This window comes from Cololabis saira, chromosome 8 (genome assembly GCF_033807715.1).
Source record: "Cololabis saira isolate AMF1-May2022 chromosome 8, fColSai1.1, whole genome shotgun sequence".
Classification (NCBI taxonomy): domain Eukaryota; kingdom Metazoa; phylum Chordata; class Actinopteri; order Beloniformes; family Belonidae; genus Cololabis; species Cololabis saira.
This window is the reverse complement of record NC_084594.1, coordinates 24,019,145-24,159,014: the sequence shown is the minus strand read 5'-3', so window position 1 is coordinate 24,159,014 and position 139,870 is coordinate 24,019,145. Positions and strand designations below refer to the sequence as shown.

At 38.2% G+C, this 139,870-nt stretch overlaps 14 protein-coding genes across 20 annotated transcripts in view; 11 read left to right on the top strand and 3 right to left on the bottom strand.

Moving 5' to 3' along the window:
• The window catches only part of brpf3a (bromodomain and PHD finger containing, 3a), a 13,920-nt gene extending 5,774 nt beyond the window's left edge, over positions 1 to 8,146 (top strand). Inside the window, exons 4-13 of one of the 2 annotated variants that reach the window (XM_061727358.1) lie at positions 904 to 1,035; positions 2,104 to 2,232; positions 2,339 to 2,651; positions 2,747 to 3,094; positions 3,838 to 4,377; positions 4,450 to 4,567; positions 5,744 to 5,826; positions 6,005 to 6,102; positions 6,189 to 6,343; positions 6,437 to 8,146. In XM_061727358.1, coding sequence (XP_061583342.1) covers positions 904 to 1,035; positions 2,104 to 2,232; positions 2,339 to 2,651; positions 2,747 to 3,094; positions 3,838 to 4,377; positions 4,450 to 4,567; positions 5,744 to 5,826; positions 6,005 to 6,102; positions 6,189 to 6,343; positions 6,437 to 6,620 — 2,100 coding nt within the window. In that variant the 3' untranslated portion in view covers positions 6,621 to 8,146. Of the gene's footprint in view, positions 1 to 903; positions 1,036 to 2,103; positions 2,233 to 2,338; positions 2,652 to 2,746; positions 3,095 to 3,837; positions 4,568 to 5,743; positions 5,827 to 6,004; positions 6,103 to 6,188; positions 6,344 to 6,436 lie in introns of those variants that run through there. The other variant, XM_061727357.1, reaches the window with a different exon arrangement.
• Positions 8,147 to 9,570: 1,424 nt separating this feature from the next.
• On the bottom strand, positions 9,571 to 20,000 carry mon1bb (MON1 secretory trafficking family member Bb). The gene is made up of 6 exons (XM_061727356.1): positions 19,871 to 20,000; positions 17,224 to 17,318; positions 15,474 to 16,043; positions 13,804 to 14,596; positions 12,697 to 12,844; positions 9,571 to 10,277 (listed from the first exon to the last, which is right to left on the bottom strand). Exons 2-6 carry the CDS (start codon positions 17,300 to 17,302, stop codon positions 10,053 to 10,055), a joined length of 1,815 nt encoding a protein of 604 aa, XP_061583340.1. The 5' UTR covers positions 17,303 to 17,318; positions 19,871 to 20,000; the 3' UTR covers positions 9,571 to 10,052.
• A 6,246-nt stretch (positions 20,001 to 26,246) lies between these two features.
• tcta (T cell leukemia translocation altered) lies at positions 26,247 to 29,912 on the top strand. Its single transcript, XM_061727355.1, has 3 exons — positions 26,247 to 26,592; positions 26,667 to 26,718; positions 28,486 to 29,912. Exons 1-3 carry the CDS (start codon positions 26,382 to 26,384, stop codon positions 28,526 to 28,528), a joined length of 306 nt encoding a protein of 101 aa, XP_061583339.1. The 5' UTR covers positions 26,247 to 26,381; the 3' UTR covers positions 28,529 to 29,912.
• On the bottom strand, positions 29,835 to 36,132 carry glyctk (glycerate kinase). Of its 2 annotated transcripts, none has more exons than XM_061727353.1 (5): positions 35,679 to 36,132; positions 33,372 to 33,758; positions 33,132 to 33,283; positions 32,872 to 33,047; positions 29,835 to 31,048 (listed from the first exon to the last, which is right to left on the bottom strand). In XM_061727353.1, the coding sequence occupies exons 2-5, from the start codon at positions 33,725 to 33,727 to the stop codon at positions 30,158 to 30,160; spliced, it is 1,575 nt and encodes a 524-aa protein (XP_061583337.1). In that variant the 5' UTR covers positions 33,728 to 33,758; positions 35,679 to 36,132; the 3' UTR covers positions 29,835 to 30,157. The 2 variants fall into 2 exon arrangements, with proteins under 2 accessions (XP_061583337.1, XP_061583338.1); XM_061727354.1 differs by lacking the exon at positions 35,679 to 36,132 and adding an exon at positions 34,191 to 34,771.
• Positions 36,133 to 39,292: 3,160 nt separating this feature from the next.
• On the top strand, positions 39,293 to 45,610 carry wdr82 (WD repeat domain 82). Its single transcript, XM_061727352.1, has 9 exons — positions 39,293 to 39,651; positions 41,377 to 41,474; positions 41,912 to 41,978; positions 42,076 to 42,175; positions 42,364 to 42,480; positions 43,187 to 43,342; positions 43,535 to 43,604; positions 44,729 to 44,871; positions 45,385 to 45,610. Exons 1-9 carry the CDS (start codon positions 39,491 to 39,493, stop codon positions 45,412 to 45,414), a joined length of 942 nt encoding a protein of 313 aa, XP_061583336.1. The 5' UTR covers positions 39,293 to 39,490; the 3' UTR covers positions 45,415 to 45,610.
• Positions 45,611 to 46,394: 784 nt separating this feature from the next.
• LOC133448639 (twinfilin-2) lies at positions 46,395 to 54,606 on the top strand. 2 transcript variants are annotated; one of them, XM_061727349.1, is made up of 9 exons: positions 46,397 to 46,739; positions 49,291 to 49,469; positions 50,472 to 50,567; positions 50,673 to 50,777; positions 50,946 to 50,960; positions 52,004 to 52,129; positions 52,282 to 52,432; positions 53,477 to 53,598; positions 54,055 to 54,606. In XM_061727349.1, exons 1-9 carry the CDS (start codon positions 46,643 to 46,645, stop codon positions 54,220 to 54,222), a joined length of 1,059 nt encoding a protein of 352 aa, XP_061583333.1. In that variant the 5' UTR covers positions 46,397 to 46,642; the 3' UTR covers positions 54,223 to 54,606. The 2 variants fall into 2 exon arrangements, with proteins under 2 accessions (XP_061583334.1, XP_061583333.1); XM_061727350.1 differs by lacking the exon at positions 50,946 to 50,960 and having other exon boundaries at positions 46,395 to 46,739.
• Positions 54,607 to 58,179: 3,573 nt separating this feature from the next.
• cish (cytokine inducible SH2-containing protein) lies at positions 58,180 to 59,998 on the top strand. The gene is made up of 3 exons (XM_061728541.1): positions 58,180 to 58,585; positions 59,122 to 59,285; positions 59,445 to 59,998. The coding sequence occupies exons 1-3, from the start codon at positions 58,566 to 58,568 to the stop codon at positions 59,942 to 59,944; spliced, it is 684 nt and encodes a 227-aa protein (XP_061584525.1). The 5' UTR covers positions 58,180 to 58,565; the 3' UTR covers positions 59,945 to 59,998.
• A 686-nt stretch (positions 59,999 to 60,684) lies between these two features.
• On the bottom strand, positions 60,685 to 72,462 carry hemk1 (HemK methyltransferase family member 1). Its single transcript, XM_061728540.1, has 11 exons — positions 72,187 to 72,462; positions 67,692 to 67,865; positions 67,515 to 67,606; positions 67,340 to 67,433; positions 67,126 to 67,248; positions 63,323 to 63,387; positions 63,164 to 63,213; positions 62,819 to 62,924; positions 62,088 to 62,183; positions 61,698 to 61,808; positions 60,685 to 61,481 (listed from the first exon to the last, which is right to left on the bottom strand). The coding sequence occupies exons 1-11, from the start codon at positions 72,259 to 72,261 to the stop codon at positions 61,424 to 61,426; spliced, it is 1,044 nt and encodes a 347-aa protein (XP_061584524.1). The 5' UTR covers positions 72,262 to 72,462; the 3' UTR covers positions 60,685 to 61,423.
• A 474-nt stretch (positions 72,463 to 72,936) lies between these two features.
• Positions 72,937 to 78,663, top strand: nprl2 (NPR2 like, GATOR1 complex subunit). The gene is made up of 11 exons (XM_061727348.1): positions 72,937 to 73,303; positions 73,933 to 74,024; positions 74,777 to 74,945; positions 75,050 to 75,158; positions 76,355 to 76,491; positions 76,807 to 76,904; positions 77,132 to 77,168; positions 77,288 to 77,381; positions 77,473 to 77,590; positions 77,699 to 77,841; positions 77,918 to 78,663. The coding sequence occupies exons 1-11, from the start codon at positions 73,223 to 73,225 to the stop codon at positions 77,983 to 77,985; spliced, it is 1,146 nt and encodes a 381-aa protein (XP_061583332.1). The 5' UTR covers positions 72,937 to 73,222; the 3' UTR covers positions 77,986 to 78,663.
• Positions 78,664 to 79,371: 708 nt separating this feature from the next.
• On the top strand, positions 79,372 to 92,956 carry zmynd10 (zinc finger, MYND-type containing 10). The gene is made up of 12 exons (XM_061728539.1): positions 79,372 to 79,460; positions 89,028 to 89,136; positions 89,231 to 89,347; positions 89,426 to 89,479; positions 89,923 to 90,069; positions 90,178 to 90,266; positions 90,388 to 90,482; positions 90,753 to 90,925; positions 91,341 to 91,466; positions 91,545 to 91,666; positions 91,769 to 91,894; positions 92,773 to 92,956. The coding sequence occupies exons 1-12, from the start codon at positions 79,372 to 79,374 to the stop codon at positions 92,822 to 92,824; spliced, it is 1,299 nt and encodes a 432-aa protein (XP_061584523.1). The 3' UTR covers positions 92,825 to 92,956.
• A 967-nt stretch (positions 92,957 to 93,923) lies between these two features.
• Positions 93,924 to 108,189, top strand: LOC133448634 (ras association domain-containing protein 1-like). Of its 3 annotated transcripts, none has more exons than XM_061727344.1 (7): positions 93,924 to 94,241; positions 96,336 to 96,685; positions 97,699 to 97,823; positions 106,252 to 106,356; positions 106,441 to 106,726; positions 106,817 to 106,932; positions 107,054 to 108,189. In XM_061727344.1, the coding sequence occupies exons 2-7, from the start codon at positions 96,619 to 96,621 to the stop codon at positions 107,198 to 107,200; spliced, it is 846 nt and encodes a 281-aa protein (XP_061583328.1). In that variant the 5' UTR covers positions 93,924 to 94,241; positions 96,336 to 96,618; the 3' UTR covers positions 107,201 to 108,189. The 3 variants fall into 3 exon arrangements, with proteins under 3 accessions (XP_061583328.1, XP_061583327.1, XP_061583329.1); XM_061727343.1 differs by having other exon boundaries at positions 96,336 to 96,693; XM_061727345.1 differs by lacking the exons at positions 93,924 to 94,241; positions 96,336 to 96,685; positions 97,699 to 97,823 and adding an exon at positions 103,422 to 103,680.
• Positions 108,190 to 108,320: 131 nt separating this feature from the next.
• Positions 108,321 to 118,630, top strand: tusc2a (tumor suppressor 2, mitochondrial calcium regulator a). Its single transcript, XM_061727346.1, has 5 exons — positions 108,321 to 108,576; positions 114,380 to 114,461; positions 115,173 to 115,373; positions 117,726 to 117,846; positions 117,936 to 118,630. Exons 3-5 carry the CDS (start codon positions 115,234 to 115,236, stop codon positions 117,999 to 118,001), a joined length of 327 nt encoding a protein of 108 aa, XP_061583330.1. The 5' UTR covers positions 108,321 to 108,576; positions 114,380 to 114,461; positions 115,173 to 115,233; the 3' UTR covers positions 118,002 to 118,630.
• A 6,925-nt stretch (positions 118,631 to 125,555) lies between these two features.
• On the top strand, positions 125,556 to 131,616 carry hyal2a (hyaluronidase 2a). Of its 2 annotated transcripts, none has more exons than XM_061727341.1 (4): positions 125,556 to 125,742; positions 126,771 to 127,740; positions 128,203 to 128,292; positions 130,028 to 131,616. In XM_061727341.1, the coding sequence occupies exons 2-4, from the start codon at positions 126,814 to 126,816 to the stop codon at positions 130,418 to 130,420; spliced, it is 1,410 nt and encodes a 469-aa protein (XP_061583325.1). In that variant the 5' UTR covers positions 125,556 to 125,742; positions 126,771 to 126,813; the 3' UTR covers positions 130,421 to 131,616. The 2 variants fall into 2 exon arrangements, with proteins under 2 accessions (XP_061583325.1, XP_061583326.1); XM_061727342.1 differs by having other exon boundaries at positions 125,556 to 125,772.
• A 149-nt stretch (positions 131,617 to 131,765) lies between these two features.
• Positions 131,766 to 135,714, top strand: hyal1 (hyaluronidase 1). Its single transcript, XM_061727347.1, has 4 exons — positions 131,766 to 131,845; positions 132,926 to 133,821; positions 133,922 to 134,011; positions 135,110 to 135,714. The coding sequence occupies exons 2-4, from the start codon at positions 132,928 to 132,930 to the stop codon at positions 135,434 to 135,436; spliced, it is 1,311 nt and encodes a 436-aa protein (XP_061583331.1). The 5' UTR covers positions 131,766 to 131,845; positions 132,926 to 132,927; the 3' UTR covers positions 135,437 to 135,714.
• The last annotated feature ends 4,156 nt before the right edge of the window (positions 135,715 to 139,870 follow it).

Sequence of the window (139,870 nt, the reverse complement as noted above, 5' to 3'; positions counted from 1 at the left end):
TTTACGGCAGAGCGGCCCGACAGAAGCCTTTCCTCAGTGCAAGACGTGTGAAAGCCTGCAAAGTTTGCCAAAAAACACATGAATGACTCCCAGACTATGAGAAATAAGATTCTCTGGCCTGATGAGACCACGATTGAACTTTTTGGCATTCATTCTAAGCAATATGTGTGGACAAAAGCAGGCACTGCTCATCACCGGCCCAATACAATCCCAACAGTGAAACATGGTGGTGGCAGCATCATGCTATGGGGGTGTTTTTCAGCTGCAGGGACAGGACGACTGGTGGAAATTGAAGGAAAAATAAATGCGGCCAAGTAAAGAGAGATCCTGGCAGAAAACATCTTCCAGAGTGCTCAGGACCTCAGACTGGGCCAAAGCTTCACCTTCCAACAAGACAATGACCCTAAGCAGCTAAAATAACAAAGGAGTGGCTTCGTAACAACTCTGGGACCATTCTTGGCTGGCCCAGCCAGAACCCTGACCTAAACCTAATTGAGCATCTCTGGAGAGATTTGAAAATGACTGTCCACCAACATTCACCATCCAACCTGTTCAGAAGCTTTGGCTTTGTTACTACAGGTTTTAGACAGGTGACTCAACAGAAGATTGTGACTGAATAAAAGTTATATCAACGCAGAGCATATTTTGTAACCCTTTTACCCTTTCTCTGAGCCTACGCCCAAGACATATAACAACACCTATAGTGACCCCAACACCAGTGCACAGGTATGAAAGACTATGTTGGTGTAGATGACTTGCATCTATCTGTAGGCTCTTAAGCATTGTAACAAGAACCAGACCCCAAGCTTTCCAATTGCCCCATCACATAAAGGTCTCAATGAATATTGGTTGTGTATTTTACAACTGAATCTGGAATCTTTGTGCCTTTACTTTGTTTTTCAGCAGGAGCCAGATGAAAAGCTAAGTGCTGCAAGAGAAGAACTTCGATACTGGCAAAAGTTGAGGCAAGACCTTGAAAGAGCCCGGCTTTTGGTGGAACTCATCCGCAAAAGAGAGAGGCTGAAGAGAGAAGAGGTATGTCAAAAAGGTCTGAGGCATGAGATGAGACAGTTAAAGTTATTCTATGCAACTTCCTAGAGCTAGCAAGATTTGAAAGTGGCGATCCTCTAAGCCCCGCCCCCACCCACGAGCGCTCCGTCCAAAGCCACGCCCCCACAAACACGAACGCGCATACGATTATTAAATATTTTGGACAGCACATTTACAGCAAAACTACCCCATGTCTCATTCACCTGTAAGCGAGGTCGGTTTTAGGGGGGGCAGGGGGGGGCTGTGCCCACCCAAACGTGCTTCCTGCCCACTGGCGTCTCCATCCCGGAGAGCGCCGGTGCGGCTGGCGGAGCTGCAGGCTCTAGAGCCACGGCTACGGCGTACCCTACGGCGTAGCTGTGGCAACAGAGCCTGCACGGTGCCGTGCACCGGCGCTCTCCGCTCTCGCCGTGATGGAGACGCCTCCATCCCCACGGACCCCATACAGTTTCCGAGCCGGAGCTGCTGCGGCTCTTCACGGCTGCGGCGGCTCTTCGTGTCCCCGCGGGCTGCTAGCCCGGTGGAAATAACTACTGGGCTCCGTGGCAGAGGGGAGGGAGGGGGGTTACACTGGGACACTGTGAGCCCAGGAGGACCCGTGGGAAATGGACACGGGTGGCTGGAAGCGAGTGCGCGCATGGGACAGGGCGGGGGGGCGTGGTTTAAAATGAAGGCATCTGATTGGTTCTTTCCCTTCCTGGACCTGGACCAATCCGTATCATTCGGACTGAATGGGCGGGGCTTAGAGGTGCCTCTTTCAAAATTCTTGCTAGCTCTTCCAGATCAGGGAGAATACCTTTAACTGCAATATGTATGCATATATTTTAATACACGTGGTAATTCAAAAGCGTTGGACCATAAACTGTTGTAAAGTGCTTAATGCTCATGCTTCAGTTTGAAGTTCCCCAAATGAAGTTTCTCAAGTGTAAATATTTGCTGAATATCACAGAAAGAGCTGTGATTTTTGGCTCTGACAAACAAACAAAACTAAAACTGTAGAGTGATGTTGATTTTCCTTTGCCCTCCCGGGTATCTTCATTTTATCAAACCCAGATGAAAATCCAGCAGGCTGCCCTTGAGTTAAAGTTGACTCCTGCATTGGTGCTTCTCCGATTCACTTTGGACCAACTGCAAGAGAAGGACACGGCCAAAATATTCTCTCAGCCTGTCAATCTATCAGAGGTTGGTGCACTTAAAAAGCAAGCTTCATAAAAAACACATCATTAATGAACATTGTGGTGGCTAGACAATGACTCATCTGACGTTCTTATTCTCCTGATTAATTGAGGTCCCAGATTACCTGGAGTTCATATCCCAACCCATGGACTTCTCCACCATGCGCACTAAATTGGAGGGACACGCTTACTGCTCTGTTGCAGACCTAGAGAAGGACTTCAACCTCATGATCTCTAACTGCCTCAAGTATAACTCCAAGGATACAATGTTCCACAAAGCAGCCTTACAACTGCGGGAGGTGGGGGGAGCCGTTCTCCGACATGCCCACAGACAGTATCAGAGCATTGGCCTGGATCCCAGCTCTGGCATGCATCTGCCAGAGGGTCCAAACAAACACGGCTTCTACCACTGCACATGGGATGATGGTGAGTTGAAACCGGGGAGCTCAGTGTCTTTGTCTGATCATGACCCACATGCCTTATCTGCTCATTTGCCCCCTCCCCTTTCTGGCTCTCTTCAGTCGACTCTCTCTTGGATCCGGAGAACAGACTGCACCTAACCACAGATGAGCAGATCAAGGCCTTACTGGATAAACTGGACATGGTCTCATCCATGCGCACCAGTGGCGGGCGCACCAAACGCATTAGGCTGATCCGCAGAGAAATCAACACTCTGAGACAGAAAATGAATCAGCAGCAGCAAACTTCTCAGTCTGTGAATGGGAATGAGGAGAAGGATGAAGGAAATGAAGAGGAGGGCGAGAAGCTGGAGGAGGAAGAAGAAGAAGAAGAAGAAAAGGAGGAGATAAAAAAGAAAAAGGCAAAAGTTGATAGTGGGCCTTTGACTGCATCATCAAACTCTGGGACAGGTAGTTTGTAAGGGTTTTTTTTTTTTTTTTTTTTTTTAATTCTTGATTTCTATTTTAATGCAATTCCCCCATAACAAACAATACTGCCAGATACACTTATTTATCAATGATATAAAACAAAAATGCTGATGGTCTTCATTCAGGAAATGTTTTATTCACTTAAAGGGGACCTATTATGAAAAACAAGTTTTTTCTTGCTTTAACATATATAAAGTGGTCTCCCCTCAGCCTGCCAACTCAGAGAAGGAGGAAATTCTGCAGTGTCTGTACAGCCGCCCGGATGAGCCGTCCAGTGTGATGTGGCTTCTACGAGCCGTTCAGATTCTGCTCCCGTCGTTACGTAACCAAAATGCAATTTGCATCGGGTGGCCTCTGATGCGTGAAACCACGCCCACAACTAACTCCGCCGGCCGGCGCTTCCGCCATTTTTTCGTAGCGATGTATCGCATCATTCAGGCAGCCAATCAGCACAGAGCCTCATTATCATAGCCTCCCCGCCCACTCAGAATCTTGCATAGATAATGAGGTTAGAAATGGTAAAGATAAAGACATGGCTCAGAGGCTGAATTTCTAATATATTTAGCAAAAACTATTAAAAGCTTGTTTTTAAGACATTCAAGGCCTGTTTAAAATAGGTATTAGATTCCATAATAGGTCCCCTTTAATGGATGGCAATTTTTAAAGAATACATTGTTTGATTTGCTTTTTATTGTGCCTCTGATATAAATGTATTTTTGATGCAGATGACTCTCCACCGGTGCTAGAGCTTACCTGCCCAGTATCATCACCCCTGCCAGGTGATGCTCCTCTCGAGCCCCCCGTCTTGGGGATAGTAACTGGGGGGCGACGGTCTCCTGGGCGTTCCTACAAGCGTCAGAGGTCATCCCGCAGCGGAAGCAAAAGCCAAGGTGAAGATGAGGCAGAAGTAGGAGAGACCCCATCTTCACAATCAGAAGCTGTGCATGAAGTTACACCACTGGGAAAACCCCCAACTCTGCCTCTGGTCGGAGTTGGTCGTCGCACTTCTGTCTTGTTTAAGAAAGCTAAAAACGGGGCACGGATGACAAAAAGTAAGACCCCACCACAGCTTAATGGGAAAAGCTCTGAGGGGAAAACCAATGGGTTGGATAGCACTACCACTAGCCCAAGTTCACCGGGTGTGAACAACATCACCACCTTACCTACTTCTCCAAACACCTGTCCTTCCTCACACCACCTGAGGTCCAGAGGCCCCAGCTCGGAAAGTGCCACTGACAAACCTCCTCTCTTACCCACAGAACAAGGTAAGTAGATCACAAACATTTGATGTGCTAGTTAGTTCATATTTTTCATGATTTACTGTGTGGCTTTTCTAGGCCTGACAAATGGAAAACACTCTTCTGCAGACCAGGAAGATGATGACGAGGATGATGAGGATGATGAGGAGGAGGAGGAGGAGGATGAGGATGAGGAGGATGATGACTCAAATCTAACGTGAGTATGGAGTCACAAATGCACAGAGCTTTATACAAAAACTATAGAGATATAGTAAGATACAGTAAGATACTATAAGATACAGCTTATAGTGCAGTTGTTGAAGATAATCCATATTACTCAAGCATTTAAATTAAGTCCAGTTACAAGAGAAATGTGGCGATTTTACTCTTCATACCTGTTGGATTAAGAATGAATGTCTACTGAATGAATGTTAATATGAACTAATGTGGAGGTTTGCTTTAATCAACTGTCACATTTGAATACTTGGTTGAAGACATGGTTCATGAGGTTTACCAACACCCTACAGCTATGGCCAATAGAAACAAAACAAATGCTCTTTCGAGAGAGGGAGAAAACATAGAAAAACAAATGCATTGCACCGACACTGGCAAAGGAAGTACAGTCTCCGTGAACTCTATGAACAGAATTTGGTTGAATTTCAGCATGTGAGAAACTGCCAGCTCTTACAATAACCTGTCAAGAAAAAGTTAAAGTTAAAAGTTAAAACCTTGTATTATAGCGTTACATCAATGACGAAAGACCTGTCTGCATAATACTTGTATGACAGCTGTAACTGACCAGACGGATGAGTTGGGTTTGATCATTGTGAAGCAGCTGTCCTGTTCACAAGGAAGTCGAGTTGTTTTGCATTCACAATACAACAATCATATAAGGCTGAACTTGGCCCATGTTTAAGCAAGCGGCCCATGTACTGAGGCTACAGTCCTCTTGCAGTGGTTAAAGGTTAAAATCCCGGCCTGCGGCCCTTTGCAACAACTTGAATAAAGGCTACTAGATCCACAAAAATATCTTTAAAAAAAAACTGAAGATTTTCTGAATGAAACTTCTCCACATACAGAAAGACAAACAGGCTTCTTCACATATTAGAGGTAAACCTCACAAACCCTCTCCTGAACAGGTTTTTCTTAACTTTAAACAGCAACTTTTAACACGTTTGTGCAGTTGTGGGATTTTTGTGAATCCAGTTTGAACTTTTTTATGAACAAGACTCAAAAATGAGTAGAAGATGAGAGAGAAATGTTAAAAATACTCTTGCTTGAGGCCAGTTGTAATTTTGGTAGAAGTAAATTATATTTTTCTTATTGCCATAAACTGAACCTTGACTGAAAAAAATGACCCACTTCTGCTGCTTCTCTCTCCTCTCATTTGTAGTGTCTCTCCACCCAAACGTAGTAGAGGTAAACCAGCTTTGGCTCAAGTGCCTAGCAATGAGAACGGAGACATCTCTGGGTCAGGTGCGCATCTTAACAAAGAAATATAAATATAGCGACATGTTTATGTCTTTTTTTTATTGTAAGCACAGTATAAGTGTCTGAAAAGGAGAAAAAAAACATGCAGGAATACAGTCTCAGGCTGGGCTTAAATGCTCTCATAAATACATTAATTGAATATATTGGAATATCCTGTTCACAGGAAAGTCTACACTTCTGTCTTTAGATAGTGAGACCAAACTTTCACCACTTGACCTAGTATGGGCCAAATGTAGAGGATATCCTTCCTACCCGGCAATGGTGAGAATATATCTTCAGTTCACAGTTTATGATGAAAGCGTGCCTTGTTGAATGCAGGAGAATGAAATAAATATGCATTGTTACAGATTGTTGATCCAAACATGCCTCAGGAAGGACTCCTCCACAACGGCATCCCTATCCCAGTGCCTCCCGTGGAGGTGCTCAAACTGGGTGAATGGAGGAAAACAGAAGAAGGGGAAAAGCTCTTCTTGGTGCTCTTCTTTGACACCAAAAGAACCTGGTAAGATTCTGACAGGTGGGAGAACATGATGTTGAATTTGAAATCAATTGTGCATTGTCTGAGTAAGTTTGAAAATTGTCTTTTTTTTGTCAGGCAATGGCTTCCTCGCAACAAACTTTTGCCATTAGGTTTGGATGACACTGTAGACAAACTGCGCCTAATGGAAGGAAAGAAACCCAGCGTTCGCAAGTCTGTACACACTGCATATGACCGGGCCATGATGCATTTAAACCATGTGAGAGGAAATCTTAACTTCACCCCCTCCAACTTTATTTAAATTGTATTTGAAAGATTTTATCTGAAACAAGCTGTCTGGTTATATGTATAGAAGCCTCTTCAACACAATTACAATTCTGGGGAAGTGGAGAAACATTACCAAGTTAATAGTTCCCACATGTTTTCTGCATAAAGTTTTTATGCTGAATTTTTAAAGTTGAGTTGGGGAAAAAAGCGTATCAACTTTTTCATATCTTACTTTCTTCATTCATTGGTGTATTTTTTTAAAGGGTTTTACACAACCACTGTATTCTTATGAAGTTTTATTGTAGGCCAAAGTGAGAGTTGAGATATTTTGATTGTATTTTCCACTGAAATGGTGTTTATGAAGTGTGAAAGTCCCACTTTAACACTCGCATCATATCTGGACTAAAGTATAGAAGGTCTGAAATTTAAAGTTTTTCCAACTGAAAAATGTTCTTATAAAAGTCCACGTGCTCTGCATTTATTAAATTATCTGTAATTCTATTTATTATTTAAAGAAAATGCCAAAAATAACCTAACTGTTCCCTCAGGTCCCCTATATTTATAAGCCACTTGAAACCCAGTAGATAAGCTTCTGTCCTCTTTCATCCATTGATACTTGGATTATAAAATAAAACCTCCTCCTGAAGTTTTTTTTGGACACAGTTTAAAGCATGCTCATTGTGAGGAGGCTTTAGTTGTGTTCTTAAAATTAAAATAATACATTTTGTCCACATTGCTCCCAGTTTTTGTTTTGTTTTTTGTGTCCAGCTATGATGTGCAGTTGGTGAGCCTTCAGAGGGTTTTGCCATTTTTATTTTACCATTTGGTAAAACTGTAATATGGAAGCAGCACGTTGAAGTAGCCGGTGTAGCTACATAGTCATTTAAAATATGAAGCCACTGCAGATTTAAGTCTTCTGCAATTTACTAAAATCACTGAAAAACTTGCCTTTGTTTGCAAATCTGGCTTAAAGATTTGAGAAGCACAAACAGTCCAGTAACATAAAATAAATTAAATAAAATAGAATTTAAAGCTTGTAGGATAGATGAAGCTGGAGCTCAGTGTGGTAAAACTTGGTGTGTTTGTGTACAGCCAATACAGATATGTATACAACCTCAGTGTAGTAAAAGTGCATGTGTATAGTTTTGTAAATATGTAAATGTATGTTTATATTCACTTACATGAAGTAATTTAAGGAATGCAAAAATCAAATATAGATTTTAATTTATAATTTGTGGCAGTCAAGAGTGTTATTTAAAAAGTAAAATATTGAAAAGGTTTATGTATGATGCAAAGTACTCTTTGTTATAGTGATGGCATTCACCGACATGTTGATGGAACATTTCCTGTAGAAGTGAGGCACAAGACCGTTACTCTGTAGGCAGCCGTGTCTGCACTCGCCTACGAGTTTCTGTTGGCTTTTATTTTGCCTTTTATTTGGTCCGTTTTTCTTGGTGGCACAGGAGATTTTTGATCTTGTCATTTAAATTGTTCTGCAAGATCTACAGTCTGCCTGAGACAATATTTTCTCACACAAGAATAAAATGCTGTTTGAAACAACTGTATGTGGTGTTTATTTATTTTTACAAGAATTTACACAAGAATTTGCTGCTTTACACATTCCTTTAATTTCACTTATTTCATAGATAAAAATCAATCGATTTAATGGTAAGAATGTTATCTATATGGCTAATATCAATAAAGCTTGTTTTATTTTTCAAAGGCTGTAAACATGGCTGAAAAATTTAACTTCTTTTTATTCTTTGCAAGTTCTTTTTGCTAGTCAGGTATTCAAGTGTTGAGGTCATATTTACAATTTTCCTGCACTTAAATTACAAATCATAGTGCATGTTTTTGACAACATAAGATAAGAGTAATGGAAGGTGTTATAAACTTTTAATCAAATGTGAACTTAATTTCCCCTTTTTGCTATTAGGGTGTGTCAGGGAACAACTTGATAAAACTCTGACCACCCCTGTGGAAACACGAGTGAAAGTTTGACAGTCGAGTTTTTTCATTTTGGTCTTAAGACAGGAGGCGCCACCCAGTGTCAGATCCAGTCTCTTAAGAGACTTTTTTTCCCACACTTGATGTGAAGTCAGTATGAGTCTCAAACTGTGTTTTATTTGGCTGTATGGTATATTGAGTTCCTTCAATAACTGTCACTGCAAAAACCCAAGTAAATATTTATGCCTGGTGATACTGGAAATATTACTGAACAGAATATGTACCTGCAAGTCCAACATGCATTTTCAGGTTTGCACTCTACCAAACTGTGGGCAGTTAAGTGGAAGCCAATCAAAACTGTTTTAATAATACAAAAATAGTTTACCAAACAAAGAATGCAATCACAAAATAAAATAGCAATTAAAGTCAAATCATTATTTTTGAGTGAAGTATTCATTATATAAATTAGGACAACTTGAGATTTCTGCAACCAGGAATTTATTTGTTCATATTACAGACATACTGTTAAGACTTGAAATGACAAGTAATTTCTCAGAAGACATGAGGGTGTGGCTACCGTTTCTAGAGCTTATTTAGAAAACTGTGATTCAAAAAGGCAAATCCTATTAACTCAATCAAGTCGGATGACCAGTAAAAACACACTGCATGAGCTCTGTGCTATCTTAGTTTAAAATATTGTCAAGAGGCAGATAAAGTGTGAATTCTGTCAAAGAAAAAACACATAACAGCAATGACCACAATTAGTGACTAATGATTGGATTTCTTGATTTCTGCAGAAAATGTAACATGAATAAAACATGTATCCTTGTCCTCCTTTTAGAAATATCAGCAGTATATGAAGCTCCATGTTTTCAAATTTCTTTGCAGGGATGAGCAATGACCGTCCCTCTTCTGTCACTTCCAGTCATAATTCCAGTTTATTTATTTACTGATCCCATATAAAGCAACATTATTTTCAATTAATTACAAATCGTGTTGTGTAACAGTGGGATGCCTTTCTGTAACTGAAAAAAAAAAAAAACAAACAAAAAAACTATGACCTCGTCTAGGATAAGTTAGTTTAAATTAATTGTTCTCCTCATATTAACTCACAAGACAGACAATGAAAAGTTATAGCATTTGAATGAACTGTCATCTATGTGATACATTCATTGTCCTTATGGAAAAAAAACCCTCATTTTTTTCTGTAATAAAACTATATAAAAACATTTAAATATCATTGCAATTTTTTCTACCACAGTTTAAAATGTACCAATGCAGCTTCGCCCTGTCTGTTTTTCCTACGTAAGCAGTGATACAATATTAAGCTTTTCCTCAGGTAAAAGAATACTAGTTTCAAAGAGACTAGTCCTTTTTAAATAATGTACACTGTAGTGTTCGATTCTAGTAGTCAGTGTCAAGTCCAATAAGTGTCATAGGAGCATTCGAAAACGTCTTGGAACCAGTGTAATAATTATTGGTGAATGAAGCAGAGCCTTATAGCAGTGCTAACAGAACCCTATAGGAGAGATAAGCCATTATCTGTGGAGTCTTGCTGGTCAGATTTGCTGCCTTTAGAACTCTTGCTGGGATTCGGAGTGGTTGAATACTTTGGGGGATATCTGATGAAGAGACGGTCCTCCTCCTTTTTAATCCACCGTAGAAGCTTAGTGATAGCGGTAATAGCACAGGCCTTTGTCACCAGAGGGCTAAAGCAGGTGTACAGCTCAAACTTACTCGTCACCTAATGGAGAGGAAAGCAGAGACCAAATGTTTCAACAAGAATATGTCACAGTTCACATTACAGGAAAGCTTCTACTTCCTGGGAAATACATTTCCTCAATGTTTCTGCATATTACATAAGATTGATATCAATCACGCATGTATTTGCTTGACATTAAGCAGGAGCCGACTATCTGAGATCAGTGTAATGACAGGAAACAGCTACCCTGCCCCTGTACAATGCAATCCATCATCTTTTAACTTCACTGTTACAATATTGACAGTTAACTATCGCGGAGCTTAAGCTCTTTTTAAAGGATTTCTTTTACTTGTAATTAGGGCTGTTCGATTTTGCCCAAAAATAAAATCTCGATTTTTTTCTCTCAAAATCCGATTTTCGATTACAATTATTAATTAATTAACAAAAGGCAAAGAAATGATTTCAAATATGCTGTTTTTTTATTGAACATTTGCCCCAAAATGAATGAATAAAGTGCAAAACTCTGTAAAATAAGTTGAAAAAAAGTTTAAAAAAATATAATAAAATATAAAGTTTTATCTCTGAAAAAAAAAATCAGCAAATCAGCACTTGCAAACATACAGTAAGTTATATTTCCAATTAAAAAAAAAAAAAAAAAGTGAAAAATCGATTTTACGAGTTTCACGTTTTAACATCGTTCTAATTACATAATCGCGATTACGATTTAAAATCGATTAATCGAACAGCTCTACTTGTAATTATTTTTTTAATTACCTCATCGGAAGCATAGTAACTAAACAAAAAACATTTCAATATGACAAAAACAAAAACTGTGATCCAGAAGTTTAAATGTATTTGGCTATATAAACATAAACCTACAGGGAATTAAAAAATATCCAAAATATCTTAATTTGCCAAGACTTCTTAAGTAACTCCCAATAAGTGATCATGATTGACTATAGCTGGCAGATCCTCCATTTCAACTTCAAAGCAGGTTTGAGGGAGACTTGGGATTTCAAGACTGAGAAAACTTCCACACACTTTACAGTTGTGAAATCCACACTGGATCACAGTCCAGACAAAACAATTAGAGGGGATTAAACCGAACCAAAGAGTTTTTTTTGGGGGTTAGAAAACAGGATTCCCATTTCTGACCACATAAGGACATGTCTTTTTTCACAGCTCAGAAGTCAATACAGAGCTAAGAAGTGAAATCTAGCTATGGGGATCAAACTTTTTTCTTTTTTTTTTTAAAACCAGGTTGTAAATATATTTCTGCCACAAAGCTAGAAATGTTAACAGAGGTGAATTGGAGCCAGCACCTGGTGGTCAAGTTTACAGCAAAAGGATTACGTCAGAGATGACAGGACGTAGCTGTCCCAGACAGTTGTATCGAGTACGTCCAATGGGAAACTAGACCAAAACAGGATGTCTAAAATGCATACAATGTAGGTTTGAAAACAACAAATCAGGATGTCTCTTGAAATCATTTTTAGACACCTGCTGAGTCCAAGATCACTATGCCAGTCGACCGTAGCCAAATGAGGTGTAACGGTCATGACCCAAAGACCCAAACCTTTAGCTCAAATGAAATGAGAACCAATAAGTCACATGTCTGAAACGAATTGGGAGTTGCTAAAGCAGCAGAATAACAATCTACAATTTTTCGAATTGTAGCAAACAGAGACTTTCTTTCAACAAAATGTCTCAAAAGTCACACCGACTGTAACGTAGTGGACAGAATGGTTGAGAAAGACGATCACAGATCAACTGTGTAACCTCAAACCATCCGTTACAGACCTGAAACCGTGACGCAGCTGGGTGTTCCCAGAGAACTTCTGACCAAACACGGACTGAAATGGGCTATGAAATCGATTAACTATAGTCAAATTAAACTTTTCCAATACTGTAAACCTAAATCAAAAATGTGGACTGTTTACATGGCAGTTTGTGCCAGGAAAACAACACATTCAGTTGAAGTCTAGCAAGCGGAGGGGTCAGAGTTCGAATTAAAAGTCTGCTAGAATGATTTTCATGCCAATAAAACATTTAACTAAATATAAGGAATCTTACAAAAGTCCCATCACCTTGTGTCACTATTGCTCAATTTATACAACTGAAATTTTCTTCACAATTAAATCATCTAAGTGGATATGTGAATTTTTTTGTTACTGTATTTGATTTGGGAAAACACCTAATGAATTGAAATATATGCTACAAAAACGTTTTTTTTTTTGTTTTTTTTCCATAATAAAAAATGGATGCGGTTTGATCATTCTGCACTTTAGCTCAAAGAAGTCACGCACAGGCCTTTATTACCATGACTTTAAAGTGAATGTAAAATTACAATACTAGAGAACGACTTTCTAAGCAAAACTAAATGTGTGCCAGCTCTAGATGTAAGAGCAGTAACGTGTTTCTGCATGTTATACATGGTGTCGGAGAAACTAAAGTTACATACCCAGGCTAGCAGTGTTTCCCTCTCAGCAACGTGGTAGATGAGCTTCAGGGGTCGTGAGGTACTGTGGATGCGGCTGTGCATGTACCGATAAAGGTCCAGGAGTCGCATTTTCTCCCCTTCACTGTTGTACGGAGCCTCCATCTCTGGGCTGCGGGTGAGTTATACACAAAAAAACTCAGATACACAAACACACAAGGTCTAAAAGTATACATTTATAGAATGACTAGGAGGAAAAGGTTTACTATAAGAGGGGAGACAGCTTTGATGTTACATAAGGGGGACATTTTATTTTAATAATACTGTGGTAGAAAAACTGAATGACTTAAATGTTGGAGTATTTCATTGATTTAATTCTCAGTGCTTTCCCCTGTTGTCTTAACTGATAGCATTGTTTAAGAACCTCTTCCTAAGGTAACCAAAATAAATCAGGAGAACACTGTTAATTATGAACAATAACAGCATAACTGTATTTCTACACTTTAATTCTTGGGCTTTTTAATTCGCTTGAAAAAAAGTATGTGTACCGTTTTCTCAAAAATATTATATTAAAGTCAGGCTGCCTTCGTACGACGGAGTATTAGGGCCAAACTAAGACAAAAAAAAATTGGAAATTACGAGAATAAAGTCATAATATAATGAGAATAAAGTCGTAAAATTACGAGAATAAATTCGTAATGTTGTGAGAATAAAGTCGTAATAGAATAAAGTCATAATATTACGAGAATAAAGTCGTAAAATTCCGAGAATAAAGTCGTAAAATTCCGAGAATAAAGTCGTAAAATTCCGAGAATAAAGTTGTGACATTACGAGAATAAAGTCATAATGAATAAAGTGGTAATTTATGAGAATAAAGTCATAATATTATGAAAATAAAGTGGTAATTTATGAGAACTCTAACAGGAAGAGCAGTCTTCTCCCTGTGTTAAAATGAAGAATATTGAGCATCTTGTGAAGTTATATTTATATATTTATAATATATTACAACTTTATTCTCATTACATTATGACTTTATTCTCGTAATTTCCTTTTTTTGTTTTTTTGTTTGGCCCTAATACTCCGTCGTACCTTTGTGTGGTTGCATGAGAAATGACAAAAACAAAAACCAACCTGGTGAACTGAGTGAGCTGGCGGTAGCTGTCCGGCACATCAAAGGGCTTGTACATGAAGTGCCTGAGGTCTGAGACGCCAACCTGGCTCACACTATATGACTGGGCTTTGGCAATGAGGCTCAGGGAGTTCTGTGCCAACATGGCCTCCTCTATCTTCCTCTTGCAGTCAGCTACAGCGTAGAAAGCCTCCTTGTCTGTTGAGAGCAACAGCAAACAAACCGTGCATTCTGGAGGGTCCAGGTAAGAAATGTAAGCATAAAAGTAACAGTCAGGATTGAAGAGGGGGAGGCAGATGGGAGTCCAGATCTCTCCAGCCTGAAAAGCAGAGGAAGCTCCGATAAGGTTGAGCAGAAGGTGAACGTCAGCTGGTTCCAACCTTGCGTCCTCGATCACGGTCTTCTCTTGAACAATGGTTAGCAACTGGTTTTTGGCAATGAGGATTGAGAAAACCAGATTGGGTGTGATAGCTTTTTGCAGGATCTGGCTGAGAGAGTCCCTGAGTGTGGAAGCCAGAGGCAGACAATGCACTGCTGCAAGCAAAAAGCTCGGGTCAGAATCCACCAAGTTAAGAAGACCATCCAGGATCTTCTCAGAGCCTGCTAGCAGTCTCCGTAGGTCATAATTCTTCTTGTGTTCAAAGATGCGAGATATGCTGGCCTGAGTGAGCATACTGATGATCTGATAATAAACGTACAGGAGCTCTCCGCGCAGCTGCTGCTCAGACTGACGGCTGCTGGAGACACACACTAGCACCAGGGGCCCCTTCTGTAAGAACACCACACTGTGCCCATCTATTGGAAAGAAGAAAACACAAAAGCAGGACATACAGGGAGAAACAATTAATGTATGAATTAATTTGTGAAACAACCGCATGCAAAATGGGTTAAAACTGAATGACGACAACCAGTACTCGAGTTGAGGGGGGATGAGGGGGGATGGCATCCCCCCTGAAATAAAAATAAAACTGCCATCCCCCCTTTCCATCCCTTATGTCATTTCATCAATGAATGTGGTTTTACTGCTATTTCAACATTTAGAGTCATCACCAGAAAAATAACACCAGAAAAATAACTTATTTGACAATTTTCACCTGTTTCAAGTAAATTTTCACTTGAAATAAGTAGGAAAATCTGCCAGTGGGACAAGATTTATCTTCTTATTGCAAGCAAAAAAAATCTTGTTCCACTGGCAGATTTTTCTACTTATTTCAAGTGAAAATTTACTTGAAACAGGTGAAAATTGTTGTTTTTTCCAGTGATGAGTCTTGTTTTAAGTGTAATGAATTTTTTTTACTAAAATTAGACATTTTAACTAGAAATAAGACAAATATTCATGTTAAGATTGTGAGTTTTTGCAGTGATCCATTTTACTTATCCTGTGAAGGACAGACATATTGATAAGTTCAGAAAACTGTTTTTTATTGTTGTGTTTTGATGTATTTGATGTAAGCCCAGTGGATATTTAAAGCTTACAGAAGGCTGCATTTAACTGCTGCTATGTCATTCCTGCAGTATTTCTGCAGGTGTTTTGGTCAGTGCTATTATTTGTAATATATTATATTATTTGTAATCAGCACAAATTATCTGTCCCCATATGATAAAATCCACCATCCCCCCTGATTTTTTTTTACAACTCGAGTACTGACGACAACCATCCCAAAGCTCTCACCTGAATACACTGAGCGGATGATATTGTCTCCACTTTGGACAAAAGACACAAGTGCCATCATGACCCCCATTGTAGACGAAAGAGCCTCTTCGCTGCCGTAACGGGAATAAATGGGTTTGCCGGCTTCACTTAGCACAAAAACGTGCTTCCTGTGCTGACGCCAGCCGTCAGTTGTGACATCCTCATCCCGATGGGACATATTTGCAGGAGATTCTTGGACTCCTGTCTCCAGCAAAGGAGATGATCTACCCTTTACACCTATACCTTGTTCCTCCAGCTTGGCCTTGGCCAGCATTGTAACAACAAACTCTCCGGAGTCGTTCTTGTCATTCTCAACGGCAGCTTCTTCCCCCGGCCCTCCGTCAGCCAGCTGGGTGGACACACTGTTCTGACATGCGGAGGTTTGTGTCTCTTCGGTCTCTAATTCCATTCCTGGGTTAGGACAGGATTCTGTATCCACACTGGGCTCCTCTGCGGTAACTTCTCCGCTAACATCGGCACAATGATTTCTTGACAATTCATCAGGAAACGTGTGATTCCCCAAGAGGGAGAGAGAGGTCAGTGAGGCGTCTGCAAAAATTAAAGAAAAACTATGTCACTAAAAAATTCAAAATTTGTTTTTGCTAAATAATATTCCATTTCCAGTTATATAATGAATATGGCCTTTAAATTAAGATTCTCAGATTTATTAAGATTCACATCTATAAAAGGAGTGAATGATTTTACACTTATTTCATTAATATGCTATCAGTCAAATTAACATAACCATTTTAATATTCTGTTGAGAATCCTTTGTTAGGACTAAACCCGCTAAAATAATGTTTCATGATACTCATGATACTTGTGAAATGGATTTGTTTTATATTTTCTGGAGAATTTTGAGGGTTATTTCACAGAACAGATTTTTTTTTCGGGATGTTTTGCATCATTGTTTTATCTTTTCTTGGCTGACTGCTGGATAAGAGGCACTATCCAATCACCTTTGTATCATTTTTTACAACTAAGTACACATGATATACATACACACTTCAGGATTTAATTCAATTTTATTTTATTTTATTTATATAGCGTCTATTACAATGGTACAGTGGTACTACCCTCAGAAGCTAGATTCACATTATCACTAAATGCTCATGAGCTAGGCGCACTGGTAGCTGTGCATGGCCATGTCATCCCCATGTCTTTATTACGGACCTTTGCTCATATTTTTTTTCCCTTTCGCTCACTGGGGTTCAGATTATTGGAAGTTTCATCTATTCGTAGAATGTTGTTATAGAACTGGTGTGGCTTTTATAGTTTTTTGTTTTGTTTTTAATCATCGTTATGTTAACTAGTGTGATCTGGACTTACTATTTTTGAAGCTTATGAAGGCATTTGCGCCTTGTAGTAAACTCTTTATAATTCTACTTTTTTCTTTTATCAACATTAGAGTAGGTTACAAACCCCTTTCAAACACAAATGTATCACTTAAGAATCTATTCCAAACGTTTTAACTGTTTCACTAAAGGACAGCCCACGTTATTGATGAAACAGCTCTTGAGCAAGTTGTCCAACTACTTTTCTCTCGACTCAACTATACTTTTAAGCTCTTTAGAAGAAAGGGATGTAAATACCTTCACATGAAGAATGAAAATCTAAACCACAAGCCAATCAGGTCCATATTCATATTCAATTGTAACTTTGATAACAAAACGTAAAGAACATTTTTTTTAGTAAATACTCTCTACGAATAAAACAAAGTCTTATTTACCAGGTGGATTGCTCTCAGATGGGGGCTCACAAATCTTCAGTCCCTGAGCCTCCCCCTCTTGATGATTGTTTCCCTCCATGATACCATCCCAATCACTGCAAAATTAAGAACAAAAGAACAAGTGTGAAAAATCAGCTGTGTAGTTTATCCATTATCAACCCGGCAAAAGGACTCATACTCTATACTTAAGTAGAAGTACAGATACTTGTGTCAAAAAAAGACTCTCGTGAAAGTACAAGTACTGAAGTACCTTCTTTACTCAAATGAAAGTAAGGAAGTACAGAGTCTAAAATGTACAAAGTAATTTTTGCTGTCAGTGATCAACACATCTTTCGATAACTCAGGAAAACTAAAAAAAAGATTTAAAAAAAATGGGTAGACAGATTAAGTTTGCTGCAAGTTAAAAATAAATTTAACAGAGTTTTAGATTCGACAACACATTCTTGTACACTAGAAGTTCATGGATTTTAGGTTTGCACAGGACGCACAGCATTTGCTGTGAATCATTCTTGGGGCCAATATCAAACAGTTCTTTTCAATATGGCCATGAATGGGGAATGTCCTGCTACATCGTTGTCGGACTCAACAATACTCCCTGGATCCCTAACGTCCATGCCGCCCTGCACGTTTTTCTCTCTATCCTAGTCTGTACACTCTCTTGATTTCCCTATCTAGTTAGTGACGTCATTTATGTCATTTATTCATCTGTGGAGAGTTGGAAAAAGGAATCTGTCTGTTTTAATATTATAAGGAGCAGAAAGTACAGATTTTTGCGTTTAAATGTAAATCAGTAAAAGTCTTTAGAAAAGAAATACTCGATTTCATTTGTATAGCATTATATATGGTAAACAGTTGACCCCTGACAGTCATCTGATATTATTTGGCTGCTCCATCTTCTCTCTCACTCTTCCCTCATCATTGCAGCAAGCCCTTATGTTTGGCATGGTGGTAGCAAAAAGAGTTATTCTAAGAAATTGGAAATCAGTTTCTTTCCCCCTGTTTCAAGAAGTGGTTGAACGACATGGTATCTTGTATCTACCTGGAAGAAATTCGTTATACTCTGTCAGACACCCGCTACAAGTTCCTGGATGTCTGAGGACCCTTTATTGAGTACATTAAAAATGGTAGACATCGTCCTCCAGACCAGTGATGTTGGATTCTTCTACTCCATCCCATGTTGTCTTGTTATGTCCACGTTAAGTTTTACACAGTCAAGTTTCTGCCCCCTTGTCTACATTTGGACCTTGCTCTTTGGACACTGTGGACTCTGTCCTGGACTTTTATATGGACTCTTATAAATACAGAGGTGTCAAGTAACGAAGTACAAATACTTCGTTACCTTACTTAAGTAGAAATTTTGGTTATCTATACTTCACTGGAGTAATTATTTTTCAGACGACTTTTTACTTTTAATCCTTACATTTTCACGCAATTATCTGTACTTTTTACTCCTTACATTTTAAAAACAGCCTTGTTACTCTATTTCATTTCGGCCTTTAAAAAAAAAACTATCCAGTTAAATTGCTCCATCCAGATAGAGTGAATTTGGTTGTGGTTGTTTCAGATGTTCTTGTCCAGTTTTGTTCTTACATCCGTCGCCCTCAGATTCCTGCAACTAAACTGGGATATACATTCCAATAAAGGTTAGGATAAATGATACATGCCTCTGAAGTTTGACTTTTTGCACCATTACAATACTTATAGGCAACTATTCATCATATCTGCTGCTCTCTGAAACACATGTTAATGCTCAATAGTACACAAATATGGTTCTTTGATATATTTGCATTTTACTAATATGCATTCATTTTCAATGGCTTTTGTCGTTAATGGCTTTTTTCCCCCTTACATTACTTTTACTTTTATACTTTATGTAGTTTTGAAACCAGTACTTTTATACTTTTGCTTGAGTAAAAAACTTGAGTTGATACTTCAACTTCTACAGGAGTAGTTTTAAACTCTAGTATCTTTACTTCTACCTGAGTAATGAATGTGAATACTTTTGACACTTCTGGATAAATAACATTTTCAAAAAAAAAGAAAAGAAATACTCGAATAAAGCACAAATGCCTGAAAAAAACATCTATTTAAGTTCAGGAACAAAGCATTTGCAGTTGGTGGGAACTTCCCACCTCTGACCCTGGTGATGATAATGATAATGATGATCATAATCTCGAGACTCTTATAAATGGGAGCACTGCTGACGTCACATGATGACAGAAACCGCAACTGCTCCAAGATACCAGACTGACAGGAATTTAAATTTGATAACAGCTTCCTCGAGCCACCACACACACACACACACACACACACACACACACACACACACACACACACACACACACACACACACACACACACACACACACACACACACACAGGTACAAATAAAACAACCATTTAAGTTGTACAAACTGTACATGTAAATGTTAACATTTTATCTACCTTGCACCTGGTGGCGACGGTTAAATTGTTCTTAATTACAGATACATGACAGTAAATCCCAACACAACTCGGCCAAACACTGACTGTAGCTAGAACTGGCTGCTAGCAGCGGCAGCAGTAACAGATCAATTTCATGGTCTTGGCTCAGCGGGGCCAGCTATCGCGCTCTTCTAAGATTAGACGGATAACAAATCCAACTTACGATTGTGTAACGTGGAAATGCCGGGTTTAATAGCTAGTTCGCTAAGTGAACTTTCATCGACAGTCCGGCTGCAGGAGAGATGTCAAGAATTGAGCAGAAGACAAATTTTCCTCTTACAACAGAAGACATCCGGAACTGATGACGATGAGCTCAGCTGGCCAATCAGATCGCTCGGTGGAGCCTGTAGTCCCGCCCCCTTGAGTTGAACTACAAAGTAAAAAAAAAAAAAAAGAAGTTAAAAACACCCAAAATTAATAAAGTAATAAATAAAACATAGTAAAATGAAGTTTTGAAGAAATTTTGTACAGGAAATCATTATAGAGATTTTTTTTCTTTTCTTAAGAATACATTTAAAATAAAACCCCTTTATGTTATGGAAAAGTAGATAAATATGGAAGCACATTTTTTTTTAAACTTTATTGAAAAGTCAGACGTCACAATTAGGGAAAACACATTCATGTGTTCCCAAGGCAGGTAGTAATGTACATGTGCAATTACAACAGTAATAATAAACAACAATTAAACAAATGTAGTACATATAATGGCATGACGTTATTAATAGAAAAGACTACAACAGCTGAGTGAACTGAGCATGACGAATAATACAGCATTAGAAATCCAGAAAGAGTAACAAGGGAACATAAAACTGACCCTAATGTGACATATTTTAAAATGCTTTAACATAAAGTGCAACAGACTGAATAAAATAAATAATAAACAGACATAATGAAATAAAAGGAACTTATATAAATAAATAATTAAATTAGTAAAGTAATAAAACTAGTAAGGAAAAAAACAGCTTTTATAAGGGGGAATTCAGATTGATTTTATTCAATTCAGTAGGGGAAATTCTTTAAGAGATCATATAAATTTCGTGTCTTAATTGTTGTTATAAGTTTTAGAGATGTCAAAATATGGAAGCACATAGACTTTTATGCCCGTATTTTTGTAAGACTTTTCACATTTTTTTACTAATGCTACAGTTTCTTCTCTGGTGCTAATGCATTTTTTTGTCGTCATATTTGTTTAATTAAAGTTAATTAAATTAATAATAATTAAACATAAAAAAAAATTAAAAATATTAAATTAAACATAAAAGGACGCTGATCATCAGTAGGGTTTCCCGTTCACCCTAGTACCCCTCGCTGCAGCCCTGCGGAAGGGGGCGGGGCGTCGGACATCACAGGGGCGGGGCGTCGGACATCACAGGGGGGGGGCGTCGGACATCACAGGGGCGGGGCGTGATATCAAAATGACACAGCACCATCTGGTGGCCATTTCCAAATGCAAATTTATATTCAAAGTCATCATTTATACAGATGAATCTCCGAAAATAAGAATACCGTGCAAAAGTTAATTTGTTTCAGTAATTAAACTCAAAAGGTGACACTAATATATATACTCATAATATGCAAAGATAGATATTATATAAGATTATAAAACATACTTGTGTAATATAATTATTATGTTTAATATTACATAATTATAATAAAAATATATAGATTGTCATTGGGTATTGAGTGTGATGAGTAGGCTAGCACTAAAAATCATTGGTAGTAATGATTCCATATATACAAATTACATTTTTTCAACAACAAAAGAGGGACAAGGACAACAAAAGCAGGTGTTTTGTGTTAATGTGTTTATTCATTCATGAGATTATATAACTAAATATAAAATACTATCAATCTATTGCTTTAAGACAAGCATTTATCAAATTAATTCAAAGTGCCTGTATGAGACAAAAGTAAACTATTTTTTGTGCCCAACAGACAATAGGCAAAACAATGACACTCAATAACAATGACAGAATAGAGAGAGATAGACAGAGATAATTTTGGTCATTGAGATGTATGATCTAGTGAATACTTTTTTATACCTGTTCAAAGTATTGTTCTCCAAAAGCAGCAGGCACCACCATCTTCGCAGAACAGGCATGTCAAGCTGAAATTATTGTTTGTTTCACTTTAGTGCACAACATAAAATGCAATCTGGAAGATGTAATTTTCAGTGCCGAAATGTACTTACAACGGAGTAGTCAAACTGCGCATCCAGGACAATGTACAAGGCAGACTGTACCAAAGCCATCTTGCCACAGGAGAGCTCGCTCACTTTAACATTGTGTTTAATGGTGCCTGTACTGCAAAACAACCATAACTTACTCAATTCTCTGAGCCCACTACTGTTTGCGCTCTCACTTGAACCGTTGGCTGAGATGGTCCGTCAATCTTCCAACATCACTCCAATCTCGATTAATGGTACTAACCATCATATTTCATTGTATGCTGATGATATTCTTTTGTTCATAAATCAGGCACCCCAGTCAATCTCTCATATTTTACATATTTTCAATCAATTTGGTGACATTTCAGGTTACAAAATAAATTGGACAAAATCAGCTCTTCTACCCCTTAATGATACAGCAAGATCTGCAACTCTGCCACCCATAATCCCAGTGGTCAGTCAATTTAAATACCTAGGTATTAATATATTTCCATCAATTCAGACTATCGTGAAGAACAATTATGGTGATACATTGAATAAAATCTCTCTCGATTTAGATAGATGGTCGTCATTGCCTAACTCTCTACAAGCTAGAATTTCGATTATAAAGATGAATATTCTACCTCGTGTTAATTTTATTAGCTCCATGCTCCCGTTACCAGCACCACCACAGTTCTGGACAAAACTTAATTCTGCAGTCTCCAAATTTTTATGGCACGGGAAACGCCCCCGAATCAAATTTTCATTATTACAACGAGCTAGGGCTGATGGTGGCCTATCGTTACCTAATTTTAAACTGTATTATTGGGCTTTCACCCTTCGCCCCCTTTTGAAATGGTTTGACCCGACCTTTATGGTGTCATGGCGAGAGCTTGAAGAGAGTTTGGTTCACCCCTTTGAGTTGAGAGATCTTTTATTTTCTAACATCACTACTAGTCAATGCAAAGCGCAGTTTGGGCCAATTGTTGCTCACCTTGTTATGGTATGGAGATCTGTGGAAAAGATGTGTAAGATTGATGGAAAATGGAATATGTTTTCCCCGATATTTAATAATCTCGGTCTTCTAATAGACGGATGTCCCATCAGTTTCCCTGGGTGGAAGACAAAAGGTGTTCATACATTGGGGGATGTGTTTGACGAAAACGGACTGTGCTCGTTTCAGAAGCTTTGTAAAATTTTTAAGTTACCTGGTACTTCTTTTTTTTTCTATTTGCAACTGAGATCATCTATGAAAGCCTACGGGGTCCCGTGGCAGTCTGCCCTTACAATACACCCTATACATGAGCGCATCTGCAAAGCAAGTAGATCTAAAGGGCTGGTTTCTTTGTTATATGAATTTATTTTAAAATCCGGCTATATGCCCCTAACTGTGGACGCTCGGTGGAGGAGCGATATTCCAGATTTGGATGTAGATTTTAATTGGAATAACATCTGGTCAAATATTTTACTCACCTCTAGGAACCCCGACCATCAATTAATTCATTTCAATTATATACATAGAACTTATCTAACTCCTCGACGGTTATGTGCGATGAAATTATTAAATACTTCATACTGTACTTTGTGTACCTCCAATGAAATTGGTACTTTTTATCATATGATTTGGGAATGCCAAGGAGTTTTTGAGTTTTGGAGGATGGTTGCTTCTAAACTTTCATTAATTTTTACTATTAATATCACACCATCCCCAACCATATTTTTGTTAAATGACATATCCCAGTTACATTTGGAACGTACACAAGAACGCATCTTTCTTGCGGGATTAACAGCAGCAAAGAAAATTGTGGCTATGAGATGGAAAACTCCTCATATTTTAACATTTCAACAATGGGCTCTCAATTTTGTAGATATCGTGTATATGGAACTCTCGACAGCCCGGTTACATGGTGCAAGAGAGAAGAATATTAATGTATGGTCTCAGTTCGCAGAGGTGCTCCAAAACATGCTTTAAAAATTGTACTTGACCTTATAAGGTGTTCTTTGGCTTGGTGTACTGAAGTGTATTTATATGTGGTATATTTGCGTTAAATATAGGTACTCGGTCTGTGTATATACTGATACAAGGCAAATGTGATAAAAAAATTAATAATTAGGCATTACGTAATTTGGTTGGTCCGATGGGAGGAGGGAGGGAGGGAGGAGGGTGGGTGGGGGTGATGATTGATTTGTATTTTTTTTTTTTTTTTTTTTTGTTAATCTATGTCATACAAAATATTATGTTTGGAAAAAGACTATTATGGTTATCGGTTTTCAACTACTAAATGTTACATACACAAATAAAATAATTAATTACAAAAAAAGAAACAAGCAGCAGCAGGTATGAAGGCATTTGATAAGCCTGGAAATATTTAGTTTCTGCCGTGGTTACATTTTGATATAGTGAACTATTCATTATACATAATTTCTATGTACTTAGTGTGATAAAGGAAAACTAAGTATACCATGTTAAAAGTTATATTATAAACACATTGATGTGATTTAAAGCTGCTAGGATCCAGGGGGTGGGTGGGTAATGTCTGGGGTTATGATTTTATTTTCATTTATTTTTTTTTTTGCTCTTAATTTATGTGCTAATTTTGCATTGTTATACTTAATAATATCGGCATTATTTTTTTTTTTTGTTTTTGTGTTTTTTTGTTTTTTTGTTTTGTATTTGTTTGTTTTTTTGTTATTACATTTATCTATTCATTTTTTGTTATGTATTGGTGTTTTTTTTTGCACCATGTTGTTTTTTCAGAAAAAGGAAAAAAAGAAATAAAAATTTGATCACAAAAAAACTTACTCAATTCTCAACAGATTTTCAAACAGTTTGGTTTGTTATGAACGTCAGAGATGTATGCATACTTGTGAATAACTATAAACATTGAAAAAAGTACGTTTATATGAAAATAACCAAAACAGATAGCTATGACATTTATATTAAATCAATATTTCCATAGTATTCTTAGTAACATTAATATTTACATTATAACATATATATATGTATATATATATATATATATATATATATATATATATATATATATATATATATATATATATATATATATATATATATATATATATATATATATATATGTATATATAATTACTATATAACATGTAGGCCCTATATATATATATATACACAGATGTTATAATGTCATGATATAAATACATCATAATGTAATATATAAACATGTTATAATGTAATAATATATATATATATATATATATATATATATATATATATATATATATATATATATATATATATATATATATATATATATATATATGTTATATGGTAATAATATGTATATGTATATATGTTATATGTAAATATAAATGTAAATATAAATGTTACTAAGAATACAATGGAAATATTGATTTAATATAAATACCATGTTATAGCTATCTGTTTCTGGTTATTTTCATATAAAAGTACGTTTTTCAATGTTTATAATTATTCACAAGTATGCAGTGTCATAACTACATAAAAAACCACACAGTTTGAAAATATGTCTAGAATTGAGCAAGTTAAGGTTGTTTAAGCAGTACAGGCACCATTAAACGCACCATTAAACACAATGTTAAAGTGAGCGAGCTCTCCTGTGGCAAGATGGCCGCCGTGTGACGACGTCGCTCTCCATTGGCAGCAGCGCGGACGAGTCATCTAGCCCAATAGATCCATGATCTAGCCTTTATATATGTCTATGGCCCCGCCCCTGTGATGTCCGACGCCCCGCCCCTGTGATGTCCGACGCCCCGCCCCTGTGATGTCCGACGCCCCGCCTCCTTCCGCGGTGCTGCAGCGAGGGCCTTCTCCGTTCACCAGCACAAAAAAACCGTGGATGAGATGAAAAATTGTTTTTCTTTTTCTGCTGTTGATTGGTTTTGACTAACCAGCATATACGTAACCCCTATTCGAATAAAAGGCTTAAGTAATTAATGCAATTTAAAAACAAAACAATATAGCACAAAAAGATAAAGTAAATGAGAACGATAAACAAAGTAAAAGTGTGACAGTCGGGTTCCATTTACCTCGGAAATCGGAACTGGGAACTGGGAATGGCAGCCATCTTGGAATGGTAACTCGGGGGTGGGGAAGCTTCTCCCACTTTCCCAGTAGGAAACCCCACTTCGAGGGGCGTTCCAGTTGAAAATTCCGACTGGGAACTAGGAAATTCCGACTTCCGAGGACAAATGGAACGCGGCATCATAATTTAATTTAAAGAGGTGCAAGGGCGGCTTTTTTACCCTAATTATGACATTTTTGGGGAACAAAATCATTGTAAATAGTTATATATTAAAAACAATGACTAAAGGTATCGTACGAAGTGAAATAAATAAAAAAGTGTGCTGCGTGCAGACGTCATATCCGGTTTCCGAACGTCCAACAACACCAGTGTTACCGGGGGAGATGCAGGACAGATGTTACAAGCTGCCAAAACGAGCTGGTGTTTTTTAAATGTTAGGTTCACATCGGATTACAGTGTTCTGGTATTAACCCGATAGACCAACAGCAATGGATGAGGCGTGGAGTTTTGAGTTCCTGTCCCGCATCGCTGACAGCTGCGTGTCGTTCCTGTCCGAGTTCGTGGAGGACTGGCTCACCAACGACATGAGAGTGTCCATATTCAAGATCTTGTTCAGCTGGTTGATTTTTAGCCTTATTGCTATTCACTTTGCTTGGAAAGTCTACGGGAATACGGTGAATGACATGTATTACCGACAAGGTGAGTTGTGTTGATCCCTGGCTGGTTGAAGTGGAGCCACTTTTATCTGAAGGTGTGTGTGTTTTTGCCCTCAGGTACCGGGCAGAACGGCAGCACCCCCGACGCAGCTCCGCACCTCAGTGCATGGTACGGTGCTCATTTCTGTAGTCATCATGATTGCAGAGGCTAAATTTATCATCCTATAGCGTTTGCTTTTGGTTGATTTGATTTGATTTATGTATTCAGCACAGTATAAAAAACAGAACAAGTAACATACAAATGTAAAAAAGAGATTGGTAATGTGCTAGGCTGAGGCAAAAACCCCAAGGGGCTTATATGAGGCCTCTATCAATCAATCAATCAAATTTTATTTATATAGCACCTTTCATCCAGGTACATGAAATACAAGGTGCTTTGACATTTTGATTGAAAAATAAGCATAATAAACAAATAAATAAAAACTGGGAGACCAAAAAATAAAAACTTGGAGACCAATGCACCCTGACATAATATATAATATATAGAATTTATAAAAAGATAAAAGTTCAAGGATTAAGGTTAAAAAATAATCAGTCCACAACAATAAAAAAAGAATAAAAACATTAGATAAATAAATAAAACAGATACCTTTTAAAAAAAATGTTAAACAGAATAAAACTATAAAAATGTGATGCTACATAAAAGCCAGACCAAAGAGATGAGTTTTTAGTCTACGTTTAAAAATGTCCACATTTCCAGATCCTCCGGCAGGCTGTTCCACAGTTTTGGAGAATAGTGGCTAAAAGCAGCATCACCAAATGTTTTAGTTCTACTCTGTGGAACAGCTAGAAAGGAAGAGCCAGAGGATCTGAGGGGCCTTCCTGGTTCATAGAATAAAAACATCTCTGAAATATACTCTGGCGCAAGCCCATGTAGCGCTTTATAAACTAATAAAAGAACTTTAAAATCAACACGAAAACTAACAGGTAGCCAGTGTAAGGATTTTAAAATGGGCCTAATGTGTGTGTGTTTTTGCTCTACCTATGTAAAATACAGCCAGAGCTGGGTAGAGTAGCCAAAAATTGTACTCAAGTAATTACTGTTACTTCAGAATAATGTGACTCAAGTAGAAGTAAAAAGTAGCCAAATAATTACTTGAGTAAAAGTAAAAAAGTACTTGGTAAAAAAACTACTCAAGTACTGAGTAACTGTTGAGTAACGTCTGAATAATGTTTTTAACACAACCGTTCAAACAGACAAAAGTACAAAATAATCATCTTCAGGCAAATTAAATCAATAAAATAATAAAATAAATTAAAATGAATAAAAAAAAAAAAATAGCTTAAATTAAAATAATCTTAAAGTAAATTCAAGTACTATAATAAAATAAATAAAATAATAATAGGTGTTCCATTACTGGGCTCCCCTGTATCTGATGGAGAACTGACACAAACCAGTACGGAACTTCGGGAGATTAAAATGATTAGCCTGTCTTGTATTAAAATGGTGCATATCACTGTTGAACTGAAAAAAATCTTTACATGGCAAAGAAAAGGAAACTGGCAGGAACAATACTTTGAAAATAAAATTGCAGGTTTGATATGTATTTAACTTAAAGATGGGTAAAATATTGAGTTGTTTGAAAAGAGGGGCAGAATGAGCATACCAATTACTGTGTGTGGCAATCCGGCAGAATCTTCTTTGCAACATATGAAGTTTTTGAAGATGCATGTTATAGGTAGCTCCCCAAATAATATTACAGTAAATGAGATATGGAGATATCAAGCTATAATAAAGAGTTGGTGCAAAGGTAAATGTACTCTTTTTTTTGTAAGGATTGCATAGAATGTGCATAGTCATGTTGTTGTTTTATTATCATTGAATAACACCTTTTAGTTTTTGCATTTGTGATATTCTTTTTTTTTTTTCTTGTAGGGAGAGTAAAGCGGGTGATATTCCGAAAAGTCATCGAGAATAACAGGACACTGCTGTTTGGACTTTATCCAGTTGAAGGCTGGACAGTTTATTTAAGAGACACTGGACACAGACTTTTTTTTTTTTTTTCCGGTAATAAAGCCACCGAAAAATAGTCTTGAGAAAGGCTTTATCTTTTGTCATTCTCCAAGAGAAACATTTTAGTTTTTGTACATATGAAGTACATATGAGAAATGGTGTCAAAGAAACAGTTTTTTTGAGATACTTTTACTTTTGCTTGCCAGCAGTGGTCACTGAGCACCACATTTTCTCTACCAAGGAGACCAAAATGTACTATTTTTTTTTTCCTTTTTGAAATTGAAGTGGCTTCAGTGCTATTGTGAGACATATGCATGGATTTGTACTTGGTTTCAGTTGCATATATGAAAGTTTTCATTTCAAAAGCAAATGTACTATTATACTTGACTGAAACGGTGTTTGAAGAAAAAAAAACAATAAAATGTGGTTTTGGTTCATAGGATTATATAGATAGTTATTTTGTTAAACTAATTCAATTAATAGAAGTGGCTGATCAGTGTTGTACATCTGACTGATCTGATTTATTTTTATTTTTGCAGCGTACGGGTAATTTCTCTTATGAATCACTGTCCTGCATGCCTAAATATCACGACTTTTAATGGGTCCATAAAAGGATCTATCCCCTCTTTACTTTTGGGTCTTAAAATATTAATTTACAATAAATTCCCATGTGAAAATGAAAAGAAATGCAGCAGCAAATATAGTTAATCTGGAGGTCTAAATTGAGTGTGGTCCTTCCTGTCGGTTAGTCCTTGTGGTCCAGACCAGTTGCTGGACCATCGTCAGTGACTGATAAACTGCTTTTAACCTCCTTCCAACAAAAAAAAATACAAATTAATCAAAGAGAGTAGACGATCTAAGAACAAACAGCGTGGATTATACTGCCAAATTCATCCCATTAACAGAAAGTCATGAATTTGTGAACTACAAAAAAAATGACATAACTGATTTCTTGCCAAACATAAAGATCAATTTTTAATAAATGTTTAATGGAAACATTTTGGAAAGAATACGTATAACATTAAGATGCTGAATATTCAAGAAAGGTACATTATGTGATTGCTTGATGAGTGAGACATTACGCATCTACCAACTTCTTATGTTTAGTATTCCTAAGCATAATTCATAGACACATCTTTACTGTACAGCATGTGGAACACCAACAAAGAAATGATGATAGGAAATTTGCCACATTTTCAAGGAAAAGCCAAGAAAAAACATGCTGCTAAAGATAATGGGTTAGATAATTTAAAAAAAAGTTTGAAATATGCTGAGCTGATGCAATTGTTGCCAAAGATGTTTATTTCCTTGAGTTGGATTAAAACTTGTGACAAGTACATATGTTTCCTTCATTTTGACAGTGTTTATTAAGTTTTAAGGATGATACATAATTACTGGTCACCAGTTTAATATTCTTGTCTTTTACTGTTTAAACACACTGGCCTATTTTTTGATGTATGGCTGCTAGTCTTTACTATAGAAAATACCAGTAATTCACAAGTATGTGATTAAAAAAAAACCCTGGTTAAGGACAAAAAGGGTGCTCTGAAGAGTGAGGAAAGTATTTTTTTTATGTTTAATTGTTCTTTTAGATTTAGCTTATTTTAATGGGAATTGCTGGAATAAGTAGCATATGTACATCCATGACATTTGTGCAGGTTAGACCCGGTACAAGTAAATGTTTTCCAGCAGAGAGATGGGAAAGAAATGTATAGGAATCATTGTTGACGAGGAAGTCGTGAATGTCCAGCCCCTGTGATTGTGCTTCCGCATACAACCCTCCATCAGTGATGGCTCCTGCTGCCTCAGTGGGTCCGTCCTGACCATCGGTGCCACCGCTAAGGAACACAGGACCGTTGGGTGGAAGTTCCAGGCCTTTGAGCTCCAGTCCCACTCGCAGTGCCAGCTCCTGGTTACGACCTCCACGACCTTTGCCCGTCAACTCCACAGTGGGTTCCCCTCCAGCTAACAAACATGTAGCACCCCATCCCTCTGCACGTCCCTCACCCAATACCTGCATGGTACGACACAGGTCCCAGCTCTCCACACCTACTTCTGGCCCCAGCCTCAGCACCTCTGCGGCAATCTCTGGAGGCGGTTCCTCTGGAGAGCATGCAAAGCGAGCGAGCAAGCCATAAAGTCTGGACACAGACCTCACATCGCCACACACACCTGGTGAAAGCACAACTGGACGGAAACCTAGCTCTCGAGCACGGCGGCCTGCACACGCAAGAGCAATACTGTTAGAGCCAATCACAACGTTTAGAACATGTCCTGATGCATCAGATTCATCCTTATTCTCTTTCCAACGGGGGCTTTGTCTTGCGAGGACATCTTTTACCGATGCTGAAAGGGAAGGCAGCAGCTTGTAACGTTCAAGGATGGATAAAATTTCCTCAGGCCACACCTCACTCCTCACCGTGGGGCCGCTGGCTATCATGTCCAGTGGGTCTCCAATCACATCGGACAGGATCAGTGCGACCACCTGGGGGGGGGGGAAATAATTAATTTATTAAAAGGAGTGATGTTTAGACATACATTTTCAGTTCTCTGGAGCAGAATTGTTGGAAAACATTGAAGTCAGATAAAAAAAAACTTCAGAGGTTTGCAAGGAAACACTTTGTACATTAAAAAAATATACGGTAACATAACATACTTAAGATACATAAGATACTTTAGAGATCCAGTAGGAAATGTGGGCACTCAGCCGCACTTACAACAATACAGAAACAAAGATGTAAAAAATAGAATAAGACAAAATAAATATAGAAATATAAAAATGAAAATGTAGAGTCAGAAATCAAATGAAATACAATGAAATAAAGTGACATAATGTTGTGAAATCGAAACAGGAGTGGAGATTTTTAATGTAAGTAAAAGCAAACCCTATTCCTAACACCATCATAATAATAATGAAAATGTATATATATATATATATATATATATATATATATAATATGTGTGTGTGTGTGTGTGTGTGTGTGTGTGTGTGTGTGTGTGTGTGTGTGTGTGTGTGTGTGTGTGTGTGTGTGTGTGTATGTATGTATGTATGTATGTATATATATATATATAATATGTGTGTGTGTGTGTGTGTGTGTGTGTGTGTGTATGTATGTATATATATATATATATATATATATACATACACACACACACACACACACACACACACACAGAGAGAGAGAGAGAGAGCAAGCACTTTTCTAAACATTGTTCTAAAGCTTTTATCAGAGGAACAGAGAATCAAGTTCTGGAAACAGCAACTAAAAAACTATTTGATACAGAAGAAATGTTAGGTCAGAAATCCCTTCACTAATCTTATAAATATGAATAACTACAATGTAAATTAATTATTAAACCAGCCAACAAGCCTTCCAGCTGTGTATCTGACAACTAGCTACCTGTTCTGCTGACAGAATTTGCTGGAATTGGGCTTAAACTGCAGAGAAATAATCAAATAATATTTCCTTTTTGTGAAGTGTAAAGTGGAAATGTGGCACCACAAATGTTGCTGGAACAATAGAACAGCTAAGGGAGTGAGATTTCTATTTTGGGGAGATCGAAGGTCCAAGTTGACCATCTCCTACAGTGGTTATTTTTTGGGACTGCATGTGTTCATATTTGGTGGTTCTGTTCGGTCCCATCCTGACTGTCAGTGGCAGTAAAGGTGGCTACGTCTTCTTGCACTCAGGTGCAAGTCAAGTTTTTATGTAAACAAAGTCACGTAAATAACCTGTCGGCTACTGCTCTGCGTGAACGATAGTACAGCGTGCAGACAACATCCAGGTCTCACAAGATGTTCCCGTGCCAAGAAGGGGCCGGGTGACGTGTGTGACTGGCAGTCATCCAGGGACTCACAGAACCACAGTTACCTAAGGAACTGCCCTCAGTTTTACATGTGCATATTAACCATCACCCTCAATACTACTGTTCCATTAGCAGGGCAAACACACCATGAGCATGTATCGACAATGTTCATAGCTTAGTCCACAGCTGGAAGGTTACAGGTACATTTCATATCAAGGCAGTTATTTTCGGTTCAAACAAATCTGCTCAGTTTGCCCTGTTACTGCAACATATTCAAGATTTTTCAGTCAATATCCTTTCAGTCAACACAGAAATTACATCAGAATCCTAAAACACAAAATTATGTTTATTCTGTGATGAATTTGAAACTTAATTCTATATATTTTCCAACTTTTTTGATCATTAATTCTTGCCTGCGTGATTAATGACTAACATTTTGGGTCTGACAAACAAAGAACACTTTTTTTTTTCTGCTTTACTGAAACTTTTGAGTGTTGTTACCTGTGCGGGGTGAGCTTGATGCGCAAGTCCTCCACCCTTTAAAAAGGAAAGGGCTCGACGTACAGTGTTCAGCTCCTGAATGGTGGCGCCAGCACCTGCAAGTTTGCGTGTGACATCTAGTTTCTCTTTTAGTGAGACTGGTGGGATTGGTGCAGGTAATAATGCTGAGCCTCCACCTGAGCAGAGACAAACCGCTTGATGTAAGTGATTACATATTAATGTAATATTGTTAAAACAAAAATAGTAAAAAGTGCAATGACCTGAAATCAGCACCAGCAGCAGGTCTTTTTCTGTCAGTTCACTCGCCAACAGCTTGATCTCCTCAGCTGCCCTCTGGGCATCACCGTCAGGTAAGTTGTTTTTAGCTCCCTCCATTACTTTGATTGAACTGTTTTCTTTTAGCAGTAGGTGGCTGCGATGGAAATTAGAAACTGTTTTATTCATAATTTTCTTTTACATTTCATATTTTAAGTTCTTCATAGCTTAAGGTACGTGCTTACCCTTTTCCGTTCTGCTGTAATGTTTGCTGAATCCCATTTGGCACGCTTATGATTCCTTTCACTAAGTGATCCCCCATGATTTTTTCTACTTGAGCAGCCATTCCCAGGACAGCTTTCCCAAAGCCCACCATGTGCAGATTGTGTTTGAGGGTGAATTTGCGACCATCGATAATGACTGTGTCCTCCTTGCGCTCTATACTCTGCTTGACCACAGTATCGGGCTGAACGGCTTCCACTGCAGTCGAGAAGACTTCTCGCGCCCGTGAGTCCATTGACATTTTGCACAGTGCAGGTTTCAGCCTGCTCAAAAGGGTCAGAAGAGGCTGAGGCCGGAATAGGGACAGGACACGAGCCATTGACAGATCAGCAAGTCTGAGCAGAAATCTCCTGAGGGACAAATGAAGTTTTATTTTGTAAGAAAAGTTATTAAAAATGTTTTAATATAGAAAGACGACACAGGTAGGTGATGAGAAAAACAGATACTTTCTTGTTAAGTCACTTACCTATCTCAATAAAGACTGAGGAATTGTTATTATAATTACTTTATTATTGTGAACTCACATTTCTTAAAGACATCTCACGGCAAAAAAATTGTAGGATAAAATTCCCTCACATCTCTTGTGTTTTACAGTTTCCATTGATTTGTAGCTTATCTTTTCCATGGTTAAATATCTGTGGCGCTAATGTATTCTCATACCTGCATGAACGTACATTACAATCTATTTACTTTTTAGGGCTGAAATTTAAATGATCAGACATTTACCTACTTAGTCACACTAAAGTCAGTTAAAGTGCAAATATGCTTTTTAGGCTGCCTACCTGTGAAGGTTTTCAATGTGGTTTAAAGCCAGCAGATTCCGGTAGAGCCCTGTTGTTCCAGCTCAGAAAAATGAAGTAGCAATCTGACCAGACTGTGACTGGAGTTGTAACATAGTGTGTAATTATTAACCTGAAAGGATCACAAGCCATGCCAAAGTGCCGTTCACCGACCTGTACGTTCTTCAGTTTTCCTTTGCTTGAACTTTGTTGGTGAATTTGAAAAAAAATGTGCTTAAGTCATACAAGAAGTTAGTTTAGAGCTAGGTAAACAAAAACTGTGGTCACTATTATAAGAATAGTATCCAATATCTGATGAGCTAATTCTGCTATGAAATTTCTTATGTGCACTGATGTTGAATATTAAGACTGGCAGTAAAAACGTGTATCCATTACAGGCTGTAGAGTCATTTATTTGGCAGCACAGGTTAAAATAAAATAGAAAACTGAAAGCCAGGACCTGAGAGTTTTACAAAAACCATTACTCACAAATGTTAATGAAATCCAGCAATGTTGTAGAGAGGAGCTTGCTAAAATTATTCCATACCATTGTGAGGGACTAATAAAAACATATAGAAAACTATAACTTCAACTTATTGTTGCTTAAAGTGGTTCAATAGATTTTTTTTTGGGTTACCAAATAATAATTTTAGTATCAGCAATTCACTATATTACTAAATCACTATTACTGCACAAATAAGTGAGGGATTTGTTTTGTGCAATATTATCAACGGGTGTTGAATATTTTGCCATTTTATTTATTGACTATTTAATTTCCTACGTCCAAATGAACCTTTTCTTTCTTAATTGATCTGATTATCCTGGGAGATCATTTTACACAGAGAACTCATGAAGCATTGAAGCCAACATAATTGACCGCGGTTGAATTGGTTTGATATTGGATATTGGATATTCAACACCCATAAAACTTGTGATACATACCACTGATTTTGGTCAAACCACTTGTGATGTGTTCATGGTCATCTAGACTATATATCACAAGAGAGTAATTATTATAAAATCATATTATGGGCTGATTTAATGAGGTTTAATTAATTCAACACCCATAAAACTTGTGATACATAAAACTGATTGTTTAATCAATCAATTACAATCTTTCCAATATCAAACCAATTCAACCGCGGTACATAATTGTCACTATTTCAGGAAAGTTAAAATAATTTATTTAGATGTTTATTTATTCTGAAATTACAGTACAGGTGCAGTTTTCTTTTTCTCATTTCCTTTTTAAAAGTCATACCACATGTTACTACGACCCCAGATAAACTTCAATCAATTCCATCCAAACACCATTGATTCGGTTTCTGTAAAACTAACTTCACCGCGATTGAATTCTGCTTCATAACGCTCGATTTCACATTATGTAAGGTCATCATGTAGTCCGGTCTTATTAAAAAATCCCCGTCATGACACGACAGTAACATTCTCCAAAAGTCAGGAGCTTCAAACAGAGAAAAATATAATTCTTACCCCAGAGTTTTCTTGCTGAGACGACGCTGGAACTTTCTTCTTCACATTTTCTGTTTTCATTTTGCTGACAAGACAAAGGGAAGAAAACAACAACAACGGAACTGCAAATGTCACAAATGAGTTGTACCATGATTTCCATGGACAGAGGACGGGGGGATCTTATTTACTTGCACCTGCCATTCTGTTTATTGTCGGGTTATTTTAAACATACATGTTTTTATTTGGTGACACCACAACTCTCGCGATACAAATCTGATAAATCACGTGGTTACGATTTTTCTTTACGAAAACAATTTATAAACTAACATCGCAGTTACACATCTTACAGAACACGTAACTGTAACATCCTGCTCTTCTTTGGGAAAGTAATTTTAATATCCCATTTTTAGAGATATTTACACGAAGTCTTCTCTTTTTGGGCAGATATGCCTTCTCTCTCGTTACATCCATCCATTTGTTGTTCCCGTCGTCGCCTAACCTCGCGAGAACTGCCACCATGCCAGGCCAGATGCCGCGTTCCATTTACCTCGGAAATCGGAACTGGAAACTGGGAATGGCAGCCATCATGGAATGGTAACTCGGAGGTGGTGAAGCTTCTCCCACTTTCCCAGTAGGAAATCCCACTTCGAGGGGCGTTCTAGTTGAAAATTCCGACTAGGAACTGGGAAATTCCGACTTCCGAGGACAAATGGAACGAGGCAAGAGCCACTGCTCCGCTAGTAACAGTTAGGACAGGCGCGGGAAGGCTTTTAAAAAATTATTATATTGTAAAACGAGAAATGTATGGGGAAAATACTAATACGGGAGGATTGCGAGAAAGAGGGGTAAAATCCGGTAGTTTCCCGGCCGAAACGGGAGACTTGACAGGTTTTTTTTTTTTTGTTTGTTTTTTTTTTGAAACATCGATACAAACAAACAAGGCACATAAACTTCATCAGAATTACAAACTTTTGCCTTGGGTTGAGCAACATCAGTATTACAAAATATACACTGATAATCTAATTATCGTACAACATAAAATAAAATTAAAAATACAAACTCACAAGGGCCATCTCATATTAAATCATATCTTTCAAGTAAAGAAAATAGTTTAAGGGCTTTCTTTTCTTTAACAAGACTCAAGGACTCACTCAAGAGCTTTAGCTCATTTCTCCAATGGGTCAAACACAGTTTGGTCTTAAAATATCTACATTTGTGAATGAAGAACTTTCCCAATAACACCAAATTATTAAGGACAAAGTCCAAATTCTTGTCTTCAGCAAAAAACACCAAATATAACTGTCTTCACTGTTAAATGTAGCTCCGTGTCCAGCTCTGCATCTCACTCCAGAAATATTGCACTGAATCACAATGGAAGAAAATATGTTTCAAAGTTTCAATTATCCTTTCACAAAAAACACAAATATTCAATTCAAAATTAAATTTTAATCTTAAAAACTCGTTTGTTGGGTAAATTTCATTCAAATTTCATCATGTTTACCTCTTTTATTTTCGGTGGAAGTGGAAATGAAATATATATATATTTTTTCTTATTTTTCTTATTTTTCTAATCTTTTCCACTTCAAATTCCTTTAGGATATACCATCTTTTTATTGGGTTAAGGTAATATTCTTCTAGCAAAATGTTTCTAATGACTTTGTTAGTACATTTAAAGTCACAATTAATGCAGAGCTGTCTCCGTTTAGGAGAGACCTTAGAGTGACGAATGTCTTCTCCAACCATCGACCTCAGAGAAATTGGTATAGCTTTTATCACTCTATTATAATGCTTAACAGTACATCGAATTTGGTATTTTTCACAAAAATCCTCAAACTGTAACACATTACCAGTATCATCCAGAAAGTGTGCAACAGCCCAGACTCCTTTTGATTTCAAATCCTCTATATACACAGATTTTCTACTGAGAAAAATGTACCTGTTGTTCCATACAGGTGTGTTGTGTGGTGTAAAATTATGACTATAAATCAATTTCCAATAGAGAAGGACTTGCTGATGGAAAGCAGAGAGTTTAAGTGGTAATGAGCGACAATCAAAGTCACAGCATAGAAGAAAGTCTATTCCACCCAATTTTTGGAAAATCATATTAGGAACAATAAACCAGAACGAATGTCTATTTGTAAGGAAAGATTTTAACCATTTCAGTTTCAAGACACCATCACTGGAAAAAACAACAATTTTCACCTGTTTCAAGTAGATTTTCACTTAAAATAAGTAGAAAAATCTGCCAGTGGAACAAGATTTTTTTGCTTGTAATGAGAAGATAAATCTTGTCCCACTGGCAGATTTTTCTACTTATTTCAAGTGAAAATTTACTTGAAACAGGTGAAAATGGTCAAATAAGTTATTTTCTGGTGTTATTTTTCTAGTGATGACTCTAAATGTTGAAATAGCAGTAATACCACATTCATTGATGAAATGACATAAGGGATGGAAAGGCAGGATGGCAGTTTTACAGGGGGGATGATTTTGACCGATTTTATTTCAGGGGGCACATTCCAGAATTCAGAGAAAAAAGTCAGAATTCTGACTTTTTTTTCTCAGAATTCTGAGATTAAAGTCAGAATTTGAGAAAAAAGTCAGAATTCTAGGCCACTAAAAAAAAAAAATAATAATTCTGAGAAAAAAGTCAGAATCCATCCATTATCTATACCCGCTTTATCCCTTGCGGGGTCACAGGGGTCTGCTGGAGCCTATCCCAGCTCATTTCAGGTGAGAGGCAGGGGTTACACCCTGGACAGGTCACCAGTCCATCACAGGGCCACATATAAACACACAAACCATGCTCACAACAACACTCACGCTCACACCTACGGGCAATTTAGAATCACCAATTAACCTAGCCCATGTTTTTGGACTGTGGGGGGAAGACGGAGTACCCGGAGAAAACCCACGCAAGCACGGCGAGAACATGCAAACTCCACACAGAAAGGCCCCTGCCGGGCCTGGGAGTCGAACCGGGGACCTTCTTGCTGTGAGGCAACAGTGCTAACCACTAAGCCACCGTCAGAATTCAGAATTCTGAGATTAAAGTCAGAATTCTGACTTTTTTCTCAGAATTCTTTTTATTTTTTTTTAAGTGGCCCAGAATTCTGACTTTTTTCTCAGAATTCTGACTTTTTTCTCAGAATTCTTTTTATTTTTTTTTAAGTGGCCCAGAATTCTGACTTTTTTCTCAGAATTCTGAGATTAAAGTCAGAATTCTGACTTTTTTCTCAGAATTCTTTTTATTTTTTTTAAGTGGCCCTAATACTCTTCCGTACCTTCCGTACCGTACATATTGATAAGTTCAGAAAACTGTTTTTTATTGTTGTGTTTTGATGTATTTGATGTAAGCCCAGTGGATATTTAAAGCTTACAGAAGGCTGCATTTATCTGCTGCTATGTCATTCCTGCAGTATTTCTGCAGGTGTTTTGGTCAGTGCTATTATTTGTAATATATTATATTATTTGTAATCAGCACCGATTATCTGTCCCCATATGATAAAATCCACCATCCCCCCTGATTTTTTTTTACAACTCGAGTACTGCTTATATATTTTGCTTCAATAAAGTTGAGAAAAAAAAAAAACTTGTGTCACGTGATTCATGACGTGAGCGGCGTGAGCAAGGCGGCTTGTTTCCCTCTTCCTCACTGTTGTGAGGCGCGACTAGCGAGGGCGGGCTAGCGCTGCAGCTTTTAAACTGTATTCTCTGTATTAGTAAGATTTGAGACAATTAAAATTCACACATCCGCACAAATTGCTACCACGTACCAACTGAAGGCCAAAGCAGAATCAGAGCTCGGTGCTTTCCCCCGCAGACACTAAACCACCATGAAGCTAACGGACAATGTGCTGCGGAGCTTCAGGGTAGCCAAGGTGTTCCGAGAGAACTCCGACAAAATTAACTGCTTCGACTTCAGCTCAAACGGAGAAACTATTATTTCCAGCAGCGACGACGACTCGTTAGTCTTGTACGACTGCCAGGAGGGAAAGTAAGAGCGTTTTGTGTGTAGTTTATGTAGTTTATCTGCGGAGCTGCTCCGGAGCGGCCAAGGCCTGTCTGGGCTGCAGCTTTCTGCATCAATCCATGTTTAAATCTTTACATCCAATGAGTTAGGATCTTCCTGTAATCATTGGACCACCCGGATTGAAGGAAACCCTTATGTTGAAAAGGATTTTCACACATTTTTGAAATAATTACTTAATTTAGTGAAGCCATCAATTTTTTTAAATTAATTTGTCCATTTATTACATAGTAGTTTGACTTACAGCAAGTAGGATGCTTTATATTTAGTTTGAAAAAAAAAGATAAAATACTGATTTCAGCTTCCCAAAAGATGTAAATTGATTTTTAAAGGGATATTTCTGAAGAAAAAAAAATGTGTGTGTGTGTATAACCAAATTAAAGTAGTATTACAGGGTTTCCGCGGGGTTTTAAAAAGTATTAAAAAGTCATAAATTAAAATTGCCAAATTTAAGGCAATTAAAAGTGTTAAATTCACTGTCAGAGGTATTATTATTTTTTTAAATTGATATTTTTTTTACCTTTTACATTTTAAGCAGTCTATTTTATTGTCATTCACAAAGTGAAATAAATGTGAAACATCTGGTCAACATCGAGTCTATAAATCTGTTCTGTATAGTGTTCTATAGTTCAAAATATGTATTAATGTTAAAAGGTCTGTGATTAACACTTAATGTTGTGACAGTTTTTAAAAAAAATCTGAAGGTAGTGAAAAAGGTATTAAATTTAAAGGATTGCTGTATAAACCCTGTATCATAAAAAACCTAATTTAATCTCCCAGATTAAATATTTACGCACTACAGTAGTCAACATTTGAAGTAACTCAATATCTGCTCTTGTCTTAGAACAAGTTTGATTAAATGTTTTGATCCACTTCAAATGGTGACTACTGTGTAGGGCTGGGCGATTTTGGACAAAAATAAAATCCCGATTCTTTTCTCTGAAAACCCGATTTTCGATTTCGATTTTTTTGGTAAAACTACAAAAGACAATGGAATAAATTGTTTCAAATATTTTATCTTTATTTTTAAAGAAAAATAGCAAACAAATTTCCCTATTGGGAATGAAGTGCAATTGAAAGATACTGTAAATCCTCCTTGAGTTTAGTAAAGTGTTCTTGACCAAACAAAGATGACTAGACGAGCTGTCTGTAATGCAGCCAGCTGCAAAAAAGGAAAATCGATTTTCCTTTTTTTAACATCGTCTTGAATAATAAATCCGATTTAGATTTAAAATCGATTAATAGCACAGCCCTACTACTGTGTATTGTGGCTACATTCACGTTCATCATTTCTGTATCCTTCATATGTCCAAGTTAGTCTTCCTGGTCTTAAAAATGATTGTAATTATTTGTGCTTACTGCAATTTTCTGCTTTAGTTACCTGTACCAACTAATATTCAATTTACAGCATTTAAGTGTGCACCATAAATATTAAAGTTTTAGATTCAGATTGTTTAAGTCTGATGATAAAGGAGCACCCAGTAGCTTTGAAGAATTGTATTTGCAGCAGAAGGATGAGTCAAAGGTGCAGCTGCTTCTACGTTTAATCAATAATGGACCTAAATTAACAGATTTTTTTTTAACTGGTTATTACCCCCCCTAAAAAAAGAGAAAATAATTATTTTATGAACCAAATGTTTTGTTGTGTTTTTACTCTTTACCATAATTTCTTTCCACTGTGATTTATGGCAGACCCAAGAGGACCCTCTACAGTAAAAAGTATGGAGTGGATCTAATAAGGTACACACATGCTGCAAACACGGTGGTCTACAGTTCCAACAAAATTGATGGTATGTATGTTCAAAATAGATTTTTTTTTGTTTGCAGATAAAAGGTTGTGAATGCAGGAATTTTAACACAAATTTCAGAAATGGTGACATTTTGCTGTATAAATTTGTGTGTTTGACGGGACTGCTGCGACACCGCTCTTGATGTAGGCATAAAGACGTGTGGACGAGGACAGCTGCTGCATGATTTGGATAAACACTGCTCACTGTGGTCTGAGGTAGTTGTTTGTACAGTTTGAGGGTCTGTGATTCTGCCCCATATAGGAGCTAACTGTACAAGCCACTGCCTTGCCCACAGTTGAGTGTACTCATCAGTTTTACCTCTGAACAACTCACATGCTGGTCTTCTTTTTTTTTTTTTTCTTTTGCCATCTAATATTGTTGATGTGGAGAACGTGTTGTTCTATTCAATTTATTGATGTTGTATTATTTTCTTTTAGATACCATCAGATACTTATCCCTTCATGACAACAAATACATCAGATATTTTCCTGGACACAATAAAAGGTGAGAACTACATTTATACTCCTCAATCTTCTGTTTTAGCATATCGTGTTTGAAGTGGCTGCACTCTTAACTTTTTCTTTGTGTTTATTTTAAATAGAGTGACATCTCTCTCCATGTCTCCTGTGGATGATACATTTATTTCTGGCTCATTAGATAAAACCATCAGGCTATGGGATCTGCGATCACCTAACTGCCAAGTGAGTATCCAATTTTCTGAAGTTTGTCAGAAATAGCTCTTCAAATCTTATATTTGCACAATGTAAAATTCTTCCTGATGTATTTGATGTTAATTTAATGAATTCTCTTTGGTGTTACACTTGTGTGCAGGTTACACTATAATATAGAAAGAGTACTGATGGCAACATTCCTGTAATGTGTATTTTAGGGCTTGATGCACCTGCAGGGGAAGCCAGTGTGCTCTTTTGATCCAGAGGGTCTCATTTTCGCTGCTGGAATAAATTCAGAGATGGTTAAACTTTATGACCTGCGGTCATTTGACAAGGTACAGTAAGAAGACAGTTTTTGGGTGTTTGTTTGTTTTTTCACAATAATATAAAGTAACTATAGTTGCGTTTCCATTACACGTTTTCGCAAAAGAAAATCAAAACTCTTAGTTTGCGATAAAGGTAGCTCTGAAGGGGGTTGGTGTTTCCCTTGAAAAGGGTTTTTTAAGCGTAATTCTTTTAACTCATCTTAGCCTGAGATGAGTTCTCATCTTGATTTCCCTTCAAAACAACAAAAAGAAAATCTCAACATTGATGAAGATGGATAAAAACATCTTTAGTCTTTGACATATTGCGATTGCTGCTACTGTTGAGAAAATGGTCGGATGATGAAGGCAGCGGATGATCATTCAAATTATTATTCAGAAGCAAAGCCCTTATGTAATGTATAATGATTAAGTAGTGTTATAGCACAACTACATCGTATTAGTGACGCCAAAAACAGCTGGAAACTAGATTTTAATTACTTTAGATTGACCGGCTACGTTACATCCAGCACTGCCAGTGACTTGGAAATTTGCATTCCAGGTTTTCTTTTTTGATATTAGGGTTTTTCCGCAAATCTATGGGTCTTAGGGTAACTTGTGAAGCCCCTTCCAGACATGCAGTGTTTTCTATCTTGTTTCCAATCTGGTAGCAACTGAATATATTGGTGCCATCTAAAAAATTTAAAAAATCCAAAGAAGTTGTCTTTCCTCTTAACAGGGTCCCTTTGCAACCTTCAAACTTCAGTATGATCGGACATGTGAATGGACAGGGCTCAAGTTTAGCAATGACGGGAAGCTTATTCTTCTTTCCACTAATGGAGGAGCCCTTCGTATCTTGGATGCTTTTAAGGGGGCTGTGCTACATTCCTTTGCGGTAAGAAATCAGCCGTTGGCATGAGTGCCTGTGGAATCACAAAGGTCATAAACGTTTTTTAACCAAGAATATTCTCCTTCAAGTTCAAAACTATTAAACTGTCTGAAAAACTATTAATCGTGTTAGAGTATAGCTTGATGTTGCAGATCTAATTGCACACCTTTCTTGTTGCTGATGTTCATGTCCCTACAGGGCTACAACAACAGTAAAGGTGTAACGCTGGAAGCCTCTTTCACCCCAGATTCTCAGTTTGTGATGATTGGTAAGTTAAGATGACAATTTTAGTTTTGCTGTTTTCATTTTTGAAAGGTTTCAATTTGTTTCATTTCATTTCAGTTTGGCTTTTATAACAAACACATTCACTTGTTATATGATAATAGGAAAGCATTGTTGCCTCTTAATATGATTTCAAACCTAACTGAACATGGCAGCAGAATATCCTGTTAAACCTGTTCTCGGCGGTGAATTCAATTCTAAAGTTGGACATTTTAACATGGAAGTCATTGGAGATATACTCTCTTTTGCTGCCAGCCTCTAGCAGCCAGTCAACAAATGGCCATGAATCTTACTACCACATGAGCCTCAAGCCGGAAGTTAGATGGTTTTGCTCTTCAGCAGCGCCTTGTAAACACTCCGTGTTGCACTCATTACATCATCTGCCGTGCCTTACCAGCAGAACCCCTGCATGGCTGACTCTGGCTGACTGGAAATATGAGCACCAACAGTCAAACACCGGGGCTAAAACACCAGTCTGGTTATTCTTCTTGGTGCTAGCAGATGACAAAACTGTTGCTGTTTGCAAAACATGTTGAACAAGGATTCAGAGAAGAGCAAAGAGGACAGGGCCTCTGAACATAACCAGTTATATCTGACATGAAAGGTTGTCATCGGGGTGAAGTTATGTTAAAAGAATATGAAATAGCTGCTGGCAGCGCTAAGGCTAAAAACATTTACCCTGGGAATCTGTGTTCCCACACAGCAGACGTTTGAAAATTATCAAAATTATCTATAGAAATGGCAATAAGAAATGGCAAAGCCATAAATGACAATGTAATGGAACTCAAAGCGGTTTTAGAGATAATTTGCTAAACACTTTTTTTTCTGTAATGCACTTTATTTTATTTATTTTTTTACATGTGACAATGAATTAATTTGATACTTTGGGGAAACATTTAACTTAATTCTCCAAATTCCTGTCTCATCTTCACAAACTAAAGGTTGAGTAGGTGCATTCCCTTGTGGTTCATAAAAACTTTGAATACATTTAGTTTATTTTTATCATAATTGTATTAAACACTTTGTTTTGAGTAATTTGACACATAGGTGCATTTACTGGATTCATATTCAAGATGTTTGGATTTTTTTTTAATTTTTCTGTTTGTTCAGGCTCAGAAGACGGAAAGATCCACGTGTGGAATGCGGAGAGTGGTATGAAGGTGGCATTATTAGATGGGAAACACACAGGGCCGATCACCTGTCTGCAGTTCAACCCCAAGTTCATGACGTTCGCCAGTGCCTGCTCCAACATGGTGAGTGTGAGCAGCAGTGTGGCTTTAGGAAAATCATTCTTAGCTGATAGTTTATTACTCACAAGGGAATTTTAGTTGCAATAAGTTAGTTACAACTTATTAAAATACTGAGACAGAAGCCTTGTTAACAATACCGAACAGAAAGATTACAAATAAATGGATGTACTCAGAAAAAAAAAAAAATCTGAATGAAAATGGGGTCTTTGTGTAGGGTTTTTTCCTGCAAAGAGCAGAGATAATTGATCCAATAAAGAAGAATGTTAAATCATGTTATTTAGCATCAAAACGTTTAATTTATCAGGGAGGAAAGTACAATACCGTCACAAGATAGTTGTGAAAGAGTTGAAGTGCAAGTGAGGATCTGAGAGAGAGGACTATATTATTATATTATAGTTATAATAAAAATTGTAGATTTGTTCTGTCCAATTTACAGAAGCATGTATATTAAAAAAAATAATAATTTAAAGCGCGTGGTGAAAAACTGACCTGAAATTTCCCGTTTTGATCTTTCAGGCATTCTGGCTCCCCACCATTGACGACTAATGTAGAGACGAGCTGTGGCTTCTGTCGAAGCAGACGGATCCTCAGACCAGCAGGGGTCAGCACGTCAGCTGTGTCCCCATCACAGCCATGCTACACAATTACGTTCATATTGTAAATACGGAGTCTGCAGGAATGATTGCCTGCCTGTTTTTTTTATATATATTTCTATTTAATATTAAAACATTTTTCTTTGTAAGATGTTGGTTTGGACATTATCATTGACTCGGTTTTTACTGTTTTTTATGTTGTTTGCTCTAATCGTCATCCTGCTGTAACAGCCAGTTTAAATTGTCTCTCACACACAAAGAAAATTAATAGCATTTCATCTCTGAATAATACCTTTTATTGGACTAAAGACAGGAATGGTGTAAATTATATAAATAGTCAGGATCAACTGGGTTTGTTAATCACCTTATTTGAATAGAAGGGATTAAATAACATTGAGTTTAAAATGTTAAAAACTAAGTCGTGGATAGATCTTTTTTTTCTCACTTTTGGATTGTATACATTTGCTACCATCAGACTCCGATAGCAATGTCTGCATGGCCAGGTGTTTTGCGACAGCAAAAACCTCTTACACAATCATATACCATCATAGTTGTCACATGTTGAAATGGAAGAAGTTCAGAGTTCGAGTATATAAAATTCAGGATGCATTTAGCTGCTGTTGATTCAGTTTACTAAAATTAGATTTTTATCATTATATCCCAACTAGGAGATGTATAACTAATGTATTCACTAAATTATTGAAATATAAGATGGCGTGAGTAAAGATTGACAGTTACACTGATTTACATAGTGGTTTGTCCATTAACATCCTCCTGATTGTTTGCAGTGTATAAATTGTTTTGTATTTTTAGTCATCTGTGGGTATAACGGGGTTTTCGGGTCACTCTCTGCTCTGCTGTCACTGTCCCACTGTGTGCCGGGCTCTTCACAGGCCCGGACAGTCAAAGGGAGCTATATTTGGGAGGGAGGTGATCATGTTCCCTCTGCGTGCACATGATCCCATCCCAGTTACTTGAGCAATGTCCTTTCCATGCGGTCTCACACTCAGAGAGCTCAGACCCGCTCAGCACACCGCCTGTGGTCTCCACGTTTTTGTAAAAGACTCCTTCCCGTTCTAATATCTTGGTGTTGTGGAGCTCTGGTTTTGCCCGCTGGCTTGTCCTGATTGTTGAGGCCCCTGCTGCAGCCCACGGTGGGAGGACGACACCGGTGACCCGCCATGTTTCTCGCGCTTGTGGTCACACCAGAGCTGAGGCAGTTCCTGGCCAGGGCTAGAGGTGGAGCAGTGCGCCTCATCAAAGTGTGTATCCAAGACGGTGAGTGACCCAGGAGAGTTAAGAGTAGAGCTGTGACAAACGGGAACGAGTCGGTGTTGGGTGGGCTTATTTTCTCAGTTGAAGTTTGTTATACAATCAAAAGAAACCCACTAAAATATCTTTATAAGAAGCCCTACAAAAAGGTCAAAGTCATGGAATAACGTCTTTGACCAACAACAGTGTGGCCCACTGAGGAACTTCTTAATGGCAGTAGAGGAGTTTACTTGGGTCAACTCCAATTCAGTAAGCCTTGAATTAGGATGTGCTCTTTCCGTGAATACATTTATTAAAGTAGACTTCTTCATCCAGATGGCCTTGAGTCATTAAGATGATTTGGATGTTCTCTTAGATCAGGAGTAAATGTCAGAAGGAAAGCTGGTTCTTCATTGTGTGGCAGCACAGGTACACGCTGCCTCCTTCCCCCTGCAGACAGAGCTGGTGTTGAGTCTGATGACTTATATTCTCAAGAGTTACAGAACAAATAGGTTTTGAGAAATGCTGTGAACTGTTTGTTTCATATTTAGGACTGGCAGCTGTCGTCTGAGAGCAACATTCAGTGCGTCAGCGTGTTCGAAATGTTCACTGATGCAGTTGCTTTCTAGGTAACTGATGATGGAAATGGACTGAAATGTTCTCGTGGTGTTTACATCGAGTTTTGGAATATGATCAGTACCAAGCTGTAAGATGAATTATGGCAGGGAAAATATCTTTGTTAAGATTGAGATTCTAACTAAATATGAAAAGATTAAAACTACATTTTTACTGTGAAAAAATATGAACAAATATGAAAATTCATCCAAATGTGTGTCGTCTTCATCTGATTGAAGCAAAAAAGGTTTAATGAATAAATCATATAAGTAAAATAATAATATAAATACAATAGTGATCCTACATTTGAAGATGAGGCAAGATGTTTTAGGGGAACAGATGTCATGTTAATAAATATGAGTTTCCATAGAAATCTGAGCTCAGTCAGACACTTGCTGGTGAGTTTAAATAAACTAATTATTCAAACGTGTCAGAATCGGAGCAGCTCACCAGGACAACAACATCCATACCCAAACCCATCCCCGTGCACTTTGATCTCTGCGGTTGTCATTTGGCTATTTGAACCGACATGTGACTTGACCTGGTGGCTTGTTGCTGCCCAGACCGTTCCAATGTCAAGAAAGAAACAAGAGCACTGAATCTGATTTCATCACCCCGGAACTGGTATGCTGCTCAGTTTACACTCACACAGCTGTTCCCTGGTGCAAATCTTCTGGTTTCTCAGCTTTGTTTTTAATTGGAGGGTGAAATAACCATGGGCTTCACCTAAAATGAATGGTTGTCATATGTCTTCAGATTTATAAAAACCAATAAAGAGGAGAAAGAACGGTTGATGGAAAGAGTGTGTGTGCAAATCTGGAATGTAATGCAGCTCAGAATAGAAACTCATCCCAAGAGACAGTCGGGGAAATCCCCCTGAACCCCACAAGGACATCAGACTTCAGGTTTATGTGTGTTTTGTGTAGATTTCATTAGTTTGCCAGCAGTCAGATATTGCTTCAATAGCACTTAACTCTGGCGTTGGGCCTTTTTTCCTCTATTGCTGCAGAAAAGACAGTTGTTGACTTCACATGAATGTTTTTATGTAGAGTCTATTCACTGAATATTACTGACCAACACACCTTGAAGAATTACCATTTATGTGCTACAACAAACTAAAATGATGAGTACTGCTTCAAAAAAAGTATCAAAAAAGTTAAAAGAAAAAAAGTATTTTAAACAAGAATTAACATACTTTAGAAGAGTCAGAAAATCGAATTAAATGGTTCCATCTGTTTAAGGGGAAAACAGTACAGTTAAAACCGTTTTTTTTTTTTTAATATTTAAATAAAAAAATTTTTTTTTTGATATAGGACATGAATTATTGTGTTAATAAAAAAAAAAGTGTTTTTGGACAGTGAAACTATTCTGCCCCATTATACCTTTTTCTACTATATTTGTTGTATTTTGATGTCTGTGTTTACTGCATTTTTCTATTGTGTCTGTATTTGAATAAATATCAAAGTATATATTATTCTATATAAAGGAGATTTAATAACATGTAGCAATTGTAGCAACTTTAAATCTATGTTCATAACCAGATTACAGGGATCGTCTTCTGTGACACTGCTGCCTGATTGAAGTGTGTGTGTGTGTGTGTGTGTGTGTGTGTGTGTGTGTGTGTGTGTGTGTGTGTGTGTGTGTGTGTGTGTGTGTGTGTGTGTGTGTGTGTGTGTGTGTGTGTGTGTGTGTGTGTGTGTGTGTGTGTGTGTGTGTGTGTGTGTGTGTGTGTGTGTGTGTGTGTGTGTGTGTGTGTGTGTGTGTGTACACCGTGTGTACCGTGTGTACCGTGTGTACCGTGTGTACCGTGTGTACCGTGTGTGTACCGTGTGTACCATGTGTGTAAAGAGCAGGTGACATACACTTATAAACGTAAATACGTATACCAGGTGCACCTGTTAAATTGATAAAAAAGGTGAGTGTGTAAACGGAGGTCTGTGATGAGTTGTCATCTGATTTTCAGAGCAGCTGGTGCTTGGGTCCCACAGAGAGCCGGAGAACAACTGGGACCAGGACTATGATCGCCTCCTGCTTCCACTCCTGGACGACCAAGAGCCCTGCTACATCCTGTACCGCCTTGACTCCCAGAATGCACTGGGCTTCGAATGGATCTTCATCTCATGGTCTCCTGACCAATCACCAGTAAGACGCAAAACTTTTTCTTAATTCTGCACCTATATATATATATATATATATATATATATATATATATATATATATATATATATATATATATATATATATATACACACATAAAGAAAATAGATGGTAAATAATCTTCACAGGTAACAGGGGTGGACATTTTATCAAATTGACCTCGAGTTCAGACCATGAAATGCTCTACACTTATACACACTTATAAAAGAAGACCAAACAAGTTCAAACCACAAGACTACTGGAATAATATCCCATGGACAGATAAACAACACGGGGAGTTGTCAGGCCTTAACGCTGGTTCAGCGTCATGTTAATTCATGTTATTTATGTTAAAAGTAAATCTAAAGTTAAATAATGGTATGGTGACGGAAATTATGTTGTACTTTTATATGTTTAATACCTACTATAAGCTGATGATTTTTTTTCACGTCAGGTTTAAAAAAGGAATGCTGAGTTTTTCACATGACTGTATTCACATCTTTTGATGAGATCCTACGAAGATCTGTTCAAGAAATTAAAAAGAACTGCCATCAAGTTAAAAATTAAACTACAAAGATGTTTTTTTGTGTTGTTTTTTGTTTCTTTACCTTTACCTTGAACAGGGATCCTTCGCTATCTTGATTAAAGCCTTCCATATTTTGTAGTACACAACTTAACCCATAAGGAACTATGGTGGCACAGGAGTCACACTGCCTTTAAATGTCTTGTAACGTTCCTTACACATATAGTCCTCTTCGTTTGTGTTATGCACTCCATGTTTTTTCTTCAAGTAGAAGTAGTCTGTGTTCTTTTTTCTCCTAACCAAGTCATTTAAATGTCTAATGAACCACATGTTCCCTGCATGTTGAAAAATGATGTACAGAGCATCAACAGCATCAATCTCCAACCAGCATTAGCTGATTGGAATCCCATTGTTTTGTTTTATTTCAAATTGGTTTTCCTTAAGAAATCTAACCGTACTCACATGTTGTTCTCCGATGGTTTCAGGTGAAGCAGAAGATGTTGTATGCTGCCACCCGCGCCACAGTGAAGAAAGAGTTTGGTGGTGGCCATGTAAAGTACGAGCTGTTTGGCACCGCTGAGGTTCAAAACATTTTACATTTGCCACCCCTTACAATGAGAAACATTGAGTGATGACACATTTTAGTATCGTTTGTAACAGGGTTCTTGTTTCGCTTGCCAAACTAGGAGGACGTGTGTTTGCAGGGCTACCAGCATCATGTGTCATCGTGCTCTGGTCCAGCTCCACTCACGTTAGCTGAACAGGAGCTCCGGCGGATCAAAATCACAGAGGTGAGAGAGGGAGAGAGGTCAACATGCCATCAGCGGTGGCGTCATCCTTCCGCATAACTTTGTGTGCGACCTGGTTCCCTATTTTAACACTTGCTGATACATCTAATATATATCTCACATTATTTAAAGTGACTTTTTTTTTCTTTTTCCTTGTGATTTTCTTTTTAGGGCCGGGTTAAACAGGTATGTTAAAAATTATAAGTATATTTGCTTGTGTACTAAGGATTAGAGGGAGAACAGAGAGAGAACCTCGGCCTATTTGATTTTGATTTGATTTTGATTTTTGTACATGTAAAAAAACAACACTTCAAGAGAAGTTAAGCAAACAAAACAACAAAACAAAGAATTTCATCCTTTAACACTTGATATCTTAATTTACATGTGCAAAAAAGGAGCAGGAAGAAGTGTAAACTTATTTAATCCTACCCCCATTCACTAATTATTTAACCCGTATTTATAAATACTCACACACTGTACTCACACTGCTAAATAACAGTATTATTATTATTATTATTATTATTATTATTATTATTATTATTATTATTATATACTCTAATTATACTCACACACATACCTATACATACATACACATAGTTGAATATTTCTATATATTTGTACACACATGCCCATATAAATTTATATAAATATACTTATTTACACTATACTGTCTCTATTAACTGCATCTGCCCTATACATACACACACACACACACACACACACACACACACACACACACACACACACACACACACACACATATATATATATATATATATATATATATATATATATATATATATATATATAATTAGCTGCCCATTTCTGAACATAAATATACACAGATCTACCCATTCACCCAATAGTGTTATATTCAGGCCCCTAAAAGCCGCTAAACCCCTTCCTCTTTGCACCTCGTGAAAATCATGTTTTTATATTTGTTTTTAAACTGGTTAATGTTTGGACATTGTTTTAATTCTGAATCCATTCTGTTCCATAGTTTAACTCCACTGACTTATATAGAAAATCTTTTCATTTTTTTTCGTGTTCTGCAAGTCTTAAAATTTAGAGTACCCCTTAAATTATACTATTCATAGTTCGTTTTTGAAAAAGCATTCAAATCTGCAGCATTAAAGATAAAAAAGCTTCTGATCCTACTTAATGCTGTTTGGATTTCTCCTCAGACTTAAAAAAGAAAGAGAATATTGTATGCTTGCCGCCCCCTGCAGGTGAAGACGGATGTCAGCGTGGACAGCAAGCACCAGACCCTTCAGGGCCTCGCCTTTCCCCTGCAGGAGACCGCACGCAGAGCGCTGCAGCAGCTCGCCCAAAAACGCATCAACTACATACAATTGGTAAGAAAAGGGCTCAAAACATGACTGCTCAATATCATGGCAGAGAAAGTTCATGTATGAGGCTTTTAGGATCACTAAAACCTACACAAGTAGCAGTTTAGCATCATATATATTCCTTTGTTAGATTTATATATATCATTCTTGTGTTTCAGAGGCTGGATGTAGAAAAGGAGACAATTGAGCTGGTTCACTCAAATCCAACAGAAACTTGTGACTTGCCCTGCAGGGTTCCCAAAGACACTCCCAGATACCACTTCTTCCTTTACAAGCACTGCCATGAAGGAGACTACCTGGAATCTATCGGTATGATACTGAGCTTTCTGGTTCTCTTAATCCTGACATCCGTATGAGACGTTCAGACGCTTCATACACCTGACATCGGATAGAATGCAACAAAATCCAGTGATTTGTAAATGAAAACTGTCAAAAGAAAACACACTGAAAGTTAGAAATATGAGTAAATGTTCTTTTAAAGTTCATGTACATGTTACCACAAAAAAAAAGAAGAAAAATTGTGCACATTTACTGCTGTGTTGCATCACCTCTCGTACACTTTGTAGACGCAGGAACAAAGTTTATTCGCTGATGACTTTCAGAAGTGTGTTTGACACTAAGTGTGGGAGTGTCTTGTAGAAATTTCCAATATAGATATATATCTGTTGTTTTTTAACGTAGCACAAAGTCAAAAGGCCAAAGATTCTGGTTACTCAGTAATGATTTTTAATCTTGTCCCTTGTAATAAGAGATTTATCTGCACTCTCCTAATCTTATATCCTTGGTTTCTGTGCAATTTTCTGTTTAGAAACTTTACATTGTGAATTATTTTTACACTGACATGTTTTGCAGTTATTTTCTTAAGCCTTAAACAACATTTTTGTCTTTTGTTGCTCCTGTCTTAACATTATCTGCAGGAATTATAGTCACAATGAGCATATATGTGTAAAAAATAATAATTTCAGGTTCAAAATTTGAGTATTCTCAGTAAAATGTAGGGTTTAAATAATTCCAGATCATTGCATTCAAATTTATTTACAGTTTATACAGTGTGCTGACTTTGTCTGGAGATGGGATCATACATTACTGCTTCCCTCCTGCTTTTGCACAGTAAACTGTAGTAACCCCTCTCATTATGCAACTGATCTCTAGTTGTAGTCATATTTTGTATTGACACTGTGTACGGGATCCGTGACCATAGCAACCCCGCATTGATTATCTTTCTCTCATCACTTTTTTAAGCTGTAGAGACAAATATTGTAAAAGAGAAAACATTTTCTCTTTTGTCCTAAGTCCTTATGTCTGTTTTCTAGAAAGCATGTTATAATTCGTAAATCGCTTCCATGTCTCCAGTGTTCATATACTCCATGCCAGGATATAGCTGCAGCATTAAGGAGCGGATGCTGTATTCCAGCTGCAAGAGTCGACTACTGGAGGACGTGGAGAAAGATTACCATTTGGAAATAACTAAAAAGGTAACAGAAGGTGGGGGTTTTGGGGTAAAATATTAGATAATACAGTTCCATGTGCAGTTGTAGCTACTGAGGACATTTAAACCTGTCTACCAACAAATTTGCAGAAACACAACTGTGTTTGTGTGTTATTAATTTATTTTTTTTTTTTTTTTACCTTAATTGTATGGAGAGGCTTCAGGCATTGTTACCTACAGAAACTAGCTAATCTCTGAAAGTATGGAAAATCTTAGTAGCTGTAAAACTGTGGGGCTGAGGTCATGTGGACTCTTTGCCACCTAAATCCTAATTACAGCCCTGGTGAAACTTGTGTAACCTCAAGCTGACCAATAAATGTCAAAGTTATTTATGACCAGTAGCCTTTATAGGAGTTCAGGCATTTGGCTTCCTACATTTTGTCAACCAGTATGACTTATTTCTTTTCTTTCTCTCTCATTGTGTTTTTGCATCTACATGCAGTTGGAAATTGACAATGGAGATGAACTAACTGAGGATTTTTTGTACGAGGAGGTCCATCCCAAGCAGTACGCCCACAAACAGGCCTTTGCAAAGCCCCGAGGCCCTGCAGGAAAAAGGGGACATAAGCGTCTCATTAAAAGCACGGGAGAAACCATACAGAACAGCTAGAGACAGATGGGGAGGGGGAACAAAGAAAAAAAACATTTCTTACAGTAGTGTCTTCAGGTCCTGGCTATGCTCCCCATTTCTCCACTAGCAAATTGTCATACCTTCTTTTGCTCTGCTGCACTGAAACACTTTTTTTGATTGATATGTGCTGATTAATACTCATTAATCAATATCTCACGGTCACATTGTGATAATGATTCACAGATAATTAGAAAGGACTCAGGCTGAAGTGCAAACAATCAGCCGCTTATAAAATGATAGACCAGTGCTAGCCTGTAAATGCATATTCAAACGTTTCAGTCCAGCCGTACGGACAAGTTTTGTATCAACAATGTTTTTGAGAACTGAAAAACATGACAATTTACCAATAAAATGTTATTTATACTCTGGTGTCAGATCTTTATGGAAGACATTTATGTATTCTTGTGTTTTTAAATATTCATTGTCTTTAGTATGCAGATATTAAGCTGATACTTTAAAACAAGATGATTAGATTGTAAGATCTATGCAAGACCTATCAAAGTAGAGCAGGAACCAACTTCCTGACGTCCACAGTCAACAGCTGTGACATTCCAAACACTGCTGCAGTGAATTAACTACAAAATAATCATGTCATCCCGCTGGGTTAGGTTTTTTGCATACAAATGTGCAACAGCGATATTGCATGAAGCTTGTTTGACTGGTTTCCAACACTGCCATCTGCTCTCTTCTGGAGAAAACAACCGGAATCTGTTTCAAACTTCTCCACTTCGATCAACCAGAACATCAACACATGAAGACAATCCTCCTCTCCCGCATCTTGTACATCTTGTCTTACAAAGTCCAGATTTTTATCACAAGCAACTTGCTGCTTTGGTTGATTCGATGATGCAAAGAGTGGCTTCTTTCTTTTAGTCAATCTGTAATTTGATCTTTAAAGTTTAAAAGAAATGATGATGATTATCATGGAGATCAGAACAAGTCATTAAAAAAGGTCATGTGAAGCTGCAGTTTTAAGCTAAATGTTTTTTATATATACATAAAATAAAAAAGCAACAGTTAAAATTATCCTCATTATTCTATTTTAACAAATATTTGGTTGTAAGAAAAGTAAAATGTTTGCAACTGTGATTATTAGCACAAATGGAGTGCTCATAAAGTAAATGTTAGCATTTGTGAAGGTTATGTGAATTAAACCAAGTGTCATTTAAACTCTCTGACTTACATCAGACAATTCTCATACGCTTTAGTTTTTACCAGTCTGAAGTCTTCTTACATGACCATATTCATCAGTAAAAATACCACAGCAAAACCACTTCACATATTTTGGGAATTAAATCAACAAATCATTTTGATGAAAACATCTACAAAGAGGTTTTTCCATCCGATGACATCCCGCCTCTGCGGTTCAACCCAGGTCAGTGCTCTGCAATCAAAGCTCTTCGGATGAACACGGTTTTCTCTCCTAACTTACAAAGGATGAATTTATGCTGCCAATTCCAGGCAGTGACAAAGTTTCTCAGAATATCCTTGAAACGAACGCCCTCTCTCGCGCTCTCGCTCTCTTTAAAAAAAATGTAATGCCTAAACACTGTGTCCCAGTATGCTAATCACTGTGTCCTTACACCACCTAGTTCTTGGTAAATCCAAGTTATGCAGTGTGTTTCAATGAGAAAAGTTAGATTATATAGAAATAATCAGAAATAAAATGAGGCAATTTCCTGTGGTATTTTGGGGAGAGGTTGTTAATGTGCGTAGTTGTCCTGGCCTGATTTAACCAAACATTGTTAGAGATAAATGAAATACATCTACGTGCAAACTATTAAGCAAGAAAAACAATTAGGTGAGCCGTCTCAGCAGGAGACAAACTAGGATACATAAAGCCCTTTTGTTTTTATTTGCCACAGCTAATCAGGAGTTGACCTTTGGCACAACAACAATCATTTCAAGTCATGCCTGCCTGTGTCACAGTCACACTCACGAAGATGCAAGCTCAAGAATGGACTGCAGTTGGACATTTTTAATCCTCATGTAGAAACCGTCTGGACATTTGGGTCACACACACAAAAGAAAAAAAGGTTTAGTAACAAAAGGAATCACAAGACCCTAACCAGGGTCTCGCATTTGACACAATGTCAGAAAGACATCACAGGGAACACACCTATGCTCTTTCAAACATGAGAACTTTAACTCCCACCTCTAAACTGGAACAGAAATGATTAGTCATTAACTACTAGTTGGAACTCAGTAACTGTTTTGAGACCATTTGGCTCTGAAGAAAAATAAACCTGCAGGTGCTGACTTAAAAAAAAAACTTGGAACCAGATTTATTTTGTCCAACAGGAAAGCTATGCAACTGACTGAGTCTGGCACTGCTGGTTAGACAAAAGAAAACAGCTCATTTAAAATTTCACAATGTTTTGGGAACTACACGAGGCAGACTTTGCTGGTATTCTACAGACCGGAAAATTAGTTATCAAAATAGTGGTGGCACATATGCAGGGAGCTCCAAGTACACACCGAAGAAAACACACATACAGATTGGACTGAAAGCATAGCAGCACCTTGCTGTCTATTTATCCAGTGTTTCCAGCTTTCCAGGATTATGTTGTTGCTATCTATCTGCTAAAAAGGAAGAGCACTGATAAAAGCAAACCTAATATTGTTGAGGTACAGGTCGATCTGATTTTATAAAAGGCAACTGCAGTAAATAAAAATAAAATAAACAAATATTTAAGAGTTTCTGGTTACAACCACTTTTCCAACAGTGTTCTTTATCCTTTGTGAGCAGAGAAAAGAAGTTTGTTCACCAGAATTTGGTAGATAGAGTCCACAAGACTTCTCAGAAAAAAGGCTCATTACAGGATTCCTGGGAAAAGGTTGAGATTCCGCTATTTGGGATCAGCAGTCTTTTGTGAATTATGATGCATCTTATTCCTTTTTTAACACTCCACCGTTTCCAAAACTATTACATCTTGATGTATGAGAAAAATGCTAAGAAGATAGTTTTAAGAAATATTTTTGAAAACCTTTCCCTTTAGTGAAATATGCAGGGAGGGGGGGCAGCTTCTGGATAATCCTAAACAGATTTTTTTCCTTTTTTACCATATCTAAAGAATATAAAAATAGAGAAAATAGAAAATACTTACTTTAGGTAGATGGTGGCACTGCACTCATCATTTTATTAGGCATAGATGTTCTGTAGCTACTTAATAAAGTAAAGGGGCCTCTGAGTTCAGGGCCTACAGAGGAGGTAAATGTCCGAAAAAAATTGGACTACACGTAGTAATTGACACATAGTTCAACAAACTATAACTGTGAAGAGATAAAGACAAAGTAAAACTGTTGCACACATATTATAGCTAAAAACACAATTTTCTCAAGCATCAAGTTGAGTTAAGCCATTTTGTTTGTTTACTCTCACAATGACATTTTGTTTTCTCCAGCACGATTTTTACTCTAAAACTCCAAGAAAACCTCTCACCATGTTTTTCCAGACAGGATCGAGGGAAATCTATATTACTGGAAAAAAAAGCCCGTGTGCATTCCTATTATGTTTAATGTCGAGGGGGTGAATTCCCAGAACGAGGGCTGTGTCGGGGCGGAGTCTGAACCCTGCGATCATTCCTGGAAAGCGAGTAGGCAGAAGCTGATGCGCGATTCCTGGGAGCGCGCATGAGACCGGGGGGTGACAAGCGCGGCGGAACGCCACTAAAAATAATAAAATACACAAAAAAACAACATAAAAATGATAATAAATGTCAATTTTTGCCGATGTTTTCGAGTCATTTACCCGTTCGACACCGATCTGAAGCCTGAATTATGGTTCTGCGTTAAATCGACGCAGAGCTTACGCCGTAGGGTTACGGCGTAGCCTTCCGCGTACGTTCTGCGTCGGTGTAACGCGGGACCATAAATCAGCCCTGAGAGGAAAGAGGGCTGGTGCAGCCGCCGTGACGTCAGAGCCGCCGGTGCAGTTTAGAGTTCTCAGAATAGACTTCTAGGAAATGGTTCATTTTAAAAGCCAAGCCTTTACTTTCTGCCGTTCTCACATTTGGTTTGCCACTCTCGCGAAAAACACACTCCGAAACCGCTCCTGTACATTGGAGTTTTCCAAACGCTTCACATTTAGGTGGCTTTTATTTATTTTATCCTTTTTGTTTTTCATTAACGAGATTAGATAGTGATCGGCTGCGTGTCTTTGTATCGCCTTCAAGCCGCCCCTTCCACGCACAACCGGCGCAACAGGTTCGCTTGTTTTTCTAGTAAAAGGTGCCGACTTTGTAGGTCATACCTTCTCTTTATATGTTTTTATTTCCCGAAGAGGCATTCTGATCGGATTTGACTCCAGAGGATTTAATAGCATGATTCTTTGTGTGCCAGGGTAAGTAGACTTTTCTTTGTTCCTCTCTGTCTTCACTTCACACCTCCCTGTTGGCACACATAATAAATATATCTGGACTATTTATATTAATTAACTCATGATAACGTGCATATAAAGTTGCTAAGTGAGTCAGGGAAAGATATGGGCCTATTAAGCTTAACGTAATAACAAGAAGAAAAAAAATGCTTCCTCCCACACCAAAAAGACCAGAGCAAAACCAATTGCTGATTAAATGAAAAAAAAGGAAAGGGAAAAAAGGGGGGAAAATATGGTAGTGAATAAACAGTATGAATATTTCACATATTTAGCCTTTAAAATCCTTTTCATGCAGTATTAACAGTAAGACAAAACATGTCACAATCAAAATCAAACAAAAGCAACAGTGTAACTGGGGGTGGGAGTGGGGGAGAGGGTGCTATTTGCTAATAGAGCCAAAAAACAAAAAAAATCATGATTCACACATAAAATCATGTTGCAAATTTTTTTTCCAACTGTGCTTATGACAATTAACCCCAATGTTTCCATCGTATGTGCAGTCCCAGAGCTCTTCTGCCTGCCGCCCCATCCATCGAGGGCCCGCGGGGCATGCGAGCAGGAACAACACCTCCTACCCCATGCCTTCAAAGCACCCCTCAAATATGGGACTCCACGAAGGACCTACGAGCAATTGCCAGCAACTTCTGCCATCTAGAAAATGCAGGTACAGTTGAAATTCACAGCTTGTTGCTGCCACTAAATATAACACATATGATTCCTTTAAAAAAAAAAATAAAGCCAGCTTTCAGTAAATGTATTTCTCAGCTTTGACATATTAGTTATATTACGTGATTGCTAATATTTGGGAACCCTGTGTGTGTAGGATGGTACTGGGGAGCTGTGACGGCAGCTCAGGCTCACGCTGCACTTCAAGAAGCATCTGAGGGAGCCTTTCTGGTCCGAGACAGCAGCCACCCTCTCTACATGCTGACCCTGTCAGTCAGGACTGCGCGTGGACCCACAAGTATCCGGATCCAGTACAGCGGCGCTCAGTTTCTGCTGGACTCCAGCTCCCCGGCCCGGCCCAGCCTCTCGTCCTTCCCCAACGTGCCCAGTTTAGTGCAGCACTACATGGGACCAAAGGGGAAAGCAAAGGAGGGGAAGGTTGAAGAAGAGGAGGCTCCTTCAAAACCCTCCGAGCACACTATCCAGGAGACGTCGTTGATACTCAAACTGAAGCGGGCTGTGTACAAGCCCCAGAACCTCCCCTCTTTACAGCACCTAACACGTCTCGTCATTAACAGACACACCGAATGCCCCGAGCAGCTCCCACTCCCGAGGCCTCTGCTGTGTTACTTGCGGGACTATCCCTTCAAGGTATGAGGTGTGTGTGTGGAGGGGTGTCTGTCTGTAAAATCTGCCACTACGGACAAATCAAACCTTAGCCCCTTTCACACAGCCAGTTCGAGGCGGGAACGTTGCGCCTTTAAGCCGCCTCGCTGTTCTGTGTGAAAGTCACGGAGGCGGAATGGTGGGGCCAAGTGGCCCCACCAATAAGCCGGCAGCGGAGGTAGTCACAGAGCCGTCACAGAGACGAAACGGGGTCTGTGTGAATGACACAGCCGGCATGCCGCTGACATGACGGTCGGACTGACGCTGTCGTCACGCCTCTGATTGCGGAACGCCGGCATGCTGTGTGAATTTACAGACGGGAGCGGCGTTATGCCGGCGTTGTATGGTTCTGTGTGAACCAACAAAGGCGGCGTATTGGCAGGACTTCTTTACACCAATATTGCGGAATCTCTGTGTGAAAGGGGCTTTTGTTTGAAGGATTTAAAAACAAAAAACTGGCAGATCCTGAAAGTCCTTTTGTGTCTGTGGAGGCCAGTCACAAAAAACTCTGCGGACAAAGTCTGTGCAAATGCAGTCAAGACTGACGTGTCTGGTTCCAGACTAAATCTTCAAGGACTGGGCCAAGAAGTACCCTGGAAAAACAAACAAACAAGAAAAAAAAAAACAGTACTGTAATCTACTCTTGCTTCAAGATGGATATGGACACCGTCCTTTTTTTTAACCTTACTAGTTCTGGATGTAAATACTGTTTCTAAGAAATATACTGATTCCACTGAGACATCTTTTATGCCATTTTATTTTTCTCAGCAAAGCATTTTTTGTACCTTTTACATGTGTACATTTTTTTATTAAAATAATCATCTTGAACAGAAGCTTCCATCATTTATATTCTTTATGAAATCTACCTGTTTTGGTTAAAATACCATTAATGCTCAAGACGGGACGGAGAAACACTCGTCATCATTAGCCATCACATGATGACTGCTCTTGTGACATTTATTACGAAACATTTCACCATAAATCACCTTTGAAACACAGAGACTGTGGCTTCTGAGGTTTAAATATGTGGGAGAAGCTGATTTTGTGAGGAAGTAAAGGCCACATTGTGTGTGTGTGCGTGCTTTCGCTCGACAAAGCGTACGGCCTGCATCTGAGTCAGCGGGTACACAAGCAAAGGGGAGGACCGTTCATCAGCAGATTCACAGAACTACTGAATGCTTCCTGGGAGGAGGGAGAGATTCTGAGAGGGAGGGTTCTAAGAAAAGCTTTGGTAATTACCTTCAGCTTTGAGCCTGCGTATGCACACGCACGCACGCACGCTGTTATTGTGATTCAAGGTGCAACCATAGCTCATAAGCAGGTTAAAAGCGCGGCAGTGTTGTGAAAATTATGTGTTATTGTGCACATTGGGAGTTTTGAGAGATCACATCGGAGGGAGCTCCTCCGGTGGGGGAGAGGAGTTGAGGCTGCAGCTACGGCCGGCATAATAGGATCTCGGCTTCTCAATCCTTATCGAGCGTCTGGTGCTGGTTTTGACTCTTCTCTCTGAAGGATGCAGAATCGTGGCCTAAAACAGTTAAGAGATAGGCGTCTTAGATGTTTATTCTGAATTTGTCAGGAAAAAAAACAACAAAAAGCCTTCAAAAGAACAGATATATGTGCAATAAAACCGTTACTTTAAATGAGATGGGCAATAAGTGCAGCTTTTTCATGACGATGCGTGATTATTACAACAATTTAATGATTTCCATGTGACGGGTACAGAGAGATTTTCCACACGGACCTGCCGTTGATGTCGTGTCGTGTTTCCACATACTGCAGCTCTTCCACATTCACCTCCACCCAGCGCTGAATAAGCGAGGGTTGTCTGGGTTCCACCTCCAAGTAAACACGACTGTTTGTCGCAGGAGGAACGATGCAAAAAACAAGCATTAAAATTCAATTAACAACAGAGCAGGATTATAAGGAGTAAGCTTGATTTGAGAGGAGTGGCTAATGCCTGGAACTGTATTCACTGGAAGTCCCGCAGAAAGCTTAACTCATTAAAGAGGAAACACGATACATGTGTTTTTCAGAGCGTGCTGTTCTTGTGACAAGCTGCTGTTAGGTATTAAACTCTGGTGGGTTGGTGAGTGTTAGCGTGTGTTTCCTATCAGCCAGTGCTGTTCCTTACCTGTGCTTTGACAGAATGTGAGGAGCCAAAGTTACAATCTGCTTGATCACGTTCAGGCCGTCGACGCCGCCGTCTAAAGCTGCATGGTCTTCAAATCTGGCAGTAGCAAATAAATAAAATTAAAAAAGTTGTAGGACATGTAATGCTTTGAGGCAAATTAATGGTGCATTTTATTGCAAAAAAAAAGAAAAAAAAAGGATATTGTTCACTCAAAGAAATAACTAATTTGGTATTAGAGTTTTTTTTTTTTTTTATAATTCACTAACATTTAAATGTCTCATGAGGCACTGACATTACTGACATTGGAGACATGAATTTAAAATTCAATCATGGGGAGGGGGGAGCCATAGCTCGACCAGCACACAGAGAGCTTCTTCTTTTGGCTCAGCTCTCTCTTCAACACGGCAGACGCGTGCAGTCTCCGACGCTGCACATGCCGCACCAATCCTATCAATGTCCCACTCCAACCCTCGGACAGGTTTATTCATTACAACACAAGAACAACCAGCAAAATAAACAGCTGATAAATGCAGTGACGACCAATTTAATTTAAGGTGACCAGAATCAGATCTTTTTCAGCATAATCTACAAAACAGGAGGTTACCTTTGTACCGACAAGCTGTTAGCAGAGTAATTACGAAAGGCTTGAATAGCAAATTAACTCGCTGTTGGACCCTGGGAATAGTTTACAGTGTCAAGAGAAAAAAAATGTAAGGGATTTCTTTTGTCACCTAGAAATTTCAGGTTCCAGTGAAGTCATATCCTCTGAAAACAGGTATGGAGGGTTACTGACCAACGCTGAGACGGTGCTGCACAGGTTTAACACAGTTTCTGCATCTGAAACACACAACATTAACTTTTAATCACCAATGTGTTTTGGGACTGCTGAAATTAATTATATATATATATATATATATATATATATATATATATATATATATATATATACATACATACATATATATATATACACACACACACACACACACACACACACACACACACACACACACACACACACACACACACACACACACACACACACACACACACACACACACACACACACAACATACCTTTCATGATATCAATCTTATAAACTTGCAGTCTGTCATCAAGCCCCAACCTGTGAGCAAAATCTATTTTCAGTCAAAATAGTTTACAAAAACTTGAATTAAACAAAATAAATCAATAAATATAGACATTTAAACGTATTTTTCCTTTTTCAAAATTACCTGCGTGCGTTCTCTCTGGTTAAATCCACTGCATCCTGGCTTTGATCCAAGGCAATTCCTTTAAGCTAATATTCACAAAAAAACGAAAACAAAGGAATCAGCTTTCAGCAAGTATTTGAACTGGTCGGATTTTCTGTATCTGTCGGCATGACAAAATTAATATAATTAAGATACTTAGAAAAAGGTTGTATTGAAATTAGAGACAGATGAACACTGGATTGGATTAGCCAGTTGAAACACTGTATTCACTTTCTTTTTAACTCATTACTTTAATGTTTCCAACACCTACTGATTATTTAAGCAGCTGTTGCATTATTTTTCATTGTGTAAAGAACAGCCTACATCTACTAAAAGTCTTGAAGGGAGACTAATATATAAACCATTCTTTCCTTGTATAAACAGCATGAGAAATCTTAAGTGAGGCCCAGAAATCTAGAATATGAAAGTAAGGTGTGGAGTAGGTAAGAAGTGAATATATCAGACATCTCCCGCCTTCTAATACTTGCTTGAGGCTAAAGGCAACATTAGACAGTATTGCCACTACTAACAATGAAAACACTCCCAACTGCACCGACAGGTTTTAACAAGGAAGCAGAATGTGAGGAACAAGAATATGTTATCATAATGCTTAACTGCTGAAGCAGTCCTGAAGACAGCACCGCTAAACGGTCGCAGCAGCAGTGAAACCAAGCTTATGATTTGATTAGTTCAAAATTACAACATTTGTTTCTAATATTGAATTCCTTTTACAGGTTGTTTCCTGGATGAACTATGATGAAATCAGAATGCTGGTTAGCGCTGTTGAATCACAGCTAGAAGGCTCCAGAGTCAAATCTTGGCCGGAGCCTTTCTGTGTCAAGGTTGCTTGTTCTCCCCACCACGCCTGCATGGATTTCTCTCCAGAAACTATGGCTTCCACAGTCCAAAAGCATGCACGTTCAGACAGTTGGTGATTCTGAACTGACCACAGGAGTCATTGTGAATGGTTATTTGTCTCCCTGTGGGACTATGATGGAGTGACCACCTATCAGGTTTCAGGTATGCCCCAGCCCTTTCCTGATGACAGCTTTTTGATATAGACACTTACAGACACAGCCAAGTTTATTTTGCATTAGTTATCCTTAAATAAGTAAGGCTATTTGATATGCAAAATGCAGTGAAAACTGCAACGGGAGATTATTTTTCAACTGTGTTTACATGTCTTCTAAAGCAACCATGACCAGAATACAGTATTGTGACTTAATGCAATTTCAGTTCACTTCAAATATGACCTTATTTCAATTAAGGTCTCTGTTTACATGGTAGTTTTTTTATTGTCTTAATTATGTTAATATGGTAATATTGTTGTCAAATCACAATGTTGCTGCTCCTTTTACCCGTTTCTGTGATTCGTGCCGGTTCGCTGGACTAGCCGAAAGCTACTTTGAATATGTTTCATGCTTTTGTACTCTGCGTTATCTTTTCTGTGAAAAGATAAAAGCTCAGAAAATGTTGGAGGAAATTTTAAACAGACTCCATGTTGTTAACTTTATCACAAATTTTAAGTTACAACCCCAATTCCCCAAAAAGTTATGTGTAAAATGTGAACAAAAACAGAAAACAGATATCATAAGCTTGGTGACTTGCAAATCTCTCAAACTCATATTGTATTCCCAATGGAGGACAAACAACATATCAGAAGTTGAAACACTATGATGCAACCCCATTACCGTCAGAGATGCAGGCTTTTGAACTAAGCGCTGATAACAAGCTGGGTGGTTTCTCTCCTCTGTAGTTTCACATGGTTTCCAAAAAAGATATAAAAGTTTGATTCATCTGACCACAGGACAGAAAGATAGCGAGACTGACCGTGTTCATGTATGGTTTTCTTCTTTGCATGATAGAGCTAGAAACTGTGACTGTAGATTGCACAGTGAACTGTGCTCACACAGTGATCACTGAAAGTGTTCCTGGGTCCATGCAGTGATTCCCAAGTAAGGACTGTAGACACAGTTTTTAATGCAGTTCTGCCTGAGGACCCAAAGATCACAAGTATCCAGTTTTGACCTTTGACCTTGCCCACAGATTCCTCCTGATTCTCTAAATCTTTTGATAATGTTACACTAACATTACTCATATTAATGGTTGGATCTTCAAAGCCTTTGTAATTTTACATTGAGGAACCTTTTCCTATAATTGTTCCACAACCTTTTGATGCAGTTTGCAGCAGATTGGTGAACCTGGTGGATCTTTGCCTCTCTGAAATAGTCCTTTTATACCCAGTCATGTGTCGGACCTGTTGCCAGTTGATCCTCCAGTAGTTTTTGACAGTTACTTTCCTAGGCTTTTGTTGCCCCTGTTCCAACTTTTTTACGATGTGCTGCTGGCATCAAATTCAAATGAGCTGGTATTTTCCATGAAATGACAAAATGGCTTAGTTTCAACATCTGATAGGTTGTTTCTATTGTTTGGAATAAAATATGAGTTAATGAGATTTGCAAATCATTGTGTTCGGTTTTTATTCATGTCGTATACACAGTACTCGAGTTGTAAAAAAGAATCAGGGGGGATGGTGGATTTTATCATATGGGGACAGATAATTTGTGCTGATTACAAATAATATAATATATTACAAATAATAGCACTGACCAAAACACCTGCAGAAATACTGCAGGAATGACATAGCAGCAGTTAAATGCAGCCTTCTGTAAGCTTTAAATATCCACTGGGCTTACATCAAATACATCAAAACACAACAATAAAAAACAGTTTTCTGAACTTCAAAATCAACATGCCTCTGTCCTTCACAGGATAAATAAAATGGATCACTGCAAAAACTCTAAATCTTAACAAGAATATTTGTCTTATTTCGAGTTAAAATGTCTCATTTTAATAAAAAAATCTCATTACACTTAAAACAAGACTCATCACTGGAAAAAACAACAATTTTCAGCTGTTTCAAGTAGATTTTCACTTGAAATAAGTAGAAAAATCTGCCAGTGGAACAAGATTATTTTGCTTGTAATAAGAAGATAAATCTTGTCCCACTGGCAGATTTTCCTACTTATTTCAAGTGAAAATTTACCTGAAACAGGTGAAAATTGTCACATTTTTCTGATGATGACTCTAAATGTTGAAATAGCAGTAAAACCACATTCATTGATGAAATGACATAAGGGATGGAAAGGGGGGATGATTTTGACCGTTTTTATTTCAGGGGGGATGCCATCTCCCCTCATCCCCCCTCAACTCCAGTACTGTGTATACAGCGGCCCAACTTTTTGAGAACTGGGATTGTAGACGGTTTATACTCTCGACCACACTTGCCCACAAACAGACTTTGAATTGGAACAGAACTTCAACTGTAACTGATGACTTTTCACAAGTACGCAAGCAAATGAGAAAGGGCTCATGTGTCATCCTAAGTGCCAACTTCTGGGTTCGAAGCTAATGTACAAATAAGAAGAGTTCCCTGACTGAACACCAGAAGCATGGGACATCAATTTCTAGCACTGGTACTGCACTATTGCTGTTCTACTTGTTCGCTGCCATTTAACAGATGAAAAAATCTTTGGGTTTCTTATTATAATGAAGACTGGATGCCGTTACTTACTTTGGACAAAAGCATCTCCTATATGTAATAGCCTGTGAAAAATGATCCTCCTTTTTGTCAATCTCTCTGTTGAATGTTAGTTTAATTCTGAAGAGTCAACCTGCTGCTATTGCAATTATTGAAAACTCAGTAGTTATCGCCCACAACCTCTGGGGGCCAGAAATGTGCACGAGGCTCAACATCTGTTTCCAATAATAAAGTCACACCTTACCTGAGGAAGACTCGTCAGCAGACTAAGAGAAATGGCACCAGAACCGCATCCCACTTCCAAGCATGTCTGTTGAGCACTTCTGGACTTGCTCTTTAGATCTGAGAGCACATGTTCGACCAACTCCTACACCGAAGGAGAAAGAAAGAAGGAGAAATAAAACTGATGGTTATGTGCGATTTATCACTGAATTTGCACTGTTTTTGACCTCTCTAACCTCGGTTTCGGGTCTTGGTATGAACACAGGAGACCTCAACTTCAGTGTCAGGTCTCTGAAGTCCCACTCCTCAATGATATACTGTACTGGCATTCTGTACATCAGGTTGTGGTCTCCTTAGTGAAAATGGCACCTTATGTACTTACACAGAGATATATTGCTTGTAAAAACTTACCTAGAGAGACGTTTGGTGCAAAGTCGCCAAACCTGCTCTGTCTTTTCTTGGCTGAGGAACTCTGTTAACCTCTCCTGCTCAACACTTTCTATCTGGGTAAAGATCAGGAAACGGATGCCATTCATTGGAGACTTTACCAAAGGAAATGCAGAATAAGCTCAGCAAATTGCAACATACCGTTTTAGCTCCTAGGACATGAGCAATGATGTAGCGGCTGGAGAGCTCAGGCTCTGTCACACCTCTCTTCTCAAAGTGGCGGCTCCAAAAGTTCACCGCCTTGAGCGCTGTGATGCGGCTAGCAGGCAAAGCTGGATTTCTGCATGTGTGCACGGCATTGAAGCTCCCAATCGCCTGTAAGAATTATGTTTAAGACAGATTTAAAGTAAGTTCAAAATTAGAATATTGTGATAAAGTTCTTTATTTTCTGTAATGCGATTAAAAAACAAAAATGTCATACATTCTGGATTCATTACAAATCAACTGAAATATTGCAAGCCTTTTATTATTTTAATATTGCTGATTATGGTTTACAGTTTAAGATTAAGATTCCCAGAATATTCAAATTTTTTGAGATAGGATATTTGAGTTTTCTTTAGCTGTAAGCCATGATCAGCAATATTAAAATAATAAAAGGCTTGCAATATTTCAGTTGATTTGTAATGAATCCAGAATGTATGACATTTTTGTTTTTGTAATTGCATTACAGAAAATCACAATATTCTAATTTTCTGAGGCCGTCCTGTATGTCACTTCCTTCACCCAGTAAACAGTTAGGAGGTGATCTGTGCACCAGCAATCGGATGTAATCTGTCTGATGTAATCTTACGTTAGAGAGGTGTTTCTTACCTGTCCTGCACATACTGCACAAAAATGGACATAAAAAATGAAGCAACAAACATTTGTCAACTCCGTAAAGGCTTTGCAAGCATCCATATTTCCTTTTTCTATTTTTAACATTAGAATACCTGTTGGGTATTGACTGTAGTCAATGATCAGTTTTAAGTGACTCAGTTCCACACTAATAAACCTGTATTTCCTTCTTTTTTGTTTCCATACAATATGTGCATGCATCCATGGGTGTAGATCCCGGGGGGGACTGGGGGGACATGTCCCCCCCAATTTCTGAAAAACATGAATTGTACCCCCGAATAAAAATACCCTAAATTATTCAAAAAAAAAAAAGAATATTTATTAAAAATATATTTCTAAAAAAAGAATACATCCACGGTCCGTTTTGAGGTGTACAGAATGAAAGTATTGCTACTCCATACATTTTTTTTATTTTAGTCTGAATTAATATTTTACAATTTTTTGACGGGCTCGACCAGAGCCGGATTAACGCAAAGGCAAACTAGGCATGTGCCTAGGGCCCGATTGACAGGGGGGGGCCCAGACAGAGGGACAAAAAAAAAAAAAAAATTTTTTTTTTTTTTTTTTTGTCTGCACACACATTAATGGTTGATAACATGCCGGTAAAAACCTAAAGCATATGTGCATTATTACTATATTTAGTATACATACATATATATATACGCATACATACGCACAGGGCCGCCGCAAGGGATGTGCGAACCGTGCGACCGCATGGGGCCTCACGCCCCACGGGGCCTCGCGCCCCAAGGGGCCTCGCGCTATGGGCAGTTTTTTTTTTCCCCAATTTTTTTTTTCTTTTCGTTTTTTTTTCTCCTTTTTTCCCCTTATAAATATCAACAGTCACGTTCCATTACAGACCTAAATGTGTACTAGTCTGTGCATATCAATAAATATATGTGCAATGATGTGCGTGTCTGTTGTTCAATACAACTGATCAGACCAAGCGCAGACACAAGCTGCTCTGATCCAGACGGGTGGAGTTGGAACAAACTGTCACACAATGTTGAGAGAACGAGACAGATTCAGGAAATTTCCATCAGGGGATGAAAAAAGAAAAAAACGAAAGAAAATGGAAGAGTTTAATGTCTCTCTGAAAGGCTCGTTTGATAAATTTGTTACAAAAATCACTGATCCGCCCGGGTCTCAAGCAGCCATGGGGCTAGGGGTGGGCGGTACACCGGTGTCATAGTCATCACCGGTGTGAAACTGCGCCACAACATGGATTTTGCAATACCGTCAATACCGTAATAAATCAATTATAAAATAATAAGCCTAAATAAGGCATTAAAAACGTCGGTGATATGCAAGTTTTGCTGCCGTGTTGTGACAGCAAGAGGTGGAAACACAAACAACCTGTTTCATCACTTAAAAAACACGCACGCCCGTGAATATGAAGAGGCAACCCGGGCCAAAACGAGCGCAAGTGGGACCAGCAGCTGCTGCTGGGACCGCTGCTCCGCTGCGCAGCGGAGCACGTCCCAAGAGTACACAGCTTTCACTGCAGGCATCGTTTACTACTGCTACACCTTACGACAAGAGTAGTAAGAAATGCAGGGCTTAAAGTATTCCGGCACCGTGCCGCATCTCCGGCGTACGGAGTTTTTTTTCTCGGCGTGCGAGTTTGACTGCTTAAAAAAAAAAAAAAAAAAAAAAAGGTTTGAGAGAAAAAAAAAAGTTTGAGTCAATCGAGTTCGTCTACCAATGGAATGAGAGGAAAGCAGCTCTGGCTCAACCAAACTAACACTAGCCAATCAGAAGTAGAGCTGGGCGGGTCTTTGACGGCAGCGGAGCGCAGAGCGCTGTTTCAACCTGCTGGAATACCAGTCACCCACTTCAAGATGGAGAAAAAATTAATGAATGTCGGTTTAAAAGAATCTTTTTGCCCAGAAGAAAAAAAGAGTGACAAAAAAATACCCATAACCATGTTCTTCTCTCGAAAAAACACACCTGTACCGCGGGCTTTAGAAGAAAAAGGCGCTACAGCGCGAGTCGGGATGCAGCGGCTCAGAAGAGCAGGGAAATACGTACGAGGCGGTGTTGAACTCCGCAATTTGAAGCTTTGTATAATAATTATTAAAAAAAAAGGGTTGCTACTATGTGAATATCACTTATCACGGGTTCTTTTTGGAACGTAACCCTCTCGAAAAACAAGGGATTACTCTATATGAATACTCATGGCATAAACCTGTCAAGTTTTGGATTTAAAATTAAGGGAAATTGTCAAACCAGCTGTCCAACCAGCCCAACCGAGGTCCAGTATTACATTTTAAGACAGGTTTACAAAATATTTAAAATATAATATAATAAAAATAAATATAATATAATATAATATATATATATATATATATATATAATAAAAATATATATATAAAAATATTAACCTTATTCACATAAAGGGACAGGACAGGCTACTCCTCCCAAAACGTACCAAAAAATACCGTGATATTATACCGTCACCGTTCAAAAGATGAAAAATACCGTGATATTAATTTTAGGTCATATCGCCCACCCCTACATGGGGCCCAGATGATGATGATGCAGGGGAAGGTATCCAGTATTTTGCTAATTGGAGAGTTAAAATTGTGCATATAGACACCCGATCCGACCCGAAAAACCCAAAAGTTTCGCGCGCGCTCGCTCGCTACGCTCACGCGCGAGGGCCCCCTGGCCATGTCACACAGGGCCTCGCAAATCTCCCAGACAGCTCTGCATACGCATACACATACATACATATACACATGCAGACATACATACTACAGCACACTTTGTCTTACTGAAAATGTTATTGGTCTTTGTAGATTTGACTTCTTATTTAACTATTCAATTTAATCAACATATTTAATTAAGATTTTCTGCAAAATGCTCACAATCGATAAGATAAGGATAATTTAATAGCATTTAATAGAGCGTTGTAATAACGTATAAATAATAAAAATCTAAAAATAGTCTGATAGAATGTTTAATATACAACACATGACTTATTCTGGAATACAAAGAACCAACTTGACTATGACTATGCTATGTAAAATGTGAATTAAGTTTTATTAGTAACTTTGGTAAGTTTAAGATTTCATAAATAACATCGATGGAGGGGGGCCCAAAAATCACAGTCTGCCTAGTGTAGTCCATTTATTTAATCCGGCTCTGGGCTCGACAATGACTTTTTGTCAACGTTCTGTTTACATTCGTACCTGCCCGTAGCCAACATGCGGCTCACTTCTCCCGAGAAGTATTATTTTATTATTTAAGTAATATTAAAATTATGATTTACGGATATAACAGTTAAGTAAGCAGTGACACACACTGTTGGCTGATTAGGACAAATAAACAAGAAAGGTAAGCACAATAAATGATTCCCTGTGCAGTATTTTTTGGCGAGCCTTTACCATTTCATGGCATGGTATGAGTTGCATATTGGCAAAAAATTAAAAATTAAAATCACGTTGGTGTCCCCCCCAATCCTGACATCGGATCTGCACCCCTGCATGCATGTCACTCCTCCACATGTGTCATCCTCCTGATGGAGTCAGCCTGCTGCTGTGTGTGTCTGAGGTTCACCCACCCCCATCTGTCACACTCATTGTCAGGCACCGACTGTTTCAGTCAATACATTTATTTGCAGAAATAGTCAAATGTTATTAGAAACAATCGGTAAAGAATCGACCAGTTTGAAGTTCCTGTTACAAAACAGAGCAGAAGTGATCAATATCTGGTGTCAATTGAGTTATCATACAGCTGTTGTAAACACTGACATTACTGTGCACTTATTCTCTTTCACACTTCCAACAATAACAATTACCTTAGGTTCACCACTTTTGCACGTCAGGTAACACCTGTAGCTTGCACTTATCGACCGTCTCCACATGGTTGACATTAACACAGCCCTTACATCCTATTTATCTCATCACAGCTCCCGTGGAGTAAAGCCTTCTCGCAGCCACGTGGTAGTTGTCCCTGAACTGACAACAGTCCCCTGTTGGGAGGTTTCTGTCACCTGTACAAGGCGTACACATGTTCTAAAATAAGACACCTTACTTTAACATGGTGTTCATATTTTGTCAAAACAAATCCCCGACACACAGGAATGAGAAAGCCTGCAGTGCGTCGGGATCCCGCAACAATGAGTAGGATGAGTAAAGCCTGAATCATGGTTCCGCGTTAAATCGACGCAGAGCCTACGCCGTAGGTTACGCGGCTACGCGCCCGTACGGGGGCGTCGTTTTAACGCGGACCCATAAATCAGCCTTAACGCTGCCTTAAAATGCGGTGGGAAATATGAAAAACCTTTGGTTAATGATCAATGATCAATACACTGGTTGGCTTAGTTTTACATTAGTAAGACCAAAATATTACGTGTTTTCTTATAAACGATAATTTAACGCTAAAATCCTCCAAGTTGCTCATGCATTGCGTTCCCCAGGTCCTTATGTTTAACGTTGTCTGACTTTTCTGAGTTCGTGAATGCAGCAGCAGCGGTTGCGTTTCACATGTCAGTCCAGCAGGGGGCGATACTGTGTACACAGCGTGGTTTCTCAACCACCAATGACTGCACAGAAAACAAAAAGAAGACAGTGTTGTTGTCTGTGCAAATTGCTGTGAGTTTTAATCTTTGTCGTTGTTATACAGTTCAGCAGCAGAAGGACATGATTTATTTTTATAAACACTAATTTATGGGTTATTTAAGGGTTTATAAGACTCAGTTAAAGTCTTGTCTGTCATGCTGAAAGCTGGACGCTAGTGCGTGTTGTTTTAGAGCTAAACGGGAAGTCAAACTGGAGAAGCACATCTGTCAAAGTTTGTTTAAATAAGTTTAAAACCTTTTTCCAGAAAGGTCTATGATAGGGATGGCTACTCGAATAGAGTGTATATTTTTTAGTGAGTTTCATCCTACTCTGGGCCCAAAGATAACATATCAGGTAAGTGAGCAAGTTTGTTATAAAGCGACTGCAGTTGAATTGGTTTGATATTGGATATTGGATATTATGAATTCAACACCCATAAAACTTGTGATACATACCACTGATTTTGGTCAAACCACTTGTGATGTGTTCATGGTCATCTAGACTATATATCAAAAGAGAGTAATTATTATAAAATCATATTATGGGCTGATTTAATGAGGTTTAATGAATTCAACACCCATAAAACTTGTGATACATAACACTGATTGTTTTCATTAAACCTCATTAAATCAGCCCATAATGTGATTTTATAATAATTACTCTCTTGTGATATATAGTCTATATGACCATGAACACATCACAAGTGGTTTGACCAAAATCAGGGGTATGTATCACAAGTTTTATGGGTGTTGAATTCATAATATCCAATATCCAATATCAAACCAATTCAACCGCGGTTAAAGCGACTGCAGTTGCCTCAGTTATTGTTGTGTCATCTTTGTTAATATTCATTGTTTTTGTGCCTATTTGCAGACTAGTTACCCTTAATATTCTCATCAACTGCAGGCTGTTTTATATTCTGTCAAGATGTATTATTTTTCATATGTTGTGTGTACATACTCTCCTGTGTTGTCTCCTGACAGGTCCCGGAGGAATACATTTCACGAGAGCTGTTTGACACAGTTCAAGTGTATATTATCACTAAACCAGAATTACAAAACAAGTTAATAACCGTGTAAGTAGTCCAACATAGCTCCGTCTTTTTTCTTTACTTTTTACTAATGATTCTTGTCAGAATCAGGTTTATTTGGCCAAGTCAGGTCAAACAAGACAGTGAATTTGACTACGGTTGTTTCCCTCACTGTGCAGTAAATACCGGTAGACAAATGATAGCTCTTATGAACATATACAATTTTTAAAAAAAAGTGAAAGGTGCCGCAGTATGAGGTAGACATAGTTATTGAAAGGTGCAATGATAAGATAAGATAAGGTTATCCTTTATTTCTCCCTCAATTGTGTAAATTCACTTTGTTGCAGCAGCAGTAGACACATGCAGGGAAGGGTAAAAAAGTAAAACATATATAATTACAAAATATAAACAGTATATACATTGGAATGAAAAATAAAAAGTAGGACAGTACGGGAAAAGAAAGAGTGCAAAAAAGCAGGTAGGACGTGTGTGAGGTAGACAGATATTGCACAGATATTGCACGTTGTTATTGCACATCTTGTTATTGCACATGTTATTATTGTCCGTTTGCTACTGTGAGCAGGCTTATATGCTGAGTTACAGCATATGATTGTGTAATATTATTATTATTATCATTATTATTATTATTATTGCACATTGATTGATTACTCTGAGACTCTATGAGCGATGAGAGTTCATCAGAGCAACAGCTTGGGGGAAGAAACTGTCTCTGTGTCTGGAGGTTTTGTCCATATAAAACTTAACCGTTGTTTTTCTTTCTTTCTTTTTTGCTATAGCACTGCTATGGAGAAAAAGTTAATCGGCTGTCCTGTGTGCATCGAACATAAAAAGTATAGTCGAAATGCCCTCCTGTTTAACCTCGGCTTTGTTTGCGGTGCACAGACCAACACATGTGCCCTTGAACCTCTCGTCAAGAAGCTGTCTGGGTACCTCACCACTCTGGAGGTTAGTGTGATTGATTACATTTGTGTTCTTTTTGTATTTATTTATTTTGGCAGCATACAGAACATATGACTCTAATTGTGTTGTTCTGCCTTGCTTTGTTGCAGCTGGAGAGTGGCTTTATTTCTAAAGAGGAGAGCAAGCAGAAACTCTTACCGATTATGTCAACCTTGTTAGAAGAGCTTAATGCCAAGGGAGCCTGCACCTTACCAATTGGTATTATTTTTTTCATTTCATTTTGTATGTTTATTAGTTCTGTCTGAAATATTCACATTCTCTGACTGAATGTTAAGTTTGTGTGTTACAGGAAACATACTTGATTTTGTTATTATGTAATTTTGTTTTGTACCTTTAGTGTTAAAGAAAAGATGCACTTTAGTGAAAGGTCATGAGTTCAGGCTGCACATATGCCAGATTCAGGCTAAATACGTGACCTGCCAGGGTGATGGCATATGCACAGAAAAGTGACAGAAAAAATTAGAAAAAGAAAGTAAACAGAGCATCAGTAAAACAATGAAACAACACTCACTCTACAGTAGATAATGACATCTGGCTTGATTGACGAGTTACCACTGATTTAGAGATTTAGAGAGCATTTCATGGGATTGATGTTCTTCAGTTCCTTGGCTGTAGTATTCCTTGTACATGGTGTTTTATCAGAAAAGACTGTCTCTCTACTGTACATTAAAAGCTCCAGCAGATTAGCTTTTTGTTTATTGAATTCCTTAAGTTGAGGTGAAAACAAAACGCCTTATGCACATGTGACATTTCTTCAAATTTGACCATGTTTTTCTATTTCGTGGAGGTGTGTTTGGTTAAACTTTACCAATAATGATGTTGATTTTTCATCCAGTGTTTTCAAAGCCTTCTCTGTATTTCTAACTTTTAAGCCTCTCTAGATGAATCATTCTTTAAATGGTCTGATTTGCTATATTTCTCTTGATTTTGTTTTAAATATCTTGAATAGAGTTAAAATCCATTATTTCTTCGGTAAAAAAAATATATAAATGAACCTTAAATTGACAGCAAGTAAGTAACTAATAAATAAGGACAGTCAAATACAAAGCTGCACTGCAAAACATTTCTTATATATATTTATAATTCAGAGCCAGGCTGATTTTGAATTTTTGTTAAATTGTGTTTCACTTCTAGTTTACTACTCACCATTATTCAAACAATAAGTCCACAGAATCTTCTGGCTGAATGAAAAGTATTAAGACAAATAGAAGGTATTATTTCCAGGTCATTCCTTGCACAACATTTCTTTTTGTCCCAGGTGGTATGGTTATTGTTCATTTTAATGCAATTGTTCACTGTTTAGAAAACAAGTTTAATTTCTAAAGTGTCATCTCAAAACCCAAAAGGCAACAGGGACTCAAGTTTTGACTCTGTCTTGTCTGTTTCTGTTTCAGATGAGTCAAACACTATCCACCTAAAACTGATCCAACTGCGAAAGGACCCGCCGATTGTTCAGGAGTACGACGTGCCTGTCTTCACTCAGTGCAAAGAACATTTTATCAAATCACAGTGGGATCTCACCACTCAACAGGTAGGACCTCAGCATCAGCAACGTGTGGCAGCAGAATTTGAAAGATGAATTCAGAAAAGGTTATCACTTTGCTCAAAGAGATTAATTTGCTATTCCACCAATATGTTTTATTAATAAATAAATAAATACATTTTATCAATATATTAATATTTTATTCAGGAGAAGATTGTATTTATTGGTCCAATGCAGTAATGAAATTACATTTGAAAGTTTACAGAACATGATGAAGTGTGTATTGTTCTTATTTATGCAGCAATGCAGGTCATTGATCTCAGCAGAAGTTGATAACTTTTAATATATATATTTATTTTGCAGATCCTACCCTACGTTGATGGTTTTAGACACATCCAAAAAATATCTGCTGAAGCAGATGTAGAGCTTAATCTTGTTCGCATTGCGGTGCAGAATCTCCTGTAAGTTTATTTTAGTTTTTAAGTACCTTACCACAGTAAAATCGCCTGCTTCATAAGTCAGTGATTCACACATATAAAAAACAATTTCTTATTGATGGGCATAATTTCTTCACGATCGTTTCAATCACATTTGCTAACTTCAGGTGAGGTTGAACTTCATGACCTGAAAGATATTGCTCATTACAATAAAAAAACTGTTAAATATTTAAATCTGCTCTCCCTCACAGGTATTATGGGGTTGTTACTTTGGTGTCGATATTCCAGGTACCAAATTAAAACAACATACACTTAATAATACTTCAAACCTTTTCAAATTAGATTGTATTTATTATCCATTATTTATTCATTTAATTCAACGGTTTTATTCCTACCTGCCTTTCTAGTACTCTAATGTGTACTGCACAACCCCCAAAGTCCAGAAACTCATTGATGATAAGTCTCTTCAGGAGGAATGCCTCAGCTACGTCACCAAGCAGGGTAAGGAACGGTCATTGGTACGCATGAACTGTTTCTTTATTTCATGAAGTGTGCTGCAGTTCCTTTTCTTTTTTGTCCCGATCATTTTTAGGTTACAAACGTGCCAGTCTGAGAGATGTATTTCAGCTGTATTGCGGTCTGAGTCCAGGAACTACGGTGCGAGACCTTTGCTCCCGCTACTCACAGCAGCTTCAAAGGGTTGATGAGAGGTCGATATTGCTCAGCTTATCTTTTTCTGGAAAAAAAACAACTTCACAACTCTTGGAAAGTCAGGTCAGGGTGACACTAGTTTACATGTGTTGTGTGTTTCTCTACAGGAGGTTGATCCAGTTTGGATTGATGAAATCTCTCATTAGACGACTGCAGAAGTATCCTGTGAAGGTGATCCGTGACGAGAGAAGCCGGCCCCCTCGACTTTATACTGGCTGTCATAGTTATGATGAGATTTGCTGCAAAACAGGTAGGTTTTCAAGCTCTGCTTGACTGTTACAATTGATGGAAAAATAACTTTGTCTACAATGTGCTCATTTTTCCAGGGATAAGTTACCAAGAGCTGGATGAACGTCTGGAAAATGACCCCAACATTGTCATTTGCTGGAAATGATGCTATATGAAGACATCATCTTGGAAGTACAGGAGACATTTTCACTGAATTGACTGTATAAATGATCCAGTGTTTCCTTTTTTGAATTTTTTTATCTTGTCATACAGAGTTTTGATTCATGTGTTTTAAGTTACGAACGTGAATTATGTGAGTATTGTACATAAGTAAAAATAAGATGGTACAAGCAGATACTGTTTCTAATTTCCTGCCTGTGTAATGGTTAAATCCAACAAAATGAAAAGTGATGGTTATTTAAAAGGTTATTTGCTCAATTCCAGTCTTTTTGTTTTCCTGAGACTGGTAACATCCCAAAATTGTTATTCCTGTAACATAACCAACTTTATGACAGAAAAGAGTTCCCGTTTTACTAAAAACAACAAACCAAATAAATTTCTTCATCATCTCTGGCAAGAGAGATCGAGTCTCGCTCACTTGAGAATATTTTTATAATCTGAAAATGTTTGCCAATTATTGAATGTGTATTTATTAAACTGCATCAAATCCATGCCTCAAATAGCATTAAAACATATTGACATTCTGTAATAGTACCTCATCCCGGGGATGCTGAGGGCTTCTTGAATATCACAGGTTGGATTATATTTAATAAATCAAAGCTGAATAGATAATCTAAAATGTTACTTTTAAATAAAAGTTTGTACCCATAAAAGGCAAATGCTGCAGAGATGCAACTAATTACATTAAAATGCTGATCTAATCAAAGAGCTACTATATAAGTTGTATGTTGTTAACAGCAAGGTACATTTATTTATTTAATCTTTACAATTTATTTGAACCTTTTACCATATTTGGTAGATAATCACTTCCTTTAGGCACTTAAGATATTGTATCCAAAAAAAACGGCTGATCTCTAGACTGATCAATAAAGCAAAGCCTAATTCAAGTTAAATTACACAGTAATGCACAAGTGACTATATATTTTATACCTATTTTGTTATATTTTGCTGATATATCTTTTATAGTTGTAATATTTCTAGTTAAGTACATTTACTTGAAAATATATAAGTGAATGTAGGTGGTTTGTATTTCTTTTTCAGCTGAATAATCTGCTGTTTTGACCAAGGGTCCACACTACATTGGATCAGTCGGAGGGATTCACTACTCCGCTGTGATTGGTCTATTTGCCGTGAAGCTGTTGATCACGCCCCTGAACTAGCCAATCACAGCAGGGCTTCACCTGGGTGAAAAACTCCTTTAGACGGTGCTCCACTGCCCCCCTGTGGCCACAGCATAAACTGCACTCGCCTGCGATTGGGTTGCTCGGTAACCTAGGCAACAGCAGGACACTACACCATACTTGTTACTATCCACAATAAGTGGGACAAACTTGTTGAGGATTTTATATAAAACTAGTCATCGTGTTGAGCAATGACTACTTCGGTTATTGAGCCGTTTGAAGTCAAAGGATTTGTACAAAGTCTGGAAACTTTCTCCCTCAAGGAGTTGGGCTCTGCGAGGTAAGACTGACTTTAGAGGACTACGAGAGGAAGGTTAATCAGCTCTTTTTAAAAATATTTTTTAAATTGATGACTAGCACTGATGCAACCAATAGCAAGAACACGCATTGATTTATATGGGGTACTCGCAACAAATACAGTTATGAATGAATTAATGAATTAATACATTTTTATTTCGAACATGTAGGCCTATGTAAAAAAAAAAAAACAGTAACATCTTCATATTCACATATGTTTGAAAAAAGGAGTAGGAAGAAGTATACACTTTTTCCTACTTCCTACCCCTTTATAACTATGAATTTACATTATTGTTAATATTATATCTACACAATATCCATATAAATATAGTCTATATAAATACTACGTAAACATGCCTATTACTACATAATTATCCATATAAGTATATAGAAAATATAAATATTACATAAATATATCAATATTTAGAAAATACAAATATTATATAAATCAATATAAATATACACTATATAAACTACATAAATATCCCTATAATATATATATATATATATATATATATATATATATATATATATATATATATATATATATATATATGCTACATACCTAATAAATATATAATATTACATCATTATAACTATCCCTCTCAACATATAATATATACTACATAAATATCCACATAAATATCTAAACATATCTTAAGCAAGATATGTTTTATTTTATTTGTTTCTCACACTCCTCGTTAAACCATTTCCTCTTCCATCAATTCTTCCATTCCAGTTAATAATTCATAAAATATTTAGATACCACGGTTTATGAATAATTGTAATGTTATAAGGCAGGGTAAGTTTGTTTGTATAGCACATTTCAGCAATAATGCAATTCAAGGTGCTTTACATAGTGAAAACGAAAAGTAAAGGGGTGAAAAATATGAGTTATAGTGCCTTGGCATAATAAAGAAGAGTTAGACTCAAGCTACAGTTGCGGTGTATTACTGAAATTAACATAGTTTGAATCTAAATTCAGAATGGTTTGCATTTGGTAAGCAAATTAGTTTTTAGCCTTGATTTAAAGGAACGGCGGGTATCAGAGTTTGTTCCAGATCTGTGGAGTATAAAAGCTGAATGCTGCTTCTCCATCTTTCATCCTGGTTCTGGGGACAAAGAGCAGACCTGACAGGCCTGGATGGTTGATATGGTAACAAGTCTGATGTATTTTGGTCCTAAACCATTCAGTAATTTATAAACTAACAGAAGTATTTCAAAGTCTATTCTCTGAGATACAGGGAGCCGGTGGAAGGACCTCAGAACTGCAGTGATGTGGTCCACCTTCTGAGTTCTAGTGAGAACTTGGGCTCTAGTAATATACCATGGTCAGCGGTAGGAATGGGCGATATTTTACCGTTCACGATAAACCGTCAAAAAAATTCCACACGATAAGAATTTTCCATCTCGTAGTAAAAACGATAAATTCCCGTTGATGAGGTTTTTGTGTAAAGCTGATTTACGGTTCTGCGTTAAATCGACGCAGAAGGAAGGAAGGAAGGAAGGAAGGAAGGAAGGAAGGAAGGAAGGAAGGAAGGAAGGAAGGAAGGAAGGAAGGAAGGAAGGAAGGAAGGAGGGAGGGAGGGAGGGAGGGAGGGAGGGAGGGAGGGAGGGAGGGAGAAAGAAAGAAAGAAAGAAAGAAAGAAAGAAAGAAAGAAAGAAAGAAAGAAAGAAAGAAAGAAAGAAAGAAAGAAAGAAAGAAAGAAAGAAAGAAAGAAATGAGCCAAAAAGAAAGAAAGAAAGAAATGAGCCAGAAAGAAAGAAAGAAAGAAAGAAATGAGCCAGAAAGAAAGAAAGAAAGAAAGAAAGAAAGAAAGAAAGAAAGAAAGAAAGAAAGAAAGAAAGAAAGAAAGAAAGAAAGAAAGAAAGAAAGAAAGAAAGAAAGAAAGAAAGAAAGAAAGAAAGAAAGAGATAAATTCCCGTTGATGACGTTTTTGTGTAACAAACATGGCGGATCTGAGAGCGAGATATATTTATAGTTAAAAAGGTGGAGTTGAATTGTTTTGTTTTTTTATCGTCATTTTTATGGTTATCGGGATAAATGCCAGAAATTATCGTGATACATTTTTTAGTCCATACCGCCCATCCCTAGTCAGCGGTGTCAAATGCTGCACTGAGGTCCATCAATCCATCCATTATCTATACCCGCTTTATCCTTTGCAGGGTCACAGGGGTCTGCTGGAGCAAATCCCAGTTAATTTTCAGGCGAGAGGCAGGAGTTACACCCTGGACAGGTCGCCAGTCCATCGCAGGGCCACATAAACAACCAGACACACTCACACTCACACCTACGGGCAATTTGGAATCATCAATGAACCTACTACGTATGTTTTTGGACTGTGGGAGGAAGCCGGAGTACCCGGAGGGAACCCACGCAAGCACGGGGAGAACGCACTGAGGTCCAATAATATCAAATCAGATCAAATCAAACTTTATTTATACAGCACTTTTCATACAATACTAAAGCAAAGTGCTTTACATAATAAAATCAACATTTAACATATAAAAACTCACACACTCATGGTTAAAGACACACATCTGGTGTTCTTCAAATTAATACCCACACAGCACACGTATTGCCCCAACCCCCCCACCCCACATAGACATTAAAACATAATCATGAACATCATAAATAAACGTCATAAATAAATACATCATAAATAAATACCTAGTACCACTGTGGTTCTTCCATAGTCTGTATTTATGTGGACGTCATTGAACACCTTGGCAAGTGCAGTCTCAGTGCTGTGGTGAGCAGGAAAACCAGAGAGACCGGAGAAGCTTTTTAGCTGAGCCATAATATCCCCCAAGTTTTCATAGTTGGTTGGGTAAAATTGTGTAATTTTGTCCCAACTGGGTTTGATTAGACTCAGCTGTTCCTGGACTGACTGCTTTTCTAATATTCTAGATTTTCTCAGTAAGGAAGTTGGCAAATTTATAGCAGGCCTTTGTAGAGTGGAGTTCAGATGCTACTGACAACCCTCTCACTTGTTTATAACTGTCTCACTTGTTTATAGTATAACCCTCTCACTTGTTTATAGTATAACCCAGTGATTTGTTTATAATATAACCACTGCTACTTCAGTGGCGTCAATTCAGTGGAAGCTAAGGTATGGCAAGGTTACGAGTCACAGAACTGAACTAGAGTATCATTCAACACGTCCAGCAAATACTCATCACAGAAGTCTATGTAGCTTATCTGTGTGGTCAAGAAAATTGGAACTTTTTAAAATGCAGTCTCGCTCACTGCAAAAACTCAAAATCTTACCAGGAATATTTGTCTTATTTCTAGTTAAAATGTCTCATTTTTAGTCAAAACATCTCATTACACTTAAAACAAGAGTCATCACCAGAAAAATTACTAATTTGACCATTTTCACCTGATTCAAGTAAATTTTCACTTGAAATAAGTAGAAAAATCTGCCAGTGGGACAAGATTTATCTTCTCATTACAAGCAAAGAAATCTTGTTCCACTGGCAGATTTTTCCACTTATTTTAAGTGAAAATCTACTTGAAACAGGTGAAAATGGTTGTTTTTGAGTCTTGTCTTAAATGTAATGAGATTTTTTTTCACTAAATTTAGACATTTTAACTAGAAATAAGACAAATTTTCTTGTTAAGATTTTGTGTTTTTGCAGTGTATAATAAGTAGTGAAATTGATCATGTTGTTCTGATTTGCATTTGTAGTTATTCTATATGTATTAAGTAATAGAATAATCAATACAAATGGACACAGAGTAATTCCATAAATGTATTTGAAAAAAAACATTTACATTTTCCCTTGAAGCCAAGCTGTGGCGGCTGCCATACCTTGCCATACCCAATTGACGCCCCAGTGCTACTTCTTGGGGCAGTCGAGGTCTGACGGTATGTCATGTTGTGAGATATTGAGATTTGCAGATCCAGTTAAGGGCTCAGCAGGTGCAGCAGATTGTGCTGCACAGGCCTCATAACAGGAGTGGACAGAGCCGCTTGGCTTCGCTCCACCCAGAAAAAACAGTTGGTATAAATAGAGATGTAAAGACACAGTCACGGGGAGCTTTTGTCCTTAATACCATGGTGTTTTGACCAGTGAATGTAACAGATATTTCTCCACAACCAAATCAAATTATTGCAGCCTTTCATGAGACTTTACATGTCTTTTAAAGACAGATTGGCTAGAATTTAGTAACAGGTATGCGCAAAGGCAAAGATATTTAAATTTTTGGTGGAAAATAATTTGAAGTCTTTATGAAACACACATTTCTATCAGCACTCTGCTCAATCAGACTGAGATTTGGAGAAAGATTTGAACAGTTAGATTATTTCACCTCTTAGCCTTTGCTCTAACCTCTTTGGTTATATGTTTTGGAAGTTTTTCTTGCTTAACAGTTAGATACATTTTGACACAACAGGCTGAATCTGCACACTTGCATTCAGTGTCGTCTCAGTCAGTGGTTTAAGTTTTTAGTTGGCAACACAGAAGAACCAACATATTTGGCACATGGGACACTTTTGCTCTTGAGAACTTCCTTTTTGTCATCCGCTACCTCTTTCCATTATTTTGATGTTATCTTTAGTTTTGAGTCTTCGTCCTAACGACATTTTTGTCCACAATTTCACTGGGTTTCTTTTTTTTCTTTGACCCTATCTGGATTTTACTCTTTTTAAGATGATCTTACCTGCCTCTCGCCTGAAATTAGCTGGGATAGGCTCCAGCAGACCCCCGTGACCCTGCAAAGGATAAAGCGGGTATAGATAATGGATGGATGGAAGATTATCTTAAAAAGGATCAGTACAACAATACAGTTCAAACTGACAAGAGTCTCTCTATTACACATTTCAACAGAAGAAGCTTGTAACTTTAACAAAATGAAGCACTATCTGAGCCAGTTCAAATGTACTTTCAGTATTATTGCCATCTCTGAAACGTGGATAAGCACTGAGAAGGGAGCTGACTTTGAACTGGATGAATATGAATTCAACTACATCTATAGATAGGGGAAGACTGGTGGAGGGGTAATTATACATGTGGACAAAAACCTGAAAAAATGACAAGAGTGATGAATGATATATTTGAATGTATATCTGTAGAAATGTATATGGAAAGGAAAAAGAATGTCATTATAAGCTGCATCTATAGAACGCCAGGGCCTAAGTTAGAAACCTTTAAAGACTGGTTTGAGGAAACATATGCAGTGTCAAGGTTGACATTCCCCCCAGCCTTCAGTTTCTGTCTTGCCCCACCTGTGTCCCATCTGCCCTGATTGTGTCTGCACCTGTGTCTCGTCATGTCTCGTTATCCCCTCAGTATATCTTGTCTTGTCATTCCTTTGTCCCCTGTCGGACCGTACTGTGCTCCTCTCCATGTTTCCTGTTTTTGCTCCAGTTTTGATCCCTGTTCCTGTGTTAGTTTATTATCCTGCCAAGCAGCTCTTTTGTTTTTGGTCCTTGTTTTTTGGTGGAATAAATCCCTTTTTTTTGCAACTCCTGGCTCCTGCTCTCCTGCACTTGGGTCCTAACTAAACCGAACCATGACATGCAGATTCTTCAACTCAGAAGGTCTTCCTCATCTGTGGGGATTTTAACATTGATCTGCTTAATCCAAATAATCACAAACCAACACAAGAGTTTATTGATCCAATGAGCCTGTATCCTAAAATTACTAGACAGAGTAGAATTACTTCTCACAGAGCCACATTAATAGATAATGTATTTACAAATCTGATAGACAACAAAACAATAAGTGGACTAATTAATCAATGATATCAGCGACCATCTACCAGTTTTTGTAGTATGTGACAGCTGCTACAAGAAAGATAAACAGGATATTGGACAAAGTGAGAGTGAAGACAGAGGAGACAATAAATGCATTTAAAGAAGAGCTTATTAAACAGAATTGGGAGTTAGTATTTAACGAAAATAAAATAAATAATATAACGCATATGTAATGTTTGTGTACCTTCAAATTATTGTATGATAGATAAAGAAATACACTAAAAGGGATTGTAAAATGCCTGTAAAAAAGAACACACTCTATTAATAATTCATAAAATATACCACGGAAAAAGCTGAGAATAAATATAAAAAATATAAAATAAAACTATTTTACGGATATCAAAACAGGAATAGCAAATAGCAAATAGCAAATTATTAGACAGGAATAAAATAACATTAAAGGTATTTGGAATATATTGAACAATGTCATTAGGAAATGTTCTAGACAGACTAATTATCCACAATATTTTACCAAAAATTATGAAATTATTAATGATATGAATCATGTGGTTAATAATTTAAAAAGGTATTTTGTAAGTGTTGGACCAAAGCTGGCAGAACAAATTTGTGATCCTGGATCAGCTGATGGATAGAACAAGACTTTAATAACGTTAGCCTCATAGCATAATTGCCTAAGTTGTTGTAGACAGAGAACTGAGGCACTCATGAGGGTAAGATTAATAAAATGCCTTTATTGGTGCATGGCTAATCTATTAAAAGTGTGACACACTTTTAATAGATTAGCCATGCACCAATAAAGGCATTTTATTAATCTTACCCTCATGAGTGCCTCAGTTCTCTGTCTACAACATTTTATGAATCTCCCCGACTGAAGAGCACCTGAGGGTTACACTTTTTTGCAAATACCCAAGCAGCACTCCATGCACTGCATTCTTGCCTAAGTTGTATTTGAATGTCCTAGAATTAGGCAATTATGCTATGAGGCTAACGATAGGTAGAAATCCAAACTCACTTTTTCTCAGCTGTGGAAGAAAGAGAAATCATAGATATTGTGAGTAAATGTAAAAACAAGGTGTCAACTGACTGTGACAGTATAGATATGACAATATTCAAAAAGGTTATTGAGGCTATTGTTCAACCACTGACAAACAGCTGAAATCTGTCGTTCAGAACCGGGACATTTCCAAAAGAAATGAAAACTGCAAAAGTCATCCCATTATACAAAACTGGAGACAGACACCAATTCACTGGTTACAGGCTTGTTGTTTACTGCCACAATTTTCTAAAATTTTAGAAAAACAATTTCATTACAGATTTGTGTATTGATAAACACAAACTGCTTTCTGAAGACTAATATGGATTCAGATCTCAAAGATCTACATCGTTGGCAGTTCTGGAATTAATAGAAAAGAAAGAAAAGAAATCACCAGCTCCATAGACAAAAATAAATTTGCAGTTGGGGTGTTCATTGATCTTAAAAAAGTATTTGACCCAATAAATCATGACATATTAATACAAAAAACTGGAGAATTATGGTATCAGTGGAGTGGTTTTACACTGGATGAAATGTTATTTAAGCAACAGGCAACAAGTTGTGATAATAGGTGACTTTCAATCATTATGCTTGGACATTGTATGTGGTGTCCCCCACTCTTTGTTCTATACATAAATGACATGCAAAGTTTCAAAAGTAGTACAATTTGTTCTGTTTGCTGATGATATAAATATTTTCTGCGAAGGAGATAATTTACAGTAGCTTAAGGAGGAAATCACCACAGAATTTAACAAATTAAAAAAAGTTTATGTTTTTAGGGGAACAGTGATTTAAAAGTTGTGATAGAGGGTGTAAATATAGACAGAGTTAATGAAATTAAGTTTCTGGGTGCAATGATCAACCACAAGATCTGTTGGAAACACATTCAACATGTTCAAGCTAAATATTTCAGTCCTCAGTAAAGCTAAATATCCATTGAATCACAAAGCATTACATATTATATATTGTTCACTTATTTTGTCATATTTGAATTATTGTGTGGAAGTTTGGGGCAACACCTACAAATCCTCACTCCAACCGTTGTGCACAGTCCAGAAAAGAGCCATCAGAATGGTTCATGGTCCAGGACCACAATAATGAGTTATAAACTCCCAGATCTGGTAGAATTTCAAACAACTCAGCTAATGTGTAACTACCAGATCATATACAGAAACTCTTTACTGATAGAGAGGGGGGTGATGATTGCAGGGGAAGCCTGAACTACAGAACCAGGAGTGTCCGAACAACCATGAAGAGAATGTGCACCTCAGTCAGTGGTGTGAAGGTTTAGAATAAACTCAGCCAAGAACTGAAGTAATGTGCAAGCATGAGTTCATTTAAGAAAAGTCTGACTGATGATTTTCAACAAGTACAGGGATGATGATCTGAGGTGAAGTTAAATGGGTTTCTCTAATGCTGTAAATAGGATTGTACATATGAGTATGATTGTATATTTTGGGTGGGTGTGTGTTTGTGGATAAGTCACGTTGGATCTGAAGGTAGTTGGATCTCCTTTTCTTTTCCTGGTCCCTCTGTCATGTGGTCTGGTTCCATGGTTGTTTGCGTTTGTGTTCCGGCAGTGGGTCCCATTTGGTGGCCCATGGGGGCGGGGCCGGGCCGGGCGGGGCCGGGTTCTGGGGGTCCTTGTGGACTTTGGGGTGTTTGCGTGGAGCACCGCGCTGGCATGAGTGTTCAAGCCCTTGGTGGCGATGCTCGGGGTTTGGCTCTGGAGTGCTTCCATTGTGTGGTGGAGAAGTCTCAGGGGCTGGACAGGAGGGTGGCTGGTGCCAGGGTTGGCTCACGGGTAAGACTTTTGTGTTGGGCTTTCAGGGTGCACTGTATATGTGGGTGTGAATGTGTATAGGAGTATCAGTGTGCAGTTGGATGTGAAAGTCTATCTGAATGTCAATTTACAACGTTAAAATTTAGCATTAAAATAATATTAGATTACCTTCTGCATTACTTTATATGCATATATGTTTTTTTTTTATGTTTATAAATTCATAAGACTCTAAGACCAGATGAATATCAGTTTAATGATGGAATATTTGAGAAGAAGTAGGAATAAATAAGTTGTACTTCTTCCTACAGCTCTTCAGACATGTTAAACAGGATTTTGTGTATTATGCGTGTGCATGTACATAGGTATGTATAAATAAATAGGTGTGTGCACCTTGGGAATAGATTTATTTTAATAGATTTATTTATTATGTGCACATTCAGTTAAAATATATAAATGTATTTCCACGGGATTCTGTATGTTCAAAATGTGTGTGTATGCATGTTTGTATATGTATATCTATTTCTATTTAGATGCATAGATTCATACTAGAGTTAACGTTGTTATATAATGGTTTTGACATGTCTGGAATGAATCAATAAATGAATTTAATCTATCTCGGTTGTGGAAAACATGAAAACATGTGGTTCTCCTTCATTTAGAGTTGTCATAAAATATTTACATCACCAAACCAATAAAATCTTCTGCTCATTTAAAAGCCCTACATTCTTATGTTTACCAGCTGTTTTTTATTTTATTATGCACATCTGTCTTCAGATTTACGCCGCTGCCTTCATGCCTCATAACCTGCATACATTCCTACCTACGCAGTCAATACAATTTAGAACATAGATCAGACATTATCAATATACAACTTGTGTCACGTAAAACAGCTTTGACTTTAGTGAAAGAAAATAGAGTCGTTACAAAGACCTTGATTGGTCCACATGACTATAATGTATTTGTTTATAAAATACGCTTTTGCTCACACTTATTTTCCTTGTGTGTTAACAGATGGTTCAAACAGCACGAACATATTGAAAAACTTAACATGCAGGCAATACTGAATGTTTCAGCCATGCATGATGAGCTTGTGAAGGAGCTGCTGGTGTCTCTTGGGAAGGTGACTGCCACCACTGTACACATGATAACAACTGATACATGTCTTGCTGCCGTGCGGTTGTCCAGTGAGGTGAATGGTATCTTCCTCTTTTCAGATACCCATCCTGATCCATGAGCTGATCCTCGTGGAGGTGTGGAAGCAGAAAGTGTTTCCCATCTTTTGTCAGCTGCAGGACTTCAATCCCAAGGACACTTTTCATCTGTACATGGTGGTGAGTGCACGGTGAGATGAGAGCTGATGATGACCAGGTTACAGCTCTCATTCATACTATATGTCCACTTCTTCTTAGATCCACCATGAAGCCACAATCATAAACCTGCTTGAGACAATAATGTTTCATAAGGTAATTAAGCTCTCAAATATCCTTAATTATACTATAGATTTTTACAGAATGTTTTTAATTATTAAAAGCATGGGTTTGACAAAGCAAGGCAGTGTAGAGTCGTCTGAACGTTTTCATATGTTAGGTTTTATTTATTGTGTGCCTGATTCCCTGAACAACTTGTGAATCAATCCTCGTTACTGTCTCTTTAAACTGTGCAATACTTCTCCCGGACTCTGTGCAATATTCTACAATATTCTACATATGTATATACTGTATATACTGTCATCTGTAAAAAAAAAAAAAACCTTAACCTTTTTTTATATTTTTTACATTACTTATATTTCTTATATTTCTTATTGTTTGCACTACTGCTCTTTGTCTTGCACTGGAGAGGTGATGCTGCCTCTAATCTCACAGTACCCAGGTACACTGATAATAAAAGTATTCTGATTCTGATTCAGGATTCATGTGAAGCAGCTGATGATTCTCTGCTTGACTTGGTGGATTACTGCCACCGTAAACTCACCCTGCTGGCCAGTGAAGCAACCAGGGAGGGTTCACTGACTCATGACCAGTCCAACGTACTTGTCCACAGTACCCCTATAGAGGTAAACTTAAGAGACGTATAGCTCTTTTTTAATTTGATACTTTCTCCAGACTATATCAGTCTTTGGCGCAGAGTGATTCATCACAGCATTTCATTTGATTTGATGAAGGACCTGCAGCGGCAGAGTGCTGCATTGGAGTTTGAAATCTCCCTGAAAGCTGTATCTGTGCTGTGCTCCATCACATATAACCCTGAGAGGTACTGCTTTGGGATATTCATTTTTATTTTGAGATTGAAATTGTAAATGTCTAATTAGGTTCTCAAAGATGAGAAGCAAAGAGGATTCAACAAAATAAGTATGTCTTGTTTTTCATTACAGTATCAGTGTTGTAAGTCGCATGCTGTGCACGCACAACATGCCTTGTGTGTTGGTTCAGCTGATTGACTCCTGTCCTTGGAGTTGCTCCAAACAAGGTATGCTTTACCACTTGAGTTGTAAATATCTCCTTAAATATTCACATCTGTTAAAAGCTCACCGCATCCCTCAAAGAGTTTATGTCACTCTCATATCTATCACATCAGAGCTACAGGGAACCTTCAATCTAATTAAAAAGAAGTGAAGTTCAAAGGCATTTATATATCTATATAAATCACTATTTAATGTCCGCATCACATTTGAAAGAAACCACATTATTTCTTTCATCCATCTTACTTCTGATGCATGCTCTGTGTTTCACACTGCAGGTCAGGTACAGAAGTACATTAATGGCAAATGGCAGACGATCCCAGCTGAAGACCATTCAAAGATGACTAAACTAGATGGTCAAGTCTGGATTTCCCTTCACAATCTTTTACTGAAGGAAGACTGCCAAAAAAAATATGACTTCAACAGTTTTAACAAGAACCAGCTTCTAAAGGTATGCAGTGAACTGAATGTGGTCTGAGTCTTTGCAGCTGTGAGCAGTTTTAAACTTGTAGTAATGCTCAAGGCCTTGTAATATGCTATTTGCTGTAATTAATCAATGTTTAATATGCTTTTAAATTGTAATCAACTCAATGTTTCGGCGCTATTTGTGAGATGATTGTTGTTTTCTAACATCACATCTCATCCTTCCCTTGTGAAGCAGAGATTCAGTTTCCAAGGGTTGTTTTGACAAAGGTGTTTCCTCCCATTATAAGCGTTGTATCCTCTTCCTGTTGTATTAATGATATTACCAGAGAGCCTTGAGCATTCTCTTGTAATCACAGTTTCTTCTTATGCACTCTGTGTAACTTGTATTCTAATGCCTCTAACATTTCTGCTCCTGATGCTGTAATATTCATGTGCCACAGCTCAGGAGTTTCTTGACAGACGTACTGATAGATCAGCTACCAAACTTGGCGGAGCTTCGGCGTTTCCTTGCTCATCTCGCCATTACAGACCCAACGCCTCCAAAGAAAGAGCTAATCTTAGAGCAGGTGCAGTTACGTTCACAAAGTTCACACCAATTTCTCCTACTGTGCATCTCCCTTCAACTTTTCTTTTGTAATTTATAGATCCCTGAAATGTGGAGCAACATCGTCAAAGAGAACTCTGGGAAGTGGAAGGCAATAGCGAAGTATCAAGTGAAAGAAATATTCAGCCTTTCTGAGAGCGACCTGAGACAACATGCCCAGAGGTAACAAAGAGAACACAGGCCTAAAGTACAGAGAACAATTTAAGTTTGCAATATCACTGTGAAAAATATTACTTTCATTTTGTTTTGTTTTTTTCTAACCAGGTTAGCCCAGACATACAACTTGGATGTGATGGAAAATTTACTCCCTGACAAGCCAAAATGTGGATCCTGTGGGAAGGAGGCTTCCAAGAGATGCTCTCGGTGTCAGGGAGAGTGGTACTGCCACCGGTAAAACCAGCAGCACTACAGACACTGGACTGGATCATTAAGTAGATTAGATTAAATATTATTTTATTCATCCCTCAGTGGGTAAATTCACATTGAGCAGCAGCAGTACACACAACACACACGTTCAAACACATACAGAGAAAAAGGTAAAAGAAAAAAGTAAAAAATAAAATATAAAAATATATACAGTATATACAGAAATAGAAGAAGAAAAATAGTGCAGTATGAGATATTATAAATACAGTGCAAAAAACAGGTAGGATATGTATGAATGGAGTACAGTGTAATTGTGCAGAATGGGGGATGGGGATGGTATTACACGTTATAAATATAATAATAAATAATTGAGGTAAAAATAGAAAGATATTGCACATCTGTGTTATTATTGTCTGTTTACTACTGTGAGCAGGCCTGATTGTAGAGTCTAATAGCAGCGCGGAGGAAGGACCTGCGATGCCTCTCTGTTACGCATCGTGGGTGACGAAGCCGGTCGCTGATGGAGCTCTCCAGGGCTCTGACAGTCTCGTGGAGGAGGGGGGGGGCATTGTCCATGATGGATGACAGCTTTGCCACCATCCTCCTCTCCCCCACCACCTCCACAGGATGGAGACTGCAGCCCAGGACAGAGCCGGCTTTCTTCACCACTTTGTCCAGTCTCTTCCTCTCCGCTGCTGCTGCTGCTGCTGCTGCTCCACCCGAACGTTATTAGTGTATTTACTCTCCAACTCACCTGTATGTCAACCGTTTCTGCTAATGAGATAATAAGATGCTGAAAGTATAGTTACCTTGGCTCAGTGTTGCGAGGCACAGATGGAATACAGATTTAATTGTTTATTATCCTGCAATATCAGTCAACTTTTATTTATCTATTTCTATAGAGAGTGCCAGGTGAAGGATTGGCCTAAACACAAGGAAGCCTGCCAGCTCTGAGGCCAAGGAGAAGATCCAGAGGGACCTTCACACTGAGACTGAGAGGAAGACTGTTTGAACCAGAGGCTGATGGGAGAGAGTTCACAGATAGTTGGAAAATAAATCTCACATGATGCAATAGGATTATTTTTTTGTTAAATAGGACTCTGTTTCCATGTTTATATAGCATTAAATGTTGTTTTTGCATGTATTAAAGTTTATATGCTTGTCATTTCTTCACATATTTTCATTTCCCCTCCAAGTGAGACATTCCTGTAACTGTTTAAGGTGGTTTTTATTTTGTTTTGTTTTAGTTTTATTTTTGCTTTGGAGTTGGTATTTGTTCAAGACAAATCGATTCTGTACACCGCAAACAAATAAAACTGTTGTAACCGCCTTGACCTTCTTGCTCAGTCATGTGAGGATCAGAGGCGTGAAGCGACTCCATCCACTCAGATCAGGCTGATTTATGGTTCCGCGTTACACCAACGCAGAGGGTACGCAGCGACGTGCACCGTACCCTGCGCGTCGCCGCGTACCATACGCCGTAAGTCTGCGTCGATTTAACGCAGAACCATAATTCTGGCTTAAAGCAACACTGTGGTCCATCTTTAATAATAATAATAATAATAATAATAATAATAATAATAATAATAATAATACATTTTATTTGTAGAGCACTTTGCATGAATAATCTCAAAGTGCTAACATAAACAAGGGAAAGAAAATCAAGACACATAAAAGACCAGAAGTAACAAATCATAAAAAATAATAAAAACATCTAAAAAAGACCAGGGAAAGCGTGCCTGAACAAAAAAGTTTTAAGCCCCTTTTTAAGCCCATCTTTAAGTCAATGTTAGTTATTTTCAGACTTTATACCGTCTTTGAATGCTGCGCTGATGGCATTCTACAGAGGATGAAATGTGTCATAAAGAAAAAGTTTCTCTGAACTCGTTTGAGGTTCTGATATCGCCTGGAAACCACGAATATGGCGTGTAAGATTTCAAAGTTTGTCACAAGTGTGGTAAATGAAAGGCAGGCCCATGGAGCAGAAAGCGGGGTGCTGGCGGGGGTTTTGCACGCCCACTCAGCTGCTCCAGACGCACAAACTACGCGAAGACATTCCGGATGTCGCTGCAGCTCAGTCTCATCTTTCACTCTCTTTCTCTCTTTTTCTAGCTCTTTGTTACAATTCACCTTCGTCCCTAAAAAACAAAACAACAAAAACAACAACAACGAAAAAAAACCCGAACAACCAAAAAGCGAAGCCCCCCCCCCCCCCCCAGCTAAAGTGATGGTTGTCTCCAGCGGAGCTGACTGATGCGGTCGGGCTCGTTCTGGTTTCCAGCCGGCGATGATCGCGGGTTTCCACAGATGTAGCCGAGGCTCCGCTCCTCCGGTAAACTTAAGACTCTGGGCGGGTTTCTCCTCTATTTCGGTAAGTAACACTAAAACATCGTGGACTTTTTTTAATACTGGGTCAGGGGTGATTATTTTATTGTGTAAAGATTTATATTTTGGAGCTCCTGCATCTTAAGCCTGAATTATGGTTCCGCGTTAAATCGACGCCGTAAGGTACGCGGCGACGCGCACCGTGCAATGCGTTGGTGTAACGCGGAACCATAAATCAGCCTTTATACAGTAACTAACTTGCATGTTTTACATCAGACTGCAATGCCCTGCCTGCACAAAACTAACTGAAAGTGAATAAAACTGTATTTGCTTAGGGAAATAGGCAAAAATAATAATAATAATAATAATAATAATAATAATAATAAGCTTTATTTGTATAGCACCTTTCCAAACACAGTTACAAGGTGCTTTTACAAGAGCAGAATTAAAAGGCAGAATCCAATAAAATGACAAAAATATAAAAACATAAGAACATAGAAATATAATAAAACATTAGAAAATACTAACATTGGATATTATAAAGTACATTATTAGATGTTAAGTAAAAGCACATTTAAAAAAGTGTGTTTTTAAAAGAGATTTAAAAAAAATGGATAAGTAACTGAAAAAACACTGTACTTTAGAGAAGTTTCATCTCTGTCTTCTAAGTCTTTGTTGTTTGTTTTAATTCAAAGAAGAAACTAAAAAGTGATCCACCAAAGTTTAAATCCTGCTTACACACCATAATAAATCAGTTATTTATAATGTCCTGCTGCCTTATAAACTATATAATATAATACATATATAAGTATATAATATCCTACTCAATAAGTTACTTTCTTCTCCATCCCTTCATAGTTGTGTCCATAGATTATAACATCTATCACTGCTAAATCTTTGCATGACTTCCACAGTAATGATTACAGCAATATACTGGGAAACAAGTTCACAGCATATTGCTATGTACTATGTATTGCATATTACAATACATAGTTGTAAAAGCACAACTGTAACTTTACAGGTTCAATGACAAAGCAATAACTGTGATATTACAGTACATTACTGGGTAGCAGCCTTTTGCTATACATCATTACAATTAGGCCCTGTACTTTTACAGTGTATATTGTGAAATAAATGTACAAGTTGACAGTAATTTACTGCAAATTTACAATGTATATTGTGTATGTCATGCTAAAATTGACCATTAATTTACTGTGAAAGTAATGCAAATTAATCTTACATTTACTGTGAATTCATTGTACAATTACACCCAACCCAACAAACAACTCTGAGGGAAAGTCAATCTTAGCCCAATAGCATATTTATTAACATATACATATTTTTTTTACATACAGCAAATGCTAAGAACTTCAAGAATTCATCTATGTATACATATTTACCCTCAGCTAATTCAGCTGAATTCCAGTAATAAGAAGTATCTCATTACATATAATTGAAGACTTTATTCATTTAAGTTTTGAGATTCTTGTATATCCATTTTAAGGTTTATTACAACTTCAATTTCCGAGACAATGAAAAACGATGCCTACAGTACTGCAAGCAGTGTTTTAGTTTTTAGCCTAGTGTCCTTATCTTTTAGTATTTTTATTGTTTTAATTGTTTTTATTGCTTGCTTTGAGCCAGTGGCAACAAAATTTCGTTCCACTTGTACTTGGTCTTTTGGTATGACAATAAAGTGAACCTTGAACCTTGAACCTTGAACAATAAAGGTACATAGTGCATTTATGCTTCACTACTTTAATTTGAAAGCCTTTCAGTTCTATTTTAGATAAAGATGTGATCAAAGTTATGATTTTTCAGACTTTCTGGTCTCTGATGCAGTAAAGGATACGTCAAGTTGTTTAAAGCTCCATCAAATATGCGTTCAATTTCATTAAACGTTCCCCTGATGCAACATCTCCGTAAAGCTCAAAGGAAAAGGTGACTTTAATCAACAACAGTAACTTGTTACCAACACACTGGTGTAGGTGGCATGTTAAATAATCTAATTTATCATTTTGAAGGACTGAACCAGAATGTTAAATTTAATTCTTGGAATAATCTTGCTGCTACAGGCTACATTTTTTTTTCCTATGGTAATAGTTTGCAAGATGTTACATTTTGTCTTTCTGTCTGTCAGTGATGATGGATGAAGGCCTGCTCTGAGCTGTCAGTGACGATGTCTTGGGGGGAGTTCATTGAACTCCGTGATCTGCGTACAAGCAGGGAGCAGGCGGTGTCGACGGGCACTCAGTCGCCATGTTCACCTCCACGGCTGGAAAGAGCGAACGCCCTGAGGATCAGCCCGGGAAAGGTCCCAGACCTCCTGTCCCGGGCGGGCATCATCAGGGTCCTGAGCAGCTCCCAGGACCCCCAGCCCCCAGAGGAGATGGGAGAGGGACACCATTTCCAACCCTGCAGCCATGCACAGCCCACGTGGTGTGACCTGTGTGGAGACTTCATCTGGGGCGTTTACAAGCAGAGCCTGCGGTGTGTCAGTGAGTGGGTTTACGTAGGATGTTGCTGTATCTGAGTGTGAACAAGTGCTACTAAATATGACCAGAAAGGGGACATTTGCCTGAACAGTGAAACATGCAACCGCCGCAGGTGCAGCTGAATGCCTAAATAAGCACAGTCTCTTTTTAACTTTAACAAAAATATTGAACAATTGCTTTTTTGAAAGCATACGGTGTCTAACAGTGTAAGCGTATACATGGTTTGGATGATTATCTGGGTTTGGTGTCACTCGCAGACCCATTTCCTTTGTTGCTTACTAACCACATGAGAACTAAAATACTATTGAACTTGAACTCCTTTACTGACTGAAATTGTTACAAAAAAGATTTGTGTTCAGCATTTAATGTAACTACAATATAAATGTCAGACTACAATCAAATCGTAATATAAAAATGACTAACCCATACTGATGATAATGGGAAATTCTCTGAAAAGGCTATAATTAAAGTCAGTTTAAAGATTCAGGTTATTCTTAGTATCAGTTAGAAGTCTATATACTCTTCAGGTCATTGTATGTAAAAAAGGACAATATTATATGTCATATCACAGTTAAAGTTTGTAGATGAGTGATTTCTTAATAAAGTGGTAATTGCAACCATATCTATCTATCTATCTATCTATCTATCTATCTATCTATCTATCTATCTATCTATCTATCTATCTATCTATCTATCTATCTATCTATCTATCTATCTATCTATCTATCTATCTATCTATCTATCTATCTATCTATCTATCTATCTATCTATCTATCTATCTATCTATCTATCTATCTATCTATCTATCTATCTATCTATCTATCTATCTATCTATCTATCCATCTTTTATGTTTTGTATGTATTTTGTCCTATGTTATGTTTTTGTATGGACCACGAGTCTGCAATAAACTTCTACTACTACTACTACTACTACTACTACTATCTTTTAACTTTGCTTAAATGTGACTGGTGAAGTCTGACTAAACTCTGACTTTCAAAATTCCACAGACTGCAAATTCACATGCCACTACCGGTGTCGCGCCCTGATCCGACTGGACTGCAGCTGGGAGCAATCGTCTGCAGCTGACCACACAGGCGTCGTGGAGCACACCATAGAGACAGACACGAATGTGGTAAGAATGTTAGCTGTTTGACAACAGTGGCTTAGCTGTTCTGGAGCCCTGCGTGCAACCAGATGAAGTTTCAGGAACAGTTTGAATGTCATGACATTGATCAAGAATCACAGCCTCTTCAGGATTGCTGTACAGGAATGGTTTAGGCAAGAAAAAAAATTTTAAAAGCCACAATTGGAAACCATTTTACACCAGGAAAATCCACGTGATTGTCCTGATTAAGTAGCTGTAAAGACTTATCTAAAGATGCACAACTATATTTTATTTTACTTTATTTACTTTATTTATTTCTCAGGACAATGCACATTGATGAACATATATACATATGTAAATGTGCCAGATTGTAGCACAAGGCTAGTTTCCATCTGTAGTCCAATATCGGCAGGTAAGGTGTTAAAAGCAGAAAAGGTAAAAATGCAATAAGAAAAAGAAAACAGAAACAAAGACAAGTACAATTAGTAAAGACAAGTACAATTAGTAAAATGAGAATGATAAAAAAAAGTTAGTAGGTAGGAGGAGGCCCAAACACACTTTAGGTGTGTGTACACATTTGTTGACCTCTGAGCCACATTTTTATCTGGTTTTTAAAAGTTGTTAAAGAAGGGCATTCCCTTATGTGTACAGGTATAGAATTCCATAACGCACTACCCTTTATGGATAGTGCGTTATGGCTAAAAGCAGTTTTTCTGAACGGAACCTCTACGTCTCTGTTGGACACTGCTCGAGTGACCCGCGACTGTCGGTATTTAAAAAATTCCTGGAGGCAAGGTGGTGCCAGGCCATGTAGGGTTTTATACATTAGACAACTGTATGAGAATTTGCAGAAGTTTTCGAAGCTTGTATTTGTATTTGTCCAAGATGTTGCAATGATGGTATGAGATAGGTTTTTTATCTAGGATTTTGAGTGCTTTTTTATATAAAACCTCCACTGGCTTGAGTGTGGTAGGCCCCACCATGGTCCAGGTTGTGATGCAGTAGCTTAAATGTGAGAAAATCATAGCATGTATCAGGCACCAGCTCTAGGAAGGATGTCAGCTAACAGCAACAGATTTGTAAAAGGGAAGTAACGGGAAGAGGAAGTTTGTTGTTATTTAGAAACACAAGATATCCTAGCTGCTACAGCAAAAATCTATTTGCAGGGGACTTGAGTGTGTCGTTACACCTGTGATGCCCAGCTCTGTTTCCCCAAGCATTTGGGTAAAGTATAAATATGCATTGACTAACAAATCATATCAATCTTGTATTTAATCACTAAAAAGGACAAAGAGTTCTGATGTTCGAAAAATGATGTGCTTGATTTGAATTGGTGAACATTTGACCACTGTGTCTTTGTTGAGTGCTGAACGCCTCTACATCTTTACTTATGAAAGAGTCGGCTTCTCTGAAATGTTCATTTAATACCCAATAATGATGCTGACATGTTGCTAACTGGTTGTTGCAGTGAAATAACTCAGAAGTTCACAGTAGTAGTCAATGTTTTCCCTGCCAATACATATCTAAAAGGAGATTAAAACTGTCAAGCTAAGAGACGTGATCAGCTCTTCAGCTAATGGGGAAACTGCAAGAGTATTTCAAAAGTGATCAGAATTTACTTGGATTTCAATTTTTTTCAAATGTATTACTTGAATAAGTTTAAAAGGTACATTACCAATGGGATAGTCAAGATGGAGAGGGATTAATAAGGAAACGCACAAATCATAGATGCTCGAGACAGAAATAAGTGTTGCACTTTCGACACATCCTGTGGCTGCGGTAAAGATGTTATTCTGTTTCAGAAGGGTCAAATTACCGAGCAAACAAAAGGCAAAAGAAAATGCTGATGCTACAGAGATTGTTGAAACTCTGCTGAACTGTTCAGTGCATTACTAAAACCTAGAAGGGTGGCGGTGAGCCACGACTTTTAAGGAAGAAATGTGATCTTAAAAAAAAGGAAACAGATGAACTGACAAAGTTACGTTGTTTCCGAGTTTTTGATCAGGCAGTCACTCCAAACATACTCTTTTTTTTGCACAAAATATGACCCCTTTAAATTTGAGATAATTACCTCTGCTAAGGAAGTTATGCAACTGTATCATTGTAGCAGTGATTGTCTTCTGATCTTAACCATGATATGGATCCTGGACGTTTTTATTCAGTCCTTTTATTTTGTTCGACTGCTCTCGTTGCTTGGGCTATCTCAGCCTACATACTGGATGTGGTCGAGGGTTAAAAAAGTATGTTTCTAGGAGACAAATGCCGGCAGCAGGAGAGATTCCCTCTGTGACTGCCTTTGAGGTTTCATCTGGTCTCACGATAGTTAAAGTTGTGCGCAGTAACAATATAACTTTCAATATTTCTTAGGAGCTTATAATCTGTTCCTTTTACCATAACAACTGGATGTTACACACATAATAAAATTACATCTGAGTTAACAGGTAAGACAATCAAGGAGGCTTTCTCACTAGCCAGGTTACCTGATGTTACTGTTGATACATGTAACATCTCATAATGTTTATTCATATTTTGATATTAAAAATACTGTGGAAATATCTTCAGATAGCCATTCACCAGAACTGTCTGTAACTAATTTTATGGGATGCAAAACAGATCTGTTTCATGTATGAAGCACTGAGGCAAGTCACGCTGGAGTTTGAGGTTGGAGTCGCTGAGGTTTCTCTGTTCAAACAGACCACTCTCTATTTTTGCTGACGGGGGCACATCTCTTATAGAAATGGCTAACCTTCTAAAAGAAATCGAAATTTCAAAGCTGTATTTATGTCAGTTCAATTCAATTCAATTCTGTTTATTTTTATAACACACAACACTAATCACAGGGAACTTTATGCATAAAGAAAACAAATTCAGTGCTGTCTGAAATCAGTGCAATTATACTCCAATTAGATTGTAATTGCAATTTGGGACAACCTGGACAAGAATCTTCTTTAGAAGTCATGGACTCGTATTATAGGTAAGAGATATTACTAGCATGAGGGGATTAAAGATCCTAATGAGATGTCATGGGAGTTGAAGACTGAGACCCAACTGTTTTTGATTATTTATTTATTTTAATCCAGTTCTTGGAACTAACCCGTTTCTGTGGAAGTAGAACCACTTTCATTTCCCACTGATCAGCAAACTGACTTCTTGTTTTGGATCTCAAGTGACCCTGGATGTGCAGATCAGTAGGGTTGCCTTGAAAAATGGAATTGTCCCGTATTTATAAACTAAAGTACGCGTCCCGTATTGAGCTGAAAATCGAAGCACTTTGTCCCGTATTACTGTGGGAGTCCAAAAATAGTCATAAAATGCCAATGGAAAATGGCATTGAGCTGTTGAGTTCATAAGTTATTTTTTTCTGTTTTACTAAAACTGTAGCCTACAGTCATGGCCTTTGAGGCACAAATATGTTTACAAGTTTTCTACAGACTTTTTGTTTGCACTTTTGCACTAAAAATGTGCACTACAGAATGGATGTTCTGCTTTCTTTCTATTGTTTTATATCAACTTATACAATTTTAAGTTAAGCAGGACAGGTTTCTGTTTAAGAAAGATACTTATTTTATTCAGTTGTTATTTTGTATTAAAGTGAATTGCTGGATAATAATTTGTTTTCCATGTGTTCATGGCATTCAAAATTATGCTTCAATTTAGGTTTGAGTCAAATAGTTAAAAAAATCGTTTCACTCACAAAAAAAGGGGCTAAAAAAATTCACCACGCCAGGAAGGGTGAAGGCAATCGGGTTGGCGATGAGGTGTCCCTTATTTATTTTTCAGGGAGTTGGCAACCCTAACTATCAGTATAGTCTAAGTGGTTGCTTTTCTCGGAAGGTTTGGTTCTTATCCACGCCACTTGAGATAAGGCTGAAATGTAGCTTTACCGTGGTGGTGTAAATAAGAAATTATGTTTGGTGCTTAATAGGTTGGGAAATCAAACTCGTGCTGACTGAGCCTGCATGTGGCGTGACCACAAGGATCTATCCTCGTCACATGACTCTATGGAGTACGGAAGAGTATTAGGGCCATGCAGGAAAAAAAAAGATATTTGAGAGGAGGAAGATTTTTTTTTTTATTGTGCACTTCGAGAAAAAAGTCGAAATGTCAAGATTAATGTTGAAATACAATTTCAAGGAAAAGTCGAAATTTCGTCTATAAAGTCGAAATTTCGTGAATAAAGTCGGAATTTCGAGAATAAAGTAAAGAGAATAAAGACTTTTTTCTCGAAATTGTACTTCAACATTATATGGAAGAGTATAAGGGCCATGAAGGAAAAAAAAAAGAAGATATTTGAGAGGAGGAAGATTTTTTTTTATTGTGCATTTCGAGAAAAAAGTCCAAATGCAGAGAAAAAAAGTCCAAATGTCGAGATTAATGTTGAAATACAATTTCAAGAATAAAGTCCAAATTTCGAGAATAAAGTTGAAATACAATTTTGTGAATAAAGTCGAAATTGTACTTTAATATTAGGTCATTATTCTCGACATTTAGACTTTTTTCTCGACATTTTGACTTTTTTCTTGACATTTCGACTTTTTTCTCGAAATTTCGACTTTTTTCTCGAAGTGCATAATGAAAAAAAAACATTCCTCCTCTAAAATATTTTTATTTTTCTCCTGCCTTATGGAGGTAGATTTGTGTCTTAATTATTCAATCAAAAAAAAGATTGCTTCAATCAAAAAATATATTTTCAATTAAAAAAAATTATTTTAATCTAAGAAAAAAAATGTTTGAGAAAAAAAATGCATTTGAAAACTGTTTTTCTTTGATTGGAAATGTTTTCTTTGATAGAAGTGAAGTGAAGTTTTGTTTGAAGCAACTTTTTTGATTGTTTTTTTGTGTTTGGGCCACATTATGGGTAGGACATTTGTGTCTTTATCATTTAATCAAAAAAGAAGTTGCTTCAAAAAGAAAAATCTGTGATTTTTTTTCATTGAAAATATTTGTTTGCAATCAAACACTTTTTTCTTTGATTGAAATCATTTTTTTTGATTGAAGTGATTTTTTTTTCATTGAAAATATATTTTTTGATTGAAGCAATCTTTTTTTTGATTGAGTAATTAAGACACAAATCTACCTCCATAGTGGTGTAAATAAGAAATTATGTTTGGGTTGGGAAATCAAACTCGTGCTGACTGAGGCTGCATGTGGCACAAGTCACATGACTCTATGGAGGGCAGAGCGGCGTAGCAGCATCCCTGCATGGGAAGAGGAGGAGGAGACAGCGGGGATGGCGGGGACAGCGGGGATAGGGATAGGGGGGTGGAGGGAGGACCCCCAGGCTGTGGTATTTCCTCTCGGCGTCCAATCGCGACCGGGAGCGGCGTTTTGTGTATTTCCAAACTGTAGCAACGGAGCTGGGTGGGGCGTCGCTGGGAGGAAGGAAGCGCTGCAGCAGCAGGGCGGAGACCAGACACATCCTGTTACACACGCAGTACAAACGTGGCCGGTAGTGACTGACCGAGGGAGTGAACGAGAAAGAAAAAAAAAGAGAGAGAGAAACCCAACAGCACAGAGTCGACTTGCTTTTTTCGAGAAGACATTTCCTAGTTGTTTCTGAGTTCAACTAAATCTGCAGTTTAAAAACAGCGCTCCTTTTTTGCCTATTCTAAAGTGATAATATCGCAGTCGCCCGAAAGTCAGTTCTTCAGTCAGTACTTTTTTAAGAAGAAGACTTTTAAAACTGGAAAAGGTAGCAAAAATGACAAACGAAAGCAGCAACTCGGACAAGACCCCGTCCTTCGAGAATACCTGGGGCAGCTCGGCCAGCAGCGGCTACTGCAGCGACGAGGACTCGGGCTCCGAGTTCGAGCAGTACTTCACCGCCCGCACCTCCTTCTTCCCCAAAACACGGAAACCTCCCGTCGCTGTTAACGTTAAGAAGGTGAGAGAGAGATTCGTTTATTGGGATAAAGAAAAGAAAAAATGCATTGCAAAAATAAATAACATTTTTTATTCTAAGGCCTGAATTATGGTTCCGCGTTAAAACGACGCAGAGCCTACGCCGTAGGTTACGCGGCGACGCGCACCCTACGCCGTAGGCTCTGCGTTGATGTAACGCGGGACCATAAATCAGCCTAACTTTAATAAAGGGAAGTGAGACTTCGGGTGGAGACATGGGTGGTTGACTCAGCCCAACTCTCGCGTTTTTTGGTGTTATTTCTCAAGTTGCCCATTTTTGGTATGCATTTGGTTCTTTTATCTACAGTTTTAGGGATATAGAATCAGAAAGAATCAGAAAGGGGGTTTATTGCCAAGTTTGTTGACACACACAAGGAATTTCTTGTGGTGATTGATGCAATACAGTAAAAATAAAAAATAAAAATATAAAAGCAAACAAGTATATGGAGATAAAATAAGAGATAGAATAAAGTAAAATGTATAAACAGAATAAACAGAAATGTACAATATGAGGATTAAAAAGTGCCGAATATGAATCTTTACAAAAAGTGACGTAGGATGACAGATAAAATGTATAAACAGAAATGAACAATATAGACAGAAATATAGTGTACAAAGTGGTGCAATTGGGTCTATAGTTGCCAATGGATTACTATTTATTTAGTTCAATGGCCCCCTAGCCCAGCAGACTTGATGCTCCCCAGACAAGCTGAGGGTGGAGTCCTAGTTCCTCCAGTTTTAAGTAAGCAAACTTGTGATCTCTATCTGTGTTCTTTATATACAAGTACTGGGTAAGCGTCCTTGTTTTTAAAAGTTGCACACATATGGGGGCTATCTTTCCGCAGTGGAAACCCTCAGATGAGCTCATTTTGAGAAGGACCCAAATGTCATGTTTTGTGACGCACATTTGCTTCTCAAGTTTCCAGCCAAACGCCCATCATGCATTGACTCCTTTTTCAGGTTCTGAAACTAATTTCTCAATCGCAGTTGACTCATGGGACTGTTTTAGATTTTTTTCTTTGTAGTTTGTTTTTTTCGTCACACACACCCACGATCGTATCATCTTTCTTCCCTGAGAAACACATACAGTTGTATCCTAGATACTGGACCAACTGGTCTTCATGAAGCCATCAGTTTGTAACATGTTGTTGGCACATCCTTCGCAGTGTTTGTTGGACACTCCTTCTGCAGGCATGTAGAAGGACAGTTGTGTGCATACTTACCGTATCACATTGGAGGGATCGCACTCCTTCATATTGAGTTATTGACTCATAAGCAACGTGGTTGCTCTTTAGCTTTTCAATCTACTTACGGATCAGGTCTATTGATCTACTTCTCCTGATTTATATGCTGCCCAGCTTTGTTCATTCTTGCAATTTCTAAGCAATTGTGGTTCGAGAGTTGATAGCATTCACATGACTCCTTAATTCATCTGGAGACTAAATAACTAGCTGGTGTAGAGTGCAAAATACATTTGGTCTGCTTCAAAATTAATTTGTTATACACATAAAAAAAGCCCAACCCAATGGTCATTTCCTTGCATGGGTCAAAAATGCATGACTGAAACATGACTATGGGTGTATGGTTAATTAGGCAGCTGACCTCACAGGATGTGTCTGTACCACAAGGAACAGCTTTGTCTCTCCCACTCGTGAGAGTCTGGGGGGGTGGCTATTTTTACATGAATACCAAGCTGAAGAATGCACTGCAGGGCCGTTGGTCACAGTCATTGCTAACAGCTGCATGTAGCACAAACCCCCTCCCTCTTCCTCATCCTCTCTCCTCCCTCTAGCTCCCTCCAACTCCGAGCATCAGGAGCTGGATTGGACAGAGCTGACATCATCGTGTTCGCTTCCGCAATGTTTTAAGGAAGTTGAGGCTGATGCAACTGGTCCTCCCAGTTAGTAGCTAATCTAAACTGATTTTACATTACATCACGTTGTATTTAGAAGTTACTTTTATCCAAAGTGGATAACAGAAAAGAGGAATATGATCAAGTCAAAAAGTGGAGGGAGATTTGCAGTATGACAAAAGTGTCATTTCTAAAAGAAATTCAATTAATAAAACCCTTTCATAAAATATCATATTTAAATTCCCTAATTGTCTATAAGCTGTTTTTTTTCATGCTTTGGAGTCAATTTATTAAAACATATCCAGATCTACTAAAAACCTTTAGTCCAGCAACAACTGTGTTAATCTGATCATGTGCAGCTATATTTTCAACCTCAATAAAGGATTTTCCCAACATCTATAGTTGTTTTTCAATGAGAAATTTGTAACAAATAATATTACTCATGATCATGAGTTATATTATTTGACTCATGTATCTGTTCTTGCACCAATAAATGTATATCACACATGCTGTGACATTGTCTCTACCTTATACATGATATGGCTCTGTAGCCTCTGGCTACAACCATACATATTTACACTTGTGTCCATTAATATGTACAGTCCCTGTCTAACAAATAAAGTGAATTGAATACATGTTGTGCCTTGGTGAGGAACATTTATGTCTTGTACTTTAACATTAAACCCTCCCTTTTTCTTACAGGATGAGCAAACTGAAGTTGGAAAACAGGAGTTGACGGTTGCAGAAATTCAGCAGAAGGTGAAAGAGTACAACGCTCAGATCAACAGCAATCTTTTCATGAACGTGGTGAGTTGTGATTTTGTACAGCAAGTTTATCAGTTTTAGATTGTTCTTGTTTTGTCCCTATAATTTTTTTCCTGTTTTTAACAGAACAAGGATGCATCCTACACTGGGTTCGTCAAGGTGCAGTTCAAGCTGGCACGTCCCGTGTCTGTTCCAACTCCGAAGAAAGGAGGTCATGATGCTGGAGGGAGGAGGGCCAGTGGGGTAAAGCGCCGCACCTCCTTCTACCTGCCAAAGGACGCGTCCAAGCATTTGCACATAAGTTCTCGTACCTCTGCGCGTGAGGTCATTGAAGCTTTGTTGAAGAAGTTTACTGTGGTGGACAATCCTGGCAAGTTTGCACTGTTTGAGCGCAGTGAGCGTCATGACCAAGGTATGGATTTTTTTAAACTAGCACTTTTGAGCCAGACCCCATAATGCATGTTATTAATTGATTGACTGTGCGTGTTATTTTTTCCTTTAGTATATGTCCGCAAGGTGTCAGATGATGAGCGTCCCCTGCGTCTGCGTTTGAATGCTGGACCAAATGAGAAAGTCCTCAGTTTTTTGCTCAAGGAGAATGAAACTGGTGATGTCAATGTGAGTGCAAAAATAAACATGAGATTAGCAGATCCGACCCACACATTGTTATCTTTGACCTTTCTTCACTCTACAGATATACACTGTACTAATACAGCTCTCCTTGCCTCCTTCTTTGCAGTGGCATGCCTTTTCTTTCCCCGAGCTGAAAAACTTCCTACGCATTCTGCAGCGCGAAGAAGAAGAGCACGTCAAGCAGATAGTGCAGCGGTATGCTTTGGCCCGCACTAAGATGCAGGAGGCTCTTGCTGGCTCAACTCCTGGTTGACACCACTCTGCGCTCAAGGGATCAACGTGCATGCCTTGGCTGGATAATCAAAACCGGCCATTGCTGCACGCAAAGATCCCGAAGAGAACAACGGAAAACACCTCTTCGGTTAACGAGAGAGTGAGATAGGGCGCAAGACAATGAGAGAGAACGAGCTAGCGCGAATGTGCGTGTGAAATGATGCGAGAAATGAGAAGTGCCTTACACCTGGAGAGTCTGATGTGCCTGAGAGAATGAGTTGAGAGGAAGAGAGACTGGCAACTGAGACGGTGGTTGTATGCAGTCATGTATGTACATGACTGGTAACGTGATTATCCTGTACCTCAGCTATGTTCCGTTTAAAAGACTACAAATATTTTGAAATTTCAATGTATTAAAAAAAACAAACATACCTTCTTAATTATAAAGTATCACAGATGCTGCTGAAATGAGCATTCTTGCATAGTTAAGCAGGTAATTTTCCTAAAATGCAAAAATGACAATGTTTCAAACAAGGAATGATGAACTTCAAAGTTCTGATTCTGATGATGGTCCATTATTACCCAAAATATAGCTTATTATTTGAAAATGTTCAGGTTTTTCCAGAGTTACATAGTTTAACTCTTATTTGTTGCTGAACGGTATGAGGATTTTCACTTACCCGAGACTCACAAGTCTGCCATGTCTACTCTACACCCCTGATGGGTGCAACTCTTTTCTTCACTGTCACTTTGTGTGTATGAGTGACGTATGGACATTTATATGCAGTTCTGAATGTCGGAGAGCAGTGCTCACATTTACTGTGGTTGACTGGAATCTTGAATGAATATTTACATACATGTTTCACTTGAATCTGCCTATCATTCCTTATATATTTGTTTTTCCATCTTCTGAAGTGTTGTCCTGTTTTTTTTTTCTGTCACTTTTCCTCTGTTAGACTGTGCACAAATTGAAATTTTTATCACAATCTTAAGAACTGTACTATTTTAATTAAAGAATTTTTCAAGTCAGTCAAGTTTTTTTTCTTTTCCTCCCTCCAGCAATAGTGTAGACAGAATCGTCACATTTTAGTGGTACATATTTCAATGTTATTTTTAAAAATCATTTAGCAGACTTTTATAAAATTTTGATTACGGTAAAATTTGTGACATTAGATACAGGGGCCTAAAAGATGAAGCAATTTATTTTGACAACCATCATATTTTTCTTTTAATTATGGATATAGCTGAAAATGTTAAAGCGATATTTATACCTGTTTAAGTTTCAGATACATTTCGTGCTTGCAAATGTACTTTAATGATGTAGTGCCAGTTCTCAACAAATGTCATTTCAGGGTACTTTACACAGACAGAACAAGTTGATTTCAAGTCCAGTCATTTCAACCCAATACAGTCCCAGTAAGTATATTTGTGCTTATAAACTAACAGCTCTTAAAAAAAAAGGGATTAATGTAAAGAAACTTCAATGTGGAAAAGTCCATTATACCTTCAGTAGAACCAGATTTTTGAATACATAAGACTGGACATAATCTTTATATGTTATATATTAAATTGATTATATATTAAAATGCATATATATGCTTTATATTTTTACCAAACTTGGTATTAACCATTAATATATATGCAGACAAATAAAAAAAAAGACTGGACATCTGCAATATGGGGACTTATTAATTACAATAATAGTATACATACTGTTCATACACGGGGAGTAAAGACTACAGAATTAGAAATTTAATTAAGCTCTTTCTAAAATTATATATTATTTCATATTTAAGATAGACATCCGCAATATAATAAAATACATTTTATTTAGGGTTGTTTATGTCGGGTAGGTAGGATTTAAACGTCATTACGGTAAATTAAACCACCTCGGAAACAATACTAGAAATAGCTGAACACACTAAGGCCCGGTTTCACAGACAAGGCTTAAGCCTAGTCTCAGACTAAAATGCTGTTTGAGCTGGCTTAACTTTAAGTCACTTGCACAGACATATCTTAAAATAGTCATAGATTTAGGCCCGGTTTCACAGACAAGGCTTAAGCCTAGTCTCAGACTAAAATGCTGTTTGAGCTGGCTTAACTTTAAGTCACTTGCACAGACATATCTTAAAATAGTCATAGATTTAGTCTGTTCTGGATTAAACAAAGCCAATTGCAAGAGGGTGGATTAGAGCTACTCTAGGACTAAATTTAAGTTTATATTAATCCTGCAAAGAGGCAGGTTTAACTTCAGCTTAGTACTGTTTGTGAAAGGGAGCACAGATGGTTTGGGAGCATGGAGTATTTGGAATATCTAAATGAAGACCAATATTCGCTACAGAGGCTAGCCAGACAAATACTTGTGATAGGAGTAATCCATTGAATCAGTTTGATGAAATAACTTTCCGAAACCGCTTTCGTATGTACAAAGAAGATGTATTGGAGATAATTACTTTGCTTGAGCCTAGACTTTCCTCCATGTCTCAAAGAGGAAGGCCTGTACCCAGTTCTCTCCAAGTTCTGATCACTTTGAGATTCTTGGCATCTGGAACCTTTCATCGTGAAACTGTTGATTTGTTTGGTGTCAGCAAAGCAACAGCGTGTAGAATAGTTCACAATGTCTGCAGTGCCATTTGTGAACTGAGAAATCTGTACATTAAGTTCCCTGATGCTGCTGAGCAAGCCAACTATAAAGTGCGATTCTACGAATATGGGAACTTCCCAGGAGTGATTGGCTGTATTGATGGATGTCATGTTGAAATCAAGTGTCCAGCAACTCCTGATGCTGAGGAGTACAGGAACAGTAAGAACCAAACCATGGTTTTCCATCAATGTTCAGGCTGTATGCACCCCAAATTTAGAGTTTTCAAACATTGTTGCCCGTTTGAAGGGAGCAACACATGACTCAAGGATTTTTCACAACTCTTCATTGTGTGCTCAGTTTGAGAGAGGGCAACATAGTGGAATACTAATTGGTGACAGTGCATATGCGCAGAGTTCCTATTTATTCACACCTTGGCCACATCCCACAACAACTAAGCAGCAAAGATATAACAGAGCTCATATTCGCGCTAGAGGGATGGTCAAGCGTATGTTTGGAGTGTGGAAAAATCAATTCCAGTGTTTATGCAATACATTTCGTTTGAGCCAAGAAGATGCTGCAAGGTGATCATTGCTACAACTGTTCTGCACAACTACCTGAAGCTGCACAACTACCTAAAGCAGTATAATTGTCCTGACCCTCCAATGGAAGACCAGAATGATTCAGATGTGCCCATGCCAGTCCAACGAGGACTTGCACTCAGAGCTGCTTTCACATTGCAGTGCAATATTGCAGTGCAATAGTGTGCTGAAAAATTAAATGAGAAACTCAACCAAGGCTGTCCTAAAGTTTAGGTTGTGATGACTACAATACTCACACTCTTGTCAAGTGTATTTCATTACATTACATAGCTATCTCATGCATCTTTCTTTGAACAACTCTCTCTTCTAATTTCATATCCAATTCGACCTGTAGAACTCTCATTTTCATGTCATGCTCTTCTTTCAGATATTTCATTTTCTGCTCATGAACTTCTAAGGTTAACTTTTCATGCATTGACATCCTTTTTGGTCTCTGCTGGAAGGTTTTGGCAGCATCTTTTCTCTGGGATGCCATGCCAGATGTGGAGGGTGCACAGTCACTGTGCACTGGCTCTTCCACCAGGGTTAGAATAATTTCCTCTGGGAAAAGAACACTTTTGGATACAAAAGTGTGGTTACATTTTCATTTGCATTGAATTCACTGCAAATGGCAGACCAAGCATTGTTCTTCTTATGTTCAACAGCAGCACTATGCCCTTTACTTTCAATAACAGCATGATTTCCCAAAATTTGTTTAAGTAGAGTTTTTTTCATACTCAATATAGTTCTTTGAGCGTGTTCTTTTAGCTTCAACCATGTTTGGTGTCAAAATTCCCTCCAGCAAAACTGTCCTCAATTCCGTTCCAGGTTTTTATGAACACCATTAAGCTAACAGACTGTGCTCCCACTTAAGCTAATGAGATGTTCTCATTTAAGCTTACTCCAGGACTCCACAGTCTGGGACTAACTAAGACAAATATAAGCCACGCTCATGCAAGCCACTTAAATGACCTAGCTTTACTAGTCTGACTTAGGCCTACTCCTGGCTTGATATAAGCCTTGTCTGTGAAACCGGGCCATAGTCTGTTCTGGATTAAACAAAGCCAATTGCAAAAGGGTGGATTAGAGCTACTCTAGGACTAAATTTAAGTTTATATTAATCCTGCAAAGAGGCAGGTTTAACTTCAGCTTAGTACTGTTTGTGAAAGGGAGCACAGATGTTTTGGGAGCATGGAGTATTTGGAATATATAAATGAAGACCAATATTCGCTACAGAGGCCAGCCAGACAAATACTTGTGGATAGGAGTAATCCATTGAATCAGTTTGATGAAATAACTTTCCGAAACCGCTTTCGTATGTACAAAGAAGATGTACTGGAGATAATTACTTTGCTTGAGCCTAGACTTTCCTCCATGTCTCATAAAGGAAGGCCTGTACCCAGTTCTCTCCAAGTTCTGATAACTTTGAGATTCTTGGCATCTGGAACCTTTCATCGTGAAACTGGTGATTTGTGTGGTGTCAGCAAAGCAACAGTGTGTAGAATAGTTCACAATGTCTGCAGTGCCATTTGTGAACTGAGAAATCTGTACATTAAGTTCCCTGATGCTGCTGAGCAAGCCAACTATAAATCGTGATTCTACGAATATGGGAACTTCCCAGGAGTTATTGGCTGTATTGATGGATGTCATGTTGAAATCAAGCGTCCATCAACTCCTGATGCTGAGGAGTACAGGAACCGTAAGAACTGGTTTTCCATCAATGTTCAGGCTGTATGCACTCCCAATTTAGAGTTTTCAAACATTGTCGCCCGTTTGAAGGGAGCAACACATGATTCAAGGATTTTTCACAACTCTTCATTGTGTGCTCAGTTTGAGAGAGGGCAACATAGCGGAATGCTAATTGGTGACAGTGCATATGCGCAGAGTTCCTATTTATTCACACCTTGGCCACATCCCACAACAACTGAGCAGCAAAGATATAACAAAGCTCATATTCGCACTAGAGGGATGGTCGAGCGTATGTTTGGGGTGCGGACAAATCAATTCCAGTGTTTATGCAATACACTTCATTTTGAGCCAAGAAGATGCTGCAAGGTGATCATTGCTACAGCTGTGCTGCACAACTACCTGAAGCTGTACAACTACCTAAAGCAGTATAATTGTCCTGACCCTCCAATGGAAGACCAGAATGATTCAGATGTGCCCATGCCAGTCCAACGAGGACTTGCACTCAGAGCTGCTTTCACATTGCAGTGCAATAGTGTGCTGAAAAATTAAATGAGAAACTCAACCAAGGCTGTCCTAAAATTTAGGTTGTGGTGACTACAATACTCACACTCTTGTCAAGTGTATTTCATTACATAGCTATCTCATGCATCTTTCTTTGAACAACTCTCTCTTCTAATTTCATATCCAATTCGACCCGTAGAATTCTCATTTTCATGTCATGCTCTTCTTTCAGATATTTCATTTTCTGCTCAGGAACTTCTAAGGCTAACTTTTCATGCATTGACATCCTTTTTGGTCTCTGCTGGAAGGTTTTGGCAGCATCTTCTCTATGGGATGCCATGCCAGATGTGGAGGGTGCACAGTCACTGTGCACTGGCTCTTCCACCAGGGTTAGAATAATATCCTCTGGGAAAAGAACACCGTTAGATACAAAAGTGTGGTTACATTTTAATTTGCATTGAATTCACTGCAAATGGCAGCCCAAGCATTGTTCTTCTTATGTTCAACAGCAGCACTATGCCCTTTACTTTCAATAACAGCATGATTTCCCAAAATTTGTTTAAGTAGAGTTTTTTTTCATACATAGTATAGTTCTTTGAGCGTGTTCTTTTAGCTTCAACCATGTTTGGTGTCAAAATTCCCTCCAGCAAAACTGTCCTCAATTCCATTCCAGGTTTTTGTGAGCACCATTAGGCTAACAGACTGTGCTCCCACTTAAGCTAATGAGGTGTTCTGCTTTAAGCTTACTCCAGGACTCCACAGTCTGGGACTAACTAAGACAAATATAAGCCACGCTCATGCAAGCCACTTAAATGACCTAGCTTTACTAGTCTGACTTAGGCCTACTCCTGGCTTGATATAAGCCTTGTCTGTGAAACCGGGCCTAAGTTTTTTTTTTTTTTGTCTGCATACATATTAATGGTTAATACCAAGAAACTGCTTCCAAACTGCATTCAGGAATTGTTCCAAATAAAAGAAACCCGCTATGACCTGAGGGAGAAACTCATGTTTGAGATGACGACAGCAAGAACAAATATTAAAAACATCAATTAAGGCAAGAGAAATATGGAATAGATGTGACAACGACCTAAAAATGTGCAGTTCTATCTACAAGTTTAAGAAAATGTTTAAAGAAAATATTGTAAATAAATATAAAACACTATAACTATAAAGTATATTATCAAAAACATTCTAGAATGTGAAACGTCAATTTTATATTTTGTCTTATTTATTTTTTGTCTTTTTGTTTGTTTCCACGGATTAATGCTAATGTTTCAGATTTAAACTGATCACAAGAGAAAAAGGGTAGGCACTATAAACTACGGCTTCAGCCTACACCTTTTCGGCAAAAGCAATGTTTATTTTACTTTTTTCATTTTGTTTTGTAAAATAACTTGTACAAGACCGAAATAAAGACAATTCATTAATTCAAGTTGCTAAAAACCTAAAGCATATATATGCATTTTAATATATAATCAATTTAATATATAACATATGTATATGTATACATATATACATATATATATATATATACACATATATATACATATTAATAAACATATATACATATATATATACACATATATATACATATATACACATATATATATATACATATATACATATACATATATATATATTTCCAACACATATATATATATATATATATATATATATATATATATATATATATATATATATATATATATATATATATATATATATATATATATATATATATATACATATATACATATGAATACACATATATATATACATATACACTTTTCCAGTCATTTCTAATCCCTGATGTCAGATTGTGTACTTGTATGGGATTATTCCTGTCATTTCTTCTTCCTGTGGTCAGATCAGCTGATCGCTTCATCCTCCGGTGAGCTGAACAGCTGCTCGGTATGACCACGGATGGAGGTTTAGCGGAAAACAGTGAGGTGAGATCATCTGACACATCGTTTCTGAATGTTTAAGAGTTTTGTTTCTTTTTTTTTGTTTTAAAAGGTAAACCGCAAAGCGAGTTATCATTTAGCTACTAAAGCTAGCTCACGCCGAGGCTAAAGCCTGATTTACCCGTAGGGTTCGGCGTAGCTTACGGCGTAGGGTACGCGGCGACGCGAACTGTACGGTGCGTGTCGCCGCGTACCCTACGCCGTAGGTTCTGCGTTGGTGTAACGCGGAACCATAAATCAGCCTTAACAGGCTAGCTCACCTACACGCCAGGTAACGCAGGAAAGTTGTTATTATTTACGACAGGGGCGCTATTATTAAAATATAGGCTGTGGATATTAATAATAAAGCCCTGGCTGTGTGTGTGAGTTCATACAGTCGTGTCTTTTGACGTTTATAGTTGGTATTTACGGTGGTATTTACTGGTTAGCTACCAGCTGCACTGATACACTGGCTTCCAGAGACAAATGCAGATAAAATAAATATAATTTAAGAGATTTACAATGAGGAGTTGTATTGCGTGACAACTCACTCAGATTTACTTGCGTTTTTATGATAAACGAGCTGTAATTGTCTTTTATCTGCGTCCAGCGCTTTGATCTGAGAGATAGAGTAAATGTGATCAGGAAATGTCTTTCTCCTGATGTGATGTTTGTGGTATTACTTCATGGAATAACTACACAATGTTCTCTGTTTAGGTCTGGTCGCCAAACAGACTGGAGGCTTTAATTGGAGATTAATTATGCCTTATCTCTGAGAATGGGAGGGAGTGCATCCAAAGCCAAAGGTGTTTGGCCTTTCTCGGGCAGCGGAGGAGATTCAGGTAATGAGGGGAAAGAGCAGTCTCTGGCCCGGCTGAAGGGCTCCAGGACCACACCGTTCGTCTTCACCAGGAGGAGGTAATCACTGCTGTGTTGAAAATAAAAACACTTATGCCATCCAGATGGATTTATTTTAACATGCAAGTGTTTCAGTTTCATGGATAGTTTGGTCCAAATCAGTAACTTTCTTTCCAGTATGAAAATACCAGTGGTGGACAGTAACAGAGTAAATTTACTTGAGTACTGTACTTTAGTACATATCCAGAGGATTTGTACTTTACTTGAGTATTAGATTTCTTTGGTACTTATTACTCTTACTTGAATACATTTCCAAGATAAATATTTTTACTTTTACTCGAGTAAATTTCTAGGAAGGCTGAAAAGTACTCGTTACTTTCAGGTCTGCTCTTTTTTCTTCTTCCCTAAAATCCTATTGGACACAAGCTGTTTTTGTCAAAGGAGGAGACCTATCACAGTGCACGCTCTCCACTGGGATGTACGTAAAGCGGAAATACGTCAAGCCTCCTCAAAACGATACCGCCAAAGTAGCCTGCGTTTGTCAAGACAGAGCCGCAACAAGTGAAGACAGAGCCGCAACAATGACTACGCCTGCGTCAGGAGAAGAAAGACAATCCGCTGAGTCGTCTGAGTCTGATAATGAGCCGGACTCGGAGCAGGGACTTTCACAAAATCCTTGGCCGTATCTTAACTCAATGTTTGAGTTCGACCGAGTAAAAAACGAGGGCACAGACAAACCACAGACATTTATTTTCAAATGTTTATTGTGTCTGCCGAAAGCAGAACTACCTCTCTGCTTTGAAATTTACTCTTACTCTTACTTTTACTTAAAGTACATTTTAAAAGCATTTACTTTTGGATACTTAAGTACCTTTAAAAGCAAGTACTTTTCTACTCTTACTTGAGTAATATTTTGACTGAGCTACTTTTACTTGTAACGGAGTAAATTTTGACCAGTAGTATTTGTACTCTTACTCAAGTACTGGGGTTGAGTACTCTGTCCACCTCTGGAAAATACTCACATTTCATATGATCAGAGGTGGGTAGAGTAGCCAAAAATTCTACTCAAGTAGAAGTACTGTTACTTCAGAATAATATGACTCAAGTAGAAGTAAAAAGTAGTCATCCAAATAATTACTTGAGTAAAAGTAAAAAAGTACTTGGTGAAAAAACTACTCAAGTACTGAGTAACTGTTGAGTAACGTCTGAAGGTCAAAATAATCATCTTCAGGCAAATTAAATCAATAAAATAAATAAAAAAATAGCTAAATTAAATTAATCTTAAAGTAAATTCAAGTACTTTAATAAATCATATAATAATAACAGAATAAAAAAAAAATTAACGGTAAGCACAAGTAGCACAAAATTTCAAGCCTTTGTACTTTTCTTTTTTAACCAGGCAGAACTAGAACAAGCCCATGTTTGAGTCTGTGTATATGTGACAAAACATGCAAAAACAAACATTTTTCCCAAAGAATCACTCAGTGATGTCATGAGATTGACGTGTACGTGGATAAAAGGTATAAAAGAAAAGTAACAGCTCAATGTAGCCTATTGTAGCGGAGTAAGAGTAACAGTTTCTTCTTCACAAATCTACTCAAGTAAAAAGTATAGTGATTCAAAACTACTCCTAAAAGTACAAAATTTCCCAAAACGTACTCAAGTAAATGTAACTCGTTACTACCCACCTCTGCATATGATAAAGCAAATATTTACTCTTATGAATTTAATTTAACTACAATCTGTTAATAGTCTTGACGTAAATTCTAGGTTACTTTTATTTATTGATTTTTTTCCACCCCTTCTTTCCCTTTTCTTTTGTTTTCTTTCTTTTTAATTTTTCTTCCTTTTCTTTCTTCTATGTGTAGATGATGGCACTTAATATGTTTATAAATTGTAGAGCAACATGTATAAGCTGTCTGTCTATTTTTAAAATAAAACATTTAAAGGGGGCCTATTATGGCATCTAATACCTATTTTAAACAGGCCTTGAATGTCTTAAAAACAAGCTTTTGATTGTTTTTGCTAAATAAATTAGAAATTCAGCCTCTGAGCCATGTCTTTATCATCCCATTCTCTAAAGCTGGGCATGCACTGTGCGATATTTTAAATCGTTTGATTCAGCCCCATCTCAAACTGCACGACTAGATCGCTGAGTTCAAAAGTTCGCAGCCCACGAGTAATTTGTGATCGGGAGCTCGTCGTGAGGTGTTAATCTCTCGTCGTTACCCCACGTATACTGCACGAGGCACGACCAACGATTGGGTCGAAATCTGGCCCGATCCAAAAAATAGTCGCAGACCACTTATGTTAAAGCAAGAAAAAACTTGTTTTTCATAATAGGTCCCCTTTAATAACAAAAAAAAGTCTTTACGTACCGATTGATTTTGATGTTTTACTAACTGTTGGCAGTTCGTTGTACTACGATGAAGATGGTGACCTTGCCCACGAATTCTACGAGGAGACAGTGGTGACAAAAAATGGCAGAAAAAAGGCCAAGTTGAAGAGGATACAGAAGAATCTGATTCCACAAGTGAGTTGGATGAAACACACAGTGGTTTTTATGTGGGATGTTTTGTTGGAACTGCCTGAATGTGATTTATTTATTTTTTCTTCTTTCAGGGAACTGTGAAGCTTGACCACCCGTGTATTCACGTAGATTTTCCCATTGTTCTCTGTGAAGTGTGAGGAGTTGCACAAGACTATGTGCAGCCACAGGCGCTTCTCAGGGCAAGGTCTTACTCCAGTCGGAGGCATTGTTCTCAAGACTGGAAATGGCCCTGGAGGGAAAAGAGAACTCCACATCGTTAAAACGCTATATTGACTGGAATCTTGCACATTTGAGTTTAACTCTTGTCAGGAGTGCACTGTTCTCCAATGCCTATTTCATCTTTCACAAAGGTAGTGATGGTACAGGTCATTTACTTCCACTACCCGGCTCATTGTAAGCAGTCTTTGAGAATACATAGCGTTTCTTATGTGAGGTTTTATTTTTTTGCAGGGGAAATTATTGATGTGAACAGGCTTAAATGCTTTATGGCCTCTGTGAGATGTAGAGTGATAGATGTATGTTTCTTTGTACGTGTAGATGTGGTTGTTTTGTTTGGATGAATGTGTGAAAGAGGGATGTAAGACTACACTGTTACAGGGTAGTAATAATGGTGGATTGTGACATTTAATGTACGTGGTCACGTTCTATATTGTCATGTCTGAGTCTGTTTCAGTTATTGAAGCTCAGACCTGCACTAGTGAATATAATGCACTGTAAATAACTTCAGATTTCATAGTTGGAAATACTTGAATAAATGGTTTACTGAGCTCAGTTGCAAGTCAAATATTTTATAACAGTGGTTCCTGTTGCCTTTTGTATTGTTGTTTTTGATTTTACTGACCAGCCACGTAGCTACAGCCACTCACTTAGATTCTCTGTCAACTCAAATTCAGTGTTTACAGGTTTTGAATGGTAAGTCTTGTGTTATTTGGCTCATACCTTACTACAAAAAAAGGTACACATCTGGTGAAAAGTTTTAGAACACCCCTATTTTTACAGTTTCTTTCAATATTTATTTAAGAATTGAAATTCAAGCTGTTAAAGTCCAAAAAATATTTTCAAATGGTACAAAATTGAGTGCTGAACTGCCAGATGTTTAAAATATAGGGTAAGGCTACCCAAAATGTACATTTAAGAATTATACATGAGTATGAGTCATTGACTGTCACCATGGAGTAGGTAGCGTGATAGTCTGGGGGATAGTCGGGGTTTTGCTGGATCCAGGGTCGGTGACTTGTACAGATTGGGAGGCACCCTGAACCAAAACGGCCACCGTGGCATTCTGCAGGACCATGCAGTAAGGCATGGCAAGCTTATTTCTATAGCGTGATTCAACAACAAGGTGATTCAAAGTACGGTACTATACAGAGACATTAAAACATAAAAAAGAGCATGATTTGAAATTTAAAGAAAAATTAAATAAATAAGAACAATAGATGAAAATCAGTAGTTAAAATATGAGCTGATCAACCTGGATTTAAATACAGTGATCTGAGGCTTTCTTGGAGTTTGTTCCTGACATGGGCAGCATAAAAGCTGAACACAGCTTCTCCATGTCTGGTTCTGGCTCTGGGAACTGATAAAAAAAACTGATCCAGATGACCTGAGGGGTCTGGAAGGTTCATACGGGGTCAGGAGGTCACTGATGTATTTTGGTCCTGGACCACTCAGAGCTTTATAGACCAGCATCACAACTTTGAAGTTTATCCTCTGACGGACAGGCAGCCAGTGAAAAGACCCCAGAGATGGACTGATGTGGTCCACTTTTTTGGTCTTAGTGAGGACTTGAGCGGCAGGGATTCATCCTTCAGCAAGATAACAACCAAAAAACACACATGTCCAGCTAAGCCAGATCTACCTTAGGAAAAAGCATGGTAAGCTTGAAAACATGAAGTGGCTCGGTCTCCAGACTTAGACCTCATCGAGCTGCTTTAAGATTAAATGGACAGAGTTAAGGGAAACCTTTGGCTGGAGACGGATTAGTCTTTTTTCTCTCACTTCACCTTTTTTTTTAACTGACAATAGTTCTACACACTTCCGTTTGAATGATATTGATGTTTAACTCAGCATACAGATCATAAAGATCATCTTTAAATTGGTCTTTCCCCTATAATTGTTAATGATTTACAACAATTGTAAGATAGGATGCTTCAATATTTTACAGCTTCTCAATGGGAGCAAGTTAGAGTTTCTGTAAAAATAATGAGAAGGTCCACAGTGAGGTAGCAGTTTCCTGCTATTAAGGAAAAAACTTGCTTTAAGGGTGAAAAGCCAATGTTTACATGTGAAACAAAATCCTAATAGTCTTTTAGCCAATTTTTCCCGTTTCTTCAATTTCTGGGCTGTAACACTTTTCAGTGGTGTGCAACTAATGCCATCTTTTCCTTGGTTATTTGATTGATGCACAGATGAATATAATCTGCAAATATTCAGAAATTCAAATAATCTACACTTTTCGGCTATAAAAAGGAGGTATCTCCTGTAGATGGCAGCAGAAAGCTGTAATTACTGGAAGGTTAACTGAAGTGTCAGATACTGTGTGGCATTTGCTTTATTGTCCCATTAATCATCATGTTTCCTTGCTTTCCTGTAATTATAATTCTACTTGTCAGGATTTCCAAAAGATTAAATTAGAGGCCCTCTGAGGTAAAAACTTAAGACTCCAATCGTGACCGGTTGAGGTTGCTGTTGCCATCTGGCAAGGTATCAAACTTTAATAGCAATGTAAACATATTTTAGTGTCCGCAGAGAGTCCCCCACAATAAATGGGCAGGGCGTCCTCCACAGACCTTCTATAGTGTCTGTAATTGTGTGGAATGTGGTTGGGTGCGTCTTTGGGCCAGAGGTCAGTAACTTTGATGTGCTTCCTCTGCAGTGCCCTTTGAAGTCTTGCTAAAAGTTGGTCTATATTAAAAGGATGAAACATGAAAAAAAAGAAGTAGGAACTTGATGAACATGACACCGTGAAGCATCTTTCTGATCCCTGGAATGTGTTTCCTCATGTATTCATCGTGTGTGAAGAGGGAAAATTGTCAATGTGCATGTGATTGAGAGAGAAATTGATCCTGCGTTGAGAGCAACTTTGAAAAAGCCCTGAAACATTTTTTTAAAATTATAAACAGTAAATGATGTACATTACTTTTCCTGGAGTCTGTAAGCTGAAGCTGTAGTGGTTTAAAGTAAAACGGCAGCGTGTGCTAAAGCCTGTTTACGTTCCCTGGAGGATTATGATACATCTTGCTCTATAGGTAATCACAGTTAATGTGACTGATGTGATGTTGTGAGGAAACAATTTCTGAAGAATAATGATGCATTTAATCGACTTATGAAGCCACATGAATATAGGCTTTGATGGAAAAAGAGTGAGGCGTGTATACTTATCAATTTAAGACAAAATATATGTATTTTTGGGTGTACAATAATGCATTTAGCAGTTTAGATTCCTCCCAACTATTTACATTATTCAAATACAGTTTACTTGGATGGATAGTTTGTTGGGGAGAATTTGATGGATTTAAAGTTCAATTATAATTGTTCCTGAGAGTCTTCAGAGTTACATTCATGGTTACCATTTGGCACTTTCATTCGTAACGGTGGCAGGGTGTGTTTCCAGTTTCCGTCCCATTGTTTTTGCTTCCTGACCGTCCATAACTCCCACTGATGCAACACTCAGGGGGTGGAGGTCAAAGGGAAGCCAAGAGATTCCTTTGTTCCTTTCCCTCCCTCTTCATTCACACAGGCTTGCTTGGCCTCTGGATTTTCCTTAAATACTCCACAGGGAAAGAAAAGAAGAGGAAGACACAGATGACAGGGTGAGGTGAGTCAGCAAAGCTCAGAGGAAAAACAGTGGAAAGGACTCTGACACAGGAAAACTGCTTGCTCCCAGGCACTCCACCTCACCTCAGTCATGTGCACAGATATCTTTCAGCCCATACGTATCTGCAAAGAAAAAGATTTAGACAAAACACATTTTTGAAGAATCACACATGGAATTTTCTGCAGAAACAGTAGTTTTTAAAATCAAAGAAAAAATACAACTTTTTCCAGTTGATGCAGTCCTTGGTCACTAGATTTTTCTAATACTGTGAAGGTGTGTGGCTTCTTTGCTCCCCTTTTTCCACTCTCATATCTGCTATACTTGGACACAAGACAGCACATGGTACTTGACTACGTGAATAAGTCATTGCCAGTGTCGCATGCCTGCAGGCACCACTGACATCTGCATGCCACATGGTTGTGTACCCGCTGTCTGAAGTGTGCTCAGAGCTTAATGTGGAAAAACAAAGCACAACATGAAAATCCTTCACTCCAGTAGCAACACAATAATGTTAAACTGCTTGGGTAAAATCAAGCGCTCTGCATTTATTTTATACATGGAAAAAAGAAAAAAACGTCTAAAGTTCTCATTTTACTGTCAGACTAATGCAGCTGTGGGTTTACACAGTATTGTTTAGTGTTTGTCGTCAGAGGTATCGTCCTTTTCCTTGACCAGGTTTATCTCATGGTACAGTGCTTATAAAAATCTTCATTGTGTTCAGGCATAAGGTGGTTTTGCAATTTTTGGTTTTCCAAATAAAACCTATGTTCAGCTCTGATGACATGATGCCCCTGTGTAATTTTAACAAAAGATGTGTAAATGCATCCATCTTCTTTTCGAGTCTGTTGCAAAGTCAGATGTTCTGCCAGTATCTGGCGCAGGTCACAGCTATTGCATTAATACTTGACTCACGTGGGATTAAAATGCCTTTTTTTGGGGAGTTGTCCTGAATCTACAACTCTGACTTCACATGTGTGCTTTTGAGTTTTATTCAGGTTTTCAAATAATGCTTTTATGCTCCCACTGGAATTAAAAAAAAATCCAAACATCCATTACTTGTGAATGAGTAGTTTTGTGGAGTTTCCTCTGCTGTCAAGAAAAAACTTTCACCATGAAGCCATTTGCTGTTATTGATTTTTATACATGCTTTATACCCTTTTTCTTACAAAATGTACACATGAAGTATTTTGAAATTTTATTATTTCACCATTAAATTCTGTTGCACATTGGTACAATGGTCCTGTTTGATGATTTTTAATATTAGTTGCTGAATTTAAGATGGATTATTATTTACAAATCTCATAAAAAATGGGCCAAAATTATAGCAATATTTTTCTAGTGTCGGTTGTTCCAGGCTCGCTGTTGGCTTGTAGCAAGAAGGTTCCTGGTTTGACTCCTAGCAGAGTCTTCTCACAGATCTTGTGTGAGTTTTCTCAAAATACTCCAGCTTCCTCCCACAGTCCAAAAACAAAATGCCAGGTAAATTGACAGAGCAGTAGCAATGAGCCTGAACATTGTCACTGTTTGTCTACATGTGGCCCAGTGAGAACTGTTCAGTAGACAGGTTTTAGTGAGTATATGGGAACTACGGACAACCAGTTTGGTTTTAAAAGCAAGCTTGGGACAGATCAGTGTGTATATGCATTAAAGGAAATTATTAGTAAATACAGACGGCAGAATTCCACCATGTTTATGTGCTTCCTAGATGCGTCAAAAGCATTTGATAGGGTCAACCATGGTAAACTGTTTTCCAAACTGCAAGAGCGTGGTGTCTCACTTTACCTGATAAGGATCCTGCAGTTCTGGTACACACAACAGACCATGCAAGTCAGATGGGGCAGTAGTATATCTGCACCGTTTCATGTAATTAATGGGGTGAGACAGGGTGGCATTTTGTCACCTGTCCTCTTCAATATTTACATGGATAATCTTTCCATGAAGCTTAGTCAGTGCAAGCCCGGATGTATGATAGGTGATAGTGTTATTAATCACCTCATATATGCTGATGACCTGGTCATCATGTCTCCATACAGTGCTGGGCTACAGCTACTGCTTAAAGTGTGCTTTAGCTATGGAGTCCAGTATGACATTGTGTTTAACCCTAAGAAGAGTGTTATTCTGATTGTTAAAGCTAAGGAGGATCAGAAACAAAAGTTTCCCCCATTCTTACTGTCTGACCGCCCCTTAGATGTTGTTAAGAGAGTACGGTATTTGGGTCACATCATAAATGAGGATCTATGATGATGATGACATCCAGCGTCAGTGCTGTAAGCTCTATGCTCAGGCCAATATGCTTGACCGTAGATTCCATATGTGCACAGCTGATGTTAAAGTAAATCTATTCAGAGCCTATTGTACACCTCTTTACACAGCTCACCTTTGGTGTAATTATACCACCGCCAAGCTAAAGAAGTTGCAGGTAGCATAATGATGCGTTCGGGATCCTCCTTAAGCTTCCAAGATGGACAAGTGCAAGCACTTTATTTGTTAATTGTTATGTCCCCACCTTCCATGCTCTGCTGAGGAATTTTATGTTTAAATGTATGTGTCAACTCCATGAGTCAGAAAATTGTCTAATAACTGCACTCACCAACATCAAACGGAGTGATACAAGGTACACATCTGGACTATGGAACATTGGAACAGATGTTTGCATGTATTTTAATGTGTGACCTGTAATTTTTATGTATTTTATATGGAACCTTTTGAGTCTGTAATAAAGTATTCATTCATATTTCAAAATGTCATGTTAAACAGTTTGTTGTCTTAAAAGTGTTTACACTGAGTCTGCTTTTAAAATAGTAGGCTACGTCATTTACATCCCGAGACTAATTAAGCTGGAAGCTTTTAGACCAGTAGTTCTCAAACTGGGGGGCCCGACGAGGTTGGAAGGTAGATTAATTAAAAAAATGATAATAATTTAAGATTTTTTATTTCTTTAAGATTTTGCCTTCAGTACATATGTGCAGTGAGAGAGAGACAGGAAATAGGGGGGGGATCTGTAACATGAAGCAAGCCCACCCCACTCACTGAAAAGGTGTGGGGATTAAAGCTGACATTTTTGCAGAGCAATTGTTGAAATTTTGATTATTTGTTTAGCTGTTGCTGCTGTTTTTTTTTCCTCGGGGAGCTGGTTATTTTTGGAAAAAAATATGTTGAAAGTAATGCATACTGTATTGTACAGTAAAAAGGTAAAAAAAGAAATGTGTTGCACACATGAAGCAAGCCCACTCACATCCCTGAAAAAATGTGGGGATTAAAGGTGTAATTTTTGTAGAGCAAATGTTCAGATTTTGGCTCCTGTTTGTATTGTTGTTGTTTCAATCTCTCTGAGTTGGTCAAGTTGAAAATCTATTTTTACAGAGATGGACAGTTTTTTTGCACATATGTTCAATATATGAAATGAATTGCAGTCGCATTTGAATTCAAAAGATGTGTGTGTCTGTGTTGGGGTCTGTGTTACGTACAAAAGGGGGGCCTGGCAAAAAAAGTTTGGGAACCACTGTGTTAGACCATTATTTTATTTTTGCCATGTGGCATCCTGCGCCGCCGTGTGACCTGTTACAGCGTCCACTTCACCAGGGTGCTGGACTGACCCATTCCTCGCTGGACCGGGACACGATGGCCGGATTCTTAAAATGTAGACCACACACACAGCCTACAAAAAAGTCTCATCCAGTTCTGTCAGGGGTCGAGCTGAGGAAACACGTCACAGTAACCCATCCGATGCGCTGAGAGGGTTTTTAGGATGTCCGGTGAGTTTTGTCGGTATCCCGCTCCCCCCCGCTCCCGGCGTGAATGGAACATCCTGAACTTGGTTCGGTCTCGGAGGGAAGACAACGACGCAGGGGGTCATTTGACTTCTGCCGTCCGTCCCGAGCGGACCGTGGGAAGACCAGAGTTTATACGACACCGCACACTTACACACGCGTTTGTAACTTCATCCCATTCCCATTAAATTACAGAGAAGCTTTGTTTGCTTTGAGGAAACGCTTAAACGCGGGTGAAGTAACTCGCTGTTGTTTGTTTTTTGGGAATGCTTCCTCAGTCTGCGAGTAAAGGTGAGTGTGTTGATCTGCAAGGAAATTGAAGTGAGTTAACTTTGACTTTATTTTATTTGTTGGATCATGCATGACTTGAAGCCATAACCAAACTTTAATTGAAGTGACAGAGAGAATTTGGATGTTAAGATCCAGTTTAAGGAAGGATGCTTTTTGTTAACACTGCACTATTTTGTAAACTGTTTTTAATTTTTTTTCTTAACACACTCAGAATGTAAAGTTAAAAAAAAAAGTAATTAAACAAATAATAGAAATTTAGACAAAAGTATAAGAATGCTCACAGTAGGGCTGGGCGATATATCGAGATTTTAATATATATCGATATATTTTCAAACGCGATATGGTACGAGAAAATATCGTTTATACCGATAAAAAAAAAAATGTTTTTTTTTTTTTAATGATTTTGATATAGCTTATTTTGTGACAAATTGACTTGAATGTTTTATTTGAGATTTGCACAAATGTTTTGTTATTTGCACAACTATCAACCTCAGTTGAAAAGTCTGCCTGTTATTGTACAGTGTATTTTAATTTAATTGTTGTGCAGGAAAGGGATATTTGTTTTATTTTATTCAAGAAGCATTTTTATTCTATATATGCAGGCAGTTTATTTTTATTTCATTTGTTATACATTTTGATATTGTGCAGACCTCTGTTAATAAATGTACATGTGTGACATTTGGCACGAGGCTTTGTATTAAAACTGACTGTTTTTTGCCTCAGAAAAAAATGAAGCTAACAGAGATGCTATGCTTTGGGGGAAACCCCAATTATGGCACAGAAAAAATATCGAGATATATATCGAGTATCGCCATTCAGCTAGAAAATATCGAGATATGACTTTTGGTCCATATCGCCCAGCCCTAGCTCACAATAAATAGAACTTAAAATGATAAAGTTATTAATTTACACAGCTACAAAAGTTATTTAAGGTGAACATACAGTGCTTTTCCATTCATTTTTGAAATTACAGCCTTATACCTAAGAACCTCTATAAATTAAATTTTTAAATCCGCTTTGAATTGTAGAGCAGAGAGTGACAGTCCTTTCTGTCAATCTACATCTGAAGTCATGTTCCCCTGGACTCTGGCGGACTGGAGAGTGCTGCTGCTGATTGTTCTGTGGGACGACCTCTGCGCTCTGGCAGTGAAACCCACCCGATGGCCACTGTATTCCCCCAAACCTGTGCTTCTCGCCTGGAACGCCCCAACTCAAGAATGTGGCCCGCGGCACAAGATATACTTTCAGCTGGACCAGTTCCAGATTGTTGCCTCACCAAACGAGGGTTTTGTCAGACAGAATTTGACCATGTTCTATAAGGACCGTTTGGGATTGTACCCCTACTTTGAGGCACATGAGATGCTGGTGAACGGGGGGCTACCGCAGGTGGCCAGTCTCACACAGCACCTGGACAAAATGCAGGAAGGTGTTCGGAAATACATACCTGAGCCAGGGGCCGTAGGTTTAGCAGTTATTGACTGGGAGGAGTGGCGCCCCCTCTGGATACGTAACTGGGGAAGTAAAGAAATCTACCGCAAACATTCCAGCGAGTTGGTACGCTTGAAGAACCCAACTTGGCCAGATGAACAGTTGACAAAAGTGGCTCAGCATGAGTTTGAGATGTCTGCCAAGAAGTTCATGCTCGAGACATTGAGGCATGCCAAGCACCTGAGGCCCAACCAGCTCTGGGGCTTCTACCTGTTCCCGGACTGCTACAATCACGACTACAAGTTCGACCTGCTCAGCTACACGGGTCGCTGTCCTGATGTGGAGGTGGCTCGCAACGAGCAGCTGAAATGGCTGTGGACGGAGAGCACAGCCCTCTTCCCCTCCATCTACATGAACACCAAGCTGCGCTCCTCAGCTTCTGGACGGCAGTTTGTGCGGAACCGGGTCAAGGAAGGAATGCGTTTGGCTTCATCAGGCGATGGCTTGGCTCGCCCTGTTTTTGCGTACACCCGGCCCACCTACATCGACTCCTTGGAGCAGCTTACAGAGGTGACACCGTAGAGCGCTGCCTTCTTTCCATCAAACCTTTTCCTTTTCCTGCCTTGTCACTGCAGTGACAAAGCAGCTCTCGTGTGTCAGTCTTGCATTAGACTAAACACTTCTTAAGCAAACACTTCTCAGCCACTGAGTCAATGGCTCTAACCCATCTCTCCGTACCGGTGCATGCTGCATGGAGCTATAGCTCTGCACTTTTCCTTATCGGCAGCCACAGTCTTTTCCTGCTCTGGTAACACTCCGGCACCCTAATAACTTTTCACTTGTGTGGAGTAAGCAGGATGGGTGTTGGTCAAGTTCACAATCTGACTAATCATCAGATTGTGTGTTTCCCTCCGCGGAAGAATGACAAGATAAGAAATTGTGCTGCACTTGACTCTGTTTTAGTTTGAAAACGGCGTATTTTCCTTTCGTTTGATCTGTAATTGTAACACTCTAAATCATCTTTTTTTACAGCATGACCTCATATCCACCATCGGGGAGAGCGTGGCTTTGGGAGCAGCTGGGATTATTCTGTGGGGAGATTCAGCATATACAAACAACAAAGTAAGCACCCACACCCTTGTTATGAAATCAAGTGTATTAATCACTGCGACACATCTTACAAGTTTGTTTTTTTTTAAATTACAGACATTATCTTGGGTTTTTTTCATTCAGCTTCCGTCTGTCACATGAATCATTCTGCTCTCCGGTTCACTTAGTGGCTATTTTTAAGTAACATGTGCTTCAGATGCACAAAGAGATTTGTCTGGAGCCCTCTTTTAAAGGTCTTTGGCTGACTTTAGACTTTGAATTAATCCGTGGATGGTAAGAGATGACTAAGCAAAAAAACTAACCAGTAAAAATAAAAAGTAAAAAATAACTAAATTTTGATGGTGGAGAGGTTTAGTTAGTAGCAATCTTAGCAAGTCTGAACATGCTGTTGACACAGCATGTTCAGACTTTAAAAGAATAATTAATTAGTTCAGTTCCCTCTTTCCGTCCTCCCCGCTGCTCTCTGCGTGCACCTCTGTACACGCTCAGCCGAGCAGGGATTTTTATGTGAAACTCCAGCGACGCAGCTCCCTCCTGCATGATTGTGCGGTAAACTGACGGGACGTTTTGTACTTCAGAATGCAACTCTTGCAAAACAAACAGTAAAGTGTTCATTTCTTTGCGCTACTGCATTGTTTTTTGACTGGTGAGGGTGTCTATTGTTTCTCCTCCTGTAGCTCAAACACAGCTGTTGCTCCACCTCAGTCTCGCTTGTTGAGCCTGGGAGGATTTTGAGCATTATTTGGAGACTGTAATCAAGGGTCAGGTTGAGAAGGTTTTGTTTTTTTTTACCCATATGAAGGTTTCTAACTTAATTAAAATGGCAGCCATGACAACATGAAGTAAAGGAGCTCCAGTTATTCCTTCATCATCACCTTTTAGCATAAGAAATGCTAAACTGTCCTCAATGAAAGGAAAAGACAAAATTCTGTCCCAGTCGAAAGCAACTTTGGATCATTTTCATAAAGTTCCAAGAACTAGGAAGGATTAACCTGTGGTGGATATGGTCATTGGTTTGATGTAGAAGCATAAATGATATTTAACTTTGAATCGTACAAATAAATAAGACAACGGGAACGTGACTCTTGTATAGCTTTTTATAGATATGGAATAAAAACTGATGTCACGAATGCAAACCCACATCAACAGTGGAAGGAGATGGTCTCCTTTTCAGAAAGACATAAAAATATAACAAAACAAAAAAAAACTCTTAATTTTAAATACCCTATTATTAGGGCTGTGCGATTAATCGATTTTAAATCTAAATCGGATTTATTAATCAAGACGATGTTAAAAAAAGGAAAATCGGAAAATTGATTTTTTACTTTGTTTGGTCAAGAAGATTGTTAATGTTGTCACTTTACTAAACTCAAGGAGGATTTACAGTATCTTTCAGTTGCACTTCATTCCAAATAGGGAAATGTGTTTATTCTTATTTCAAAATAAAGATAAAATATTTGAAACAATGTATTCCATTGTCTTTTGTAGTTTTACCAAAAAAATCGAAATCGAAAATCGGGTTTACAGGGAAAAAAATCGGGATTTTATTTTTGTCCAAAATCGCCCAGCCCTAACTATTATGTATCTTTCTTATAGAGGGGACCCCCCCCCCAGGAATGTGGGACCCCTGCAGTTTATACATCTTTTATTATGTTCATTTGGCCTAACTGGACCAAGAGTTTTGAGGACTTGATCTCAGAGTGACTGATTTTTTTTCCCCCTCCCTTCTTTCTCTTTCTTTCTCCAGACCACCTGCTCTGACCTTAATGTGTATCTTCGGGACACACTGAGTCGATACCTCCTCAACGTTTCCACGGCAGCAGAGCTGTGCAGCCAGGCCCTGTGTGGTTCTCACGGCCGGTGTCTGCGAAAAAACTCAGACAGTGACGTTTACTTGCATCTAAATCCTCTCACCCACAGCATCACCAGGCAAAACGGCGTTCTGTCGGTCACTGGTGAGCTTGGAAAAACGGACGGGATGCAGTATCAGGCGGCCTTTCAGTGCCAGTGCTACAGTGGCTTTCAGGGGGACAGCTGCGAGCAGACTGACCCTCTGCACCAAAGAGGGAGCGCCGCTCAGGCCAGGGCATCGGGACTGCCGTGTGTTATCTTACTGATTGTTTTAATGTTTCTCCTTTAATACACCACATGCACAGTAGATGCTGCTGCACATTTTATAGAGGGAAGTGTTTTTTTTTCTTATTTGTGCTGTAAAATATCAGTGACTGAAACTGAAGTTTTCTAAGAAACACTGTAGAAAGTGAAAATTGATACTTGTTTATAACTTCTGATCATGTTTAAACAAAGGAGGGTTTGCTGGAATTCACTCTGTTTACATTTTGCTCTCAGTTTCCACCTCATTCGCTGTTTTCTCAGAGGTGTCAAATTCCAGGTTTCTCTGAGAGCTGATGTTTCTGTGGTAAATGTGATGAACGCAAAGATGCCTTAATCTAGTTGCTGTGTGCTGGAAGTGATGCACTCAAATCTGCTCGAAGCACAGTATATTTAAAGTGCCTGATCTTTTTGCCAACATGACCTCTATCTGAAGTTTTTATTCAAGCAATTGCAGTATTAGTATTTATTTGATTTGTGTGTTTGTACACTCAAGCACACAAGATCATCTTTTTATTTTTCATCTATGACTACTACTTTTCTATTAAACCAACACATTTTTCCACTTAAGGAAAACATCTCAAGTTCTGGCCATTATTTGACTTCCGATGCACAATATAAAGAGCTAATCACTGACATTGTTTGTGGAACAAAATTGCAGACTCTGATATGCAAGCATATACTGTTATCTCAAATTTGGCATTAGTCACTTAATAAATTTTTTTTGACGAGCTTGTATAGTGTTATATTTACAGTGTGTGTATATGTATGTACGTATAAACATAATATAAATATTTTTCCAACCTTTTGAAAATGTCACAAGAAGCTGACATCTGGTTTTGGTAGTCTATTCATAAGCGTTTGTGTTCAGTCAGTAAAAGTTAGGTTTGGTGGGGACGTTTCAGAGGCTCACCCTCGGGCCCGCTGCTGTTCGCAGGGAGGGACACAGTGCAGCCTCATACCCCTTCCCCATGTAATTATAGGGTGTTGTTAGCCAAGAGTTATTTCAGTCTTTTCTAACTGCATTTAAGAGTTAGGCAAAGCTTACACTTAAATTTGGAAGAGGAAGAGCTCATTATGGCTTAGCTTGATAGTTACTTAGAAGAGAAGTCAGACGCTTCTCCGTTTCTCCTCATTAAGATGTTTTTGTTTGTTAGTTTTTTTTTGTTTTTTCTTAGCTGTGTTTGTGCGTTTGTTATGAAATAAATAGTAAATTGCTCAGGAGAGGCAGAATGGCTTCATGACGTTTTTGTCTTGCCTGTGACTTTAAAGCTGCTCCCCTGGATTTGCATACCTCCTTCTCATTGGCTGCTGGAAACCCTGTGAAACACGTGGGATTGGCTCGTGTTTGTTACTTCCCATCTCCCTGAATGTGTCAGAATTGATCACGAGTCTTTTGGTTCCTTCTTTCCCCAAAACGCACAGTCTTAACCCCTTTCTAGATTTGAAGCAGGTAAGTCAGGGTTTGTTGTTAAGGTGTTTTTTGTATTTGTTCTCTTTTTATTGTTTAACTCTTTCTTTATTTAACAACAAATCAAATTCTGACTTACTGTTTTAGTACATGGACGTTACTCCATGAACATTGGTATATATCCATAATTAGGGTTGCCACCTTTCAGAAATAGAAATAAGGGACGCCCTGATTTCAGCAGCACAGGAGCCAAAAAAAAAGCCCCAAAACTTCTAAACTGCATAAAAATGTGTTTATTTTATATGAAAAACAAAATGCTTTGATTTAAAGTTTAAAGTGCTTTAATAGCATTGAACTGTCATGACTGTACAGACAGACAACCCTACTAGCAACTGAAATATCCTCCTATGCTATGTATGTCCACATCAGCCCAGATGTATAATATCGCTACAGGTGAAGAATATGGTGTAAAAGTGAATTTATTTCAATAATTCAACTAGAATATGGTGTAAAAGTGAATTTATTTCAATAATTCAACTAGAATATGGTGTAAAGGTTAATTTATTTAAATAATTCAACTAGAATATGGTGTAAAAGTTAATTTATTTCAATAATTCAATTAGAACATGGTGTAAAAGTTAATTTATTTCAATAATTCAACTAGAATATGGTGTAAAAGTTAATTTATTTCAATAATTCAACTAGAATATGGTGTAAAGGTTAATTTATTTCAATAATTCAACTAGAATATGGTGTAAAAGTTAATTTATTTCAATAATTCAACTAGAATATGGTGTAAAAGTTAATTTATTCCAATAATTCAACTAGAATATAGTGTAAAAGTTAATTTATTTCAATACTTCAACTAGAATATGGTGTAAAAGTTAATGAAAATACGGTACAAATCGTGTCCCGTATTAGTTCAATACGGGATGCAACATTTTTTTCTCAAATAAAGGACAATTCCGTATTTTACGGGACGGGTGGCAACCCTATCCATAATATATGTTTCTTTAGTCATACTGATACTGTCTGACTTTCCAGATGAGAAAAATTAACATTTTCATGCTCAATTCAATTGATAAAGTCTGCAAAAGATTTGAGTCCTCCTCTCTTATGCAGGCATGAGCTCCTTCAGTCCTGAGTTACTGTTCCTCTTCAGCCTGGTTCCTGTTCTCCAGGCTGCATCATCGTCTTCCTTCCAGCTTCCTTTTCTTGCAGTGTGGAATGCCCCTACTGCCAACTGTCTCTCCGACTATGGTGTGGACCTTGACCTGGGATCGTTCAATATCCTCCACAACCAGAATCAAACCTTTATGGGGAGCAACATCACTATTTTTTATGCCGATAAGCTAGGTCTGTATCCCAGATACTCAGTCCAGGGGAAGCCTATTAATGGTGGGGTTCCCCAGAACAGCAGCCTCAATGATCACCTCAGAGTCGCAAGTGACAATATCCGCAAATATATCCCTGAGAGGGATTTCAAGGGCCTGGCCGTGGTGGACTGGGAGAGTTGGAGGCCCATATGGGAGAGAAACTGGGACAGTAAGGAGGTGTACTGGGAAGGGTCCAGAACCATTGTGAGGTCCAAGCATCCAGACTGGAGCCCTGCACAGGTCGAAGCCGCAGCACGGGTGGAGTTTGAGGAAGCTGGGAGGAAATTCATGGAGGAAACGGTGAAACTGGGGCAAAATATGAGACCAAATGGCTTGTGGGGATATTATGGTTTTCCCAACTGCTATAATTATTACAATGACAAAAACTACACAGGGGAGTGTCCACCTGTGGATCTCAAGAGGAATGATGAGCTGTTCTGGCTGTGGAACGTCTCCTCCGCTCTGTACCCTGACATCTACCTGAGCATGGAGATGCGAGGCCTCGGCAGGGAGGTTCTCCTCTACTCTCACCACCGCATCCAGGAGGCCGTGAGAGCCGCCGCTAAAGTGACACCCTCAGCATTACCTGTGTTCCCCTACACTCGCATCGTCTACACTTACACACTGGATTTCCTCTCCAAGGCAAGTAGTAGGCTGTAAAAAAATAAAATGTTTAACTTAAGTGTTTTGGGACCAGCCAGATCTTATGGGAATGTGTTTCTTTCCTCTTTGTGTCCGGCAGGAGCACCTGGTCTACACTATTGGTGAGAGTGCTGCCTTAGGATCTGCTGGGGTGGTGCTTTGGGGAGATCATAACTTCTCTAAATCTAAGGTACTATCCTATAGCTTGTCCTTAGTCTCTGATTTCATGTAATGCAAAACTATTGATCTCTGGCTACAGAGAACTGTGAGCCTGGAAGACGCTTTTTACAAATAGGCTGACTGAAAATGAGTCTTTTCTTATATATTATATTCTGGGTTATATTCAACAAGTGTTAGAATAACCTTTAAGGTGCTGTCTGTTTTGGAAAGTGGAAAGGTGAGTTAAGGTCACCTATTAATGACAGACTTCAAAATTGAAGTAAACTTTGCATATATTGGTTTCAGAAAATGAAATGGATCTGTTTAAATCGATGTATCTATTTGTGTTGAAACTCTCCTATGATTTTCTAAAGTTTAACATTTTGTAGATTATTTTTTAATCTATGTGAGGCGCCAGTAAGTCATCAGGGATGTTGAATATAAATTTAAGCACATTTTGGTCTTTTAGATTGTTGAGTGTGCAATTGTTCTGAAAGTTAGAAATACAGAAAGAAACCAAACAAACAAATCCCTTCAGGTGAACTTTGTTGTGCTATTAACTTTTGTAGTTTTGTTAAACAAAAATTGACAAAAATTAAATAATAATTGTGCATTTTAGAGACTGAAACTTAAATCTTTTTTTAAAGGTAGAGTAAGCAATTTCTAGGTGATGTCACATCTGTTGATATTTGAACAAAACAACAAGAAATCCCTGGCAGATAGCCCTCCCTCAGGTGCTCCCTGAGAAAACACCCAGTCATGAGCAGAGACCCCGCCCTCTGGGGGATTTTATCCAGCCAGGGTTGTGTATGAAGACAGAAATTGGGATTTTTCAACAAGCATTAATCAAGGGGAATTTTCTGACACTATTTTTAGCTGTAGATTAGGTATCATGTAACAGGACAGTGTACTTGAAACTGAGTCAAATTAACTTTGTGGCTGTGAAAATTATGTTGCACAATAGTTGGGTTCATATATTTTAGAGTTTTGCTAAAACCATTGAAATCCCAGCTGGAAAATGTTGTTATTGTTTCAGCAGAAGTCACATGATGCTTGTTACTGAATGTTTCTTGAAAAATACAGTTTTGTTTTATTGTATGTAAATGAGTTTGTCCCTTCCTACCTCCAGGCTGCTTGTGAAGCTATTAAATCCTACATCGACGACACTCTTGGTCCCTACCTGGTCAATGTGACGTCAGCCACAGTTCTCTGCAGTCAGGTCCTGTGCTCCTCACAGGGTCGGTGCCAGAGGAGGAACCAAAACTCCAGGACCTATTTGCATCTCAACCCTGCCACGTGGACGGTGGTATCTGAGAAGAACCCAGGAGGAAGGAGGCACTACAGGGTTTTAGGACAGATGTGTGCACATGATGTGCAACAAATGAAGTCTGATTTTCGATGCAGGTGTTTCCCTGGGTGGGATGGTGAGAACTGTTCCAAACCAAATCAGAGATGACATAACATTTTTTAAATACCTAACAAATCTTTTTCAACACAAGTTGATTTTGTTGTTTTCTGATCATTTATATGTGCAATTATGGTGCAATATTTCAAATAAGTCCTCTTTTCCCAATACTTACAGATTATTTATCCTTGCATTGAATGCTTTCGTCAGGGGTGTAAATTGAAGTTTGCTGTGGAGGGTTAAGACTTTTTTTTTCTCTTCTATTTTCTTTAATACGCTTTCTTTATTTTTTTTGTTAATCATCATGTGATAAAATATTAAGAATGTAACTCTTCCACTGTTTGAGTTCCTATGTCGCCCAGAGCTATTGTTAAAAATCAGTTATATTCTCTACAGGTCATACTTTGCATGTTAAATTTGATGAGAGTACAGTATGGTTTGCTGGGGTTGCCTGGAGAAAACCTCTTTTTCTCAACATGGAAGCACGGTTTGAGTTTGTAAAGCTGCAGTGGGAAAAAAAACCACAAAACGTCTGGAAAATTGACTTCTGTACAGATAAGATCAAAGTGGACATGTTTGGCATGATCCTCAGGTCCACATTGGACAAAAAACAGCCACTACTTATATGCAGAAGCACCCTGTATCAGCTTTCAGTCATGGTGGAGGAGATGTGAGGATTCAGGGTTGTTTTTCAGCCACAGGACCTGGTCATCTTCCATTCATTTAGTCAATCATAAATCTCTCTGTAAAGCAAAGTGTTCTAGGTCAAATCGGAAGTGTTGCAGCAGGGGCAGTCACCTCAAGCAAACCATCAAATCTACAGTAGGAGGGCTGAAAATGAGAGGAATCGATGTGATGCAATGGTCCAGTTTAAAGTCTAGACGTCAGACGTACTGAAATATGGAGTAGTGGAGCCTTAGAAAGCTGTGCTGTAACGAATGCTGGAAAACTGAACTGAAACAATGTTGTAAAGAAGAGAGGGTCAAAATTAATCCAAAACAATGTGAGAGGAGGATACAGAAGGGATATTTTGTTGCACTTTTTACTTTGTTTAAATTTTTGCTGGTTTAGTTTTATCATTGCAGTTTTAATTTGAAACCGCTTGTAGGTTTATGGCCAGCAGGTGGTGCTGTAGGACAGCCAACTCGATGACAATCATCAAGGTCACAGCTCTAGGTGTTTGTAATAAAATACTTTAATAAATGTAGAACAAAAACCATGTACTGTATGTCTCAGGATGTCAGAGTATGATAAGTTAGTGAAGCAGCCTCTGAAACAGCCGCGGGTCAATGTGTTTATCTGTGTATTTAACAGAATCAAAGTGACCTTGATTGATCAGGAGTAGCGAGTGCAATGTTCTCTTATCCGATAGCCAGCACTGCTCCAAACGGCCGTCCCTGATAGCAATTTCCCTCCCCCCAGTATCTATCAATCTACTTTAACAGATCCATACATCGGTAACTCAGAACCTTTTTTTTGTGCACAAAAATTGACAAGTGTATGGAGAATTGATTCAGAGGCATACTGGTATACAGGTCATGTAACCAACTTTTATTATCTTCATTTCTTATTTAGAATAATACCTAGATACAAAATTTGATAGCTAAAAAAATGTATTTAATAATTTTTTTTCTTAGATTTTGATTCGTTTACCTTGTCTATGTTTAACATTTTATCTTATTTCAGTTTTTCTATTCTTTGTTATTGCATATTTTCTTCATCTTGAGCTTTGTTCAATGCAGGTTGTCCTAAGAACTATGCCAATAGCAACCACTCTACAGACAACAGACAACACTGGCAAATTCTGTCATGTTTTTTTATCCTGATCTTAGGGATGGCTCGGGTTTATCGTCGTGTGCTTGAATAACTCTGTTGAACTCCAATTGTCTGCAGTGCTCTTTGTAACGTTGAGGTTTTGTAGAATCCCATGAGTGTTAGCCATATATTAAAATGCTGAGAAATCGGTCCTTAGTCATACTACTGGTCCAGACCAGTAAAAATGTTGTGTTTTTGAACCACTTCAAATGTTGAATGTACTGTACACAACCTGGGATGCAGTGATTATTTAAAAAATAATATGGCTTCTTGTGTTGTTAACTGTACTAAGAGATTGCTGCAACTACTAGCGAGTGCTAGCGGCAAGATCCAAGCTGGACCGCCTTTAGCTCATCAGCATCCACCTCTTGTAGCGGCTGGTTGCTCCAGTAGAACAACCTTTGCTTCAGGACATTTCAAGACCCTTCCAAAATGACTACCTGGGCCACCAGCTGATGCTAGTCTTGATTTCAGCTCTGGCAGCACGAGTTTTGGATGTTATTTCTGAAGTGACATCAGAAATAACTATATTTGGTAAGACTTGAGCAGGATAAATGGAACCTAACATACGTAAAGTCATACATATGTCATGGTACGACATAACAGTCACATTTGGGTGAAGTGACAACCAACTCAAAACCCTTTAAAAAAAATAAAGTTGCTTTGTTGATATAAGTTTATATTGTGCTCATTGGCCACAACACACGTGTTGAGGGGTGGCAGGGTCCAGTTGGAACGTGTTTTGGGGTGCCATGTGGGTCGGGGTACGAAACTAGCATCACCTTGTCTGAATTTGGCCAGCAGGAACAACGGGTCCAGATCCAGGTTTGCAGTCTCTTCTCTGTGGAAGACATGACATGATGCTTCAAATTTTTTCTCCTTTCTTAATAGGAGAATTTTTCTTCAGTTACTTCACTGTAGATGCTGCATTTAAGAAAGGCTGAGCAGCCCCTTATATTCTTCCAATGGATTTAAAAGGGTAGGTTGCGGCCAGGTACTTTCAATCATCAGCTTTTCACTGACTACCAGCTGCGCAGACCCTTATAAAAGCAGATATTAGGACAGTGTGCCAGTCTGGAGCATTCTGGTGTGTGTTAACACAATGTCAAGAAAGAAAACTATCAGCATTAGACTTAAGGATGAATTATGGTCCTGCGTTAAATCGTCACCGTGACGCTGTCGTGAACCCTTCGGACTTCTCCGTCACTCCATTTCGCCGCGGTGCAGTACCCCCCGCGACCGCTAGTTCGCAATCTTTTCCTGAATGGTTTATCCGACTTTTCCGGTCACAGTGAATGAAAGAGATAAGGACAACTATTGTGCAAAAAACAAAAACAAAAAAAAAAACAATCACACATACACGAAGAAAAGAGCGCTGAAAGTTCACGACTGCTTCAAATCGGAAACCGGAAATGTGTTGCTACCAAGCGAACCAATCACAGCCCTCTCGGTCTGCGTTTGGTCTGCGTCGCCTCGACGCGTAGTTACAATTTTTGGGAGGTGCACGTCAGTGACGGCGTGGGCTACGGCGTAAGGTACGCGTCGATGCGTAGGCTACCTTACGCCATAGGCACGCCGTCCTTTTGACGCAGAACCGTAACTCAGCCTTTAAACAAGCAGTTGTTGCTGCACGTTGATCTGGAAATGTTTCTAAGAGCACTTCCAAACTATTTCATGAGTTCTCAAGTCAATTTTCACAGGAGCAGATGTCCCAGCTAAATTACCCCGAGGTCAAGAAAGGGAGAATCGAACCAAAATGTTACTGTTTGTCAAGGTAGCCTTATAAGCTATTGAAACTCAAGCTTAAAAGTACCAGTGCAGATTTTGAGCTGTATTCAAATACAGCTGTGTATGGGTGTGTCTTCAACGTGGACTTAAATACATTGAGTCTTTCAGCTGATCTGAGGCTTTGTGGGAGTTTGTTCCAGACACGTTGAGCATAAAAGCTGAATGCAGCTTCTCCATGTCTGGTTCTGACTCTGGGAACTGATAAAAAATTGCAGCTACTGTACCTTCGACCCAGTCGGAGGCTGCAAGCTAAAACAAACAAGCAAGCTAGCTAAAGCATGTGGTAACCAAGTTAAGTTGGGTGTGTTCGAACCACTTGCCAGGCTTGTTCAGTCCTCTTCTAAGACCACTTTTGAATTAACTGGGGCTTCGCTGAAGTCAACTCCTCCAAGATGGTGACTACCAAAGCTCTCCTAATGGGCTTCAAAACCACTCCTCAGACACCTTTAAGTGAGGGCTTTTCATCAAAATGTGATACTGCACACCTTTTCATGCATTCAGATGCTGTGGTAGGAATCCTCAGCGTTCCAACGCTTCCTACCAGGCAAGGTTCTTACCCTCAGGACTGTTGTGAGATCAGCTGTTGCCTGCTTCATGACTCTCTCCGGTTTCCTGACCTCACTCCTCTCCTCCAGCTGGCTGACCAGCTCAACCCGTTTGACCGCATATTGCCTCTGCTGTTCGGCCTCATTTTGTCTGAAAACACAAGGCAGATGTTTTCCATTTGAGGTTCAGTCCCCAGAATGGTGAGATTTAAATGAAACTCTTACCTGAACTTGTCCCTGGAGACTTGGTGGAAAGAAGGAACAGACTCCCACGAAGAGCCTTCTGTTTCCTGCTTCCACCTTTGTCATCATAAGTGGTTGAACTGTGCGGAAGTGA

Bases quoted from the DNA above. Each gene is read 5' to 3' on its own strand.
- tusc2a (XM_061727346.1), top strand. From the start codon at position 115,234: ATGGGAGGGAGTGCATCCAAAGCCAAAGGTGTTTGGCCTTTCTCGGGC. The intron at 115,374-117,725 runs GTAATCACTGCT...AACTGTTGGCAG, and splicing joins TTCGTCTTCACCAGGAGGAG to TTCGTTGTACTACGATGAAG. The intron at 117,847-117,935 runs GTGAGTTGGATG...TTCTTCTTTCAG, and splicing joins AGAAGAATCTGATTCCACAA to GGAACTGTGAAGCTTGACCA.
- mon1bb (XM_061727356.1), bottom strand. From the start codon at position 17,302: ATGGAGGGAAACAATCATCAAGAGGGGGAGGCTCAGGGACTGAAGATT. The intron at 14,597-15,473 runs GTGAGAGCTTTG...TCTTTCCAATAG, and splicing joins CATCCGCTCAGTGTATTCAG to ATGGGCACAGTGTGGTGTTC. The intron at 10,278-12,696 runs GTATGTAACTTT...CCTCTCCATTAG, and splicing joins GGGAAACACTGCTAGCCTGG to GTGACGAGTAAGTTTGAGCT.
- LOC133448634 (XM_061727343.1), top strand. From the start codon at position 96,345: ATGAAGGCCTGCTCTGAGCTGTCAGTGACGATGTCTTGGGGGGAGTTC. The intron at 96,694-97,698 runs GTGAGTGGGTTT...AAAATTCCACAG, and splicing joins GCAGAGCCTGCGGTGTGTCA to ACTGCAAATTCACATGCCAC. The intron at 106,727-106,816 runs GTATGGATTTTT...TTTTTCCTTTAG, and splicing joins CAGTGAGCGTCATGACCAAG to TATATGTCCGCAAGGTGTCA.
- zmynd10 (XM_061728539.1), top strand. From the start codon at position 79,372: ATGACTACTTCGGTTATTGAGCCGTTTGAAGTCAAAGGATTTGTACAA. The intron at 90,483-90,752 runs GTATGCTTTACC...TTCACACTGCAG, and splicing joins TTGGAGTTGCTCCAAACAAG to GTCAGGTACAGAAGTACATT. The intron at 91,667-91,768 runs GTAACAAAGAGA...TTTTCTAACCAG, and splicing joins CTGAGACAACATGCCCAGAG to GTTAGCCCAGACATACAACT.
- glyctk (XM_061727353.1), bottom strand. From the start codon at position 33,727: ATGGCTCGTGTCCTGTCCCTATTCCGGCCTCAGCCTCTTCTGACCCTT. The intron at 33,284-33,371 runs GTAAGCACGTAC...TTTCCATCGCAG, and splicing joins TTACAGCAGAACGGAAAAGG to CCACCTACTGCTAAAAGAAA. The intron at 31,049-32,871 runs GTAACAACACTC...CCCCCCCCCCAG, and splicing joins ATCAAGCTCACCCCGCACAG to GTGGTCGCACTGATCCTGTC.
- nprl2 (XM_061727348.1), top strand. From the start codon at position 73,223: ATGATAGGGATGGCTACTCGAATAGAGTGTATATTTTTTAGTGAGTTT. The intron at 75,159-76,354 runs GTATTATTTTTT...TTTCTGTTTCAG, and splicing joins AGCCTGCACCTTACCAATTG to ATGAGTCAAACACTATCCAC. The intron at 77,591-77,698 runs GTCGATATTGCT...GTTTCTCTACAG, and splicing joins CTTCAAAGGGTTGATGAGAG to GAGGTTGATCCAGTTTGGAT.
- wdr82 (XM_061727352.1), top strand. From the start codon at position 39,491: ATGAAGCTAACGGACAATGTGCTGCGGAGCTTCAGGGTAGCCAAGGTG. The intron at 41,475-41,911 runs GTATGTATGTTC...ATTTTCTTTTAG, and splicing joins CAGTTCCAACAAAATTGATG to ATACCATCAGATACTTATCC. The intron at 41,979-42,075 runs GTGAGAACTACA...TATTTTAAATAG, and splicing joins TTTCCTGGACACAATAAAAG to AGTGACATCTCTCTCCATGT.
- cish (XM_061728541.1), top strand. From the start codon at position 58,566: ATGATTCTTTGTGTGCCAGG. The intron at 58,586-59,121 runs GTAAGTAGACTT...TCGTATGTGCAG, and splicing joins ATGATTCTTTGTGTGCCAGG to TCCCAGAGCTCTTCTGCCTG. The intron at 59,286-59,444 runs GTACAGTTGAAA...CTGTGTGTGTAG, and splicing joins CTGCCATCTAGAAAATGCAG to GATGGTACTGGGGAGCTGTG.
- hemk1 (XM_061728540.1), bottom strand. From the start codon at position 72,261: ATGTCAACCATGTGGAGACGGTCGATAAGTGCAAGCTACAGGTGTTAC. The intron at 67,866-72,186 runs GTAATTGTTATT...TAATTCTTACAG, and splicing joins GCAAAAGTGGTGAACCTAAG to GCGATTGGGAGCTTCAATGC. The intron at 61,809-62,087 runs GTAAGGAACAGC...TGCGACAAACAG, and splicing joins CACATTCTGTCAAAGCACAG to TCGTGTTTACTTGGAGGTGG.
- hyal1 (XM_061727347.1), top strand. From the start codon at position 132,928: ATGAGCTCCTTCAGTCCTGAGTTACTGTTCCTCTTCAGCCTGGTTCCT. The intron at 133,822-133,921 runs GCAAGTAGTAGG...TGTGTCCGGCAG, and splicing joins CACTGGATTTCCTCTCCAAG to GAGCACCTGGTCTACACTAT. The intron at 134,012-135,109 runs GTACTATCCTAT...TCCTACCTCCAG, and splicing joins ATAACTTCTCTAAATCTAAG to GCTGCTTGTGAAGCTATTAA.
- hyal2a (XM_061727341.1), top strand. From the start codon at position 126,814: ATGTTCCCCTGGACTCTGGCGGACTGGAGAGTGCTGCTGCTGATTGTT. The intron at 127,741-128,202 runs GTGACACCGTAG...CTTTTTTTACAG, and splicing joins CCTTGGAGCAGCTTACAGAG to CATGACCTCATATCCACCAT. The intron at 128,293-130,027 runs GTAAGCACCCAC...TTCTTTCTCCAG, and splicing joins CAGCATATACAAACAACAAA to ACCACCTGCTCTGACCTTAA.
- tcta (XM_061727355.1), top strand. From the start codon at position 26,382: ATGGATGAGGCGTGGAGTTTTGAGTTCCTGTCCCGCATCGCTGACAGC. The intron at 26,593-26,666 runs GTGAGTTGTGTT...TTTTGCCCTCAG, and splicing joins TGACATGTATTACCGACAAG to GTACCGGGCAGAACGGCAGC. The intron at 26,719-28,485 runs GTACGGTGCTCA...TTTTTCTTGTAG, and splicing joins GCTCCGCACCTCAGTGCATG to GGAGAGTAAAGCGGGTGATA.
- LOC133448639 (XM_061727349.1), top strand. From the start codon at position 46,643: ATGTTTCTCGCGCTTGTGGTCACACCAGAGCTGAGGCAGTTCCTGGCC. The intron at 46,740-49,290 runs GTGAGTGACCCA...TCTGATTTTCAG, and splicing joins CAAAGTGTGTATCCAAGACG to AGCAGCTGGTGCTTGGGTCC. The intron at 52,433-53,476 runs GTATGATACTGA...CCATGTCTCCAG, and splicing joins AGACTACCTGGAATCTATCG to TGTTCATATACTCCATGCCA.